Source organism: Chionomys nivalis, chromosome 8 (genome assembly GCF_950005125.1).
Source record: "Chionomys nivalis chromosome 8, mChiNiv1.1, whole genome shotgun sequence".
NCBI lineage: Eukaryota > Metazoa > Chordata > Mammalia > Rodentia > Cricetidae > Chionomys > Chionomys nivalis.
In genome coordinates this window covers 46,414,419-46,556,436 of record NC_080093.1, presented here as the reverse complement: position 1 = coordinate 46,556,436, position 142,018 = coordinate 46,414,419, and the positions used below count along the sequence as shown (strand labels likewise).

Sequence of the window (142,018 nt, the reverse complement as noted above, 5' to 3'; positions counted from 1 at the left end):
TAACGGCTGTTTAGGGGGTATTTTGATGGGCACATCATGTCTGTTTAGCAAAGTAACCAGAGCAGCATCCCCACAGGGCCTCTGGCCACCTCATCCATGTACTTTTTAACTGGGTTTACAGAAGCAGATGTGAATTTTTTGTAGTGGAGCAGGCATCAAATCAAATCAGAAAGTACTTGTTTCCCCCACAAGAGGCTCCCCACTAGTACATCGGGGGCTCATCTTGCCTGGCTGGTCAGTATTCTAGTCCAAGTCTAGCCTGGTTTCTCTAAGTCCTCCAAAATAATATGGTGTCTTCAAGCAATATCACCAACAGCCAACAGCGGCAGCTACTTCCTACAGTGTTGGGGGAAGGATCTCAGGAGTCTCTACGACCAACAATTTTAAGGGAGGTAGCCTACCCCAGCCCTAGAATGTCTGTGTAGTAACCTAACCTGTGCCTTCAGGGAGCTCTTTACGCAGCCCTCTGTGGCATAGATTTGTTTGTGTTGTGAGTGTGTGTGTGTTCGTGTGTGGGCATGTTCAAACACATCAGGGCATATGTCTGTGTTCAGAAGCGCATGTACTTGTGAGAGCCAGAGATTGACATAGCTGTCTCCCTCAACTGTCTCTACCATATGTACTGAGGCAGCATCTGTTACCTAGACACTGATCTCACTGATTCGGTCCTTCTAGCCTGCTTGCTCGGGGGATGCTATCTCTGCCTCTCCAGAGCTGGTATAACAAGTGGGCCATCCCATTTATATGGGTGCTGGGCAACCAAACTCTAGTCCTCCTGCCTGGACAGCAAGCACTTCGCTTTTACCCACATTTTAAAGATGGAGTGTCATGTTTCCCAGGTTGGCTTCAACTTGCTTCACAGTCAAGACAAGGGTGACTCCGAACTCCTAATCCTGCCTCCACCTCCCAAGTGCTGGGGTCACACCCATGTACCACCTGCCTCCATCTTATGTTTGCTGCTTATTTTTTTTTTACCTAAATGATATATTTCTTCTTCTGAGAAGACAATTTGCTACATCAGAGTGACTTTTTAAAAATAAAATGGACTAGATTATGGTATTTATGTTGAAAAAATGGGGGAAAAGGGAGCATTATAGCTATTGGAGGTAGTAGCTCTTTGGTATAGTGAAGCCTAGGTTCAGTCCCAAACAGAACACATGAGCAAGATCTTTACAATGATACCAAATAATGCCATTTTAAATGAAAACACTGCTATTTGTGTTAGTGGTACATGCATACGTTGCACCAGTATTATTACACACATCAAACAAAAAAGCTACTATTCTGAATTTCATTTTTACTTCCAAGGCAAAGGAGAAGTAGTTTTCATGTTTTGGAGGGATAACATTGAAGAGCTAATTTTCGTATTTTTAAGATCTAAAGATAATATTTAAGACATTTGAAAATTATAAATAAAACTGGGCATGATGGCAAATGCTTGTAATATCCACACTGAGAAGGGAAAGGCAAGAGACTAGAAGTTTAGGGTCATTCTCAGCTACAGGGTGAGTTGGAGACCAACTGGGTAACATAAACTCCTGTCCCCCCAAAAGAAAACTATATCAATTACAATATTGCTGGCCGTTATGTGTGTGCACAAATAGGCTGAATATCTCAAATATTGCTCATGTGCCGGAATCCCTGATGCCTCGGCTCTTTCTCTTTAATATGCTAGTCTTTTTTGTGCAGGTGAAGTAGTCCTTTCAGAAGACAATAGAACCAATATAGAACCCAAGCGGTGGTGGTGCATGCCTTTAATCCCAGAACTTGGAAGGCAGAGACAGACAGACGTCTGAGTTGGAGACCAGCCTGGTCTACAGCGTGAGTTCCAGGACAGTCATGGCTACACAGAGAAACCCTGTCTCAAATCCCCTCATCCTCCCCCCCCCCAAAAAAAAAGAAAAAGAAAAGAAGAAAGAAAGGAGGAAGGGAGGGAGGGGGGAGAGAAACCAATACAGAAAATCCTCAGTCCGTGACAGACAGTAAATACAGTTGTTTAAACGTCCATTTGGGGGCACCAGAGGACAATGCCTGCTGTCCGCTCCTGTTCTGGGACTGATTTTCTTGCTTCACTCTGGGTTTTTGTCTTGTTTGCAGTGATAGGGATTGAACTCAGTGTTTTTCCTCACGCTAGATTAGCGTACCCCTAGTTGATATTCAAACTATTGTTGGGATGGAGTTGGCTTTCTATCAGACACAAAATCTTACTTCAAAAGTCCTCCATAGCTAGGTTCTGAAGGGTCTGAGAATAAGAATATAAAAATGTAGATTCCAAAAATAAGAATGTAGAAATAAAAAAATATAAAGTTATAAGTCTAGGAGAATGAGAACAGACTCTCAGCAGCTTGAGGATTAACTATTAATAGTGGGTTATTTCGCTTTACAACCCATAGCTCTATTTACAAGGCCGGAGCATCTCTCTGCAAACATGACTCAGCTACGGATATGAGCTGAGTCAACTTTTAGGAAATGGATATATGACCTCTGGGCTATGCATTATCCCTGCTCTGTGAAACTGGCAACACCAAAGGGGAGAGCACAGGGCTCAGTCAACACCACCGGGAAGGACCAAGGAAGACAACAGATTAAGTACTCAGTTACTTCTGTTAATGGAGATTATAAAGTAAAGCAATCTGTATCTGAGTTTTACCTTGAGATTGTGAAAATTCCTTTGTTCAGGCCTAATGACTGGTGCCCCTTATATAATGAGCTCAGAAACCAGCCTCTGCCACAAGCCTAACAAAATCCATCTCTGGCTGTGGTCTCAGCTAGCTGATAAGCTTTTTGTGCCCCATGGAGATTTTTTATTTTATGTATTTATTTATTTATTTCTGGTTCTGCTTTCTGGAATAAAGTTTGCTTCTGGTTTATTAGACTTTGGTGGTCTGTCCCCATCTTTGTGCTACCCCCCCCCACCCCGCCGGACCCAACAGCTCCACTTGCTTGGCCTCAGGTGTACTTGAACGTATATAATAAAATGTTTTCTTACTGTTTCTGTGGAGCAATTGGTTAGCATGTTTGACTGTTAACCGAAAGGTTGGTGGTTCAAGCCTACCCAAGGAGTTAGCCTTTGGGCTTTTAAAAACCTTTCTAGTAAACAATCTCCTGTAGTAGGAATTCTCGTTCTCGTAGAATACCTGGTATACCCTAACACATTTCTATATCCTACTCACAGATCCCCAAAACCTGACCTTGCCTGGCACAGGTTCATGGCCTAGACTCAGACAAGGAAACAAACAAACAAACATTGTTGGGGGGGGGGCATTGTGGACAAATGGTTCAGATGTTAAGAGCACTGGATAATTTTCTAGAGGACTTCAGGGTTCAATTCCCAGCACCTGTTTGGCCACTTACTGCTCAATACTCCCACTCCAGAGGATCTGATGTCCTCTTCTGGCTTCAGCAGGCACCAGGCATGTATGCTGTGCCCAGGCATTCCTGCATACAAATACCCGTATACATAAATAAGTAAAAAAAAATTAAGTAAAATAAAATGTATCCTTGAGTTAACTTGTGTACCTGCTTAGGACGGCCACCCCTACCACCTTGAAGACATGGATCATATCTTTATGAAGATCCTTCAATAAGTCATGCCTCTTAGAGGCACGTTACAGAGGCGGGGAGACACACAAAATATGGTCCTTATTCCCGGGGAGCATACAGCAGAGAAAAGACTTGAAAGCATGTGTGCTCACAAACCCAAGCCCGAGAGAGATGAGGTTCCATAGCTCAGATATAGGTAGGTACCTCCTCCTGGAAGATCTCCATCCAGAAGCTGACATTACCCTGGAACAGAGCCTTCGCATAACAAGCCCCTACATGGAAAAGCATTTTTAAAAAAGCAGTGGATGTAAATTTTTTGCTTTGTATCTTATGTTTTGTTATTGTTTTTGTATGTATGCATGTATTTAATTACTTATGTACATACAATTTTGTTTGATTTTATTTTTAATCAAAGATATAGATGCATGCAATTTAAGAGTAAAATACTCTGTGAGTTTCAGGCCAACCTGGTCTACAGAGTGAGTTCCAGGACAGCCAGGGCTACACAGAGAAACCCTGTCTTGGAAAAAAAGAAAAGTAAAGGACTAAATTATTTGGCAGAGGAAATTTCAAGACAGCATAGCATTGTAGCATGGTTATTGCTGGCAGTTTTGAATTGACTTTACAGTGAGAACTGGGAGCAAACACAGAGCATACGGATTTCAAAATGTGCAGTTTGGCTAAGAAGGGATTGTGGACAAGATAGTTGTAACTGTTACTGGGATCAGCACCACATTTTGCACTGGACAACAAGATAGGAGCCATGAAGAGAGGACGTTGTTTGCCAAAGTTGCCAGAAACTGAAATATGCATTAGAAAGACTTTGCTCTATAGAGAGAGTCCTAGGTTCTCTACTCCAACAGGGCTACTTAAGGGAGTGTTTCCCTAGGTTCAGTAAAGCAAACTCAGGGGCCAATGCAGCTGTGGCTACTTCTGGCAGAAGACTCTGCTGCTAGCTCCATGGTTCTGGATTTGCGGATTGCCTGGACTCCAGCGTTGTGGAGTCGTGGAGACAGGCAACGTCAGTTTCCAGAGAAATGCCTAAGAGGCCCTGCAATGTGTAGCAAGAAGTCCCTGAGTGACCTGTGCATGACACTTTGAAGACAAAATCTAAGTTGCAGTGGCAACCTCTGGGTGCTAGAAAGGCTAGGAAGGTGAGCTAGCTGCCTCCAAAGACCAATAAGCATTCAAGGGGATTGACCCTAGAGAGAAGCCATATAAGCGGCAGGTAGTACGCCCCTAGAGGTAAGGCTGCCTACCCCACTGAAGCTTATATCTTGCAAACACTTGCTTTGAAAAACCAGGCATGAGCTGCAGGGGGCACTGTTTCCCCTGCTGGGTTCAGCCCTGCTTTGGCCCAGTTTTCCCTTGCTAGCCTCCCAGTCCTCCTTTTAGAGTCAGGATTCTTCTTATTCTATGTTGGAAGAGAACATTATAGACCACCATGGTAATAAAGCCAGTTAACAGGCCAGCTCTCGGCAGATGGTGGTGTTGCATGCCTTTAATCCCAGCACTCATCAGGCAGAGGTGAGTGGAGCTCTATGAGTTCGAGGCCAGCGTGGTCTACAAAGAGAATTCCAAGACAGCCAGGACTACACAGGGAAACCCTGTCTCAAAAAACAAAAGGACAAAAAAAGGAAGGCCAGCTTTCACATGTGCGCCCACACACGCAGGCACAGAGAAAAATAAATATTTTAAAAACTCAAGTGTTTTTGTTTTGTTTTGGTTCTGTTTAAGTGGTATTTCCAGCTGTTTATTCTAGAGCAGTTTGTGGTTGGAGTTCTTTTTACTTTACTGTTTTTCCTTCGCGTGTAAATGAAGACACCCATGTAGCAGAGAATAAAATTCCGTAGACATTCTCCGGGTAGGGGTTGCAGTAAAAACACACATGTTCCCAGCTTGGGGCAATATAAACCCTGTCCTCGAGATGGTGACCCTTTCCTGTGTTGAGTCAGCTCCAGGGCCACTGAAACCTGAAAACTGAGAGCAGAGGGAAGGTGGTCTGAGGTCATCACTTGTCTACAAAATGTATTGAGTTACCCTGTGAACACTGCAGGTGCCGTTTGCATTGCCACAAGAAAAAGAGAAATGAGGAACATGGAGGGATTGAGGGCCACGGGGAAAAAAGGCCAGGAAAGACTTCTGTGTACAGGTCAAGCCGAGCCATAAACAGCTCTTGGGATAAGAAAGCACAAATGAACAGAGCAATCCAACAGCATAAGAGGAGAAAGACCAAACAAAAGAAAGGTAAGGACTCTATCAGGAGTAGTCCTGTCTGACTTCTGGTGGAGAGGAACAGTCCCTGTAGTTTCCAACAGGACAGAACCAAAATGGAGAGCAGTGGGAAGATGGGAGGCCCCTCTACCTAAAGCTCATAAGTCCCGAACATTATTCAGACAGAAAAAAGAGGGAACAACGCCTGGAATAAGACGGTTACTAAAGCCTGCCTTTTCCAAATCCACCTAGACACGAAAGACCCATGAACCTGGAGGGCTTGCAAGTCAAGAAGATCCAGGTCACACCCTGGATTCAAAGCCACCTCTGCCTCTCCTAAAGCCACCTTTTGGCCTCATTTCTTCTATGTAAAATGTGGGGGTTTTATACTAAAGATACTGTCACTTTCGTTTGAGATGGAGTCTTGCTGTGTAGCCCAGGCTGGCCTTGAATTTGCAAGCTCTCCGTCTCTGCCTCCAGCATGCTGGGATTGCAAGCACACAAGACCTTTGCGCAAAGGTATTGCTGCTGGCGTGATAGTGAGCAAGTGGGGCCTCTTTCTTGGGCCAATTCTGCTCAATGCCTGTGGGTTTTCTTGGCAGATATTCCACATGTCTGGCATTTCCATGGCTCCCAGGGGGTTGCCATGGAAACTTAGGCTTTCAAAGCTTCAAAAATTGTCAGCTCAGGGACTTTCTGCTGCACATTGATTTGGTTTTGTTTGTTGGCTTGTTTGTTTGTTTGTTTGTTTGTTTACACAGTGTCTCCAGCCCAGGTTGTCCTCAAACTCCCCATGTAGCCAAGCATGATTTTGAACTTCTGCAAGATGCCCAGAGCAGAAAACGTGAAACACAGAGAGCAAACTGGGAGCTGGGGGAGGCAATGAACTCAAAGCCTGCCCTCAATGACCTACTTTCTCCAGCAAGGCCACACCTCCTAACTCTTCCTAGGGGGACATTTGTCATTTAAATCACCCCAGAGACAGGACCCTGAAGTCACTTCCTCCTCAGTGTTCACTGCTACTCCTTGACTCAGTGGTTCTCAACCTTCCCAATGCTGCACCCCTGTAATATAATAATAAATAGTTCCTCATGTTGTGGTGACCCCAACCATAAAATTATTTCATTGCCTCTTCATAATTGTAATTTTGCTACTGTTATGAATCACAATGCAAATATCTGATATGTGACCCCAGAGCGGTTGTGTGAGCCTCAGGTTGAGAACCACTGCCCAACTCTTAACTTAGGTAAACTTTCTCACTTTTGAGATTAATCATTATAGACTTTATAAAGTCAAAAATTTAGTATTTGAAACATTTTTCCTTTACATCACATTAAATAATACCTACTTGGATTGTTAATCCTGCAATTTGCTGGATAAAAATTAGTTCTACCATTTTGGGTCAAACTTGAAGCAAGCTTTATTAAAATCTTAAATACTGACCAAGATGGACTTTGATCAGAACCACTCCCTGGAACTATGCCAGCCGAGAGGCCCTAGACACATGCTGTTGGAGCTCTTACAGACAAAACTCAGAGCCACCATGCTTTCCCATGAGGCTTTGCTGTGATTTTCAAGCACTAGAACTCCTAGCATCCCAGAAGTTACCTGGTCCTTGGGCAGGTGGAGCTTACAGGTGCCACAGCCGGGTGGTGGTGGCACACGCCTTTAATGCCAGCACTTCGGAGGCAGAAATAGGTGGATCTCTGGGAGTCCAATGCCAACCTGGTCTACAAGAGTTAGTTCCAGATTATCTTAGAGTATGTCAGTAATATATTAAAGATGATACAGGGTATGTCAGCAGTATATAGAAGAATATACACATGGGATATGTCAGGAATAGATTAAAGAATGACAAAGACTTCCTGTGGGAGCTTGACAAGAGTGATGCTAGGTCTCAAACTTGGGACCAAAGGCTGAGGTACCTATTTAACATATCAAAATGGGCCTGCCCCTGGGCTGGAGAGTTCAGGGTAGGGTAGGAGGCCAAGCCAGCTACAGCCTGTAACAGGTAAGGACTAAGGGATGCTGGGAGAACTTGGTGGCCAGGTCCACTTTGATATGTTAAGTAGGCATCTCAGTTAGCCACATGTTTGACCCTGTTTGAGACCTAAAAGTCAGCAAAATTAGAATCTCCACTTCCTCCCTGTGTCCTCTGTCTGACTGTAACAAAAGGTTTAGCTCTGTAGCTTTTGAACTCCACAGAAAGCGAATCCTTAACCGAGATCTTTAACAGAAATTACAAAGGAGGAAGTTACTTAACTGACCCAGAACGGTTTGCACTAACTACAAACAGATGTTATCATCATGGGGCGTTTGTTTTGTTTAAGGTTTCTTTCAAACTGTTGCCTGCTATCAGCAAAAGATTACAGCGAACACACAGACTTTGGGTCAGGGGAATGAAAGAACACATATCTGAAGATTAAAGCCATACATTTAGCCCAGGCTGTAGACAGTGATGCAGGGGAAATCTAAAGAGTAGTAGGTTTGCTTACATTGTTCTCTTAAAGGCACATTAAAGCTTATCCCTGCTGGGTAAACAGGAAGATGGCAGGTTGCCTGCAGAGTCTGGCGAAAGTTCAGTCCCTTTGAAGGCAAGAGGGATTTTCAGAAAATACATCACCCCAGTATGGAACTACACAAGAAAAGATTTTAAAATCCTAAAAATGTAATGTGCTGCTAACATTTTTATGTGTTAAACACGATTATAATTTCAAAATGATGTTGAAAATTGGCTTTAAAAGCTGGGTGTGTCAGGGCATGAGGGCACATGCCTTTAGTCCCGGCACACAGGAGGCAGAAGCAGGTGGAGCTCTGTAAGTCTGAAGTCAGTCTGGTCTACATTGCAAGTTCCAGGACAGCCAGAGCTAGAGTGTGACCTTGTCTTAAATGAATGAATGAATAAATAAATGCAATTTTTAAATAAAAGAAAATATGGTCAATTTATTTAGCTCGATTTATTAATTTAAGCCAGTTGTTAGAAGCTAGGGTCTCTCGGAAAGCCATGCCCTGACTCCCCTTCTCCACACTCCACACTCCTCCCACTGTGTGCAGAGCTCAGCAGTTTGGGTCTTCACCCCTCTAGGGTTTCAGTCCAGGAAGTCAGGAGCTCCATTTGCTTTCAGTAGACCTTTCCATAATTGATGACATATCATGAACCACAGGGCTCAAAGTTTCAGCTACTGTCCAAAGGATTTTAACCTAAACACAGAAGCTTCCTGGGGCATGAGTAGCAAGGAGCCCGGAAGGACAGAGCATTGGGGCATCTGTCCTAAGAAGGTCGAGAGATTATTCATGAACAGCACAAAGTGGTTCCCCACCCTCTGTAGAGGCAGAAGCAGAAGAAAACTCTGCCCCCCCTCCACCACCACCCTTACCCCCCAACATCACCCCACCCCACCACCACAAACAGCTGGAAGAAATGGGACAGGCTTTGGCACTGACCTCCCTCCAGGCACACTGGACTGGAGAGACGATGGGTGTACAACATTGTAAGTGCACTGGAAAATGGTAAAAATGATTAATGCTAAGTTCTGTTACAGATACCAAGGTTCTAGCGGGGTGGGGAAGGCTCTCCTGCATCAGAGAGTCTGCAAAGCTGATTGATTGGAACTTCCTGATTGTGGAGAGTCAGAATGCTGCAGGTCCACAGCCAAATTATGCTAGACTATCTTTAACCCTGAATACCATGCATCGCCCACCTCTGTGTTTGACATAATATCCTGTGACTGTCATGTGAAATATTTTGGGATGCATTCGCTTATCAAATCACTTGATTTATTTTATTTTTTAAATTGTATTTATTTATTATATATACAGTGTTATGCCTAGATGTTTGCCTGCAGGCCAGAAGAGGACACCAGATCTCATTATAGATGGTGGCAAGTTACTATGTGGGTGCTGGGAATTGAACTCAGGACCTCTGGAAGAGCAGTCAGTGCTCTTAATAGCTGAGCCATCTCTCCAGCTCCAAACCACTTGATTTATATATGACTTTTCTTTTTATCTGTAACTATAAAGCCATCATGAAACTGTTTCCACCTTGGAACATGCTGTTTAGGATAATATATGTCTGTGTTCCCAGGCCATGGACACTCATGTTTCCCTCAAGAATAAACTGTCTTTTTATTCTCTTTGAAATGAGAAAAATATTTTGCATCAACAATGCATTTTGCAGCAGTTAAAACAAAGGTAGAATCTGGACATGGTGGCATGCCTGTAATCCAGTACTTGAGAAGCAGAGGCAAGAGGATTGGTATGAGTTCTAGTCCAGTATGGATTTCATAGTGAGTCCAGGACAGTTCAGGCTACAGAATGAGGTTTCAATATAAAACAGGGGATGAGGAAGTAGGGTGGAAACTCAGTTACTTATAAAGTCCAAGATCCATTCCCCACTACCTTTGTTCACTCCGCAAACAGTCTACCAGGGGATTGTCTCTGATTCCTCTGGAAAATATTCTAATCCATCCCCTCCATCATGCACTGGTCCCAGCCTTGCTTATGGCAGCAATATCCTCCTAATGCATTCCATCTCCAATCTTCTTTTCCACTGTTCCTCAATAACAAAGGAGGGTCTTTACTTATCTGTTTATTTGAAACACAGTCTCTGAAGCCTAAGCTGGCCTTGAATTCTTACATAGCTGAGAATGGTCATGAACTTCTAGTCCTCCTCCCTCAGCTTTTAGAGTGCTAAAATTAAAGGCATGTGCTACCATGCCCAGTTAATGCCATACGGGTGATCAAACCCAGGGCTCTGTGCATGGTGGGTAAATGCTCTACCAACTGAGCTATGTCTCTAGCCCCACGCTGAGCTTTTAAACACATGGCTGAGACCCTCCCTGGCTCTTGGAATAAACATGGCGCCTCCTCCCACCACTCCTGCAGGAGGCTTGTCAGGTGCTTCTTCCTTGCTCCCCATGTTCCAGCCATTGCAGCCACCTTCTGTCCTTTGAATGGATAAATTCACCCCCACATCAGGGGGCCCTCTAGCTGTCTCCTGGCCTGTACAGCTGCCTCCTTCCTTGCAGTCAGACTCGATCTAAATGCCACCTCTGCAGAAAGACCTCTTCTTTCTAAGTCCAAACTTGCCACTCAGCCTTGCCATCACAACTTTGCTATGCTTTCTTTCTATCTCTTGTCATTCCTTGATATGTTCTTGTCTGTTCTGTCTGTTTGCTCTCCTTATCACAGAAGCACTGAACACAGCACAGCGTGTTCTCTACTCCTAGAGTAGGCCATGGCACAAGTAGAGGCATTGCAAGTATTACTTGAGTGGGTGGGAAAGAACAAAGTTCACATCTTAGCCAACCATGGTGGCTCATGTCTGAAAAACCAGCACTCCAGAGACAGAGACAGATGGATATCTTTGAGTTAAGGCCAGTAGGCTACACAAAAATGAATCCCAGCATTTGAAAACTGAGTCAAGAGGATTGCCATGAATTTGAGGGCTTTGCAGAAAGTGATTGACACAGGTGTTAATGATAGATCGGGAACTTGGCTACCATGGTTGACTCAGGGCTGCTTTTATTTCGAATCAGTTCACAGTTAATTAGCAGTTTTTCAACCTCCACATTTAGGTCCTGTCACCTGAGTTCCCCCCTGAGCCCAGCCACTGTGGGGTAGGTTTTGAAGCCTTGCAATCTGACCTGTACTTACACAGTTACAAAAAAACCACTGCTGACAGAGGGCCACAACATGGCAGATTCACCAGGTTTGTTCCAGGTTCTTCCTCAGCTGCAGCCGCTGGTGAACATCCAAGTTTGGGATGCTCACTGGAGCCCTCCCAGGTGATAGAGGAGGGGATAGTGAAATAAATGTAAAAAGCAAAAATAAAGCTGCAGCTAAACAGGCAGGTGTGCAGGCCTGTAATTCTGGCCTTCCAGGGGTGAGGCATGAGGATCAGAAGTTCAGAATGGGGCTGGAGAGACCGCTCAGTGGTTAAGAGCACTTGTTCTTGCAGGGTCCTGAGTTTGATTCCTGGCACACACGTGGTGGCAACCAAAACTCCAGATTCAGGGAATGTGACTCATGCATGTGGTGCACTTACGTGTATGTGGGCAAAACATTCACACACATAAAATAAAAATAAATTAAGAAAAGAAGAAATTCAAGATCACAGGCTAGAGAAAGTGCTTTCGGAGCAATCTTGAGGACCTGAGTTTCTTTCTCCAGAAACCATGTTAAGCCAGGCAAAGTAGCAGGTATTCCTGACGCCTTATGGTCGGATGGGAGGTAGACACAGGGCAATCCCTGGAAGCTCACAGGTTGTACTCTGTCCTCTACATGTATGCCATGGCACACCTACACCCACACATATCACATGTACACACATCCACATGTACCTATACTCTATTACACACATTGTATAACACACCCACACATGTACACATCACATGTACACACACCCACATATACCCAACTTTACTTACACATATTATGCAACACACACATATGAAGGGGGGAAAAATGTTCCACAAGAAATCAGCAGAAAAAAAATAAAACGTCCAAGAACTTCGAAGCTCTTTGGTCAACAGAAAGTGGCTGAACAATAAAGCTTGGGTATCCTTAAGCAAAGAAGGAACCCCTCTGTGTCTACTTAGAAAATATCAGCCTTGTTAGGGACAGTGGGCACATGTTTTCCAAAGTCAGAGCTCTGGAGATTTGTTTGTTTGTTTTTGTTTTTCAAGACAGAAATTTTCTATGAAGCCAAGCTACACAGAGACCTCACTCTGTAGACTAGGCTGGCCTTAAATTCACAAACATCTGCCTGCCTCTGCCTTCCAAGCACTGGAATTAAAGGCATGCACCACCACCACACTGACTTTCTCTTTCCTATCCAGCCCTCTTGGCTGGTTCTCAAGAGCAGAGACTTTGGAAATGTTCTGCAGGCACATGGGATCCCAGAGACAACAGGACACATCCTACACCCACCTGTGCCTGGTTTTTTTGTTTTGTTTGAGACAGGGTTTCTCTGTGTAGCTTTGGAGCCTGTCCTGGAACACATGTTGCAGACCAGGCTGGTCTCAAACTCAGAGATCCGCCTGCCTCTGCCTCCTGAGTGCTGGGATTAAAGGCGTGCGCCACCACCACCACCCAGCCCACCTGTGCCTGTTTGAGAGATGAGTGGCAGGGACTTTTCTGAACTCCTCCTCATTGGTGATATTTTGTTTATTCTATAACAAATAAAGCTTGCCTGAAGATCAGAGTGTAGAGCTAAGCCACTAGTTAGCCTTAGAGGCCAGACAGTGGTGGCACACACCTTTAGTCCCAGTACTCTGGAGACAGACAGACAGATCTCTGTGAGTTCAAGGCTACCCTGGGCTACACAAGATTAAATCTGTATAAAAGAGATACAGAAAAGACAAGATCTCCTGAGTAAATTGGAAGCATGAGGAACTTGGGGGAGGGCTGAGGGGAGGAGCGGAGAGGCAGAGAGGGGAGCACTTAGGATCACATGCCTTTAAACCTAGCACTAGGAAAGTAGAGACAGGAGTGATATTACTGGGTGGAGAGAGGAATATAAGGCGGGAGGAGACAGGAGCTCAGATGCAGTCTGAGGATTCTTAGAGACAGGATCGCCACTTTGGTCTGAGCATTGGTAGAGATAAGAACTCTAGTGGCTGGTCAATCTGCTTCTCTGATCCTTCAGTTTTCATCCCCTGATAAGTGTTGTGCCCAGATTACAACCCCCAGACAGACCCCAGAAACCAGAGAAGTTCAGACTGCAAAAAAGCAAGGTTTGTTGTTAATGCAACAACCTGTCTCCAACACCCCGTCACAGCAAGGTGGAGAGGAGTTCAGAGTGCCTTTGTGGGGTTAGCTTTTTAAAGGCAAAAACCACAAGCAGCCCTTCAGGGTGGTCAGGGGGGGTTGGCATGGGTGCAAGGTCTTTGCTATCTCTCCCATCCTGTTTAGTCAGCTTGTCTTTGTCTTCAGAGCAAGGTCACCCTGTCCCTGAGTCAGGACACCTTTATCAGTCTCCACCAGGTGGCTGGGTGCCTCAACTCTGTGTTTGGAATTTCCCGAGTGTGGGGGGGTGGTGCACTATCTTTTCTGGGAACATGAAGCTAGTCTGGGGTTTTTGGTTTTAAAACACTCTGCTAGGAAATTCCTTCTCGTTCCTTTGAGAATGAGGGGCTTACAACAGCTGAATCCAAGTTTTTAGGATTAAGACCAAAAAGAATTCGTGCTACACTCCTCTTCTCCTCCCCCTTCTGCCTCCTCCCTCTTCTTTTTATTGTTTAATGAATTCTCCCCTTCTGTTGTCCAATTGCAGAAAATAATAAAAGTTAGTGTAAAGCAAGCACTAAAGACGAAGACTAGAAAATTTCAGATAGGGATAGGAAGTAACATTTGTGTGATAAAAATGTAAAATTTTAGGAGCTGGCAAGAATGTTCATTCAGTGGTTAAGGTTAAGCCGTGTACTGCAGGGCTGCGGAAATGGCTCAGTGGTCAGGAGCACATACTGTTCTTACAGAGGACCAGGGTTTGGTTCCTGTATCAGATGTTTATAATCATCAGCAACCTCAGCTCCAAGGGATCCACCTCCCTCTTCTGGCCTCTTCAGGCACCTGCAGGCATGTTCACATTCCCTGCTCTCCATGGCCACACAGACACATAATTTAAAAATAAAATAAATCTTTAAATAGGAAAGCAAGAGAAAGAGAGAGAGAAGAGAAAGAAAGAAGAAAGAATATGTACTACTACCCTTCCAGAGAACATAAGTTCGGTTTCCAGATGCCACATTGGGTATCTCACAACTTCACGTAACTCACGATGTCCTATACCCTCTTCTGGCCTCTGTGAGTACCTGCCCAGACACAGATACAAACAGAGACACATGGATACACATAATTAAAAATAAACATATTTCTAAATGTGTAGCTTTACTATTATCAGTTGTTTTCCGGTTTGTTTGCTTGTTTATTTTGTCTGTTTTTTAAGCCTAAACAGAAGCTGAGCATGGCGGCCCACACCTGCAGGTCTCTTGACCTGTGCAGCTCTGCGCAGGATGATGGAGAGAGAAACATGAGACCTACCTATGGAATACCAGTGCACTAGAAGCATCTGGCATCGTTACTTTCAGACCATATTCTTAGTTTCTTTCTCTTGCTTGCCTCAGAGGTTTGGTTTACCCCTTTTCACCAAATTCAGACCAGCTTCTCCTCCCACATGGGAGGTACAGAGAATAGCCCAGTCTTTCTGGGGTTGAGGTCCTGACACAGACCCCAGGATGTAAGGCAGGGGACCCAGGACCAGCTGGGCTATGGGGCAGTGAGATGACACATGGTCACGGGCTCCACTGCTGTGAGGGCCAAGTAAGTCCTTTGCTGTCCCATGGATGCCGAACATTTCCTCAACTAGAGGGACTCGCAGGGCAGAAGTAAAGGATTTCTGAAGCAAGTTCACAACTAGGAAATGCCACATACTTCCTGGTGATAGACCAGAACGTTCTTGAGGTCCTTGTCACCCCATGAGGGTGGTGCTAGGCACTGTGCCAGAGAGCTTACACAAAGCTGTTGATCCCTTATGGCTGAAACTGACAACACCCCTGCTGAGAAGGCTGGGCAGCCCCAGTGCTGTCTTCAGATGAGGAAGCTGAGGTCAGAGGTGAAGTCATTGACTGCCAGGCCTAAGGAAGCTGAGGTCAGAGGTGAAGTCACTGACTGCCTGGCCTAAGGCCCTACCTGGAACCTGGGTCCTCACTGTGGGGAAATGTTCTAGTGGGGCATGTTGATGCAGCTGCGGTGGCAACATCCTGAAAACCATGGCCTTGTGCAAAGGTGTGGAAGAAGAGTCCCTAGATTCTAGTTGTCAGAGACTTCTGAAATCTGAAATGTCACCATCTCTTGGTTACCACGGTGTTTGAAGGGAATGGGGCAGTTGCAGAATCCCTCACAGATCCCTTTTCTTTCCCCACCTCCTTTCCTTCCTTCCTTAAACTGGGAAAATCCTTAGCTACTGTTGCAGTTAGGAGATAGCTTGAATGAATCCTCCAAAGGCTTATATTTTACAAGCTTGGCTTCCAGTGTAATGGTATTGGAGCTGGGGACTGCTAGAAAGTCTGCCTACATGTTCACAGCCAGGGACTCAGATCCCAGCACAGCATAAAATCAGACATGGCGGTGCAGACCTATAATCCCAACATTAGGATCTAGAGGTAGAAGGATCAGAAATGCTAGGCCTTCTTTGGTTACAGAGTAAGTTTGAGGCCATTTGGGCTACATAAAACCCTATCTTAAAAATCAAAGGTCCAATAAGATGGGGTGTGTGGAGTGCTGGGCAGATGAAGCCCCGAGTGAATGAATGTGTGCTGTTGACACAGACATGACCATGTCAAGGGCCACAATTCCTCAGAACCATGAAAATGGCAGGTGAGGCTCGGCGACATGACAAAGCCTTCTGGTCTGAGTGTGAGTGTCCGAATCGACCAGTGTGTGCAAAGCAAACAATAGACCAGTGTGTACAAACACTAGCAAGCACAGCTTCTTTCTCCTAGCTGACAGCAGTCTGAGCCTAGTCCCCTGCACAGACTTCCTACTAACCCCTCCTTGTCCGTACATTATAAAAGCGGAGTTTCCAGGTAGCAGAGTGGGTACCCTCCATCAGAGCCAGCACAGACCACCCGATCCCAGCTTTTCCGTATTTATAGCTGTCATTTCTTCATTCCCAAGCTACCCCGATCAGGTTTCTTAGAGCCAAGCTGTTTGGGATGAAGTGACTGCCCTTGGAAGGGGTTGATTCCCGTCTCATGGAACTAGACTGATTCTTGTGAGGATAGGTTATTGCAAAGGATGATGCCTGGCCTTTCCCCAGCCTCTTCCTTTCTTGCTATGAGTGCTTTTCTGTATATGTTCCCACTGCTGTGATTCTATCCACGGTGAGGCCCTCATGCCAATGTAATGATCTTGCTCTAACCTCCAGAAATATACACTAATTAGCCACCCCTTTTAAAGTTAATAAGGTTCCCAGCCCCAGGTTTTTTGTTGTAACAACACAAAATGGACTGATTGGACTAAATTAAGAAAAACATTAGGCATAATGGGAACCCCTTGACAGGGATATGGGTACTGTCTCCAACACTAAATGGGAGACTCTCTGGTGTGGCCAAGACACATGTGGTTATGGAGTCCACAAGACTTTTAAAAGAGATATCATTAATATCCCAGGGTCATTGTAAGGATTCAATGACTAAAGCTAGCTTTTCATATTGTTCCTAATATATAATAACTATTCCATGCTGCAGTTGAAGTGTGTGTGTGTGTGTGTGTATATGTGTGTATGTGTGTGTAAGAAAGAGAGAGAGAGAACCCTAGGCTAGCCTTGAACTCACAATCTTCTGGCCTCAGTCTCTCAAATGCTAGAATTAGAGGGTCTAGCACTATACATGGCTTTCATTATCACTGTTTATAACATTTATGTTCGTTCTTACTCATTCTTATAACTATTACTTTTTAGATCAGATTGCTTCTGTAAACTTCAGGTTTGCAACACAAAGAATCATTTTTGTTTCAATTAAAAATACAAGCTGAGCATGGTAGCACATGACTTTAATCCCAGCATTCTGGAGGCTTTCCCCCCCGCACCCCCCCCCCACATACACTCAGGGTTTAGCATTTGAACAGAAAGAAATACAAGAATATTCTGGAGAGAAGTCTAAGTGATGTAACTACTGGGGAGGCTAGTTTCCATGTGAGTGCTGCTGCCTGGCCCCAACTATGGAGTCCTTTTTGCTGGGGACAGAATGGAGCATAATCTTGCAGTCATCCATATTCTCTTTATACTGTGTATTTCCAGAAACAAATTCTGGGCACATGTCCATAGGGAAAAGAGGTTCCTGCAACGTGTGGTAGTTTAAATAAAAATGATACCCACAGGCTCATATATTTGACTATTTGGCCCCTAGCTGCTGGAGCTGTTTGGAAAGGGTTAGGAGGTCTGGCCATGGTGGAGGAGGTGGTCACTGGGGGCAGGCTTTGAGATTCCAAAGGCCTCGACACTTGCCTGCTTGACAGCTGCCGTTTTCCCACCATGATGATCATGGACTCACTCTCTGACATGACAAGTCCCTATTAAATGCTTTCTTGGCCATGGTACTTTGTCATGACAGTAGAAAAATAACTAAGACACTCAATAAGCCAAGGACTTTGGAGGCAGGCCACATGGACCTAAGGAGGCACTGAGAATGGGATCCAGGCCTCCTGCATAATTTGCATAGGAAACTGCCTGTGTGGCTGAGTACAATGGGTGACATTAACTGGTCTCCTTCACTAAGGGTGTTCTGGCTTCTCTATTTGTAATAAAGAATGCCATACTCTTGCTTGCTGACCTTGGTCATTCCAAATCAATTACTGTTATTGCAGCAGCCCCAGCAATAATGAGCAACATTCAAGATGAACTTCAGTCTGTTTATGAGTCCTTGGCGCTTAAATAACATGTATCAATCATCACACTTTCATCACCCAAGAAGCCTTTGGCACTCTGGCTGGCCCTGCACTATTGCATACTTTCCTTTGTTCTCTAGCCAAAAACAAAACACACAGGTCGGTCCTTGTCTATCAACTTCCTGCCATCCTTCTACAGACATCTGCCAGTTTCCAGAGCAGTGTTCATCACACAGCACTCTCGTTTGTCAGTGAGAACGCAAAGTACAAGTTGCCATAGGTGCATTCTCCATGAGGCTTTAAGACTGCTCCTGGGCCCCTCAGAGACAGAGGAATGTCTTAGACAACGTTTTTGTTTGTCTGTATGATTTGTGATGCTGGGAATGGAAGCCGTGGCCTCTTAAATTCTAGGTAACTACCAAGTTACTAAGCCACGCCCAAACCCCTCCCCCACTGCTGCGCCACTTGTTTCAATCCAGAGATGGTCCATCTGACTTTTCCTGTGTAGGATATCTTCCGTCTAAAACACTGAAAAGGAAACCTTAAGCAGTGTGTTTTGTATTTTCTATTACACATTCTGAAATAGCCAATCAGTTGTCATCTTTGTGATGTCTCATTCTGTGCTGCCCAAGGAGGGATCCGTGTAGTGTTGTGCTTGATTCCCCACATAGCATAAAAGGGAACTTTCATAATGTCTGGAGCCCTTGATGCCATGCAGATGAAAGAGGAGGGGGAGGATGTCCTTAAATCCCTTGCAGCAGGAACCCACTTAGGTGGCACATACAGTTGAACAAGATATATATAAAGGAAAGGGGATGGTGTCTACATCGTGAGTCTAATGAGAACTTGGCTATTTTGCATCTGGGTAACAAAGAGATCCCCATAAAAGACTGAGTTGTCTGGCAAAAGTGTGGCCAAGTAAAATGAGAGTCAGGAAGTCAGCACAGTACAGGAGATGCGGACTGGGTCCAAGAAGCGCAGGAGGTGCAGGTTAAGGAAGGAGAGAAGAAGTCGGGTGCTGGGCTGGGGAGACAGTTTAGTCAGTAAAAGTGCTACTATACAGGCTGGCATGAGGATCAGTTTGAATACCAGAACCCATATTTTTTTAAAAAATATTTATTTATTATGTATACAATATTCTTCCTGTGTGTATGCCTGAAGGCCAGAAGAGGGCACCAGGCCTCATTACAGATGGTTGTGAGCCACCATGTGGTTGCTGGGAATTGAACTCAGGACCTTTGGAAGAGCAGGCAATGCTCTTAACCACTGAGCCATCTCTCCAGCCCCAGAACCCATATTAAAAAAAAAAAAAAAAAAAAAAAAAAAGGCGGGCATGCTGACATGTAAGAGAGCTAGGTGAATCCCTGGGACTTGCTAGTCTTAAATCAACAAATTCCAGGTCAGTGAGAGCGCCTGTCTCAAAAAACCAAAAAGTGCGTGACATGTGAGGAATGACATTGAAGGTTATCTCTAGCCTCCACTCAAATGTGCAGACAAGTACACACACACACACCAAAAAAGAAAGAAAGGAAGAAAGAAAGAGAGGGAGGGAGGGAGGGAGGGAGGGAGGGAGGGAGGGGGAAGGAAGCAAAAGGGTGACTCTCTCTTGAAAAGCTGACATCCATATTTCTTTTTCTCCCTAAACCCTTGTGCTTAAGCCTATATTGAAACATCTTTTAAAAACAATTTAAAAAGTTATGTTTATGCTGGGGTACAGATATGTGCACATGAATGCAGGTGCACTTGAAGGCCTGTGGCAACAGGATTCCTGGAGCTGAGCTTACAGGCTGCTGTGAGCTGCCTGTCATGTGTGCTGGGAACTGAATTCAGGTCCTTTACAAAAGCAGTGTGTGCTCTTGATTGCTGTGCCATATCTCCAGCCCTGAGACAGCTTTATTAAGACCCAACTCCACTTCAAAGAGAAAGGAAGGAAGGAAAGCAGGCAGGCAGAAGAGGGAAGGAGAAGAGGAGAGACAGAAGAAAAGAGAAAAAAGAAACTCCTCCGTTGTGGAAAAGGATAGAAAAGCAGCAGCGAAGCATGAACTCAGATTGGCAGTCTCATTACCTGAACACAGAAGACTCTGAGTTCCCACCCCACACAAAGGTGAACTCATGACTGATGGTCAGCGCCCTAGAGGAACTTACAACTTGTGGGGCCACAGTCACCACAGACTGGATGACTTCAAGTGAGGAGGTCATAGGCCTTTGCACTGATCACTGTGCTCAGAAACCACGAGCCTGAAGCGTGTTTGCTTCTTGCATATGCAATGCCTTCCTTGTACGATGGAAACGTGGTTTGTGTTGCATAAACCAGTGCCCATGATGGTTGCTTTCTGCCAGTCATGATGGCTGACTTTTCTACTGTTTCCTGCGTAACTGTCGGAGCGGTGTGGTTCAAACAAGCCCTGTCATGTCCTGTGGGTGTCTGCTGATAGCAGTGCGCCTGCTGACCTCAGTTCCCCTGATGTAAGACCGGAGGCTCACGTGGGTCTCTTCCAGTGGTGATGTCTGCAGTCCTGTTTGGAAATCCATGCGCCCGGAGATGCTGACTCACTTCCCTAGCCTCCAGAGTTCTGCCTCTCCTTCACCAGAGCCTGGATGCTGGCTCTGCGGGGTGCCCATCTGGCAGAAACAGTCCTACTAACAAGCCTGGGCCTTGAGCTCACTCTGTCTTCTCCTGCCAGGGAAGCCGCAGTGGAAGAGACAGGTTTCCTGCCTTTGTGCTCTTTACAAAAGACAGAAGAGCAAATGTGAGGACTCTGACTCTAGCTCAGACTTCGCAGAAGACAACCAAAGCCTATGAATCTTTTTTGAGACAGGAGCTCATCCATTGCTCAGGCCTAGAATTCCCTAGGTAGATCAGACTGGACTCGAACTTGCTTTCTGAGCGCTGGGGCTATAGGGTATGAGCCTCCATGCCTAACGTGTGTCTATTAATTTAAAGGCAGGGAGAAATTAGGAAATTTAATGTTTCTCCCAATCACGTACAACAGTTGGATGAGTTGTCTATTTTTCTGAATGAGTCTTACCAAGTGTGTTTTGTAATTCCACATCTAGTAACTGATACATGTATGCCCACCGAGCCATCTCTCCAGCCCGACTGGTACTTTCTAAGATCCTGAAAAGCTGTCCCCTCTCTACCGTCTGTGCTGAAGGAATCACTTATGTTTACCACATGGATGGCTCTGTAGTGCAGGATGGCCTCAACCCATAATCCTCCAGTCTCTGCCACCCTAGTACCAGGACCAGGTAGTGCCGTGACCATGCATAGCTGTGTTTGCTGTCTTCAGACAGTTATTTTTAGACCAATGAGTCGCCCTAAAGGGAGTATAGGACTCACTGCTTGCCATTTTCTGTACGAAACCTTTGGTTTCAATCCTTCTTAAATGTCCATTTCCTTTCAGGCCGTTCCCTTCCCCCACCAACAGCCACACTATTGTGTTTACTGCATCTTTAACTATACTCTTGGTGTTTCCGGTTATTATTTTCCATGCCTGTGCTCTAATTTACTTTTATTTTTTAGTCCCTTTATTTATTCAGGGACAGACACGTGTCATGACACATGGGTGGAGGCCCGAGGACAGCTCACCAGAGTCAGTTCTCACATTTCACTATACAGCTCCCGGGCACAGAACTCAGTCTTGGCAGCAACTAAGTCATCAGGTTTTCTGATCTACTTGTATATAAACAAGGGTTTCAACTGATTATTTTTCTTTCCCCACCCCTACATTGATGCCTGCTTTGCTGCCACGGGTTTGCTGAGCTCTCCTTCTCACAGCTGTGTGCTGTGCAATTACAGGTGCCACATTTCCCATCCCCTCTTCCATAGAAGGACCCCTACTCTCCCACCACGCGTGCACGCGCGCACACACACACACACACACACACACACACACCACTGATCACATGACTGGCTAGTCACCAGATGTTCAGACTCAGGAAGCTGGGGAGATGGCTCTTTTCGAAGAGTGCTTGGGCACAAGTGTGAGGACCTGAGTTTGATCCCCAGAACCAATAGACAGGCCAGGCGTAGCAGCATTGGGGAGACTGAGGCAGGAAAATCCCTGGGGCATGGGTAGCCAGACAGTCCAGACAAACTGAGGATATCCAGGTTCAGTGAGAGACCTTGTCTCAGAAAATAGAGAATGATTGAAGAAGACACACACACACACACACACACACACACACACACGTGTATACAGGCTTTTCCCACAGCAACCAATTCTCCAACACCAGCTGGGTGTCCTAGAATCCAGTTTTGACACTAATACCTGGAGTTAGAGTCAGATCCCGCAGCTTAGTCTGTGTTACCATATTTTGAGCACTTGATCCCCGGCTTTGTGGAACTGTTTGAAGGCTCTGGAGCTACTAGAAGGCTGGGCCTGACTGGCAGAAGGGAGTCTCTAAGCGCGACTTAGTGGGGCTTTTACCACTTTCTGCTTTCTGTGAGGAGCCCCGGGTCAAGCACTCGGGCTGCCGAGGACGGAGCCCTTCCCACCACCACGCCCCCCCACCTCCCACCCCCCCACCTCCCCACCCCCCCGCCATGATGGACTGATGACGTTCCTTGGGAAACCCTGAGCCAAAACGACCCTTTCTTCTCTGAAGATGCCCAACATTTTGTCACAAGAAACGTAACTAACTCAGTCCAAGACTGCCTACACTTCCCAAGTCCAGGTCTCCCATGCTTTCCGGCAACTGCTGTAAATCAAGGATCCCTATAATCTCCTATTCAGAACTTAAGAAATGTTGCCGCTATCCCCCCATCCCTTCCAACCCCTCACTTCACAGCTCGTGTGTGTAGCTGATGACAAAGCAGCTTTTCTGTACTTAACTAAGGCTCTTCTCTTATTTCCTGTCCTTACATTCTGCGTTCATGAATGTGAACAAGTCATAACTACCTGTGCTGGACACGGGTCTAAGCACAGAGCATCTCTCTACTAGTTTAATGTTCACCAAGTTATCAGCAGAAATTCTCCCTACACCCAATTTGCAGGCCATAAAACTGAGGCTTGAGATTCTCATCATCAGTAAGCAATAATATAAAAAGCCAGCCCGCATGCGCACAGAACCTGGCACTCTCCCCACTGTTTCTTTCCATCCCTTATTAGCATATATCTTTCTCTCTCTAAAATACCCACAGCTGAGCCAGACCCTGGTCGCTCCCACTGCAGCAAACCCTGTGTCTTGCTAATGCTTGTTTCCTGAGACAGGTCTTACTTGGTAGCCTATGTTAGCCTGAAACTCACTGTGTACCTCAAGATAGCCTCCAACTTAAAGCAATCCTGCCTCGGTTCCTAAGTGCTGGGATTACCACTGTGAGCCTTCATGCCTGACTGTGAACTTTTTCATTTGAGACTCCAACATCGCATTCTGTGTTTTGTGTGAAGTCTCTGGGTACAGACAGACACAGGGTGTTTGTCAATGTGCTTGGCACATGTTCTTAGCCCCATTGTGTCAGCAAGTCCCAGGGACTACAGAAGTGCTGCTTTCCAAGCCAGGATGGTTCTAAGGCCCATGTTCTTCATCTGTGGCCCACTGCTCCCTGGTCCTCTTTCTGTTTTGTGTTCTTGTTTGGACCTATCGTGGTTACTGACCATTGTTCTAGTCTGATCACTGTTGCTGTGATAACTTAGGAGAGGAAAGGGTTTATTTCAACTTACACTTCCAGATCACAATTCATCAAGGAAGGAAATTAGGGCAGGAGCTTGAAACAGAAACCATGAAGGAATTCTTCTTGCTGGTTCACAGGTTCATACTTAGATAACTTTCTTATACAGCTCAGGACTACCTGCCCAGGGAATGGTGCCACCCACAGTGGGCTGGACCCTCCTGTACAGATAACAAATGACAACCCCATACAATATGTCCACAGGACAATCTGTTCTGGGCCGTCCCTCAACTGAGACTCCCTTCTCAGGACCCTCTAGGCTGTATCAAGTTGGCAGTTTAAGCTCACTAGGGTGACCATTATTTCATGTTGTCCCGCTCTTGCTTGGTCTCCAGTTCTTCTCTCTCCTGGCTACCGTACACTTTCTTGTGTTTAAACCTGCCCTTTCTTCTGCCTCAATTTTAATCCTAAACCCATGAGAGAGCTGAGTCTGAGCAATGACAATTCTTCCTGCCAGTTTCCCTTCCCCCAGGAAGCCCCTACTCACTGCTCCTGAACTTCTTACCCTCTCAGCTCAGCTGCGTTGAGGACAACCATCCCTCAGTTTACCTTCCTCCTACTGACTGCTCAGGAAGGAATGTGGTCTCCTCTGGAGGTGACAGTGGCTCCCACTTATCCTTTAAGAGGACTTGAATGCAAGCAGCAAAATGGCTGCTGCTCGCTCCATTCTTTTTTTTTTCTTTTTTTTATTAATTAATTTATTTAATTATTAAAGATTTCTGCCTCTTCCCCGCCACCACCTCCCATTCCCTCCCCCTCCCCCAATCAAGTCTTCCTTCCTCCTCAGCCCAAAGAGCAAGCAGGTTTCTCTGCCCTGTGGGAGGTCCAAGGACCACCCACCTCCATCCAGGTCTATTAAGGTGAGCATCCAAACTACCTGGGCTCCCACAAAGCCATTACGTGCAATAGGATCAAGAACCCATTGCCATTGTTCTTCAGTTCTCAGTAGTCCTCATTGTCCATTATGTTCAGCGAGACCGGTTTTGTCCCATGCTTTTTCAGTCCCCGGCCAGCTGGCCTTGGTGAGTTGCCGATAGAACATCCCCATTGCCTCAGTGTGTGGGTGCACCCCTCGCAGTCCTGAGTTCCTTGCTCGTGCTCACTCTCCTTCTGTTCTTCCTTTGGATCGTGAGACTTCAGTCCAGTGCTCCAATGTTGGTCTCTGTCTCTGTCTTCTTTCATCGCCTGATGAAGGTTAATATTCAGGGGGATGCTTATATGTTTTTCTTTGGGTTCACCTTCTTATTTAGCTTCTCTAGAATCACGAATTATAGTCTCAATGTCCTTTATTTATGGCTAGAAACCAAATATGAGTGAGTACATCCCATGTTCCTCTTTTTGGGTCTGGCTTACCTCACTCAGGATAGTGTTTTCCTCTGCTGGAGAGGTTGTGGAGAAAGGGGCACTCTCATCCATTGCTGGTGGGAATGCAAACTTGTGCAACCACTTTGGAAAGCAGTGTGGCGGTTTCTCAGGAAAGTCGGGTTCAACCTACCTCTCGACCCAGCAATACCACTATTGGGAATATACCCAAGAGATGCCCAAACATACAACAAAAGTATATGCTCAACTATGTTCATAGCAGCATTGTTTGTAATAGCCAGAACCTGGAAACAACCTAGATGTCCTTCAATGGAAGAATGGATGAAGAAAGTATGGAATATATACATATTAGAGTACTACTCAGCAGTAAAAAACAATGACTTCTTGCTCGCTCCATTCTGATCGATTTCTCTTCTCCAGGGAAAGTGGCTGTGTGAATGCAGTGGGATCCCTTTCATTTTCTGAAAACAACAGCCTTGACTCAGCAAGTCCTGAGGAAGCCTGATCACTTCAGCTCATCCTGCGTGACCTCTGATCAATCACTCCCCCTTGCCACCATATCTTGGAGAACTTTTACTTACAAGGCCACCCAACACTGAGAAATGCTTTCACCTTTCTTTGTTCAGGGAGCCTGCCATTGAACATTCTGGAATAACCGAGATGTTCTTGAGGTCCCGCCTTCTACTGCTGATTCAGACTCAACAGTAAAGTCTGAAAGCATACTACAAGGACACAGACGTGACAGCAAAGGCACAGTAGGGTCTGACGTGAATTTAAGACATAGGTCATTGCCAACACAAACAACAGCCACTACCTCCAGTCATGCCCCGTCTCTGCTCAGGACTGGGGACCTTTTGTCTGCAGCAGCTTCCTCACTTTAGAGCAGAGAAAAATTTGGAGGTGGCAACAAGGCCAGAGGGGTGAAGGCACTTGCTTCCCAAGCCTGGCAGCCTGAGTTTGATACCCCACACCACAACAAGTCTGAGCAGCTGGACCCCAGACCAGGACTGACTATCTTGGATCTTTGCCCCAGGATTCCTGGAGGCACGGGTGTCTGAGTCATCCTATGGTGTCCATACTGTGCAGCTGCGTTTTCCTCTACAGCCTCTCCACCATCTCTACTCAGAGCTATAGAAAGCCGAGCACAGAGTCACAATGTGAGGCTGGGGGTGGGGTGAAGGGAACCGGCTCTGGAAAGCCAGTTCTGCCATCACAGCTTAGCACAGTGGCTATCAACCTATGGGTTGAGAGCCCTTTTGGGGGCATCAAACATAAGACCATTGGAAAACACAGATATTTATGTTACGATTTATAACAGCAGCAAAATTACCATTATGAAGTAGCAATGAAAATAATTTTATGGTGGGGGGGGTCAGTTGGTACAGTTGATACAGAACTTTATAATTTATACAGAACTGTATAAAGTCGCAGTATTAGGAAGGTTGAGAACCATTGTCTTAGTAGGATATTCTCCTTGGCCTCTTGTTAGTAAAGTATATTACTGTAAGCTTCCAAATTGCTGACCATACTGTTGGGCTCTAGCCTCAGTGAGTTCGCACATTCCAGGGTAGGGGCATGTGGATTAGAAATGTTAGGCAGACAGAACAGAGATACAAAGGAAATAGACAGAAACGGAATAGAGTCAGGAGGGTGATCCTGTGAATACTGAATTCGTCCACATTTACTTTCCAAATGCTATATATCCCAATCCAAAGGGGGGGGGGGGCAAAAGACTGCTTTGTGATGCAAAGAACAAACAGGGTGATTATCTCTTCAATAGCTGAAGCATCAAGCAATTATACCCTGAGTTAGGTATTCTGTTGTTTAGGCAGGACATGTAGCAACCACACCTTAGGTCAAGCATCCTGTAAGCAGCCCCTTCCTGGGTCAAACCTTCTGTTGTATCCTTGAAGGAACAGGTCTAAACTCTCTGACCTTTGGTAAAGGATCCACCCTATGGACCATCTTTTTAAAAAGATGTATATATTAATTATAATTATTTATTATTTATAAATAATAAATAAATCTGTCGGCCATCTTAATACCCCAAACACCAAGTAACCACACCCTAGATCAAGATATCTTGTTAGTAGCCACACCTTAAGTCAAACCTCTTGTCAATAACCTTGAAGGAGCAAGAATGGGCCTGAACTATTTGGTCAAGGTAGAACAGACCCACTTTTGTGGGCTCCCACACCATTTTCATATTCATTCCTGATTGCTGCTATAACATCTTACCACAGACATCTTTAAAAGAATTGCTGTTTTATTTTTATTTTATGTGCATGAGTGTTTTGTTTTGCATGTATGCATGTACGTATGTGCACCACATATGATGGTCGTGAGCCACCATATTGATTCTGGGAACTGAACCCTGGTCCTCTGAAACAGCAAGTGCTTTTAAGTATGGAATCATTTCTCCAGTCTCAGAAAGCGTTTTAACACAATAACAGGGAGGACTGGAAAGATGACTCTGGTTAAGAGCACTGACTGCTCTTCCAGAGGATCCAGGTTCAATCCCCAGAACCCACATGGTAGTCACAGCTGTCTGTAACTCCAAGAGATCCAATTTCCTTTTCTGGCCTCTGTGGGTGCCATGCATGTGATAGACAGATAGATACACATGCAAACAACCATGTCTTGGTCTGCTCTGTCCCTTTAAGAAACAAGCCGCACACACTCCCTTCCTGTCCACCACTGAGGCAAGCTGATCTTCAGTTTCCAGCCTGAGTACCTTCTCTCTTCCATCTCCCTCTCAATGAAGCTGCCTCTTCCTTCTCCCTACTTCTCTCCTTCCCCCTCTCTGTCTCTGTCTCTCTCTCTGCCTCTCTCTGCTCTTCCCCCTTCCCACATTCCCCTCCATAACCCACTAAATAAATATCCATCCTCACTCTGCATGGCATGCCTATCATGTCTCTGTCTCTCGCCCACCACGTGGCTCCCTGCCCAGGACCAGCTACCTTTGGAGACCTGCGGTATGGTCTTGTGGTGTGCCCATATGTCTGTCTCTCCTCGTAGGACTGGCTGCCCCATCGAGGTCTCTCATCCACCACATATGTCTCCCTGCCTGGGACTCATGGCCCATTGCAGCCACTCAGGAAAACTGTGCCATCCCTGCCTGGGACTGGCTGCTCTCAGGACCCACTGCCCGCTGCTTGCCGCCACTTGGGGACCTGGAGCATTTTACTTTTACCATTACAAACCATATACATAAAATAAAGTTTTTTTTTTTAAAAAAAAAAAACAGCACCAATGCATAATCTCTTGGTTCTAGAGGTCTAAAATAAACTCTCCAAGGGCTAGGAACAAGTTATCAGTAGGACCATATCCTCTGGGAGACACAAGCAAACTCTGCTCCTTGCCTTCATGCCTCCTAGAGGCAACCCATACTCACAGTGGGACACTTCCAACTTCTTCTTCCATCTGCACATCTTATCTTGTCACAGATGCTCTTGCCATTTTCTTTTAAAGACCTATGTGATTACCCTTGGACAATGCATAGGAACCTCTCCCTTTCAGAATCCTTAGTCATATTGGTAAGATCCCGTTTGTCATGTGAGGTAGTATTTCCACACACTTGGAATAAGGACCTTGCTGTCTTTGGGAGCCATTATTTGTACCCAACAGGAGAACACATGTGTCCATCTGCAACTTTTTTTTATAAAATATTAATCTTACAGAGAAGTAGATAACTATGCCATTTCTTAAAAACTGTATATTCATCACCAGTTGGATCTGATCTCAGTATTGTCCCTACTTCATTCAGTAATGGAACATTAAGGATTAGAACGTAGCTCACAGGTAGAGTACTTGCCTAGTATATGCAACGTTTGGTACCCAGCATGGCAAAATATATTAAAATTAAATATGGAAGGCTTAGCTGAAGCTCCCTACTTTGCAGATACTCCAGTTTCCCCTCTTCAAGAGAATTCAAGTAGCTGTCTGTCTCCCTTGACACCATGCCCTGCTATGTTATATTATGTGCATGTTATATTCATGCGTGTGTGCAGGTACTAGAGATCACAAGAGGACATTAGGTGTCTGTTCTATCACTGTCTGACTTATTCCCTTGAAATGGTGTCTTTCACTGAACTTGGAGCTAGAATGGTAACCAACAAGGCTCACCAAGTCTCCTGTCTCAAGCCCCTAGCCCTACAATGCTGAGCATACAGGTATGCGTGTGACCACACCCAGCTCTTTACATGGGTGGTGGGGATTCAAAATCAGATCCTCGTGCTGACACAGCACATAGTCTTACTCACTGAACCATCTCCCCAGTCCCCTCAAGTGTCTTTCAAAATTTATAATATCATCCCCAAGCATGGCTTTATATATTCAGTTTTGCTACCTACAAGACATTAAGCCCTAAAAAGTAATATTTCCATATGACGTGACCTGATGGTGGTCACCTCCAGGAAGCTTCCTAAGCTAGCCCTCCTACTAGGGCCATGATCTCATTCAAAAAGTGTCAGCCCCAGAATGAGGTTGAGATTGGAGGGCAAAGAACAGCCATTTCCTCTGGGATAGCACATTATCATGCTGAGAATAATGTAGGACATTTTTTGATTGCCAGCTACAGATAACAACACAGAGACTAATTAATAATGAAAGCTTGGCCTTTAGCTTAGGCTTATCCCCAACTAGCTCTTATAACTTAATCTACTTTTATTAAACTATGTCCTACCATGTGGTTTGTTGACCTCTTCTCCATTTCTGCACATCCAACTTGTTCCATGTCTCCTGGCATCTTTCCATTTCTCTTCTTCCCAGAATTCTCTCTCTCCCTGAAAATCCTGCCTATTCTTTCCCGTCTATCTATTGCCATTTAGCTCTTTATTGAATCAATCACAGTGACATATCTTCACACAGTGTAAAGAAATATTCTATAACATTTCCTCTTTTTGTCTAAAAGGAAAGATTTTAACTCTAACACAGTAAAACTTCCTTTAATAAGAACAATTATCAGGTAAGAATGACATTCACAATGTCCTGTCCATTTGTCATGGGCAAATTTGATTTTTTCTAAAATTTTTTTATTACTTTATAAATAATACCATTCAAAATTTCCACTTCCTCACCTCCTCCCACTTCCCTCCTGCTCCCTCCTCTCCGCATCCCCCCTCTCCCTCCAGCCCTAAGAGAGGGCAGGGTACCCTGCCCTGTGTCATGAGCTGGTTTTCTAATAACCTTGGGCAGCTCCTCTTCCCTTTCACAATGCAATGGTGCAGTAAGTTCTGCTCTAAATTCCTCTGTCTGTGCCTGGGTATTTTTCTTATTTTCATTAGAAAGTCTTTAAGTCTTGTATTTTACCAGAAGTAAGTCTTTCTAAAGCTTGTGTCTTATCACTAGTGAGTCCTTCTAAGATTTGTATCTTATCAGTCAAATTTTTATTATTTTCATTAGTAAGTGTTTTTTTTTGTTTTGTTTTGTTTTGTTTTTTGAGACAGGGTTTCTCTGTGGTTTTGGAGCCTGTCCTGGAACTAGCTTTTGTAGACCAGGCTGGTCTCGAACCCACAGAGATCCACCTGCCTCTGCTTCCCAAGTGCTGGGATTAAAGGCGTGCGCCACCACCGCCCGGCATTAGTAAGTTTTTCTAAGGCTTGTATCTTATCAGTCACACTTGGCACGGTTATTAAACCACTTTTTTAAGGATAAAATATGAATTACCAAAATGATAGTAATTACAGATGGCATTATATAAATCCCAGCCAAGTGCTTCATCCCTCATTTATTTCTCCATTTGTAAGCCATCCATAGTAGCACTATACAACATCCTAATTCTCTGCATTGTGATAGTTCCATTTCTTATCATGGGAAAGACTTTTTCTTTTAATATTATTTAACTATCTCCTAAGGACTTCCCAAGTGTCCCATCAAATCAGCTGACTTCTCGATTTGTCTGCAGCAGTGCCATCAGCATAGGGCTTTGAGGCCCTCCCGTGATTTCCAAACACAAGTCTGATATTCAGAGTCTAACACGCAGTAGGTGGTGGGAGCCTATTGATGTGAACTCTCTGTGTGGTCCTGCCCCACCTTGGATGCCAAATGTAGTCGGAGCCACAAGCTCCAAATAACAACATAGAAAATTCATATTAATTATGAAAGTTTGGCCTTTAGCTTAGCTTGTCCTAAACTGCTTCTATTACTTTATGTTCTACCATGTGACTTTCCCCCCTCTTCTCTATTTCTGTAAGTCTGACTTGTTCTGAATCTCCTGGTATCTCTCTGCCTCTCTTCTTCCCAAAGTTCTCTCTCCCTAGAAGTCCCATCTATTCTCTCCTGCCTAGATATTGGCCATTCAGCTCTTTATTAATTCAATCACTGACACATCCTCACATAGTGTAAATATTTCACAACAGAATAATTCTAATATATAGCATGGTTCCTATATTAGTTATTTTTCTCATTCATGTGACCAAATACCTAACAAGATGCTACTTAAGGACAGAAGGGATTCTTCTGGCTCATAGTTCACAAGCACAGACCAACATGGTAGAGGAGTGGTGGATGCGGGAGCATGAGGCTTCTGATCATATTGGATCCACAGTCAGAAAACAGAGAGTACTAATGTCGGTGTGCCTGCTTGTACACAGTCCTCTCAAACCCCAGCTTGCAAGCTGAAGAGATGGCTCAGAGGTTAAGAGCATGTGTTAGTCTTGTAGAGGACCTGTGTTTGGTTCCTAGTATACATACAATGACTCACAACTATCTGTAACTCCAGTCTCAGGGGATCAGACACTGTTTTCTGACTTCCATAGGCACCAGGCACACACACACACAAACACAAACACACACACAGTACCAGACATACATGTAAGCAAAACACTCACATACATAAAATAAGAATAAAATGAATCTTTAAAAAAATTAAAACCCCAGCTCCTGGGGTAATACCACCCACATTTAGGATGGGACTTTTTAGTTAATCCTTTCTGGAAATACCCTCATAAATCCCGGACATGCTTCCATGGAAATTCTAAATAATAAGCATCACAGTTCCTAAATGCCAGGCAACCCCTTTACCTGATGCTCAGCAGAACAGGGTGATGATCAGTTGCCAGGCTAGAGGGAATAATGCTGAATCAGCCCTGTAGAGCAGGAATGGTGGCCTCCCACATGAGATTTTTTTCACTCAAATTCCAACTCTGGAACTTAACTGGAGGTAGAACCATGGGAGGAAATGAAGTCTTGGGCCACTAATAGGATTTGGTTAGGGAAACGGGAAGACTGAGAGAGGGTGGCAAAGACTTTCCTGGCAGAAGGAAGAGCATAGGCAGAGGATGGTGTGATACACACGCACTGGCTGAAGCACTGGAAGGAGTTGAGAGTTGGTGGGGACCAGAGCGTTTAGTCCTTGTATGCTGTGTTGTGAATTTTTCCCTCTAGGTTATGGAGATAGACAATCTGAGGTCGGGAAGAGAGTCAACTAACCTGAGTGGGATTTCTGGCCATAGTACATGTTGGCTGGTGTGACCCCTAGCATGCTTCTTCTTCTTCCTCTTCCTCTTCTTCTTTTTTAATTCATTGGCAAGACTGAATGATAAAATGTGTGGAAAGACTTCCTGGCACATCCAAAGCATTCACTAAATGGCAACCAAACTCCTACTCAGTATGACTGTTAGTAAAGGCAGTCGGCCAGGGCACAGCGGGAGCACCCTTTCCTGCTGCTCTGTGGGTGAGAGAAGAGAGGATTTGTAGTTCCAGAACCCTACAGGCATCCTTTCTTGGCTAACTGTACAGAAGGTTCCAGGAAAGCTGGCCAGCATAGGGAATTTCCCAGCAGTTCAGCTGCCTGGGGAGACAGAGAGCAAACTTGAAGCGTGTCTTTGTAGAAGCCAGAATTCCCAGCTTTCTCGGACCTCCCCTGCAGCTCCAGCCATGTTTACAGCACACATGAGGCAGGTCAAGGGAGGGGTGGGTGCTGGCAGGATATCTGTGGTCTTAAGATCTCCAACACAAGTCAGGCACAGTGGTACATGCCTGCAGTACTAATACTCGGGAGGCAGAAGGAGAAGGATCAGGGGTTCAAAGCCAAGCTGAGCTACATGAAACTCTGCTTCAAAAACAGTAACAACAAAGAAATTGGAGCCATCCCTTACTCTGTGTCATGCAGAGAAGGGTCTTCTTTGACTTGGGCTGAGAAGGTCACTCGGTTGGTAGAATGCTTGTCTGGTATACACAAAACTGTTTAATTCCCAGTGCTGCGTAAAACCAAGCATGATGGCAGATGCTTGCAATCCCAGCATTCAAGAGGTGAAGGCAAGCAGATCAGGAGTTCATAGTCATCCTTGGCTATATAGTGAACTCAAGGCCAGTCTGGGAGACATAATGAAATCTCTGGCTCATCTTTGTCTTCTACCGGACACTTCTTGCTCAACCCTCCAGGAGCCATTGTGACTCTGGGTTCCCAGAGCTTTCTCCTGCTGACTGTTGGCTGTGAGGAAAGGCCATTTTTTTGGTCACTCTGACATCCCACCTGCCAGTAGTGTTTTGAGGTGTTTAGAGACTGGTCCTGGGGCAGTAGAATATACAACATCTTATTCACGGATGAGGGCATGACACCAAAACAGGAAAAATGTACCTTGCAGGTTAAGGGTTCTGCTTGCAGTTAAGACAGCTAAGAATAACTTCCTGTCCTGTTTGGCCCATCTGCACCAGATGTGCTTGATCATATGTGGGCCAAAGTGCACGAGCAGGAAATACGTCAGGATGTATGTTTGCCCCTGATTGGACAAGATGGAAAATGTGGTGAATTGTGGGTTTTGCCTTTTAAACCTCTGCAAAATGTGACTTCCAGCCATTTTCTGGAAACCCAGAGATGAACCTGGTCAGTGTTTAATTAAAATGAGCTTCTAATTTGGCTCAAAGATTGTAGCTGTGGTCTTATTCTCGACCACAGGATTAAGAAGGGCTTTCAGCAGTTGTCCTAGGAAGTAAGTTAAAGAAGAGAGACACAGCAGGTAACCAGTGATAGAGCCATCCCTTGACTTAACTCACCAGCTATATCTATTGTCATTTCTCAGCCTTGCAGCTATGAGTGTCAAGGGAGTAGCTGGTCCTCAAACCAAGAATTAGAACTTTGGCCCTTCACATGGCCAGGGCCCAAGGACTCTGGGAAATCCTCGGGCTTTGTTGAGTTGAGAGCAAGTTTAGGCCATACTCCAAGACAAGACTGCCAGAAATCCTACCCCCTGCCCAGATCAACCTCCAAGCAAAGGTGCCTTCCTCCTCCCTCCCCCAGCCTTCCCAGCTCTAGGAGACAAAGTCTGACTGGAATTAGAGGCATGCTAGCAAGCTCTCCAATCCCAGCACTCAAGAGGCTGAGATAGGAGGACTGTGCATTTGAGGACGGTCCAGGCTATGTAATGAGACCCTGTATAGTGTTATTTTTCCTGGGAAAGTATCAACAGTCTCTTCATCCCACAGAGAACATCAATGACAGGCCAACGTAATGATGCTATCCAAATTCAACTTGATAAATTAATGAATTTTGAGGACTTACTTAAAGGAGTATGAAAGAGGGGGTGTCAGTTACAAAAGCTGAGCCCTCAAACATAGCTGTACTGCCAAAAAGTCCCCTCCATCATAGGTGACAACCTTACAAAGCTTCAACTTGGAGTCTGACCTTCATTTAAACTCCACTTCTAAAGATGAGGTGCAGTTGGGAGCCAGAAGGAAGTGCTGGGTGAACTCCCAGTGGTTCAGTGACCCCCCCCCTTCCTTCCTGCTACCTCAGAGTGTTAGCAGCACCAAGGCCATTATATTAGCATAGCTAGCATGGTAATATTTTATTCATTGTAAGGCCAGAAATGTAATAGGGTTGACTAAAAGTTACAGAGAAATAGATAAAAATGAATTTATTAAAAAGTGAGTAACTGTACCTTGCTTTGCCTGGAAGAAATGATCTTTTGACATACCTTATCAATAAAGACTTTTTCCCCTCTAAAAACTCAGCAGCTGTCCTGTCCTCACATGGACCAAAGAAGGCTATAAATTCTGAAATCTTCCTGGAGAAAACTAAAAACTATCTGGCTACCCAAGCTTTCTAGAAGACAGACTTTGGGTTAGCCACTGAAAAGCACCTGCTTGCTACAGCTGCCCAGCTGAAGGACTGTGGTTTTGAGCAACAAGAATCAGGGACAATATTCATGAGACTCTGCTAGAGGAGCAGAGATTGATCTAAAGAGCTGATTTTTCTATCTGTATTTGGCTACAAAGGGAATTTAGTACTTGTACCTGTGTGTGAATCTCTGCAAGCATCACTAGGGAAAGGACTCGGGTGAGGTAAGACTGAAACTCAGTTCAACACGAATTAGTTACCTGATGCTGGGCCAAACTTCTGGAGTCTGACACCAGGCAGTTTATTATAGGCATATTTAAGCATAGCGCAAGGTTGGAAAAAAGTTTTCCTAGTGACAGTTAACTCAGTCCTGTGTGCACAACCAAGCTTAAAATGTTTACATTGAAACTCTTTACAAAGTACCTATGGCTTATTCCATAAATATGAGTTCTGTTGACCTAGAAATAATGCTCAAGACAAGGGTCTAGAGAGAATGACTGAGGTAAACATAATGTCTGTGGGAGTCAGGATCGGTCTGGCCCTAAGATAACCAGAAGTCACTTAGGCTATTGTAAAATACAAGTGACATCTCTCATAAGGACAGGTTTATGTACTAAGAAGCAACGCTCAAGATTTGTGTGGGGTGGGGCGGGGGGAGGGGAGAGTGTCTGGGATAAACAAACATAATATTCTGGGGGATTCAGGTGAAACTTGGTCCTACAAATAGCAAAATATCACCAGGTTGTAACCTCTATCCTTTCCCAGGATTCCTAGAGGAAGACAAGTAAATGTCTCCTTTCTTTGAAGAGACAAGCATGAGTGTATAACTTTCCTAGCTTCTCCAGTGCGTATCTGTGTGCAAAAGGACCTCTTACCTTCTACAAACCTTGTGAGTGGAAACTGCTTTGGAATTCTGTCCTCCAGGAAGGATATGGCCATTGCTCTCCTGAACTCTCAGCAACTGGGCCACACACAGAATGCCTAAGCAAGATTGGGCCCATTAACTTTATATCATGAATGAGGGAGAAGTTCATAAGGCCAAGCCCCTCAAAGATTTACAGACAATTAATGATATGACCTCACAATGCCCTGCCCCTCCCTAAGAATGTGTTAGCACTTCCTGGGGCAGCAAGACAGTTTCCTCAATGGTATAGCCACTTATAAGTTGCCCATGCCCTGTAAAGAAATCCCTCACCCAGGCCGGGCAGTGGTGGCGCACGCCTTTAATCCCAGCACTCGGGAGGCAGAGGTAGGCGGATCTCTGTGAGTTCGAGGCCAGCCTGGTCTACAAGAGCTAGTTCCAGGACAGGAACCAAAAAGCTACGGAGAAACCCTGTCTCGAAAATCCAAAAAGAAAAAAAAAAAAAAGAAATCCCTCACCCAAACTTCTGCAAGTCACCTAAATTAAACCAGTTGGTTTACAAAGCTAGACTTGAGTAGTGTCTTAGGCTCCTATGTAATAAAACTCCATGGCCAAAAACAACTTGAGGAGGGACTTTATCGACTTCCACTTTACAGTCCATCATGAAGGAACTCAAGGCTGGAACCTGGAGGCAGGAACTGAAACAAAGACAAAGAAGGAACAAATAACAACCACCCAGGACTGCCGTTTGGTGTCTGGATCACGGCACCGGGACGGGATCTCTTGGTGCACTATGACCCGCAGTGGGCAGGCAGCTGGCTGGGAGGAGCGCTGGCAGGCATTTCTCCCACTTCCCTACACCTACACCCATCATGGGACAGAAAGGGCTGGCTCCTGTAGGCAGGAAGAATTTGAGGCGGGGCGGGAAGAACCGGCAGAGAGGGAGGCCATTTTAGGGACCTGAATAGTATCTTTTATTGCACTGTTTTCTTCCTGGAGATTGGTTTGGAGGCAGAGCTAAGCGCCTGCCTTGGCCCTGATTCAGGGTTATTGCGCAATACTAATAAAAAACAGCAAGACCGCAAAGGCCACAAGTTGTGCTAGGAAAATATTTTTTGCCTGTTTCTTTTTGCCTCCCCCACCCCCTTCCATCTTTCCCATTCCTGGGTCATTGGGGATGACTCCTAGCTGTTTATGAGAGAGATGAGGGAGGGAGCAGGACCCTCTTCTGGGGCACCTAAGTGGCGATTCTGTGAACCCCTCAGTCTTCCTGAGGTTGGAGATCTTGAGCTAGTGAGCTTCGGGGCTAAGACGACTGCTGTGGGCCCCAGCCAGCTGATCTGTGTCCCTGCTGGCGAGGAAGTCAAAGTTTCACTTCCTCTGGAAATCTCACTCCTTTGACCTTAGTCCCCCGGGGGTCCGTCACCTGCATCAAACCAGAAACTCTTCTCAGAGAACTCCACTCCTGCAAGCTCAATATTCTTGGCTCATGGCAGAAAAAGAATTTCAGGACAAGCCAGCAGAAGCAGAGTGAGGGTTCAATAAAAGAGACACCCCCCCACCCCCCCACCCCCCACCCTCCCCCCCCAACAGGGTTTCCTGTGTCCAGCTCTGACTGTCCTGGAACTCGGAGATCTGAGTGCTGGGATTAAAGGCGTGTGCCACCATCGCCCAGCAAAAAGGGTTTTTTTGTTGTTGTTGTTGTTGTTTTTTAAATAAATGTTTTAAACCACAGTGTTAAGAGGAGGGAAGACCTAGAGAAGACACAACACAGATCATGGGTGTGGTTCTCTAAGAGACACAGCTTCACAGTCTTTTCAGCAGCCATGTATAGCTAGCATTTGGTGGGTTCTAAATCTCTTGAGTTTTAAGAAAACTAAATGAGACCACAAGGTACGGACAGGATTCCAACTAATAAGGTAACACTCTAGGTCCCTGGGATACAGGAAAACAGGGTCTCTTCACTGTAAACGAAGACTCTCAGAATATGTCTGGGGGAAAGGGTGAGCCTGGCTGAGGCCTGAAGCTAGTTCATGCTACCTTAACATAGGGAATCTGTGTGTGAATGAGATGTACCTTTGGACCCACAACTTTCACAGCTGATGCTGTTTTGAGACTCCTGCTTCTCAGCTGTTGCGGGGTGTCAATCAGACTCTGGGGTGGGTTCCTTTGCTTTCCTACAGTGTCATAATTTCCTGGCTTTCTATCTTCAAAATCAGGTGAGTTAGAATTAATGTGCTTAGCTGGAAGGTGCCCCATGCCTTTAATTCCAGCACTTGGGAGGCAGAGGCAGATGGATTCCTGAGTTCAAGGCTAACATTGTCTACACAGAGAGTTCCAGGTCAGCCAGGGCTACACAGAAAAAACTGTCTCAAAATAACAAAAGAAATAAATAAAAGAATGTATATGCCTAATTGTAATTATTTTGAGGGGCTATTTTGTTTGGTTTAGTTGTTTGTCGGTTGTTTTTTGTTGTTGTTGTTGTTGTTTTTTTTGGTTTTTTTTTTTTTTTTTTTTTTGGTTTTTCGAGACAGGGTTTCTCTGTGGTTTTGGAGCCTGTCCTGGAACTACCTCTTGTAGACCAGGCTGGTCTCGAACTCACAGAGATCCGCCTGCCTCTGCCTCCCAAGTGCTTGGATTAAAGGTGTGCGCCACCACCGCCCGGCTGTTGTTGTTTTTTTTTTTTAATATTTATTTATTTATATGTATACAATATTCTGTCTGTGTGTATGTCTGCAGGCCAGAAGAGGGCACCAGACCTCATTACAGATGGTTGTGGGCCACCATGTGGTTGCTGGGAATTGAACTCAGAATCTTTGGAAGAGTAGGCGATGCTCTTAACCACTGAGCCATCTCTCCAGCCCCCTGTTGTTTTGTTTTAAGACAGTGTCTCTCTATGTAGCTCTGGCTGCTCTGGAATTTACTATGTAGACCAGGTTTGGCCTGGAACTTACAGAGTTCTGCCTGCCTCTGGATTAGAGGTGTGCACCATCATACCCAGCACAACTGTAACTTGGAACAAGTGTAACTTGACAATACAGAGGTTTTCAGTGGCGTCCTAAATTCTAGTCTCGGCCCTGGCGTCTTCCACGGGCTTCGAGAAGTGGCTTCCGAAGCTTAGTGTCATCTGAGTTCATTGTATCCACTCTGAGTCATCTTATGGGTACCCAGCTTCCTATTAGGGACCCATAGGGAGAGGTTCTGGCTTCCCAGAACATACAGAGATGCAGTCCACCCAACTACGTAGGAGAGGAAGCTGGAAAAAGAGGATGTGGCCTAAGAATTAGAGTTGAGGTACAGGGGCAGCAGAGGCAAAGGCACCTCTGGGGAGGGGAACAGTCACCAAGGCAGGAGACAAGGTTGGAATCACTAACTTTGTCCCACTCATGTCCCTGTTACTAACCACTGTGTCCCCCACCCTATTTGCAATGGATTGGCCAATGGCTGGAAGCTGGAAGCTTTGGTGTTAGACCAAGGAGAATGGCAGGTGTGAATCTTGTCCCAGAAACCTCTGCTGAGGGCTCCAACTGCCTGACACAGTTTACAGGAAGCGTCAACTCCCCATTAGTGAAGGTACTAAGGAGTAGCGATGGAGGGCCTCAGATTCAGCGTTTCTGAAGTTCCGGGAAGAGCAAGGCTGACAGAAGGCAAGGCCATCTCCTCCCTTGCAGCTCTCCTTCCCCTGCCAAGACACATCTTCCTCACTCCAGGGCAGTGAGAGAATGGTCCAGGGGAATGCTGACAGGTCCAGCCTCATGCTAGACCCAGGTGAGACCCACAGACAGCCTGGGCGCATGCACAGTAAGAGACAAGGCATGCTCGGAGCTGAGATGATGTCACCAGGCTGAGAGCTGCTGGAGCCATGGATCCCCTGTGTGCTCATGCATCTAGCAAACAGAGGACAACCTGGGGTTGACAACACTCCTCGGGTGCCGTCCATCCTTGTTCTTGGTTATTTTTCCAGATTTATTTTATTATTGTATTTTACATGTGTATGTATTGGGTCCCCTGAAACTGAGGTTATGGGAGACCTCTGAGCCCCCATGTGGGTGCTGGGAAGCAAACCCCATTCCTCTGTAAGAGCAGCAACTGCTCTTGCCTGCGAACCATTTTTTCTCCAGTCTCCCTTCCCCAGGCACATTCGTCTTGTTTTTTCAGTCTCTGGCCGGCTTGGAGCTCACTACCAAGACTGGTCTAGTTTTTACCAGTCCATGGAGTTGGCTTATGTCTGTCTCCAGCGCTGGGATCACATGTGCCCACCACCATCTGTACCAGGCTTTTTCTTTTGGGCCACCAACCAGTTCCCAACTCATGACAGAGACTTATTATTAATTTTGAATGCTCGTGTCGGGGGGCATTGAACCCCAACAGCTCTGCCTAGCTTAGGCACATTTCTGGCTCTTTTAACTTAAATTAACTTGTTTCTCTTTATCTACCTTTTGCCTTGAGACTTATTTTTATATTTTTTTTTTTTAAAAATGCTGCAAGATCCCCCGTGGCAGTAGGCAGCAGAAATGCTGTAGGTCCCAAATGGTGGTAGCAGGCCATGTGGTGGCAGACAACGAGTCCAGCAAGCCAGTCCCAGGCAGAGATGGCTGCCGGTCCCTGAGCAGTGGCTGGTGCCAGGCAGGGAGACACATGCCAGGCGGGCAGGAGACAGAGACATGGATAGACACGACTTGCAGAATGAGGTTGAATATTTATTCAGGGGGTTGTGGAGGGGAAAGGGTGAAGGGGGGACAGAGAGAGAGAGAAGAGGAGAAAGAGACAAAGAAGGGGGGAAGCGGAGAAGTGGGGAGAGAGGCAGAAGCGAAGCTGCCTCTCTGAGAGGAAGATGGAAAAGAGAGTGAGCTCAGGCTGGAAGCTGAAGCTCAGCCTGCCTCAGCAGATGGGGGGAGGGAGTGGGCGTGGCTTGTCTCTTAAAGAGACAGAAAACCATAACACTTATTACCTTTCTTTTTTTGTTGTTTTTTGTTTTGTTTTTGTTCATTTGTTTTGTTTTGTTTTTTGAGACAGGGTTTTCTCTGTAGCTTTGGAGCCTGTTCTGGAACTAGCTCTTGTAGACCAGGCTGGCCTCAAATTCACAGAGATCCACCTGTCTCTGCCTCCCGAGTGCTGGGATTAAAGGCGTGCGCCACCACCACCACCTGGCTTTTAGATTTTTGTTTTGTTTTATTACCTTTCTTACTGGGTAATAAAACAAACATTTCTGGCTCTTTTAACTTAAATTAACTTGTTTCTCTTTATCTACCTTTTGCCTTGAGACTTATTTTTATATTTTTTTTTTAAAAAATGCTGCAAGATCCCCCGTGGCAGTAGGCAGCAGAAATGCTGTAGGTCCCAAATGGTGGTAGCAGGCCATGTGGTGGCAGAAACAAAAATGTTTCTTACTTTCACTGCTTTTCTATGTCTGGCTAGCTGGTGTCTGCCTGGCTTCTTGCCCTTGGTATGTCCCTCATTCTCTCCTCCTCTAGTTCCTCTTCCTTCTTCCTCTCAAGCATAGATTTCTCCTCCTATTTATCCTCTCTCCCTGCCAGCCTCATATGTCCTTTCTCCTGCCTTGCTATTGGCCATTCACTTTTTATTAGACCAATCAGGTGCCTTAGGCAATCAAGGTGAAACAAATGCCACACATCTTTTCATAATTAAACAAACGCAGCATAAATAAAAGTTACACACCTTTACACAGTTAGAGAAATATTCCACAGTACAAACAAATGTAATACATCTTTGCCTAGTTAAAATAATAGTCCACAACAACTATGTCCAGCTTTTTCACGTGGCTTCTGAGGCTCGAACTTGGGTCTTCATGCTTGCAAGGCAGGTGCTTTGCCCACAGCCATCTCCTCAGCACCCACCACAATTTCTAGGGCCACATTACCTCTTTTTTTCTCCCAGTACTAGGAACTGAACCTCATGAATGTGATACAAGAGCTCTTCCACGGAGCTCCAGCTCCAGCCCTGCCTTTTACTTTTTATTTGAACCAGGGTCTCACTGATTTGCCTAGGCTGGTTCCAACTCTCTTCCAGGCAGATCTTGAACTTGGATCTTCTTAGCCTCCTGAGGAGTGGGAGTACATCCCTGGATCACCAGTCTGTGCTGCACTTTAACTCTTAAGCTGTATTTGATTCTATGAAATGAAGAGCTAAGGAAGGCACCCATATTCGAGCTGCTGAGCTATGAATGCTCCTTTGGCGGTAAAGCAGTGGCTACAAAATCTAGGGCACTCAGCTAGCTCTCTGGTGGCTCACAACCGAGTGTAACTCCAGTTCCCAGAGATCCAGTGCCCTCTTCTGGTCTCTGCCAGCACTGCACACACATGGTGCATATACATACATTCAGGCAAAATATGCACATAAAATAAATATCCAAAGTGTAGTCCAATGTACAATAATAATACTTAGAGAACACTTAAGTCATATGGTATATGTCACATACCTCAGCCTCACAGTGACTTATGGAGGTGGAAAGAATAGGAATTATATCACACAAATGGAGAGAGGACTCAGAAAGTTCTCTGCTTCCTGGTCCTGCCCTGCTCTAGACCTTTAAGGTCTCCCATTACAGGAAAGAATTAAAACCTGCTATCCTCCCAAAGACTGCCTTCCATGTGCACAATCTTTGCTGCAGGCAGACTGGCTTATTAAAAATTGATTGGTCCAATGCCAATCCATCTGAAACCACTCCAACAAATCCACCTTAGTGTCCTAAGTTGTAATACTTCCAGAAAGTTTTTGACAACTTGCAGAAATCATTCCACCACATGGGGCCTGTGGACCCAGGGCCTCCAATTCAGATTATCAGGCCTACACAGCGAGTGAGTCTGCCCACTTAGCTACTTGTCAGCTCTGGTTTTTGAGACACAGTCTTTCAATGTAGCTTCTACTTGCTTCAAATTTGGCATCCTTATCCCTTGACCTCAGTGGTATTAGGATTATAGGTGTGTACCATCACACTCAGTATTATTGTTTATTTAAGAAATGACAGTTCAATATATATTTGAAGATTATCTCTGGCAATCAGCTCCTCAGGCCCCTCCTTGTCCTAGAACTTATATTCATTCCTGTTAGAACCCAGTGTCTGTACTACGTGCTATATGATACTATGCCTGTAGCTCCCGAGCCGCTACAGGTCAGGACATGAGCCGGGAACTGGGCTGACCCAAAAACACAGAGACAGACACACACAGAGAGACGGAGACATGGCTACTCTTGATACAACAGTGCCAAGTTTATTGTGCTCAAGGGAAGCTTATATAGGGCTCTGGCCACGCCCCAGCTCTCGGGATGCAGCTGCAGACCCACCAGCCTGCCATCTAGGCCTCGTGCTCAGAGCAGCTGCAGGCTGCTCAGAGCAGAGAAAAATAAGTTGTTTTGCTCAGTTCACTCCAGCAGGCAAAGGGTCTGAGGCAGGCAAAGAAAATCAAGGGGTCAGGGATCTATAGCTCCCAACACATTCCTAACCAGCATTGCTGAGGAGCGAGGCCTCTGAGTCACAGAGATGCACTGAGCCTGACTCAGAAGGCGAGGCTCGGGCCTCTGTTGATGATGCATCTGGGCAATGCTTCCAGTTCCCAGAGCACAGAGCTTGAGTGTTTGTTCCCCACCACACACGCCAGGTGAAGGGTTGGGCGGTGTCTTGGTTTTCCTCTCCACAAAGCTTGAGCTCTGTGCTTTCGATGGACTAGATCATGTGTTATTTATGAACGGGTGGGTAGGCAGCTGGACAGATGTCCATCCTGTGTTCTTAGGGAGAAATGGTCCTTCAAGGGTAACCCTTAGTCACTGTAAAACTTTTAATGTTTGTTCCTGGCCATCTCTTCCCAGGAATGGAACAGGGGTCTCCTCCACCCAGTCCTCCTCCGTGGCATCTTGTACTCTGCAAGTGAGTTTTCAGAAATTCTCTATGCTAAGTGTGGTATTAGTATGGATTCGGACAAGCAAGTTTTCCTCAGGTGGGAGGGCACTTTGAATCCCAGCATTTGAGGGATTAAGTCAAGAGGACTGACATGAATTCAAGGCCAGCCTTGGCTACATAGCAAGTACCAGGCCAGATCCGACCACAGAGACTCAGTCTCACTAGACAAGGTCCCCTTCTCAAGACCATCTGTCTCCAAAGCTTCATCTCCACGCCTGGAACAAAGAACTGTTGATAGGTAAAGTCTTCCCTTGCCCAAAAGCCAAACCCAGCCTCTTCCTGACTTACAGATGCTCTGCCTGGTGCTGTGTTGTCCTGGATAGGCTGTGCTTACGTTAGGGAGGGCCTAGGCAGAGGCGAAGGACAGGAGTTCACTCCTCTGGAGAACAGAGTATGAACTCAACAGAGCAGCCCTACTGCCGGCAGAGAAGAGGAAGAAGGCAGCGCCCCAGGGGAGAATGGGTGACACTGGGATAAAAGGAGGCCACGTGGACTCAGAAACACTTAGATACCTCCCTCTTCATGCTGCTGACCAAGAGGCCTCCCAAAGGGACTGGCGATTCGGATGTAAAAATGAAACTGGGAATCCAGGTGGTGGTGGCACTTGGGAGGCAGAGGCAGGCAGATCTCTGTGAGTTTGAGGCCAGCCTGGTCTACAAGAGCTAGTTCCAGGACAGGCTCCAAAGCCTCAGAGAAACCCTGTCTCGAAAAACCAAAAATAAATAAATAGATAGATAAATAAATAAATAAATGAAGATTTAAAAAAATGAAACTGGGGCCGGAGATGCGGCTCAGTGGCCAGAGTGCTTGCCTAGCATGCACGAAGTCCTGGGCAGGATCCCCAGAATCACAAAAACCAGGCATGTGGCACGCACTTGTGATTCTAGCACTCAGAGGGCAGAGATAGGGTCAGAACTTCAAGGTCATTCTCAGACACACAGTGAGTTGCAGGAGGGCAGCCTGGGAGTCATGAGAACCTGCCCCCAAAAGTAAAACTAACATTGTAAAAAATAATACAGATGAAGTCTCCTGTAATTTAAGAGTAGGACAAACTTTCCCAATTCTCATACAACATCCAGAAGCCATCATGAGAAAGACGCATAAGAAATTGAATTCTGTATGGCCAAAAACAAGTAATCAAGTAATAAAATAAAGTTTCTATCAATAGAGGCTAGACATGTGGCTGTGGTTAGGAGTGCTTCCAGAGGATCAAAGTCTGCTTCCCAGGACCCACATCTGGTGGCTCACAATCACTCATAATTCCAGCTCCAGAGAACCTCTTCTGGATGCCAAGTACACTTTACACACATGTGGCATACCATACACACAAATAAAAATAAAAAAGTCTTGAAAATTTATATAAATAAATGAGCAAAATTAAAACAACAAATAACTGCCTAAAAGCTTGATTTATATTGTAAATATATATTATACATTCAGTATAATATATATTGATATTGATATTATTAGTATACAAGGGGCTTCTAATATAGATTAAAAGTTTAGTGACCTGGTTGGAAAATACAGTAAAGATACCAATAGTTAAAAGAAAAAGGCAAATGCTTCAAAACTACAAAAAGACACTCAACCTTGCTTACAGTAAAGGAAATGCTAATTGCTCTGGGGAACAATTTCTCACTGATCAGACTGGCCAAAACACAAAGATTCAACAAAATGCTTTCTTGTTTCAGCTATGAGAAAGCCAACATGGCCACACATGGCTGGTGGGAATGAGGATGGTGCCATTTCTATGGAAAGGAACTTGGCAATGCTCAGCAAAAACAGCCTGTGCTTGCCCTTTGACCCACACCCCTCTTCCAGGAACCCATCCTAAAGATCCACTGCAAACAAAACAGAAAGTCCTGGGACAAGATTATTTACTGAAACTCTCTGTGACAGTCAAGAAGCCAAATGTACGGGGTGAGAGAGCGGACAGAACCGGCTCTGTGGGCATGGAGGGAACAAGGAAGAGCTCTACAAAGTGGTCCCGGGGCACCCTGTGAGAGGGAAAAACCTGACAGAGAAGAGCCATCAGAAACAGGGAAGAAAGAAGACAAAAGCAATTTTGAAAATGTAGATACGTTCATCCTCCTAAACAAGGGTGGCTTAAATAGAGTAGCGAGAGAGAGACTCTAGAATACTATAAATGGGCCTTCTTTTCTTTTTTTTTTTTTCCGAGACAGAGTTTCTCTGTGGGTTTGGAGCCTATCCTTCCTGGAACTAGCTCTTCCCCCCCCCACCCCCCACCCCACAGGGTTTCTCTGTAGTTTTTGGTGCCTGTCCTGGAACTAGCTCTTATAGACCAGGCTGGCCTCGAACTCACAGAGATACACGTGCCTCTGCCTCCCAAGTGCTGGGATTAAAGGTGTGTGCCACCACTGCCTGGCAATGGACCTTATTTTTATACGTGACATGATTCTATTTGTTTTACATAATTATAAAATTAGACAATTATAAAATTATATTAGCTGGGCAGTGGTGGCACACATCTTTAACCCCACCATTCAGAAGGCAGAGGCAGGCAAATCTCTGTGATTTTGAGGCCGGTCTGGTCTACAGAATGAGTTCCAGGGCAGGTTCCATAGCTACTGGGAAACCCTGTCTTGAAAAAAACAAAACCAACAACAACAAAAAAAAACTATATTAGGGGTTGGAGAAATAGCTCAGTAGTTAAAAGCACTGGTTGCTTTTGCAGAGGACCTGGGTTCAATTCCCAGCATCCACATGGTAGTTCACAACCACCCATAACTCCAGCGCCCAGGGATCCAGTGCCTAATTCTGTCGTCCTTGGGCACCAAGCACATACATGGTACACACACATACCTGCAGGCAAAGCACTCACACACATAAAATAAAATGAATAGATCTTTTTTAAAATTAGTAACATTAAATTAAAATGTTCATTTATTTATCTTGCATGTGTATATGTGTACGGGCACCTGGACCACAGTATGCGTGTGGCTGTCAGAAGATGACTTCAAGAGTGATTCTCTCCTACGTGTGAGTCGTGGGGATCAAATTCCGACCATCAGGCTTAGCAGCAAACACCTTTACCCACTGAGGCTTCTTGCTGGCCCTGTATTAAAATCTGAGAGCAAACTCAGGCCGGAGGAGCAACTCAGTGGTAGTGTGTGTCTTAGCATGGTCAAAGCCCTGAGCTCATCTCCAGCACCGAGAGAACGACGACGAAAAGACAAACTGAGGACTCCAAACACAACTGCCACCTCCAAAGGAGGAAGAGATGATCTACTCTCAGCCTGGAGTGTCCAACGGCTGAGAACTGGATTCAGCTTTCCCAAAATAGCATTCTCTAACAGGAAGTCATGTTATAATAGCATGTTATTTTAACAAAACAGGCGTTATAATAACAGATCAGCAAAAAGAGAATGACAAAGTCAAGGCAAAAGAGAACTGTGCAAGTCAACGCATCCTTTTTGTTTGTTTGTTTGTTTTGGTTTTTGGTTTTTTCCAAAGACAGGGTCTCACTATGAAGCTCTTACTGCCCTAGACTTTGTTTACACCAGGCTGGCCTTGAACTCACAGAGATCTGCCTGCCTCTGCCTCCCAAGTGCTGAGATTGAAAGTGTGCAACACCACATCCAGCTAATCAAGGTATTTTCTAAACACACTACTGGGCACATCAGGTTACAGTCAAGCAAGGAAAACTCTGTGAATGTTACAGACATCATTTACGACATCCTTAGGTTTGGGTTGACAGAAGCCAAGAGTTTGTTGAGATGTCCCCAAACATTTCGTATGACAGTCACAGGAATGTCAGGGCGAACACAGGGGGCAACTACGGACTCCATGGGTATCAGGTTCTGGATGGGCAACACTATAACTCTCCACAGTCTGAACGTTCTCACCCATCACTCATCCTTGCAGATTTTTTTAAACTCGGATCTGGCTTTTTTTCTAACAACTTCATTTCATAAAACCAATTCCTAAAATTTGAAAGCAGACTGTCCCTGTGTGCTGGCAGCACGCAAGCAGGGGAACTCTCCAGAGAGACTTTACCGCCATTGTTCCATATCCCTGGTGAGGTTTGCTCCGAGAACAGTGCAGTAAATTAAGCTGTCTTCAATAACATGAGCTAAAAAAAAATGCGGATAAGGACTTATGATGCTGTTCTCAAGAAAGGAGATTTAGGGCAGAGGGGAAGCCATTTAGACCCACTATCGAACTGCCTGTGTGTGGGCAGGGTATCTGCGACCTTCATGGTCAACAAAGTGACGAGCCAAGCCATGGGAGGCAAGAAGCCAGTTTGGCTCGCCGCCACTCAATAGTCGGTGTTGGTTTAAACTTCAGGAGTCTGACCCAGAGTTGTTTGTTTTAGGTATAGTTAAGCACAGCATAATTTGGTGAAAACTACTCTGGTGATAATAACTCAGTTCCGTGTGCACAACCAAACATACACAATAAATCTCCCTGGGGAACAAATTAAGCCAAATACAGATCAGATGTGACTTCGTGGAAGCCAAGATACATTCTATAGACTGATGAAAAAACAAATTTACGATAAGGGTCTGGGGAGGACCAGTGCCAGAAAAGTCTTTAGCCATGTGGATAGCACAAAGGTCATTCGGCTAGAAGGCACGTCTGCTCCAGCCTTCCGAGCAGATAACGTGTTCTGCGTTCCTTCCCATGAGGAACACCTTGTGCGTTTAACATTCCAGGTTCTTCTAGCACGTGTCTGTGAGCTAGACCCCTGTCTGCCCATGCCTTCGATTTAGGTAAAACTTACGTAAAACCCCAGACCTATACATTTTAGTAGGAAGCCAATCTGAACTTATTTCTTCTTAAAATTAAAAAAGAATATTGATCAGGCATGGTGACTTGTGCTATAAGCAGGCCAACTGCCCCAAGTCTAAGGCCAGCCTGGGCCACACAGTGAGAAGTAATCAAACCAGAACTCCATAGCAAGATGCTGACTCAAAACAACAAATAACGATAAATGAAAGAACTGTGTGTGTATGTGTGTGTGTGTGTGTGTGGTACCCATGAGTTACATATGCATGTTCGCATGTGTGTGGACACAAGTGTGCATGGGTGCATGTGGAGGCCAGAGGGTAACATTATGTATCTTTGTGTTATGTAATTACTGCTCTCCACCTTACAGACTGAGGCAGGGTTGATCTCTGAACCAGCTGCTTGCCAATTCTGCTAGTTAGCCAGTCTTGCTTCAGGAATTTCCTGCCTCTCTGCCTTGCTGATGCTGGGATTACAAACAGGTTGCCCCACCCACTCTGAATTACATGGGTCCTGGGAATTTGAACTCAGTCACCACACTTGTGTGGCCTCCATTTTACACAAGGAAGTGACATGCTATCACAGACTACTATAGACCTTACCGGCTTCCTCTTCCTGGCATGAGGTCACTTCCTTGTGTTCCCACCATAATGTACCACCATCACCAGGGTTCAAAAACAATAGCATCATGCAATTTTGAAATGTAATTTCCAGTCCCATCAGCAATAAAGCCTTCTTCTCTTTATAAGTTAATTGCCTCGGTTTCTTCATTATAGCAATGATAGCTGACTGTTACAGGGACACTAGTAAACCAACTTTTTTAGAAAACAAAGAGGAAGGAAGTCAAGCTCCTATTTTGCCTTCTCCTCTGAGTCTTCTGTGTCTCTGCGTTGGAGGGATGTCACTCAGCGAAGGCTGAAGGAAAGGATGTTAGCAGGAAAATGAGAGGAAGAACCCACTGCAGAGCTGGCAGCTGCCCACTTAAACCAAAGTCTGGAGAAAGGAAGAGTTTGGGGGGTCAGGGAAGATGGCTCGGTGGATGGGAGCGCTTGCTGTGGAAGCATAAGGACCTGACACTTGTGGAAAAGCTGAGCATGGCCTTACATGCCTGTAATGCCAGCATTTGACGGGCAGAGACAGGCGGACCCCAGCTTATTGGCTGGCCAGCCTAGCTGAAACTGTGAGCTTTGGGTTCAGTGGGAGACCCTGTCTCCGGGGCTCAGAGTCATGTCCTGCTGCCGCTGCCACCACACACACACATGCACACACACACACACACACACACACTTCACATTTTTTTTAAAAGTTAAAACAAGGTACAATTTTAAGATAGAAAGGCTTAAAGAGAAGCAACAGAGGTAGGGCCACACTGGACCTGTGGGGCACAGCAGAGACTGATATGGAGGACTTAAAGGACTCATGAGACCTGAAGAAGGGATGTCAGGGAATGAGACTTCATTGCCTGCCCTGCCAGTTGTCAGACGTCTGTGCCTGGACTCAGAGGCAGCTGCTAGGTAGCAACTGTCTGAGAGGTGAGCAAGGTCAGCTGTGGAGCTGGCAGCATGAGGAAACAGGGCAGTCGGGCAGAGCATGGCACCTCAGCAGGCTCCCTAAATGACCTGGTCCCAACCGTCCTGTTCCTCTCTGTTTGACTACTGGCTAGAGATGCCCTGCGAGTTTGGAATTTGCCCTAACCACTCCTAGATGGTGGTTTATCAGACTCCATTTGCGGCGGCTAATTGCTGCTTGCTGGCTCAGAGGTTACACCAGGGAGATAGATGCCTGGGTCCACGGCAACCCTGGCACCGAGCAGGTGTGGCAGGCAACGTGGTTATTAAAACATTTGCAAAGAATTTGTGTTAGGCAGGGCTGTGAGGTCCCGAGGGCAGCCAAAGGCTTGTTTGTCACTGGTTCCCTGATGGCTCCACAGATCACTACCAGACATTTATTGAAAGAATGGCTTGTTAGATCATTCATTTTCAGTCCTTCTCTTTCATGCTACCAAGAGACAGTAAACACGAAGGGGATGAGGCTGCTTCCCGAATAACCTGGCATATTGTTTGACAGTGAACTTGATTTTCCATTTTGTTTCTCAAATAAGAAGAACAGACTAAAAGAACACTAAGAAATATACCATAGTAAATAAGCTAAACCAGGCACAGAAACATTTCTTACCACGTATGACACACTGTGCATAATTGCATGTGTCCTGCTTTCAGCCAAATGCCAGTGCGGTCGCTCTGTTTACACGGGCATCGCCACACATGCGTAAGTAAGTAACCATCACCAGGTAATGGGAATGCAGAACCACTGTCATATGAGCGATCCTTCATTAACCCAAGTGTACCGCGGTGCATGACACTGTGTGTCCTGTGAACTACGCCTCCCTTTTCTCCTCTTCTTTCCTTCCCTCTGCACCCCTCTGCCCCCAGCTCAAGAAACCGAAGATTGGGACATTACCGCCATGCTTTTTCACGCCTTTAGAACTGTGTATAAACACCCTGGCAGGCTTTGAAGGAATACAGCTTAAAGCAGCTGGCTCAGGGGTCGGAAGGCACAATTATGGTTTCCGACTCCATCTAACCCTTTTCTTTTGTCCAGCGCTGGGGTTGAACTCGGCACTAACCAGTGTAGGCATGCCCTCCACCACACATCCCGCCTTTTGAAAATGTTTGGTTGCTAATTTGAAACAGGGTCTCCCTAAGCTTCCCAGGCTAGCCCTGAACTCACCTTGTATACCTAGATCTTGAACTTCTGATTCTCCTGCCTCAGCCTCACAAGTAGCTGAGGTTACAGGCCTGTATCATCAGGTCAGGCACAAAATGCGATTTTAAAGTGAGCTGCAGGCTGGAGAAATGGTTCTGTGGTTAAGAAGGCCTACTGCTCTTCCAGGACCCAAGCTCCCCCATTGGGTGGCTCACACCTACCTATAACTCCAGCTCCAGGTGATTCAACACCTCTTCTGTACTCCAAAGGCACCTGCACAGACACACAAACACAAATAGACAGACATACACAGACACACAAACACAAATAGACAGACATACACAGACACACAAACACAAATAGACAGACATACACAGACACACAAACACAAATAGACAGACATACACAGACACACATGCACAATTTTTTTTATCTTTAAACAACTTTTGGCTGAGAGGCAGGGAATGTAGCTTAGTCGGCCGAGTGCTTGCTCAGCACACACAAAGTGCTATTGGATTACAAGCACCACACAAACTGACCTTGGTATCATGTACTTGAGGTCATCCTATGTTACACAGCAGGCTCAAAGCTAGCATGGGGTACATGAGACCCTAGCTCCAAAAAAAAAAAAAATGAATAAAGAAAATGTTAGTTAAAAGACAGAGTAAGTCTTAAATTAGTCTCAAAGGCTCCTTCCAGGCTTGACCTATGAAGAAGTCAGCTGCCATGTAGGTGATTAAAATGGTAAAATGATTGAAGTTGGGTGAGGTGGGTCCCACATATAACCCCAGGTAGAGGCAGAAAGAGGAGGAGTGTAAAGTCAGCCTCAGCGAGTTCAAGGTCATCTTGGGGTATGTGAGGCACTAACTCAAAAGAAATACAACAACAACAAAAGTAATTTCGTTAGAAATTTGTCCCAAGTAACAGAAAGCATGACTACTGCTGAGTGTGGGGGTGGGGTGAACAGTTCTAATTCTAGTGTATAGCAGCGGTAGAAGGGAGGAATCCATTCACCAGAGGAAAATCTAGACGTGGAATCTGGAAAGAGGTAAATTCTGGGAAGTGGATGAGGATCTAGAGGAGTCAGCAATCCCAGAATAAAAAAACAAAACAAAACAAAACAGAATCTGCCCCTCACCTGCACAACCATATACCCACACACAACACCTGCACAACCACATACCCACACACAACACCTGCACAACCACATACCCCTACACCACACCTGCATAACCACATACCCACACACAACACCTGCACAACCACATATACATACACAATACCTGCACAACCATGTACCCACACACAACACCTGCATAACCACATATACATACACAATACCTGCACAACCACGTATCCACACACAACACCTGCACACCCATGTACCCCACACACAACACCTGCACAACCATGTACCCACACACAACACCTGCACAACCATGTACCCACACACAACACCTGCACAACCATGTACCCCACATATAACACCTGCACAACCATGTATCCCATACAACACTTGTACAACCATGTACCTACACACAACACCTGCACAACCACGTACCCACACATAATACCTATACAACCATGTACCCTCACACAACACCTACACAACCATGTAACCACACACAGCACCTGCACAACCATGTACCCACACACAACACCTGCACAACCATGTACCCCACACAACACCTGCACAAACATGTACCCCACACAACACCTGCACAAACATGTACCCCACACAACACCTGCACAACCACGTACCCCACACAACACCTGCACAAACATGTACCCCACACAACACCTGCACAAACATGTACCCCACACAACACCTGCACAACCACGTACCCCACACAACACCTGCACAAACATGTACCCACACAACACTGGAAAATCAGGTGGACAGGAGAACGAGTTGGGAGGGATTAGAGCTACTTAGTTCCAATTAATTAAAATTCCAGGGAATTGAAAAAAGGTGGGGATGTCAGAGGAGTTTAGAATGTCATTCATACCTCTAAAGCTAGAGAGATGGAACAGGAGAGACATAAAAGATGCTGGTCCCTAAAAGAGCTTCTCCTGGATGTCACTGAAGATACAAGCCTCAAACTGCAGAGGAAGCAGGGGATGGAGTCTGGGGCCCTGCCTAGAAGCTGGTACTGATGGATTTCACAACAGATCACCCCAAATTCTCCTATGTGTGATGTATTTCTGTTTCAGGGATACCAGACACTGACAAAGTTGTACAGTCCTCAGCTCCCACAGAGGCATGAGAAGCCATGAGCTCCTCAGAGAGACCTATTGCTCCCTGATATGGTATTGCTCGGCTATGACTGACAAGAGGCCCCAGCCTCTGGGGGAACAGTCAAGTCTGCAGAGTGCACTGTGTAGACAGAGGCTGTTTGTTCATTTCCCAGCCGCCCAATCTGAAATAATCACACTGAAACTATATTAATTATAACACTGTTTGGCCAATAGCTTAGGCTTCTTATGAATTAACTCTTACATCTTAAATTAACTCATTTCTATTATTCTGTGTATTACCACGAGGCTCATGGTTTACCAGGAATGTTCCAAGGCATCTGTCTCCTTGGGCAGCTACATGGCATCTCTCTAACTCCGCCTATTCTCCTCCTCTATCTGCTTGAAATTCCTATCTTACTCTATTCTGCCCTGCTGTAGGCCAAAGCAGCTTTATTCATTAACTAATAAAAGCAACACATATACCGAAGGATTTCCCACACAAGCCTGGGTCCCTAAAAACAGTCAGTATCTACCTTATGTCCCCTCAGGCCTCTGGTGAGCTGCTCAGGGACATCTTACAAGATGTCCTTTACACACATGTCTTGGCATGTGTGAGCCCAAACACATACACACACACACACACACACACACACACACACACATATACGCATAAGAAATATCCTGCCGTTGGGTGGTGGTAGTGCTAGCACTTGGGAGGCAGATGCAAGTTGAGCTCTGTGAGTTTGAAGCCAGTTTGGTCTACAAAGCAAGTTTCAGGACAGTTAGGGTTACACAGTGAAACCCTTTCTCAAAAATAACAGAAAAGCCGGGCAGTGGTGGCACACGCCTTTAATCCCAGCACTCGGGAGGCAGAGGCAGGTGGATCTCTGGGAGTTCGAGGCCAGCCTGGTCTACAAGAGCTAGTTCCGGGACAGGCACCAAAGCTACAGAGAGACCCTGTCTCGAAAAACCAAAAAAATAAAATAAATAACAGAAAAAAGAAAGGAAGGAAGGAAGGAAGGAAGGAAGGAAGGAAGGAAGGAAAGAAGGAAGACCCTGCAAAACAAGACCACCACACATACAACAAGGAACACACATACAAAATACATAAATATTGAAAAGGGCCATAAAAGTGACCTACAGTGCCGGGCGGTGGTGGCACACACCTTTAATCCCAGCACTCAGGAGGCAGAGGCAGGCCTCTGTGAGTTGGAAGCCATCCTGGTCCACAGAATGAGTTCCAGGGCAGGCTCTAAAAGCTAAACAGAGAAAGCCTGTCTCAAAAAAACAAAAGCAAAACAAAACAACAACAAAAAAAGTGGCCTACAGTTAGTCTGCAACACTCACTAAGGTAGGAGAACCAGGAGTTCGAGGCCAACCTAGACTATAAATTGAAGTCCTGGGTGCTGGGAGGGGGTGTGTGAATGGGTAGTGAATCACAAAACTCCACCAACAAGCAAACTTTAGTTAGGAATCAAATCACGAATTAGTTTGGAAAAGAACCTCTTATAGCAAACCCAACGGCTTTGCTGCTAGCAGAGTCACAGCGAGCTTGGAAGTGGCCGCTTCTGACTCCAAGTCCTGAAGCTGGTCCGGAGGGCCCTGCCTCACCACTGCCTGGGAATCAGGCTGCAGGAACTGTGGCGCACCTATGGTACCGACACAGAAGGTCCTCTGTGCTAGCCGCTACCTTCGAGAAAACCAAACTGGCCCCCTTGTCATCATTCCATAAACACAGTATTCAGTATTATAAGCAAACGAGGCAGGATTTAAAGTCTGTGAGAGAGGCCTGCGGTGGTGGCCCACATCTTTGTAATCCCAGAACTCAGAGACTGAGGCATAAGGATTACTCTAAATTTGAAACTAGCCTGAGAAACAAAATAAATTCCAGGTCAACCTGAGCTAAAGTGAGACACTGTTTTAAAAAGAGAGAGAGGGTACATAGAACAACTGATTCATAACACAACCTAAGGCTCAGGGAACAACAATGAAGAGGGGACAAAAAGACTACACTTGCCAGAGGCCCAGAAAGTCTGCTCCATTGTGTCTTCCAGCTATGACAGGGAGGCTACATCCATGAAATCTCAACAATATGGCTGCCTAAACAAAACCTTAACAATGATGCCAGTTGCTATGCCAAGACAGATGGGGGAACCTCAAGGGGTTCCACCCCCATATGAAGAGCTACAGGGGCAATTAAGAGAAAATGGAGAATACTGAGAGCAGAAGAATTCATGTTTCTTTAGGAATAAGGCCCTAACAGGTTATCCAATACCAAACTGGTCAATCCTAACATCATATATATGCAAGCAACACTAAAGGGACTCAGCAGGTTATGTTCACATATTTATTTGCATATATATACATATGTAACAATGATTATTATTGAATAATAATTGGAGAAAAAGAGCCATAAAGTGGAGAGGTGTTGGGGCCACAGTGGTCCTTGTACTTACAGAGAAGCACTGAGAGAACCAGGAATGTTAATCACGCAGGGGTGTCTCCTCAGTGGAGGAGATAAAATCAAAAGCCTGTCCTGTCCGTCCCGAAAGCTGAGAGTGGAGGCTGTTAACGACCTAGTGACTTTTGGCTATCTGTAGGGATAGACGTCACCCTAATTCCCAGAATGATTACCCCAGACTCTTCCCTCCCTAAACCATTCCCCATCCTGAGGGGAGATGTCACAAGTACTTTATGGCCTGCTGGCCTCTGCACTGTTGGTCAGAGATCACACTAGATCCTAGGTCTTTTAGCTATAAAAGCCACCCTCATGGTCACATGCACTTTGTAAAAGAGTCTCTACATAGTCACCCCTTAAGCTTTATTGTACATCTGGAATTGAACTGATTGTTGCCTGGAAACCTTTTCCCAAGTTGTACCGCATTTTAAATATGCTGACAGTGAACCGCCTGGTACTAGACTCCCCAAAGTCTGATCTAGGTTGATGAAGTCAATCTCCACAGGATTATTTTCATTCTCATCTCTTCAAATGGTTCACCTCCCTGTGTGACCCCTGTAGCAATCCCCTCAGAGAGGGATGGGGGAGAGGATAAAAGATGCCATTATAGTTTAGTCAAACGTTCTAAAAGGAGGTGGGATGAACAGATGACCCAATGGATAAACTGAATTGTCTGCCAAGCAAGTATGACATGAGCTGCACCCCCAGGACCCGTGTAAAACTCTAGGTGTAGAGCGCGCATCTATAGTCCCAGTGCTGCAAGGGCAGAGAGCAGATCCCTGACGCTCACTGAGCCGTCTAACCAAACTGGTGAACGCTAGGTTCAGTGAGATCTTGTCTTATTTTTTTTGGTTCGAGACAGGGTTTCTCTGTAGCTTTGGAGCCTGTCCTGGAACTAGCTCTTGTAGACCAGGTTGGCCTTGAACTCACAAAGATCCGCCTGTCTCTGCCTCCCAAGTCCTGGAATTAAAGGTGTGCACCACCACCGCCCGGCCAGACCCTGTCTTAAAATATAAGGTGGAGCATGAAAGAGAAAGACGCCTGGTGAAGGTCAACCTTCCACACACATGCATACAAATGCACTTATGCATCTACATACATGTGCACACATATATAGACACACACATACAGAGACTATATGGGAAGATGCAACTAGATCATGTCCAGACACTATGCCATTTAACGTGTTAGAACTGATGCTGGTGGTGGTGCTCAGTTGGTAGAGACCTTGCCTTACGTCCACAACATCTAGGGCTCTAACTCTAGCATTGCATAAAACCACTTGTGGCGGCACATGCAGTCAAAAGGTAGACGCAGGGACAGAAGTTCAGATCATCCTTGGCTACATAGAAGGCCAGCCTGGGACACTTGAGACCCTGTCAAGAAGGAAAAAAGAAGAATTGAGTATCCATCCATGGTTTGGGGATTATACTGGGTCCTACCTAGAAGTCACACCCTCAGCTCAAATTCTAATTCCTATGGATACCAAGAGACAGTGACATTTCAGAAGTCTCTGACAACTAGAATCTGGGGACTCTTCTTCCATACCTTTGCACAAGGCCATGGGTTTCAGGATGTTGCCACCGCAGCTGCATCAACATGCCCCACTAGAACATTTCCCCACAGTGAGGACCCAGGTTCCAGGCAGGGCCCCATCTCCTGCCACCTATGCCACCTTAGGCCAGGCAGTCAGTGACTTCACCTCTGACCTCAGCTTCCTCATCTGAGGACAACACTGGGGCTGCCCAGCCTTCTCAGCAGGGGTGTTGTCAGTTTCAGCCATAAGGGATCAACAGCTTTGTGTAAGCTCTCTGGCACAGTGCCCAGCACCACCCTCATGGGGTGACAAGGACCTCAAGAACGTTCTGGTCCATCACCAGGAAGCATGTGGCATTTCCTAGTTGTGAACTTGCTACAGAAATCCTTCACTTTTTCCCTGGCCTCTGTGACACCCACAAGTCCCTCTAGTTGAGGAAATGTTCGGCATCCATGGGACAGCAAAGGACTTACTTGGCCCTCACAGCAGTGGAGCCCGTGACCATGTGTCATCTCACTGCCCCCATAGCCCAGCTGGTCCTGGGCCCCCTGCCTTACATCCTGGGGTCTGTGCCAGGACATAGTCCTCAACCCTAGAAAGACTGGCCTATTCTCCGTACCTCCAGTGTGCAAGGATAAAGAGCTGGTCTGAATTTGGTGAAGAGGGGAAAACCAAACTTCTGAAGCAAAGGGTGTGGTGACTGAGCTCCTCAATATGGCAAAGTAAAGGGTGAGCTAAGGCCAAGGTCAAGCCAACTTGTATTTCTCCGTAACCCAAGACTGCTGTTTTGCTGGATACTGAGGTGAGGGGCAGGAAAGGCACTGCCATGATGAACAGGGCAGGCCTCCTTCCAATGACAAGGGCTGGCGAATGCAGGCTACTCCAGCAAGGCACAGTACTGGAGACACTAGAGCCCAGAAAGGCTAGAAACTCTCCCCTTAGCAAGGAGGGAGTCACCGGGATATCTGAGCTGGGGGCTGTTGAAAGCTAGGTTGGTTTTCTGAAATAAAAGCCAGAGGCAGGAAGTCTAGGCTGAGCAAATTAGGTGGGAGGGGATTTTTGAAGGGAGTAGGCTCAAGAGGTGAGCAGCAGCAAAGATGGGATCTGCTTGCCCCAGTCCATAGAGAGGACGGGGGTTCCAACATTATCTCTGGGGCAGGAGTGAGCCCTGCAGGGCTTTTAATCCCAGAAAGGGAATGTTCGCCTTTGCTTTTCCAAGACTGGGATAAGCGGAACAGAAGGATCCTGGGACCCTGGTAGTGTCCCCATGATGACTGAGACCCCTTAGGTACATCTGGTGATTCCTTCATGGGCCGCTCAGATTCCTGTCTACTGCCCAGCTGCTGGTCCACACAGACATGCTAGCTCCTTTAGAATGGCACTGAAGGGACCTTCATCAGAGAGGGAAATTGCCTAGCTTTTCACCTGTGAAGGCTTCTTTTGACTTCCGTTAGTCAGTCCTAGGTTTGTCCTTTGTATCCACCCATAGCCCAGGCCGCCAACTAGACTTCCATTGGGCTGTGTCCGTTCCTCTTGTCTTGCAGACCACGGCAAGTGAATCTAGAATTCTCACCCCTAGGCTCCGCAGCCGGACTATTTACTCAGGTCTCCTCCTATGTGAAGCTGTGTCATTGTGATTGGTTTAATAAAAAAAAAAAAAGTTAAACGGCCAACAACTAGGCAGGAGAGAATAGGCAGGACTTCCGGAGAGAGAGGAACTCTGGGAAGAGGAGAGGCAGAGAGACAACAGTGAGACATGGAGCAAGTAGGAGATATAGACTTGGAGAGAGTTAAAAAGCCTTGTGGCAGAATGTAGATTAATAAAACGAGTTAAGTTTTTATGTTATAAGAGCTGGTTGGGAATAAGCCTAAGCTAAAGGCCAAGCTTTCATAATTAATAATAAGTCTCTGCATCATTGTTTGGGGGCTGGCAGCTGACAATAGGTTTGCATAGCCTTCCCTGAACAGGTGAGCGCCTGGTGACAGACCAAGGTATCCAGAACCCCCATTTCCTCAGGAAGTCTCCCCCAGGCCCAGGAGACTGAGGCCTTTACCATGGCTTAGAAGTCATCTTTCTTCTCTTGTCACTACTGAAGCTGCTGGCTGTCACTTCTGCTGATCTGGGCCTCCCTGACTTGGCCAGCAGGGGCCCAGCTGAGCCTAGACTAGGTAAAGTAGGCACAACATACTGCTGGGTAATTGCTGATAGCCTGTACCATGAGCTGTGGTGTAGAGGGAACTGTGAGCAAAGGCATGCTTTTAAAGAAGCTGCATTTGTTAAGGTAGGTTGACTGCTTAGAACTCCAGTGATTCGGGAAGGATCGGAATGCCGCAAGTCCAGAGCCTCACTGCAAATTATCTTGAGCTATCGTTAGCTCTCTTAAATGGCCACTGATCTTACACCTTCGTAGGTGGCCTACCGACCTTGTTACTGTTAGATAAATCCTTGGAACATATAAACAGACCCTGGAGCTTCTTCATCTCAAAAATCGACGAATATCTTCAGGTAGCATCTGAGGCCTTTCTCGTTTTTCACTGTAACTCGCCTATCTGCTGTGCCCATGAATACACTGCAAACTTCTGATATGACTTTCATTTGTTCTGTTATTATGAAAACTTCACAAAATTGCTGCCACGCTAGAATGTTATATTTGGGGTAACCTAAGCCTGCATTACCAGTTACCACTCTCATTCGGCTTCATGAGGAAAGATGTGTGAAGAGACGTATGGGGGAAATGGGGCCTCAAATACTGTACCTCAATACAGAACAGAGCTCAGAGAGGCCAAAAGGGATGTGGCAGATATCCAAGGGGACACTGAGAAGGACAGAGTAGAGCCCTGGCCCCCAAGGGCCCTCAGGCCAAGGCAGGAACCAGACATTCCATAGGGTAGGATAACCAGAGGAAAGTTAGCAGGCTGCAGTCGGCAGGAAGAAGGGCCTCTAGCAGGGGACAAAGTCCAGAGGGAAGGTGAGCAAGCAAACAGTCAGGGGAGGCAGGGCTTCCATTCACAACTGTCCCCTAACATTCCAGGTTGTGAATCTCAACCTTTAGCATTACAGAAGAGAGGGATTCTGGGTGTCTGTCTAGACTACATGACCTTATGAATTTTTAAGAAATGATTTAAGGACATGCTCTCCGAGTGACAGTTGCTTCTAGAATGTACCAGACAGAATCTGGCTGAGTGGTGCTTTTGCAAATGTCAGAATTTCCTGCACAACTCTCAGGGAATCCCACACTTGTGCAACACTGGCTGTTTAGCCTCGAGAGCCTTTAGTCCATTTCCACCCAGTCTTAACCGGTTTGCAGTCCTGCGCTGTTTTCGGTAACTGGCTTCCAGGAACTATTTTGGACTCTGGTTTCTCACTTAACATTATTCCATATGCACACTCTGACAACACGTTCATCATACATCTAACGAGCACAGGATGTTTAATGATCGCCCAGGTGTTCCATCACATACTCTGCTCTGCACTTCATTTAACGGTCACATGATGTTTAATGATTGCTCAGGTGCTCCAAAGCATACTTTGCTCCACCTCCACATTTCATTTAACGGTCACATGATGTTTAATGATCGCCCTGGAGTTCCACCGCAACACAGTTTTAGTTGGTGATTATTTCCCTGAGCAAGCCTCACCTTCTTTGGGTCTCACTTTCTGCCCTACAAAGGAAAGCGATCTGTATGCTCTAGTGTCCCTTGGACCCTAATGTACCAAATGTCTAAGGCTTCTTGGATGTGGCATCCTCAGCAGCTGTAACTGCAGAGGGGCAATTACTAGAAGGAAAAGAGTTCCACTATCTGCTGAGAAGTCCCTACAAGAGACAGAGAGGCATTTCTGGCAAAAAAAAAAAAAAAAAAAAAAAAAATCATACAAGCCTGGCTGGGTGATCAAGACTTCTTTAGTCTCAGTCCAGCTTCTGTGTGCCACGGGGAAAGGGGAAGCTCTCACATGTTGCCTCCTGCTCCTCTCCCTCTCCCCCTGCCCTCTCTCCCAGAGCAAAACCACAGCCTCCCAGACTGCCCTGCCCCTCTGTGACAAAGCACTTTGGGAGTCCCACCCCTCTGGAGGAGCAGAGTGCTGAGTCACGGTGAACAAAAGCCTTCCACCACAAGGCTTCTCCACCCCCACCTTCTGTCAGCAACAAGCTAGTATTCTACAGAACAGAGGGGCCTTCCTCTCTCTCCAGGCCTGCATTTGTGTGGCTCCCAGCTCTGGGAGGCCACTGTTCAACTTGTTCTGGGCAGCTAGCCAAACTCCCTCCTCAAAGTCACGAGGAGTAGAGGCAACATGGGGGTTGGGAGGCAGAAGCTTGATCAACAAACCTCTTAAGACCCGGCCACTTCTTCAGAGTCTGGAGGCTTGGAGATGACAGTTCTGGCACCCAATCTCCCAAAAGGTGGGAACCAGACCCAAGCAAGATGCTCACACACTTCTCATTTCCTTTCGAGACCTCCTCCCTTAGTGACCCTCTACAGTACACAGTACCCCTGGTTTGCTCTGCTGTTTTCTGTAACTAGGGATGTATTTAACAAGCAAGGAGCTAATACTGATTCACAAAACTTAATGTAACAGCCCAAACTTCCTTTCTGTGAGGCTAACTTTAACTTTATGCTGTTCTGTTCACCTGGGAGTCTTAGAGACTCAGCACAGCCAGTCCAAAACCAAGCTGACCTTTCTCAACAGCCTTTCCCCAAACTTTTGCTTCTTCTGTGTTTCCCTGGCACCATGCAGGGCTGCAGCAATCCAGCTGCCCAGGCCTGAAAACTGGTACCCACACCCCACCTCCCAACCCACAAAATATCCACAACCATTCAACTCTACTTATCTTCTTATCTGTCCATCTTATCTTCTGCTTTCTGTCTCCTACGCTCATTAAAAACCATGGCAGCTGCCTCCCAACTGGTACCCAGCCCTCTGGCTTGACTGGAATCCAAACTCTACACAAAATGCATCCATTTGTTCAAGCTCCAAGTCACAAGCACCTTGCAAAGGACTGAGTGTGCTAGAAATGCCTTCAATCTACAGTAGTAGGGAAATCAACCAAACGGTTCGTATAAAAGGAGTGGTTACAGTTATCGCATAGACTGGTGCAGTGAGTGATACAATGGAGTCTGGATCGCTTGAGCCTAGACTTTCAAGATTAGCCTAGACAATACAGTGAGACCATCTTTTTTTTTTTTTTTTTTTGGTTTTTCGAGACAGGGTTTCTCTGTGACTTTGGAGCCTGTCCTGGAACTAGCTCTTGTAGACCAGGCTGGTCTCGAACTCACAGAGATTCACCTGCCTCTGCCTCCCAAGTGCTAGGATTAAAGGCGTGCGCCACCACCGCCCGGCTAGTGAGACCATCTTTAAATGAAAAAAAGAATTGGACTGCAGCAGGTGCACTTCAGTGGTAGAGGGCCTGGGTAGTCTGCCCCTGGTCTGGGTTCCATCCCCAAGACAGAAAACAGCATGGATTATACATACATATTCTGGCTCTTGATCTTCATCCTTTCTATGGACAACATATACCACCAGCCTAACACACCATTTCTATGTTAACTTTGTTTAAAATATCTTTATCTAAACCCTTTTCATTTTTAAGCAGTCAAACCTGCCAACTTTTTGACAGATTCAAAAGAACATTCCCTACTCCAAATTTGGATAATGTCCTTAACAGTTTTCTTAAAACTTTATAGATTTCATCTTTAAGGGTTGTATTTTTAATTCATCTGAAAGGTATTTTTAAATACAGAATGATTCATTTTTTTCCACATGATAATTGTGTCGACATTATTGGTTAAGCCCGTTCTTCCCTAATTTGAAAGGCATGGCTTTAACTTATATCAAGTTCCTATATGTATATGGGTAGAAATATTTTGATGTTGATCTAATCTTCCTGTGCCAGTACCATACTTTTTTATATAATATATACAAATGTGTGTATGTGTGTGAAATAGCGATCTCAAGCAGTCTTCCCTTATAGCTTTGTTTTCCTCCAATGTTTACCAGCTAGTCCAATGACTCCATTTGAACCTCAGAATCACACCCTACCAAGGAAACACTGCGATTTTACATTCCAGACTGTTGAATTACAGGGTTAGAGCTGACATCGTAATATGGAGGTTGACTCTTCAGGACTCCTTATCACGGTAACTGTTTGTTTTTGTTTTGCCTCATGTTACTGTTAATCTTATTACTTGGTACTTGGAAAATATGCTGCTGATATAAGTGAATATTTGATATCACCCCCCACTCATTTTTTTCCATCATATTTCCTGATGATGGCTAAAAGCAAATGGGTATGGTATCACCAAATTGCCTGCAGGGTAAAGTTTAATGACTTTTTATGGCACACCAATCTAACTGTATTCTTTCCAGCACTTCCCAAGATGTACTTTGTTTCCCAGGCCAACACTTTCCTTAAGATTTCTGGAATAGGAAGCATTTCCGCACCTGTGCATATACAAGTCCCTCTAAGAATTCCTTTTCCCACCTCACTCCTCCACTTTCCAATGGGAGTTTGTTCATCAAATTTATCTCAGTATCACTCTCTTAGGGTCGTCTTCCCAAAGTTTGATGCTAGGGTATTCATCCAGCAGCATACAGCAGCAAAGAATAAATACCAGCTGGGCGGGGGTGGGGGGGCATACCTTTAATCCCAGCACGAGGCAAAGGCTGGCAGATCTCTCTGAGTTCAAGGTCAGCCTGGTCTACGGAGCAAGTTCCAGGACAGGCTCCATAGTTAGAGAAACCCTGTCTTGAAAAAACTAATAAATTAAATATCGTTAGTAATGTAGGATTGTAATCCCAGCTCTCGGGAAACTGTGGCAGGAGAATCAGAAACCAGCCTGGGTTACAGAGTGAGTCCCAGACCAGTCTGGGTTGTACAGTAAACTTGTCAACATTGTCTCAAAACAATAACAACAAAATGTTTGAAAAGTCCAGCTCCCAGCTTTGACTATCTGGAGAAGCGTCAGCTAGGGCTTCCACCTGTGTCAAAAGACTAGCCTGAGAGCAGCAGACAGATGGCAGGGCCTAGCTAGTGGCTAACCTCTAGTTCTGCTACCTAAGAATTCACAACCGTTTTTGAAACTGGGCCACAGCTACCAGATGCAGTGGCTAACCTCTAGTTCTGCTACCTAAAAATTCACAACCGTTTTGAAGCTGGGCCACAGCTACCAGACACACAGTTGGCTTGTCCCTCCAAGGTTTCCTGCACCTGTCACCTGCCATTCAGCCCCACCAGCTTTTCTTCAAGGACAAAGTCACCCAAAGTTACTGAGATGAAGACCATTTTGAAACAGATACACGTAGGTGGCTTCTCCTTTCTTTTCTAATCCAGAGGCCTCTCTTAATTTTCAGCATCACCAGGGACTTTCTCAGAAACCTAGACGGTTCGGCCCCAGGATTCCCCCTACAGAAGGCGGTCCCTGCTCTCCAGAGTAAACGCCCCCTCAACCTTTGTTTTTTTTAACTGCCCGGAGCCATCTTTGCTATCAGCAAAAGGCCGGGACTGCCTGAGTCAGAATGACGGGGCAGACCCGAACCCCCTCCTCCCCAATAGGCCCTCTACTCCTTAACGCTTCTCTCCATAGGCTGAAAGAGAAAAAGCCGCTCTTTCCCAGTCCAAGTTATAACTCGTTTGCCACGTACAGCACCACGCTTCCATTTTCCTATTTGTAAGACGTAAGTCACGATTTAACAACACGCACTGAGCTTAGGGATGTCCTGTGGGACTTGAAAATCTCCCTCCTCGGCACCCTCTGTCCCCAAGGATCCCAAGGACCCAGATGCCACTGCCATAGGGCTGGAGCCAACTACCACCCGCCTCGGGGCACAAGAACAGGCCGCTCGTTGCCAGACACTGCTCTGGCAGAGGAACAGCGCCCATCGCACAGCCTCCCACACAAGATCCCCACCCGCGCCCTGCGATCCCCACAGGAAGGGGCGGGTCTCGGCGGCCCGCGGTGCTGATTGGCCAGAGCGCGGCCTGACGCGGACTCCCGCTATAAGAGCTGCCCGCTGGCCACCAGCGCCAGACGTTCTCGCCGGAGTCGCCGCGGTTTCCTGCTTCAACAGTGCTTGAACGGAACCCGGCGCTCGACCCCTCCGACCCCAGCCGGCTGCTCCTAGCCAGAACCCTCTGCAAACTCGTCGCTCCGCCGCTCCAGCGTCGCCAGCCGCCGCCGCCATGACCACCGCGTCTCCCTCGCAAGTGCGCCAGAACTACCACCAGGACTCGGAGGCTGCCATCAACCGCCAGATCAACCTGGAACTGTATGCCTCCTACGTCTACCTGTCTATGGTGAGCGCGGCCTGGCCTTTAGCGGGACGGGAGTCGGCCGCGGCCTCCCCGGGGCCGCTTTGGGGAGCGGGGGAGCAGGCGGGGCGCGGGCTGGGGCGTGGCCAGCTGCAGGCCTCTCGGCGCCCTTCTGGAAAATGGAGTTTGCTGGGGCTCTCCCTGGGCAGCTCTGGGGGCGGCGGGGGGGGGGGGTGCCTGAGCTATTAGCCCCAGCGACTCTTTCAGAGACCAGGCGCGTCGTTATACACACGCCCCCGTTCTTTGAGGTCTTAAGGCTGCTGGACTGTCAGCCCGTCCAATCAAGCCTGCAGTTAGATGCTTTTTTTTTCTTCGCCCTCCTCTCCGGTCACGTGGCCTGCAGGCTTCTCTACCTCGGTAGGCATCCAGCTCCAGTTCCTCTGAGTATGGCGGGTCTGCTTGGTCATGGTGTCGAATGGCAGCGTTGGGGCTTGGTGCAAAGAGGCTTATCTCTTGTGAGCGTACCTTGACCCCTTCTTAAGCAGCCGTCTCCGCCTCTCCGCTCTGCTTATCACAGAGCCTCACTTGTATTGAAACATTATCTCTAAGAATCGCCCCTTCTGCAGTCATCAGTGTCACCCGAGTTTGTCCCTTAAGACGTCCAGCGTACTGTATCGGGTTTGTCCTCTGAGAGTTGTGACTTATTAACAGAAGCGGTGGGTAGTTGTTGGATAAAGGCCACCATCAGTTGCTGGGCAAGGAAGTTTGCCATGCACTAATATGTTCCTGAAAAACAGGTTTGGGGCAGTGTAGTGAGAATCACCCTTTGATTGCCTTGTGATTGTGCGAATTATCCAAAAATAAGTGTTTTCCAAATAGATTTGAAACAGGCCTAGGCTTTTGTGGCTGTCATTCTTTGGAATGTCCAAACACACCGAGTGCCTGAAACTGAATCAAATCTCCTGATATGTTTGTGCTAAAGTGCAATCCCCTCAGATGTCATCAGGCATGGTATGTTAATGTTTACAAATCAGTCAGCTGGAAAGCTTGTAAGCCTGTGTTAGCTGTTTTTTACATGAGGTGAAGGAGAGGAAAAATGGCCTCCCAGTGCAGGCTGGGTATTCTAGCACCCTCCCCCTCGGACAAGTAGACATGGCCCTGGCTTAAAACTTTTTTCTCGAGCCAGGCGGTGGTGGCACACGCCTTTAATCCCAGCACTCGGGAGGCAGAGGCAGGCGGATCTCTGTAAGTTCGAGGCCAGCCTGGTCTACAAAGGGAGTTCCAGGAAAGGCTCCAAAGCTACAGAGAAACCCTGTCTCGAAAAACCAAAAAAAAAAAAAATTTTTTTCTCTGCACTAATACCGAGCCATAGGACACTTGCTGAAGCCAAGTTCCAAAGTCCTCCCCTCCTTACTGAGTGGAGCAGCAAATAACCTAACTCCTACAGCGATGCCAGCTGCCTTGCTGTGGGAACCTGTAACATGTACCCTTTGCTTTGTCAGTCTTGCTACTTCGACCGGGATGATGTGGCTCTGAGGAACTTTGCCAAATACTTTCTCCACCAATCTCATGAGGAGAGAGAACACGCTGAGAAACTGATGAAGCTGCAGAACGAACGAGGCGGCCGAATCTTCCTGCAGGATATCAAGGTGAGTAGATCTAGGGGTGTCTTACAGATGAGCAGAAAGTGGGCTTTCTGCCCTTGGAATTTTTTAGGCCTAAACCAACATCAAGGTTGGCAGACAGCAGTGAGTAAAGACGTCCGGGGAAACTGTTGTCAGGGGGAACGTAAGGCAAAGCATGGTGGTGAGGTGTTTACCGACAGGTTGATTGGTAGAGTCTGCGGATGAACTGACCTAATGCTCTTTGCAGAAACCAGACCGTGATGACTGGGAGAACGGGCTGAATGCAATGGAGTGTGCACTGCACCTGGAAAAGAGTGTGAATCAGTCACTACTGGAATTGCACAAACTGGCTACTGACAAAAATGACCCCCACGTGAGTATTGAAAACATGGGGGAGGAATGGAGGCAATCATTTGCCACAGGGCTTGGGAGAGCTGACCAATGACTTTCTCACATGTTCTCTTCCCTAGTTATGTGACTTCATTGAGACACATTACCTGAGTGAGCAGGTGAAATCCATCAAGGAACTGGGTGACCACGTGACCAACTTGCGCAAGATGGGAGCCCCTGAAGCTGGCATGGCAGAATATCTGTTTGACAAGCACACCCTGGGACATAGTAATCAGAGCTAAGCTGACTTCCCCAAAGCCACAAGTGACTTTACTGGTCACTGAGGCAGTGCGTGCATGTCGGTCTGCCTTTATCTTTTCTATGAGTCGCACCGAAACATCCGCTTAAGTTCTTTCATTTGTACCATTTCTTTAAATAAAGAATTTTGGTACCCAGCTGTTGTCTTGAAGGTGTGTCAGCGTGCAGTTGTGTCCCTGACACTGATGACGACACCGAACACCTAAAAGAATACTTGTATTTATTAAACTCCTTAGTGTGGGGAAGATAGTAAGACACAGGTGTGTGCAGACAGGACTGAGCCCCTGGTCCTGAATTCCTTTGCCAGACTGTCTCAGGAACATATTCTTTGGGTGTCGACAGCTGTGTGCCTCTGACTGGATCAGTGTCCTGCTGGCATCCATACAAGATGAGGACCAGGCCAAGAAGCATCACTCTTTAAGAAACATGTTAGGTGCCAGTTTCATCCCTGTGGAGGATTTGAGAAAGTTCCCGCATGAGTTGGGAAAGTGCTCAACTTAGGATTTTGAGGACTAAGGTTGAAGCTTATCTTAAACACACCCAGGAGATTTGTAAAGTCAATTGTCCAGTTCTAGAAGCAAGTTAGACCAAAAAGGTGGACATTCTGATCACAGATGAAACCAAGAATGGGAAAGTGGGAAATTGACTCCCCATGTGATCAGTGTGGGGGGTGGAATGTTCCTAACTTGGCAAATGTCCAAGAAATTTCAAAGAGAAATAACATGATGTAGGCTCGTGACAGCTTTTCAGCTGCTTTGGAAGCCCTGAGAAGGAATACCCAGGAGACCTGGCCAATGCCTGGGGAGGAGTTGTTCTTGGGGATGGCCCATAGACAAGTGTTTGTCATCTAGCTGATAGAGCAGTGAGGCTGGTCTTTGGCCTACTACTAGAGACTTAGTACTATCTCAAGGCTTTTTGTCACCATCCATCCCTATAAAAAGTAAACCGCCTGGCCAACTACCCCCTTCCCCAAGATAGCCCGCCCTCCAGCATTCCGTTAGTGCAGTTTCACTTTCCAGAAGTGTTCTGCTGAAGTGGACAAAAGGCCTCCCAACACATGGTTCTTGCCAAGGTGGCTATTAACTATGTGGGGACAGAGGTCCCTAGACCCATCAACAATAATGGGATCTTTAGAAACTGGGTCACAAGCATGTGGCAATATAGTTCCTCATCGGGGTGGACAGACCTGTTTTCCAAGGTGGGATGGGGCTCTACATGGTCCTTCAGTATGGTGTGTATGTTGTTTGGCCGCTGGTCCAAATGGGGTTCTCTAGAATATCCTGTGGGACTCTTTGGAATGTTCAAGTTAAACTCCACAGTTTTCTTCTTCATGTGATTGACTTCTTGGTGCTCCGGGGAAGCCTCATCACCTAGGAGCAATTCAACATTGGTCTTGAGAAATTGCCTGGATGTCAAAAGCACTTCCTTGCTCCAGAGGACCTGAGTTTGGTTCCCAGCACCCACACCTGGCAGCTCACAGCTGCCTATAACTCCAGCTCCAGGAGATCAAACACCCTCTTCTGGCCTCAGGGTTACCAGCACACATGTGGCATATACTCAAAAAGACATACACACATATATAAAATACATCTTTAAAACAAAAGATGGTCTCAGAAGTCGTGGGTGTTAGGCGTTTGTCTTTCGTGTCCATACCTGTGACTAAGTAAGGCTTGGAGGGTGCTGACTGCTCAGGAGGGAAGACCATGGGAGTGTGGCTGAGGGGTGTCTGTGGGGCGCTGTGATAGCCTGGCCTCTCAAACAGTGGAGCAGCCCTGAAGGAGTCCAGAGTCTTAAGTCTCCAGGCATTATCTTCCTGGTCACTAGAGTTCTTCCTGGAATTACGCTGGCTCTCCAAGTAGGAGTCCTTCTTGGACCACAATAGTTTGGTCTTTGAGTCTGTCCTGGGAGGTTGGTGGTCACTGGACTGCAGCCCTAAGAAGCGGCCGATGACACTGCCATGATTGTTCTCATCGTCGTCATCCTCATTTGGCTGAAATTCCATGTCTTCTTTCTGCAGGCTGGAAGGAAAAGGTGTGCACAGGACTAAGTGGGTGGACCCGAAAGATGGGCACAGGTCTCTGGCCAGGACCAAGGCTGCACAGCCTTCCCAGTGCCTCAGCTCTCCTCTCCTTCCCAGGGAGTCTCTCAAGGCCTAGTTCACCTTAGGCTCCCTCTTGCTCACTGGCAACATTCAGTTCCCCAGCCTAGTGTTACAGATTTGGGGAGTGTGTGTGTGGGGGGGTGGTACCTGTGTATGTATATGTGAAAGTCAGAGGGTAATCTCCATTTACATTCTCAGGAACATCATCTACCTTCTTTGGGTCAGGGTCTCCCATTAGCCTCAAACTCACCAGTCAGGCTAGTCTATCTGGCCAGCAATCTACAGGGGTCTTGCTGCATCTTCCTCTTCACTAGGATTACAAGTGCGTGCCACCATGCCTGTCACTGTCACATGTGTTCTGGAGATCAAACTTGGGCCTTCCTGCTTTTACCAAGAGTAATTCCCTGAATCCCACAGGCTCCTGTTTATCAGCCACCCTGTTCAAGCATCTCTCTTCAGGCAATGGGAATATCTGCTCCTGGTAAAGCCAGCTCAGATAATGCCCAGTAGTGTCCACACAAAACCAAGAATTTATGTTTCCCAGTGGGGAACAATATCTTCCAAAAGGGTGTTTGGCTTCCTGGCAGCAGACTTCCTGAGGCTTCAGGATCTTTAACCTGTAAGAAAAAGCTTCTTACCCAGAGTAGAGCCTTTGCCCACATCCAAAGTCTCCCTGGCTCTAAGACCTAAGACATGCAGGCCCAGAAAATCAAAAGCAACCTCTGTTCTGCATCCTGCTCAGTCTTTAGCCATAGGTTTGGAGCATGCTCAGCTCACTAGCTTGCACAGCCCCTGGAGGCAGGGACCCCACCCAGCTTCAATGCTGGTGTTCAGATGAAACAGGTTCAAAAACATCTTCCAAAATTATCCTAGTTAATTCTAATTTCAGTTCAATGGACTCTTTGGGTCATAAAAGAACAAAGAGAGAACAACACAGTACAGTGCGTCTTCTCAGCTCTGTCATCCAGAGAACTCTGTGGGATGCGGGAAGGCCCATTTGGCCCACTGTATCCAGGAGGAATTCAGATGAAATGGGATTGTACAGAGGAAAGTGTGGCCGCTGTGGGTGGAAGGAGGCCTTTTCTCTGTAGGACAGTCTATTCAGGAGACTGGGACTCCCTCACTGTCCCTCCTCTACCCCAGGCTTCCCACACTTCCGTGTCCACACAAAGGCTAGTTTTTCTGGTCAGAGTTAGAAAGCCGGTCTCGGCATCTCACTGCATTGTCAGGCACTGGCTGCCCTTGGAAAGGTCCTATTTCTTCCTAGGACTCTACACAAGGGAGGAGAGACTGGACCAGAGGGCCTCACACAGCACTGTGGAGTGTTAAGAGTGTGGAGGTAGCCGGGTGTGGTGGGGCACAGCAAGTCTTTAATTCCAGAATTTGGGAGGCAGAGGCAGGAGAATCTTTGTGAGTTCTAGGCCAGCCTGTCTAAACAGTGAGCTGTGTACAGAGATCTGTCTCAAGAAAATAGTAATAATAATAATAATAATAATAAAGGTAGAGCCACAGAGTGATGGTTCCCACCTATAGTCCTAGGCCTGGAGAGGCTGAGGCAGGAAAATTGTGAATTCAAGGCTAGCCTGGGCTGTCAAAGATTCAAAGCCAGCTTGGACTACATAGCAAAACACTTGTCTTCAACAAAACAAAACACCAAAAGCCAAGGTAATGGAACCTGTCTGTAACCCCCCAGCAATATAGTGAGTCTGAAGACCACCTCAGGGAAAACCAACCGAAGACAAAGAATGTGGAGCTGGAGCTGGAGAGCTAGCTCACACGTGTTCTTTCTCACTTACGCAACTTTATTGCCCCTTTTAAACTTAATTGTCTGAAAAGTAGAGATAACAAACAAAGGTTATTGGGAGGGAAAAAAATGAATGTCTGTAAAGAGCATAGTCCAAGTTGGGCAGTGGCGGCCCACGCCTTTAATCCCAGCACTTAGGAGGCAGAGGCAGGTGGAGTTCAGTGAGTTTGTGGCCAGCGTGGTCTACAGAGTGAGTTCCAGGACAGCCAGGGCTACACAGAGAAACCCTGTCTCGAGAGAGAGAGAGAGAGAGAGAGAGAGAGAGACAGAGACAGAGACAGAGACAGAGAGACAGAGAGACACACAGAGAGACACACAGAGAGAGACAGAGAGAGAGAGAGCGCCTAGTCCTTACTGGCACGCATCGTGTAGTAGCAACTGTTCCACGTTGCTAGGGAAGCCTTACTTGAGCATTTCCGTTTCCTCGCCCAGGTCTCTGGCATTGCCTACCTGATGTTGAAGGTAGAGCCCAAGAAGGATGGCCGACGAGACTGGGCAGAAGCAGCTGTGTAGGGAGGTTGAGGCTCTAACTCATTCCAGTACATGTCACGCTCCATGGGAGGCAAATCCTGGTGCATCTCATCCACAGACAGCAGGGATACCTGGTTGCCAAGGACAGAGGGGAATATCCAGTAGCATGGGCAGCCAGACAGGAGCATGAGCTTGTGTGATGCCTTAGGGGCCTCAGTTTCCCCTCCTGTGGTACGGAAGAGACTCATGCTTACTTGCAGCCTCCAGAGTTGAGGTGTGAGTCCCGGGAGTGAATGATTGACTGAGAAGAGGGCTAATGTTTGAGAAGGGGAGGATATTTGCTGGGGAGTCTCCTCGGAAAACTGCTGAGGCCCCTCTTGGGATCCAGTTTGAGAAAGATCCATGGCACAGTCTTCCCCCTCCCCCATACCTGAAGGTTTCTGTCAATGATAAAGTTGGTCTCAAAATCATCATCATCCTCTCCGAAAGGGTTGATGAGCTGCTCTGCCACCTTGGGGATGGGGGTGGGGGTGGAGTGAGGCTCTGGGAACCTTGACACTCTGGTTCCCATCCTAAGCCTCGGGTCCTGCCATTTCTATTCCCTCGTGATACCCTTCCTGCCTAACTGTCTTCAAGGCCACAGCATTGGGCCCTAGCACCCTCCCCATGGGGCTTCCATGTACTTGGTCTCTGCTCTTCTGCTCCTCTCACCCTCATGAGGCAACCTACCCATGAAGACCAGCTGTCCCTTCCTATGTCACTCCACCAAATCACCACCTTGATCCCACCCGAGTAACTAACTCACCTCGAGTTGCATTGATTCTTTTGTACACTTATTTATTTCCCAATATGCATGGATTTGTTGTTTCATGGTGTTAGAGATAAGTGCTGAGGCTGTGCTGAAGTACAGTGGGCAGGAGGGGAGTGTCCAGGACACTAACATCTAAAACACTAAAGCAAAGCTCCACAGGGGTGATGACCGTTTTGTGTGTCCAGGGGACATCCTGACAGCTAGCGAGGCACTTCAGATAATTTTAAGCATAAAAGTAGTAGAATCCAGATGAGCTTTTAGAAAAACAAAGGTAACTGGGAGAAAGTATATGGAGACTACAATTCTCTCTCTCTCTCTCTCTGTATGTGTGTGTTGGAGAGAATAGTTTGTGTGTGTGTGTATGCTCATGCATGTGTGATATGCATGACCTTTTTTAGCTGCTTTATCTCCCTCCCAGGTGGCTGCTGGCCATAGCCCCTCAGTCCATGCCTATAACATGGGGGAGGGTAGTATCCAGTGAGGCCTACCTTCAGCCAGCCCATGTAAAATAAGAATTGTAGGATTGTGAAGATAGGTACAACGAGGTCCATCTCATGGCCTGGGTAGTTCTTGACTGGGTTCAAAAACTGCCGCCCCACCAAGCATGCGAGGAAAAAGCTGTATACTGCCACTGTCACCACCTGGAAGGAGAAAAGGCTCAGGTGCCGGAAAAGGGCTAAGCAGAGACCCTGGAATTGGAAGCCCTCAGGCTTTGAGTCTAAAGCCTTCCTCTGACTTCATGTGACTGGGTTTCTGTTTGCCTTTTTTTTAATTTGTTTTTTGGTCTGGTGTGTGTATGTGTATGTTGTTGTTGTTGTTGTTTCTTTACTTTTATTTTTTGAAACAGGGTCTCATGTAGCCCAGGCTGGCACGAAACTCACTATGTAGTCAAGGATGACCTTGAACTCTGCTCCTCTGGCCACCAGATCCCTAGTGCCGGAAACATAGATGTGCGCCACCACGTCCAGTTTCGTGCAACGCCGAAGGTCAAACCCTGGGATTCATGCATATGCCAAGGACAGCCCAGTGAACTCTACCCAATTTGCTCCTCTTTAAGAACAGGATGGGGGCTGGAGAGATGGCTCAGAGGTTAAGAGTACTGGCTGTTCTTCCAGAGGTCCTGAGTTCAATTCCCAGCAACCACATGGTGACTCACAACCATCTATAATAAAATCTGGTACCCCTTCATCTGTAATAAAATCTGGTACCCTCTTCTGGTGTGCCAGCAGAACACTGTATACATAGTAAATAAATAAATCTTTTTTTTTTTTTTAAAAAAAAAGAAAAAAAGACTAGGATTCTCACACACACTCTGCTGGGCTGGACCAGGCAGGAGCACAGATGCCTTGACCTCAGTACTAGGAAGAATCTTCCAAGTCCAGGTCTAAGTCCCAGGATGGGAATCTGTACTCAGCCTCTAGGGAAAAGCCTCACCAGTCTCGTCCTTACCTGTGTGTACACCAGCGGAATGCTGATCCAATCATAGGCATACAGATGGCCACACTGAGTACGCAAGGTGCACATCTCCTGGAGGGTGGAGGAGAGGGAGGAGGTGCTGGCCACCACCTGCTTCCCCAAAACCTCCCGCAGCTCTCCCCCAGATCTAATGCAATGATGTTAATGCGATAGCTTTGGCTGTGTGGTCACAGGCAATTCACTAGACCTCCGTGTCTCAGTAGCTTCATCTAGCAAAAAAAGAGCCAGGACTTCACAGGCTCACTCAGAGAGGGGACAGAGGGAAGATTTGGAGAGGGGCCACTTTGGGCTGTGGATTCTTGTTCAAAAAATATCATATACCACCAGGACAGGCTGGGGGAAGAGCCTCCAGCCTTCTCTTTAAAGGAAGCCACAACCCTTCCCACTGCACCCCATCTGTGGGCTCACATTTATCAGGCTCTGGAGCAGGACAGAGTCCCGGATTCGACCTCCAACATAGGCTTTCATTGCCAGGTTGGCAAACCACACCCAGGGCACCCAGTATGTGTTGTGTGGTAGGCCCAACTTCTGCAACTGCTTATATTCCCCAGGGGTCATAAAGCCTGCAGGGCAGAGTGGACAAGGCAACAGGTAACCCTGCAAAAGAAGTAGTCTGCACCAGAAACCCAGCCAGCCTGTCTGAGCTCCTAGGGATTTCTGTGTTCTTTTGATATGTTTGTTTCAACACACAAAATAACTGAGCCCCAGTAGGTGCTATTCTGGATCACATGGGACAGGAGGTGGGAGGGTAGAGGGCTTTGCTATTAGCTAGAGTCAGGCCCGGGAAAAGTGAAGTGAAAGCCATGTTAAGCCATCCAGTCTGGAAACCGGAAATCAGGACAGGCAGACAGAAAGGACTTAGATTTAAGTTCCATCTGTCCCCAAGCCCCTTCATTTAGCCCTGAAGGGTTCTCGACCTTTCTCAAATCTTTTTAGTTTACTCTGGCCTGCCCCACTTCTAGTACTGATTCTGGCCTGCCCAATTCTGTCCCAATTCCTGCCCCACGTCAACCTCTTCAAGTCCAGAGGACTTTGGCTCCACCCAGCGTCAGCTCCTGCCACTCCAAGTCTCAGGTCACGCCTCGGGTCAGCTCCGGCCTGCGGACCCGCCCACTCCAGGTACTGCCTACCGGCTTGCACCAGGTGTTGAAGACTGGGGAAGCGCTTGTAGACGGCGGTGCTGATGCTGCGCAGGATGAGCACTTGGCCCAGGATGACGTACCGGATGAGTGTGCGCCGCAGCAGCCGACCTTGCTCGTCCTTGCCCTCCACGAAGGCTGACACCTGGCTCATAAGGCGGTCGGGCCAAGGCAAGCTCTCGTACTGGTTCCACCAGCGGGTCACCACCAACGTCACATAGAAACCTGGGCAGGAGGGATGAGGGACGAGGGGCGAGGGGACGGGCTGTGGCCAGAGACCAGCGCCGGGAAAAGCCTCGGTTCCTCTGTCTTCCTGATACATGTGGGCCCAGCCTCAACATTTTTAGAAGACCACTGGCCCATCTTACCCCACTCCCCGCCTCTGGTGGAAGTCCGCCCATTGTGTGCCTGGAACTAGGGGGGACGAACACTGGACCCCGAACAGCCGCAAGGGGGCGCTCACCCAGAACAAAGGATATAGGGATGAGCTGAATGTAGTTGTCGCAGTACAGAGCCAGCTTCTCAAACAACAGCTGCTGTTCATTCGTGAGAGCCATTCTGAGAGTGAAAGAGGCATTGAGAGAAGTGTCTAAGAATGTGTTCCTACTCCCCGCCGGGGTGGGTGGGGGGAAGAGCGGGGCTATCTGGACTACCTGGACGTTGTCCTTTCAACTGGTCTGGCCCAGGTCCCCTTGTGGTTAAGGTGGGTTCTTGGAAGAGGCTACTTCGGGCTTTGTGAATATGTGTATGTGGTGTGTGGTGTGTGTGTGTGTGTGTCTATGGAACCCAGCTCTTACTTATGTTAGGAAAATACTCCACTCCAGCACTGAGATATATTATATTCCCAGTCCTTTACTGACCCTTTTACACAAACCCAGGGACAGTTGTTTAAAAGTGGTTGACAGAACTGTTCAGTAGTTAAGAACATTTGTTGCTCTTGCAAAAGAACCAGATTCAGTTCCCAGCATCCATGTGGCAACTTAAAATTATCTGTAACTCCAGTTCCAGGGAGATCTGATGCCCTCTTCTGGCCTCCTTGAGCAATGCACACACATGGTGCACATACATACATACCAGTAAAGCACTCATACACATAAAATAAAAATAAATAAATCTTAAAAAATAAATAAAAGCAGGTGGAAACGAAAGGTCTGGTGTTTTTAGAAAGTATAAGGTAAAAGGCTTGGTAGATCAGTTGGCACAGTGCTTGTCTAGCACAAGTAAGTTCATAGGTTCAGTCTTGGCACCACATGTGGGACTGAACCCAAGCATGGTGTCACACACCAAAAAAAAAAAAAAAAAAAAAAAAAAAAGGAAGGTGGAAAGGGATGGCCAGGCTAAGCATCTGGTTTTAGGGCAATGAAGTGACTCTTGATGGTACTCTAATGGTACATACATGTTATGGAAGATACATTTGTCCAAACCCATAGGATGCAGGAAATGGTGCATGAGCCCTAATGAAAACTATGTACTTCTAGTGACACAAGGTAAGTTCCCTGACTGCAGCACCTGTGCTTTGCTGACGTAGAGGGTGGGATGGGCACAGATGAGAAAGCTTTGAATCACCATAACTAGAGGTATTTTATATTTTATATTTTTCTTTTCTTTTTTTCCCTTTTTTTTGGGGGGGGTGTTGGAGTCTGGAACTAGCTCTTGTAGACCAGGCTGGCCTTGAACTCGCAGTGATCCACCTGCCTCTGCCTCCCGAGTGCCACCACCACCCAGCATTTTGTGTTTTTCAGTACATGGTAGTTTTTTATTTATGTATTTATTTCTTGTATGTGTGAGAGAGAGACCAAGTATGTGTGTACATATACCATACACATGCATGGAGTTCAGAGGACAGTGTGTGGGAGTTGGTGCTCTCCCGTAATTTGTGGGTCCTGGGGATTGAGCTCAAATCCTCAGGCTCACTGTAGGTGCCTCCAATTACAGAGGCATCTCTCCAGCTCATGCTTTTTCACTTCAAATGTTATCAGGTATTCTATAACTATACCTGCCCGGCATTCTTTTGTTCATAAAAACATTTTCTTGAAATAGGCATGTTAAACTGTATTGTGGCAGCCTGTGTGCCTCAGTAGGCCTAGCTCAGGCCTATGTTCCAGGTCCCTCCCTGGCTTGGCGAGAAAGAGCTCCTGAGTCACTTCTGGTCTGGTGTGTGTGTGTGTGTGTGTGTGTGTGTGTGTGTGTGTACGTATGCACGTTTGTGTGCGTACGTATGTGTGTGTTGGGGATCAAACCCAAGATGACACACATGTCAGGAATCCCCTCTGCTCTGATTTGTGTTGTGTGCATGTGTGTATGCATACGTGTGCATGTGTGTTGGGGATTGAGCCCAAGATGACACACATATCTGGCAAATATTTCCTTTTTTTTCTTCCCAGCCTCTACCCCCAGTGGCCAGAGCCTGGCCGGAAGTTCAGCTCAGCCTTATAAACAAGCTGAAACATTGGACCCTCTCCTCCCCAACTCCTCCCGTTTTCTCTGCAGGCTTGGAGAGCCCTCCTGCAGATGCTCCACCCTCCCCCCACTCTCTTACCTATAGACTCCACGAATGGCATAGTAGAGAATCATGAAGATGAGGAATTCCCCGTACAGCAGCTTGTAGATGCTGCCGCGCCAGCACAGGAGCAGACAAGAGAAGGAACCGAGACGGGCATCGGCTACTTTGTTTGTGTAGGTGATAGTCATGGCTTGGCACTGGGCAGCAGTAGGTGGGCTTGGGTCCTGTTCAGCAGGCAGAGGGTGACACAGAGGGATAGGGTAGGAACACATGAAGACCTTGGGCAGGTCTGTGACTTGCTATGTGCCCATGACAAAGGCGGCTGCAAGGGCAGCAGCAGCAGCATTCACACAGGGCTCAGGGTCTCAGAGCCAGGCAGCAAGAGTGCTCAGCCCGGTTCCCAGCTTCCTCAACAACACTGGAGTGAGTAGCTCAGGAGTACAGGCTAGTCCTGCTCACAGTCATGTCCCCATTCCCAGCACACAGTCTGAAAGGAGGAAGTGCCCTGCTAATGGTTACTGGATGGTGACCCCAGGGCCTTTTCACCTGCTGCTGTAACCACCTCGGGGGGCACTTCCACTTTGGGTCATCTCCTAGGAGAAATGTCCCCCAGCCATCCTACTGGAAATAATGGCTCAGTTGTCACCAGCGGTGTCTTCCCACTTGGCTTGTCCTTCTACAAGTCATCTGAAGTCATGTGACACAGGCTACTCCTGCTCACTGTTTATTCTCTTCTCCCACTGGAAGCCCTTAACGTATTCTTGGAGCGGGTGCTCAATACAGACTGATCAAAGCCTTGACCGACTACTCCCTTTCCACCGTACAGAGTCCATCTCCCCGACACGTGCGCCAATATGTGCCCATCACACCCACAATCATCCACCCCTTAAGGTCCGTAAAGCCCCAGCACTGTCCACTTGGGCAACCCCTACTCACAGGCAGGGTTCCGGCAGTTCAGGCAACCCCATAAGTCCTGGCCACTGGGCTGATGGGACTCCCTGAGACCCTGAGGCAGGTACCCCTGGCCATACTGGGAGGCTGGCACTGCCCACCTACCTATGTGCTGAGTTGCCACCTGACTTTCTAAGCCAAAGCTTGAACAAAGGAGCCCTTGTCTTGGCCCCTCCTGTAAGCTGCTCAAGTGCAGCAGCCAGCCCTGCCTGGGCAGTGTTCCTCTAATTCCTTCCTGGGGGTGCTGAGCTAAGAACAGGCCTGGAATTGAGGATCACGCCCCCTCTTCCATGGCTCTAAACTTTAGAATCAAGAAATCTGTGTGACTACCACTGTGTCCTGATTTCTGAGGTCTTTTGGGGGCAGGATTAAGCCTCATCTAAGGTACCAGCAGTTTAGGGGAATAAATTTTGTCCAGGCCTCTGGAGGCCCCTCCAGAAATGACTATAGCCCACTGCCACAAGTCCCTGGCTTCTAGTGACCTGTGTGCTAGCCCTGACTGGGCCTCAGCATCAGCATCTCAAAAGGATGCGTTGCTTTGGAATTTCATCAGCACAGTAAGTAACAGCAATCTGCATGCACTGGTAAGAAGCTCTGATTGGCTGCTGGTGACATCATAGGTTGTGGTGGCTGTGACTGGTTGGCAGGGCCTACTAGTAGGTACCTTCGGAGGTAGGGAAAGAGAAGTGGGATTGGAAGGCCAGGTGTGGCAGCTGGCATTGGTGGGAGAAAACCAAATGCCAGGCGTCAAGCTACCTAATTCCAGACAGCCTGAGAGAAACAAAGGCTCTACCCATGTCCCCAGGGGCAGCGGGGCAGCATCTCAACAGCTGGGCAGACCTTAGCACACCTGTCCTTTCTAAAGGCTCTTCTGAGTATCAGGCTAAGACGGGGGCGGGGGAGGGGGTTTATCAACAAGCTTGTCTTCCATAAAGAGTGCCGACTCCAAGAGTACAGTTGCCAAGACATGTACCAAATGCGCAGCTCCTCTGGGTCTTTCTTGGGAGTCTGGTGCTGCATCCTTGAGACGTTGCATTTTTATCAAGTGCTGCAGGAGTCTGATTTGGGTGGTCTTGGGAACCACACTTCTGGAAGTCCCAGCTTACAGTTTGACCCTGAATCTTCAAATGAAGCCGCCCTCCTACTCCCTGCTGCTGCCCTCCTCCCACCGCTCCACTCCCTAAGGAGGCTGAGCTTGCAGGTGATTCTCTGTCCAGAAACGGGGAAATAGCTATTTCACCATGACCTTGACTACTTTTCTAATCACAGCGAACAATAAAGCTGGTGTTATCCTGAGAGTCTGCTGAGACCCAGGACAACCTTGGAGGGAAAGCAGCTACCCCTCCCTGCCACTCTGTTCCTGTCCTTAGTTGAACAGAGAAGGGACAGAACTGATGTGAGCCTCAGTCTTTTTGTTTAAACACAGGGTGAGATTAAGTGCTGCCCTGCTGCAGGGTGAGCAGGCGGGATGACAGACAAGCCAGGCCTGGGGAGGATCTGCAAAGCATGGTGCCTGTGGCCCACCTGGCAGGTGCACAGGAGCAGGCTCGCCTGGCCTAGGTGCCGGTTTGCAGTTGTAATATACAGCCTGGGCTGAGAATCTCTATGGATTCTTACCTTGCTTTTCCTTAACCCCCACTCATACTGGCACTCAGAAGAGAGCTTACAGCCTACTAGGCTTACATACACACACACACACACACACACAAGACGCTTGCCATGTGCCCATGAGGGCATGAGTTTGGATCCTCAGCACCCACCCATTTAAAAAGCAGAGTATGGCGTGTCTCTATAACCCTGGTGCAGAATGATACAGACAGTAGGGTACCTGTAATTCACTGGCCAGCCATTTCAGTCAACATTGGCTCCAGGTTCAGTGAAGAGACCCTGTCTCAAAAAAGAAGATGGTGGTCAGATGTGGTGGCATATGTCTCTAATTGCAGCACTTGGGACGCAGAGGCAGGCTGAACTATATGAGTTCAAGTACAGCCTGGTCTACATAGTGAGTGCCAGGCCAGCTAGAGATACACAGTGAGACCTTGTATCAAACAGACAATAAGGTGGAGATCCATGAGACAGACAACCAACAATGTTCATGGCCTCTGCATGCGTGTGTGTGCACGCACACACATGCACACCCCACCGTCTACATGTTTTATTTGAGGTATCTTCTCATGTAGCCCAGGATAACACTGATTTGCTACGTAGCCCAGGAGTACCTTGAACGTCTAATACTCCTGTTTCTACTTCCTGAGAGCTAAGATTACAGGAGTGAATCACCATACCTACTTTATGCAGTACTGAGGATCCCATGAAAGACTTCATGCATATTAGGCAAGCTCTCCTTCCACTGAGATACATTCACAGCCTAACAAATATATATTTAAACTAAAGTTGAACCAGTTCCTATCACATATTCTGTTTCAGATTTAAAAAACAAAACAAAACCCAGCAAACCCTGACTTTAATGGATGTAGGAGCATCCTTCATATTGGCCACTAGAGGGAACCATTGACTTGTTTTTTGCTGGGGAAGCCTGGTCCAGCTGTCCGGGAAGATCCGAGCTGGCTTTGGAAGGCTCTATTGTCTCCCTGATCATTCATTACCATGAAGCCCCCCTGCTCCTCATCATTAGCCCACCAATCCCTACGGGCCACACTTCCTAGGGCTGTTCCCCATCCCAGATGTGCCAACATGTCTGCAGAGACGCTCTGCAAACAAGCTGCTCCTGGACTCACTCCGCTCTAGGTACACTCCAGCACAAGGCATGGTCTCCCACAGATTTCAGACACGAAAATGTCTCCAGCCAAGCAAGCAGACCTCAGGGAAGCAGTAAAGCCAAAGACATACCTGAGGGTGCAGGACCCCGAGGATCCAACTCAACCCAGATCATTCTCTTTTACTTTCCATCCCACAAAGACGGTATCCAACAAAACATCTCTGAGACCAGCATGGAATCCATTCTAACTCCTGCCTCTAAGAAGTCACAGTGGAGTGACAACTAGAGAAATATTTTTTTGTTTTGTTTTGTTTTTTGTTTTTTTTCGAGACAGGGTTTCTCTGTGGCTTTGGAGCCTGTCCTGGAACTAGCTCTGTAGACCAGGCTGGTCTCGAACTCACAGAGATCCGCCTGCCTCTGCCTCCCGAGTGCTGGGATTAAAGGCGTGCGCCACCGTCGCCCGGCTAGAGAAATATTTTTAAACCTCCAGCAGAGAATGAGAGCAGCGACATCTGAGAGACAAGGAAGACTTACAGAAGAGGTAGCATTGGAGTTGAGGCTTGAAACAGGAATAGGACCTTAGGGAGCAGAGATGTAAGTGCATCAGAGCAACCCATGGCCAGCCATAGAGGCGTTGCTGAGGGGCATTGAGTACATACACTTAGGCGACACCGGAGCTCAAGGCTTGTGACTGAGGTCACATCATTATCTATGATCTAAAACTAGGACTTGGGACCATAAGTGTAGTGATAGTTCATTTGTATTTTAATAAATAAAGCTTGCCTGAAGATCAGAGAGTAAAACAGCTGTGGGCTCAGTCACACAGACCAGGCAGTGGTGGCACACACCTTTATCCCAGTAGCCACACTAGTTTGCCATGGCAGCTGGGTGGTAGTGGAGCACGCCTTTAATCCCAGCACTAGAGACGAATATAAAACAGGAGGAGACAGGTTTCAGACAGTCTCATTCTGAGGATTCCTGAAGGCAGGATTGCCATTTTGGACTGAGGTAAAGGCAACAGCCAATGGCTGGCTGCTTTGCTTTTCTGGTCTTCAGGTTGAACCCCAATATCTGTCTTTGGTTTTTTATTAATTGTGCTACATATAAATCTTCTGACTTTGGATCCTGGGTCCTTTCTACCCCCAACCATGACCTCTGCCCTGGACAGGGGCTATCCAGGACCTGAGACTCACCTCTTAGGGTCTCTGTTGGCGTTAAAGGGAATGAGGGCTGTGCAGAGCAGACTTTGAGGGTAGCAGAGCCCATGCTCTCGAGCCCCCTGGTAGAGAACCATGTCAGGGAGCAGGCAGAGCACAGCTGGGCTGACAGGTGAAGGTTCCAGACCCAGAACAGTATAGTCTTCCCATCTAGGATCACCATGGCAACAGGAGCATCACAGAGGACCTGACCTCTGCCAGGCAGGTAGGAGAGGGCCAGTAGGCAGGAGGCCTTCGGGTAGGTCTAGTGGGCCTGGCTGCTGTCTCCATGCTCTGGGGTGCCTTCCAGCCAGCTCTACTCCCCTGGGCCAATCACAGAACAAATAGGGCAGAAGGCAAGAGGAAGAAAGAAGTAGATGAACATAGCTGGGCAGGGAAGCAGAGGACAAATGGTGCCACTCCAGGGACAGGAAGAAAGACAGTCAACACTTCTTCCCTGATATCAGGCAGACCTGGTTCCTAAAGCTCCGGGGGACTTTGACACATAACCTCTGACCCCTTCAACCTGAGGCAGGGAAAGGCTAAGACATGTCAGACCAGCATCAGCAAGCCATATCCGGTCAATAGCAATGAGATAGTACAGAACAGATCAAAACCGACCCAAAAAGAGACACGTGGTGAGTTTTCAGCACAGCCCGGGTGAGAGCTGGGATCCCTGCGCTGTGCTCTGCTTCATGGACTCCACCCTGCGGAGACCAGCCAGGTGAGGCCTTGACCCACCCCATCTTTTCACCCCATCTCCACCTGTTTGGTGAATTTGTTTGTTTGTTTGATTGATTGTTTAAAAAAAAAAACAGGGCACCCACATTCTGAGAACATACTGTAATGCTGAGCCGAGTCATTTCTGGTTTTTATTTTTTTGTCTTTGTGTGTATGGGTGTTTTGCCTGCACATTTATCTGTGTAACAAATGCACGCCCGATATTCCTGGCAGCCAGAAGAGGGTATAGGATCTCTTGAGACTTGAGCTATAGACAGTTCTAGCCACCATGTGGGTACTAGGGATAAAAGCCTGGTCCTCTGAACTGGTGAGTCACCTCTGCAGTCCCACAGGTGAGTTCTTGATGTAGCTATGTACTACATCGTCTAAGCTCCCGAGAGAGGGGGACGGTTCTAGAGGCCATAGCTTTTTCTTCAAGGGCTCCTCAGTTTCAGTGAGCTGCTTTACCTGTCCATCTCCTCCTAGAACACGGACTCTCACACCGAGGCCTCTCAGCGTACATACCATACAGAAGTTTGCTAGAGAGCAAGACTCTCGGGCTCTATCCCAGACCCCCTGAGTCATAATCTGCATTTACTTTTTTTGAATCATGTTTGTTAGTGTGTGTGTGTGTGTGTGTGTGTGTGTGTGCACGCTTGAGTACCACAGCACACATGCAGAGGTCAGAGGACAACTTTCGGGAATTAGTTCTCTCCTTCCACCTGGTGGGTCCCGGGCATCCAACTCAGTCTTGGCTGCAAGCTGTCTTTCCAGCTGAGCCATCTTGCCAACCAGGAATCTGCATTTTAAACAAGTTCTCTTAGCTGAGTTCAGTGCAGTATACAGTCTAGGTTGTTGAGAGGTTGGCTTCAGGTGATGATGAAAGCTTATTATTGTATACATTTCAGAAAACTGGATTCTTTTTTTGTCTGTTTGTTTGTTTTTGTTTTTTGAGACAGGATTTCTTTGTGTAGCTTTGGAACCTGTCCCAGAGCTCATTCTGTAGACCAGTCTGGCTTTGAACTCACAGAGAGATCCACCAGCCTCTGGGATTAAAGGTGTGTGCTGGGATTAAAGGTATGCACCACCACCACCACCATCACCACCACCACCACCATCATCACCACCACCATCACCACCACCACCACCATCACCACCACCACCACCACCACTACCACCATCCCCACCACCACCATCCCCACCACCACCACCACCACCACTACCATCACCACCACCTGGCAAAGCACCGGATTCTTTGGTTTTTTTTTAGACCACCCTTGAACTTGATTAGTATCTGAAGATGACTTTGAACTCCTAATTTTCCTACCTCCATTTCCCAAGTGTTGAGGTTGCAGGCCCAATTTATGTGGTGCTGAGGATTGAAGCCAGGGTCTCTTGCATTGATAAACATTCCACCAAGTGAGCTACACCCCAGAACTCTTTATGCTTAATTGAGAATGTTCTTTGACACGTAAAACTTTTCAATTTTCATAAATTTTGATCTTGCCAAATCTAAGGTCATGAATATTTGCTTACTCCCTGTTTTCTTCTGAGAATTTCATAGTTTTAGCTCCTACATTTAGGATTTGACATATTGTCAGTTCATTTGTACAGATGGTGTGAGGCAAAGGCTCAAGGGCTTATGCTGCATATGGATACCCAGGTGGCTAAGCACTCTTTGTTGAAAAGCTTTGTTTCCCTCATTCAGTGGTTTTGGCACCGTTGTTAGAGATCAGTCCGTGACAGACGTATCTATTTCTGGAGTCCTACTCAATGCCATTGATCTCTGTGTCTGTCCTGAGGCCAATACTACGCTTGTTGTTTGTCTGGTTTTGGTTTGGTTTTCTTTATCCTTTGCATGTGCATGTATGTGTGATGTACATGTGTGCATGCGTATTGAGGCCCAAGCTTGATGTCAGTGCCTTCCTCAATGGCTCACTACTTCATTTACTCAGGCAGGATCTCTTGCTGAAGCCAGAACTCACCAATTCTGGCTAGTCTAGCTTGTCGACCTGTCACAGGGATAACCTGTCTCTGTCTCCCGAGTGCTAGAATGACAGGTGTGTGTTAAGTCTCAGACCCTGGGACAAATGGCTAAGATGCCTATTTAACACATTAAAATGAACCTGGCCACCAGGATCACCCTAGCTATCAGGGCTTGCATACCCCTTCTCTACCTGAACTCTCCAGTCCAGAGGGCTGGGCTGCTCTTCCCTATGTAATACAAGCGTATGGTATGGTATGGTATGGTATGGTATGGTATGGTATGGTATGGTATGGTATGGTATTGTATCGGTTACCCACTCACTCCTTTAGTACCTTTGGGTCTCCTGGCTGCTGCACCTGGTTCCCCCCTCCCCATCCCTTCATTAAACACCTTAAATGTTGCAATCAACTGATCTCTGAAACGTTTTGAAGACCATTATCTATTACATATATCTGATTTTAGGCTCAACCTTGAAAACACTTACAGGAGGCTAAAGAAAGCTTGTCATTAAATGAATTACATAACAGTTTACAAGTTAGTAATTTTTATAAGATTAGTATTTTATAGCTTTACCCCTGTTAAGTTTGAACTTTAAAAGTTTGAGTTGAAGATTTAATTGAAGATAAACTTTTACCATTACAGAATATCACGGTTTCTTTGATCCAAATAGAGAAAATTTAACAAAGGAAGCAAAGACAATGAAGCTAGATAAATATTTTTACAATGAGCAGACCTTAGGAAGTTATGAATATTATTTACTAAATACTTATCAAATATTTATCAAACATGTTGTTACCTAAATTTTCTAGAAACTTGATGTTGATCAGTTAGCAATGCTGTCTTATAGAACCCACGACCACCGTCCCAGGAATGACACCACCCACAATGCACTGGGTCCTCCCCTATCGATCCCTAGTTAAGTAAATGCCGTACAGCTGGATCTTATGGAAGCATTTTCTCAAATGTGGTTCCTTCCTTTCAAATAAGTCTATAGTTTGTATGTCAAGTTGACATAAGACTAGCCATTAGAACTTCTATAATCTTAAGTTTCTATCATCATATATAGGCATCTCAACCATTTGTCCCAGGGTTTGAGACTTAACAGAGTGCACCACCAAGCCTGGTTTGATGGTGACAGGCGGTGGGTAGGCATGCTGTTTTGAAGTCAAAATTGTAAGTTAGGTTCAGTAGGTAAGATGCCCGAAGTACAGTCCTCAGTCCTCAGAACCCACAAATGGAAGGAGAGAACTCACTCCCACAGTTATCCTCGATTTCCACACTTGCTCCCTAGAACATGTGCATCAACTTTCCCTGCTCCCCTAACCACACACACACACACACACACACACACACACACACACACACGGTGCTTCAAGTAAGCAAATGTTAAAAAAAAAAAGTGTGGGTTCTCCTACTTTGGTCACTTAGGATAGGTTCGGGTTCATTTCTGTTTGTGGTGACACCCCTGACAGAAGCCCTTTCAGGGAGGAGGGGCTTGTTTGGTTTATGATTCCAAGTCACAGCCCATCATTCTGGGGAAGTCAGCAGTCGGAACTTGAAGCAGCCAGTCATGTACACAGTCAGGAGCTGAGAAAGAAATGGTCGTCAGTTGTCCTTTGCTAACGCCTCAGCTCTCTTCCTCTGCCCTACGCAGTCCAAGACCCAAACCCAGGGAATGGCGTCCCCTACCTTCAGCCAGGGTCTTCCACATCAACCAATTATTGTAATCAAGAGAATCCCCAAGCTGGGCAGTGGTGGCACACGCCTTAGTCCCAGCATTCGGGGAGGCAAAGGCAAGTGGTTCTCTGTGAGTTCGAGGCTAGCCTGGTCCACATAGTGAGTTCCAGGACAGCCAGAGATACACAGAGAAACCCTGTCTCAAAAAACGAGAGAGAGAGAGAGAGAGAGAGAGAGAGAGAGAGAGAGAGAGAGAGAGAGAAAGAGAGAGAGAGAGAGAGAGAGAGAGGAGAGATCCCAGGCATGCCCACAGGCAGCCTGACCACGGCAATCCCTCTTAGAGACTCTTGAAGTTATACTAGATTGTGTCAAGTTGACAATTTCAATGAACTGCTGCAAGGTGCCTTGAAATTCCTGTGAATTTTAGGATCTCCTGCCATTTCTGAAGAACGACAGTTGGACTCGTGGAAGGATGACTTTGATTCTGTAACTCACTCTGTTGTGTATAGCATATTAGTCTTCCTGTCTGTGAACATGGCTATCTGTTCATTTACTTAGGTTTCTTGCATTCAACAATAGTTTGAAGTTTTCAGTGTATATGTTTTTTGGTTTTTTCTTTTCTTTTTTGAGACAGAGTGTTTCTATATAGCCCTGACTGTCCTGGAACTAGTTCAACCAAACTATCCTCAAACCCACAGAAATCTGCCTGCCTTTGTTTCCCAAGTGCTGGCCTTAACGGCCTGTACCACCAAGCCCAGTACAGTCTTTTTTTTTTAAAGCAGCATTTTTTAATTTTATATATTTATTTATTATTTATGCAATGTTCTGTCTGCATGTATGCCTGCCCACCAGAAGAGGGCACCAGATCTCATAGATGGTTGTGAGCCATCATGTGGTTGCTGGGAATTGAACTCAGGACCTCTGGAAGAGCAGCCAGTGCTTCTTAACATCTAAGTCATCTCTCCAGCCCCCCCCCCCCCAGTGTGTAAGTCTTATATATTCTCTTGGTTAAAAATATTCTCTTTCTATTTTTTTTTTTTTTTTTTTTTATTTTTAGAGAGAGGGTTTCTCTGTGGTTTTGGAGCCTGTCCTGGAACTAGCTCTTATAGACCAGGCTGGTCTCGAACTCACAGAGATCCGCCTGCCTCTGCCTCCCGAGTGCTGGGATTAAAGGCGTGCGCCACCACCGCCCAGCTTCTTTCTATTTTTTTTATAGTACTGCAGCCAGAATTGTTTTGTTGACTTCACTTGTGGAGTCTTGCTAGCAGACCGAAATGTAACTGCTCTGAAGCTGTCTTTGTTTGTCAGTGGCATGGTTGTGTTTTTGTTTGTGTGTGTGTGTGTGTGTTCTGGGTCTTGTGGATGCTAGACAAGCTGTCTACCACTGTTATATTCAAAAATCTTAGTATCATGAGACAAAGTATGTAAGTCAGGTGGAGCAAGTCTTTCTCTGTACCACCAGCTCCCAAATAATGACATGGAGACTTCTTATTAATTATGAAAGCTCGGCCTTAGCTTAGGTTTGTCCCACTAGTTCTTATAACTTCAATTAATCCATTTATTTTAATTTACTTTCTGTCACATGGCTCATTACCTCTTCTCTCTGTATTGCTCATTCTGATTTCTCCACATCTCTTTGGTCGCCTGCTTTACTTCTTCCCTGAGTCCTCTTGCCCCCAGAAGTCCCGCCTAACCTCTTCCTGTCTACCTACTGGCCATTCAGATTGTTATTAAACCAATCACAGTGATACATCTTCACATAGTGTAAAGGAATACCTGCAACAGTCAGGCTGGCTTTGAACTTGTGATCTTCTTACCTTATGCAACCCACCACTCCAAACAACTGATTTTTTTCTTTTGGTTTCTTTGTGTAGACTTAGCTGTCCTGGAATTAATTCAGGCTGGCCTTAAACTCAGCTCCATCTGCCTCTGCCTCCTGAGTGTTGGATTCAAAGGCGTGCAACAACTGATTTTTAACAACTGATTTTTATGTTTGCTCTATATCTTGCAACTTCATTGAATTTATCTACTAGTTATAACAGATTCGGCTTTTATTTATGTGTGTGTGTGATGTATGAGTGATCGTGTGTGTGTGTGTGCATACGCTTGCGTTGTTAATCCAGAGCTTTGCACATGCCAGGTAGGCATTCTGTCACTGAGCCCTGAGCTCCATCTCCAGCCCTTGTTGGAAGTAGAGATTGGTAGTTAGAATAGAATAGAATAGAATAGAATAGAATAGAATAGAATAGAATAGAATAGAATAGAATAGAATAGAATAGAATAGAATAGAATAGAATAGACCAGGCTGGCCTGGGACTTGATGGATAGCCCAGGTTTTGAACTTGCAAGCACTGGCCTGCCTTCCAAATGTTATGATTCTAGATCTGCAGCACCATGCCTGGCCCCTTCCCTGATAGATCCCAGTTTGCCATGTTTAGTCTCTCTCTCTCTCTCTCTCTCTCTCTCTCTCTCTCTCTCTCTCTCTCTCTCTCTCTCTCTCTCTCTCTCTCTCATCTCTGAGTTCTCTTAGTAGTTGTCCCGGAAATCACCTTTACTGTCTTTATCTGGCTTTACTTATTTTTGAAACGAGGTCTCTCCATGAGATCCACCTGCCTCAGCCTCCTGAGTGCTAGGATTAAAGACATGCACTACCACCTCTGGTTCAAATTTAATCTTTAGCTGTTTTTGAGTTCAAAGTCACCTTGAGTTACATGAGAACCTGTCTCAAAATAAATAGATAAAACTAAAACATTTCTGTTACTAAGATGGAGTCAGATCCAAACTACAGCACATGTGTAGATAACTCAAAACTTCACACAGCCTCCCAAAACAAAAACTTTTTTTTTGAGACAGGGTTTCACTGTAGTTTTAGAGTTTGTCCTGGAACTAGCTCTTGTAGACCAGGCTGGTCTCGAACTCACAGAGAAGAGATCCGCCTCTCTCTACCTTCTGAGTGCTGGGATTAAAGGCAGGTGGTCTGCCTGGCTAAAACAAAAACCTTAAAACAGCAGCCCTTGGCTCTGTAGTGAATTTGAGTTGGGCCACCTGAGACCTCATCTCAATACTAAAAAAACATTGACGAGATGCTCCTAAGTGTGATAGTCAAGCTGACCATGCACTGCTTTTCTGGTTGGCTGTTTTGGTTTTATTTTTAATGTTTTTGTTTTTGTTTCTCTTTTTTTGAGACAGGGCTTCTTTGTGTAGACCTGGCTGTCATGGAGCTAGCTCTGCAGACCAGGCTGGCCTTTAACGCAGAGATCTGCCTGCCTCTGTCTCCCAAGTGCTGGGATTAAAGGCGTGTGCCATATGGCCATCTTCCATACGCTGTTCTTAGTCAGATGATTATACTAGTCTTAGGCCTCTTTTTCAGGTTGGCCAGAGTCCCAAACCAGGGAGTCTGGAGGGTAAAAGTCTAACAGTCAAGTAAGAGAAGGTGTGTGTGTGTGTGTGTGTGCGCGTGTGTGTGTGTGTGTGTGTTTGGATCTCAGTGTTCAATATACCTGCAATTGCTAAAGCCCCTCAGGTCCATCAAGATACTTTGTTTTACTATCTCTAGAGAGTAGTTTCCAGTCTTATGCAGGAATCAGAAAGGGCAGCTTCCCAGCGACTTGCAGGGAACAGACTCAGTGATCCAATTGCTTCTCAGTTTTCTTGGAACCCAGTGCTCCATGCTCAGGCCATTACTGCAGATGCAGAAGTCTCTGCTGCTGCCAAGCCCTGGCATTCTGCTTCCTATCTCTGTCCATTAGTCTGTTGAGACTCATCCCCTGATGGCAGATTTATCTAATTGCTCCTTGTAGCTCTTAAGAGTGTTTGCTTTAAATATTGTATTAGGCATCTATTAATTTAGAACTTTCTGATGAATTTAACTTCCATTTTGAATTTTTTTTATTCCTTGACAGTTTCCTACATGCATATAATGTATTTCAGCCATTTCCACCTCCTTCTCTCTCATGCCTCTCCTTCTCTGTTATAGATGGAGCAGCGGGTCCGTGTCCCATGACGTCTAACTGGCTTACACCTGGGCTGGCAGGCTGCTTGTCATCCTGGCCACCCAGCTAGCTTATGCCTGAAATAATCACACAAAGATCTGTATTAATTAAATTGCTGCCTGGCCCATTATTTCTAGTCTCATATTGGCTAACTCTCACATCTTAATTAACCCATTTTTTTTAGTGTATATCGCCACTTGACTGTGGCTTACCGACATGAGTCTAACCAGCATCTATCTTGGAGAGGAGAGCCATGGCATCTGCCACACTGCCTTCTTCCTCCCAGAATTCTGCTCTGTCTACTTCACCCACCTAAGGGCTGGCCTATCAAAAGGCCAAGGTAGCTTCTTTATTTAACCAATGAAAGTAACACATAGACAGAAGACCCTCCTACACCACTTCTCCTTTCTAGAAAGTTGGCCTGCAACTTCCATGTCTTTGTGTGTGACCTACTATGTTTAGTTAGGGCTGCATGCATGAGCACCGGTGGATATTATTCACTGGACTATGGGCAACATGTCAGTGGCTACACTACTAAAGAAACTTATCCCCTTCTCCCCCAAAACCTCAACTGCCAGTAGCCCATTAGGGATGGGTGGGACATCATAAGGACTCTGTCTTCTGAGGTGAAATGTGCAAGGGCCCACTCTTGTGCAGGTAATCACAAGTTCGTGCGTGCATGGCTATGTTATGTCCAGAAGGCAAAGGTTCTCAGCAAGCCTCCCAGCCCTCACCTTTGTATATAGCCTCCAGAGACTCAAGTCTCTCTCTTGCTGTGTCTAATTTGTTATGTAACCCCTTATTTTGAAAACATAAAGTATTCATTTGGCCATTTAAATTCTTTTTCTGTTCTCCTTAATGATCTCATGTTGCTTATTAACCTGAAATTCATTTATCACTTTCTGCTCTGCATAAAGGAATCTAATATTGGAGCCCTAAGGCACCCACATCTGTCTGTGAGTTGCTTCTACTGGTCCTCACTTATCGTGGCTTGGCATCTTTATGTGCTGGTGATCTTGGGTTGACAGATTCTTGCTCATTGTTGATGAATAGGAATTCTGCACAAATACACTCAGATGCTTTCTTCCAAAGTTTCATATACAGTTCTGTCAAAGGATGTCACCAACATGGAATACTGTGGCCCTCCTCGAGGACTCTGGGTACAGTAGTTGCTCCACATCCAGCTCCCACCCTCCCTACTGGTCCTGCTCCCTGTCCCCATCCTTACTTCCCTTTGTAAGGCAGGAGGTGGCTTCTGGAGATCTTGGCAGACAAGGCCTCAGAGAATCCTGGCGTCTCTCTAGGATTTATTTGTTTGCTCAGAGTCACAAGAATTACACAAGCTGGTCTCCAACTTTCCAACTTTGGGCTTAAATCATCCTCCTGTCTCAAGTAGCTGGGATCCCAGATGAGCTCTACCACTCCTGGCTTAGGGTATTCTTTTTTTTTTTTTTTTTTGGTTTTTCGAGACAGGGTTTCTCTGTGGTTTTGGAGCCTGTCCTGGAACTAGCTCTTGTAGACCAGGCTGGTCTCGAACTCACAGAGACACTGTAGCTTTAGAGCCTGGAAGGGTATTTGTTTTCAGTAGCAGAAGGGCCCCTCATTGCTTCAAGGCCAGCACGTCATGAGGTGCAGAAATGCCCAGTGTTCTCACATGCATCTCTAGGAGCCTTCTTGTTTTGAGACAGGATCTCAGGAAGCCCAGACCGACCTTAGACTTATGTAGCCAAAGCTGACTTTGAAGACTATCTATCTGCCTCTACCTCCCAAGTGCATGGATTACAGGCTTACACCATCATTCTTGACCCTTTGAGCCATGTTTTAGACGTGGAAATCCAGTCACATCACACATCTTCCTAAATCTCCCAATGACTTTCCCTATGTGCAAAGTCTAAACTCAGGATACAACCCCCACCACTCCCATGATCTGGTCCCTAATTCTCACATTAGCCCATATCTTCCAATAATTCCCTTTCTTCTCCCAAACTTCTCCCTTGACGATTTTTTCCCCTGAACTCTAGGTCCAGGTTAGGAGTTGCTGGGTGACACTCCAGACTAGCGTATACGCCCCTTATCTGAGTATCTTCCACACCGTGCTCCATACTGGGTGACCCTCCAGACTAGCATATGCGCCCCTTATCTGAGTATCTTCCACCCCGTGCTCCATGCTGGGTGACCCTCCAGACTAGCATATGCGCCCCTTATCTGAGTATCTTCCACCCAGTGCTCCATGCTGGGTGACCCTCTAGACTAGCATATGCGCCCCTTATCTGAGTATCTTCCACCCCATGCTCCATGCTGGGTGACCCTCCAGACTAGCGTATACGCCCCTTATCTGAGTATCTTCCACCCCGTGCTCCAGTCAACTGTTTAAATCTCATCCCCCTACACACCACCGTCTCCCAAGTTGTACTTCATGAATGGAGAGATGCTCTCTTGATCGCTAACATACCATCCTCCGACTTAAGGTCAAATTAAATGACTTAATGAGCGAGCGTCTGCTGGGCTCCCAGTGTTTCTCCCACTGATTTTTGTGAGTTCTTGACATGTTACAGATGTGGCACCTTTGCCTGAGCGTGTTCTCCCTGCTCATCTGCCTATTACTGGTGGTTACTTTTGTCATGAGAGAGAGGTCTTGGAAAACTTTTCAGTGTTGATATGAACAGATCAACTGATTCTCTTTTGTCTATCCTGTCCAGTACTCCCAAGTTGACAAAGTCTTTCACGCGGGAAATTTGATGAGTAAATGGTCACTTCTATTTTCTGCTGCCAGCAGGGCCTGAATCATTCCACTCTCTTGCTAATTGAATGAATGAATGAATGAATGAATGAGTGAGTGAGTGAGTGAGTGAGTGAGTGAGTGAATGACTAAAACAAAATGTAAACAGTGCTCCTAAGAGCATTTAGAACAAATTACAAATTCTTTGGCCTGGCCTCTGAGGCTCCAAGCCTGACACTCCCTCCCCAGCCTTTTCGGGAGGCTTCCCACCCCTATTGAGCCCCAGCTTCTGGCAGGATGAAGGGTTTGCCTCTCTCTCTGGATGTGTGTCTTTTGCCACTCCCAAACTTGCTGGTCCCTAAGCACAGAATGCCCCATTTCTAAGTAGATCTTTAAATCCTGCATATTTCTCGGACTCTATTAGTTATAAAAAGCCTCACTTTGGCCCTCAGGAGCTCGAGACAGGAGTGTAGCCATGAGCTTGAGATTTCATAGTAAGACCCTATCCAGTGTATACCTTGCTCAGCCTAGACATAGTAGGGAGGGTCTTGGATTTTCCACAAGGCACTGCTCCTTACCCTCTCTGAGGATTAGATGGGGGTGGGGTGGGAGGGCGTGTAGAGGGAATGGGAGGAGGAGAGGGAGTGGGAACTTGGATTGGTATTTTTTAAAAAATCTAATAAATTAAAAAAAAAAAAGACCCTATCCAGAAAACAAGAAACTTGGGCTGATGAGATGGCTCAGTGGATTACACGGGTTTGCTGATCAGCCTGACAACCTGAGTTTGGTTCCTGGGACTCACAGGTGGAAGGAGCGCACAGACTGTCTAACGCAGCTCTCTGACGTGTGTGCTGTGGCATATGCATGTCCTGCCCAAACTAAATAAATGTGAGAACAAAGCAACAGAGACAGGCCCGGGGATGTAGGTCAGTTGGTAGAGGGCTTGCTCAGCATTAATGAAGCCCTAATTTAAATCCTCAGCACACGCAAACTGGGTTTAATGTCAAATATTGTAACCCCTGCATTACAGGAGTTCAAGGTCATCCTCAGGTACCTAGCTAGTTGGAGGCTAGCCTGGGCTACTTAAGACCTGTCTCAAAAACAAACAAACCCATCGTCTTTCTGGAGAGGTGAACAGTGGAGAGACGAGGAAGTGAGCTTTGAAGTCAGGCCCAAGTGTCTCTTCTTGTTTGCGATTGGCCATTGCCTTTAGCCTTCCCGGTGTTTTCATCCCAGCCCCCTCCCGCTGCTAAAGATGAAACTTGGGGGTCTTATGCATGCTAGGCAGGTGCTGTATGATGGAACTATGCCACCAGACCCCAGTTTTCCTACCTTTTAAATTGGGACCAAAAGCAATGAGGACCATATTAGATGGGCATAATGTCCTACTTTGGCAGGTTGGTGCCACACCCCACATACCTTTATCTGGAGCCTTCCACTCCAATCACACCTCTTTATAGTTGTGTCTTTCCCTAGAGGTCTGAATGGCTCTCAAACTCCTCCACCAAGTTATTGAGCCCCCCACCCCCAGCAGATTTCATCTCTGGGAACCAGCTCAGGCCCCTGGGGCACCTGGATGTGCTTTACACACCTATTTGGGTTAAGTAATCCCCTCCTTCCTTCCCTCTGTCTGAGCTCCAGTGGTTTCCCCGACTCCATCTTAAATCTCCAAAGAGATCCGCCAGCACCCAATACGCTCAACGACCAGCAACCTCAATACAAAGAAATTAAATGAAGGATAACCCTACCCCACTTTAAGGTGGGTAAAATGAATCTCAGACTGGAACTGGTATGGTTGGGTCTAGAGCTTGTGTGTTTTCAAAGTCAGAGAAAAGGATTTACTCATAAGGTCCTGGGGGAGGGGGGAGCAGTGCTAGGGAGGGGAACAAAGCCTGGACCACAGAGAGATGAGCGGAGGTGTCCTGGCTCTCGGAGTCCCTCCCTTGGTCCACAAAGCAGCTGATGGCACACTCTCAGAGGCCACCCTGGCATTCAGTTTCTATTATTTTGTGAACAAAGATTACCATATACTGGACGCTGTTTCTCCCGTGTCTTTGGAGAAAGAGTAGAGATAGATGATTGATGGGTGTCTCTAGGGCTGAGGGTGAGGATTCCCTGGACAATGAGAAGTACAAGTTCAGCATCAAGAAACCCCGTTCAGCTTTAGGTCTAACTAAATATGCTGTGTCCATGGAGGCGAACACACCTGCCCCTGGGACCCCAGATGTTCTATCTATAAAACGAAGAGGCTGTGGGAGGGAGAGATCTATGCTAGCGTGATTTTCACATTCTTAGAATTCTCCAAGAGCTGTTCCTCACCCAGCCCAGACTGTCACCAGGGTCTGACTTCATCATTGGCCCTACCAAGTCCTTGACACCATACAGCTGCCTCCACTGGCCATGCAGCCTTTCCCTAGGATCCTGGCCAGACTTTAGAGCCCCAGTGGAACAGGAACAGCAGGCAGTCACCTCTGTCAGGCCTGAGGGCACAGGGACTGGGGTGTGCAGGCCTGCGTTTGAACTCCCCAATCTCTCCCCTCTTCTTGGAGCCAGCATCCTCCTTTCCCTCCCTGGTGAAATCTGAGCTTGGGGACCTAGGGAGAATTCTGGCGGCAGAACATTCCATCCAGTTGTCCAAACACCACACAGCTGGCGGAGGGAGGGGCAGCCAGAGGAGGCGTCAGGAGCCCAGAAGTTGTGTTGTTTTCGTGGAAATGAGGGAGACCTTACTGAGGGAGTAGGGGGACCGGGTGCCGTGTGCCTTCAAACTCTTACTGCCTGGAAAGGCTCACAGGACAAGGAAGACAAAGCTGCCCCTCTGCTCCCACTTTCCTGGCCCCGAAAGCCCAAGGTCACCCTGTGGAACACCTGCAGGAGTAGATCCATCCACCTAAGAGCCTGCCCAGCCACGTCTGGGCAGCTACCTCTCGCCTTAGGAGTCTCCACCTCGTGACCAGACTCCAGGCTCAACCTCAAGCAATAGAGGGAGGGCAGGCAGGGATGCGTATGAAACAGCAAGCCCCAGAGAGACAGCTCTGCTGCCAACTGGCCCATTCCCAACTGTCTCCTGGTGCCCACTCGCCAGTGACCCTGGTTGACTCTCCAAGCCTCAGTTCCATGATTTGAAGGGGAGAGGGTAAGCTCCTTACTGGCTCCGGAAAAGGACTTCACAGACCCTCCCTTCTAAGCAAATGTCCAGAAAGTATCATGTTTCTTTGTGAAATCCTCAGCACCTCTGACTCAGTTTCCCCACTGAGGGTATCCCCCCCATGCCTTTGCCATCATCCAGGCCAGGGTGAGTCAGGGTGGTAGGAGATGCACCCCTCTCTGCACATCCTGTTTTCTGCTAATGGCTTCCAGGTGAGGCCTGGGTTGCCCTGCAGAGGAAGGTGGGGCACTGGAGAATTTAGTAGGGGGATGAGCGAGAAGCAAAAACAGGAAGGGGGTGGGAGCAGGCCATGGAAAATTCACAGCCAGGAAACCCTCCGCCAGCATCTGGCTTACATTAGGCTAAGCAGGCTTCGGAGTCCAAAGCTGAGCAGAGATACTGTTATCCGCAGGCCCGCTGGGCGGGGTGTAACGCTGGTGGGGAGGGACCCAGAAGGACCCGAAGGCTGACCAGAGACAATAGTCCAAGTAGAGGAGGAGGAAGTTAGGGGATGTGCCTGTGACATTAGGGCAGACCCTCCGTGAAGGCTACTGCCTCCCATAGGGAAAAATAGCTCCCATTTAATAGATGAGGGGCTGAATCCCAGAGAGGCCGAATGATTTTTCCAGGGTCACACAGTCCTGGAAGAAATCTTTTCCATTTTGAAAGGGACAAAATGGAATGGAAGTTGAAGTTAGTTGTAAGACTTAGGTGTGTGGCTCAGTATTTATCTTGCATGCACAAGGCTCGGGCTTCAGTCCCCAGCATTATTACGACCATCCTGCTCAGAAGAAAGAGAGAACATGGCAAACAACTTTGGGAAAGAAAAGGCAATGAGAGCTGGTTGGCTATGCCTTAGAGGCTGACAATTCACTTTATGGAAACTGAGGCACAGAGCAGCTGAAGCTACATTGAATTGCCCGTCAGCACTGGTAGTTAAGGGGCGTAAGGGGCTACTGAGTACCTGTGTTCAAAGGCAAATAGCAGCCAGTGCTAATAGAACCAGGTTGCCTAGTGTTTCCGTCAGGGAGGACATGGATAGGCAATCTCTAGGGATGTGAAGCCCGGGGCTTCAGCACTAGGGAGTAGCTTCCCTCCTGCTCCCAGGTAGATCTTGTCCAGCTCACAGCCCACAACCCTGGAAGGAGGCCCATGTCTTCCGCTGCCCGCTGAGTTTCAGGAGTTAATAATTAAGGGTTTAAGAAGATAGAAGCCTGTCTGGGAGGCCCCGCCCGGCCACTGGGCTCTGCTCCTGAGAGATAGCAAAGGTTAGTGGGAGGCTCTGCCGGGCTCCGCTCCGAGGCAGGCTCTACTGCTTGCCCTCCTGGGGGTATCCAAAGGGACCTCAGCCTGGCCCGCAGGCATGGAAGCCTCTGACAAGCCCAGGCAGTGCCCTGCTCGAGGATCATGCCCAGTGTTCTTGGCCATGAGCTCAGGCACTGTCCGCTATGCCCCATCGGGTTTGGGCCCTGTACCTGAGAGGAACTTTAGAGAGGAGGCCTGGGATGCAAACAGGTGAGCTCTGGTCTTGGGACACTGAGGGGAGGTGGGGGGATGGGGGTCAGAAGTGGCTTTGAACAATGGGCTGTTTTGAATCTGGAAGAATTTCAGGAGCTTTCTATAGGGTGGGCACTCAGAGAAGAGCCCTGATTGTCTGGTTTAACTTGAGGGTTAGACTAAAGGCAGAAACGGAAGCTCAGAGAGGACAAGAGACTCATCGTAGGTCACAGTGAGAAACAGACATAACTGCAGAATCTGGGGCTGATTCATCCGGGCTGTCTCCCAAGGCTCATGTGCCTCCAGCCTTAGCCTAGGGTCTGCGGCTAAGGGTAAGGAGCTGGGGATGGGAGAGAGGACAGGAGGAGGTAGCGTGAAAGGAGGGAAGATGAGACTTTCAGTGGTTGGTGACTATGGACACATCTTTAAGTTTTCCCTCCCCACTGGCTGGGCCAGACACCTAAGAGGAGTTCATTCAGCAACCCTCCTGGGGGTAGCCCGACCGACCGCGGCTTCCAGCAAGACCAGTGGCTCTGGATTGTCTCTTGGAGAAACTGCTGTAAAGAGCTTCTGCCTCACCACCCCCGGCTGTGTGACATCAGGCAGGTTCCTCAGCTTCTCTGAATCCATTCCTTTCCAGTGGCACAGTGCTGCCTGGAGGAAACTGTACAGCTTGGGAGTTCACAGAGTCTAGATGTATAGATGAGAAGATATTTTTGGTTGGTAATTACTTGCCAATGTTCTTAGGGTGGTGACCACTTGCTTGTCCTTTGAGGCCTCCCTCAAGGGCTCTCAGGATGAGGCCTCTGCCTCTGGCACCATAGACCTTTGCTGACATCTTCTCCCCTTTATCTGCCACTAATCCCAGGGCTATAGTTTATCTCTGCCCTGGCTTTTAAAGACTTGGAAGGCAAGGCCCCTGCCCTGAATTCTTTGTGTCTTTTCCTGCTTCCCCTGGATAATAACCAGCACAAGGGGCAGGAAAACAGCATTTGCTCAGGGCTCAGCTGGTGAAGGGTTCGAGTCAACAAAAACATGTTGACATGGCTTTGGGCCAGCCCCTAAGCTGGGCTGTGCTGGGTGGAAGAACACAGGCAGCTCCAAGAAGGGATTGGTCCTTATCCAGGAGAAGGCATAGCCTGATAAACACTCCAGAGAGTGAAGAACACAAGAGACCTGAGCTGAGAGAGTCTGTCAGGTAGAAAGGATGCGCTGGAGAACTGTCCAGGTTCCTCCCGCCATAAGATGCCAGCCAGCAGTGGGAAAAGACTTGGATTCCAGCCTGACTTTCACTCGCCAGGTCCTTGTTCCTATAAGCTGGGAAAGGAGTACTCTACGCTTTTTAAAAAATATATTTGTTTATATGTATATATGTGCATGTGTGGGTTTGTGCACATTCATGCAGAAGTCCCCAGAGGACAGAAGAGGGCTCAGGATCCCCTAGAGCTGGAGTCAGAGGAGGCTGTCAGCTGCCTAATGTGGGTGCTGGGAACCAAACTTGGTTCCTCTGCAAGAACAATGCAAGCTCTTACTGGCTGAGCCATCTCTCCAGCCTGACTTTTTTCTTTTGAAAGGAGACACCATTAGTTGGTGAAGATGTGTCCTAGGTAAGTTGAGGCTCTGGCAGTAGAAGCCCTTGAAAGCAGGTCTGGATTCCATAAGTCAAGCATGGTGGCACACACTGTGGTCACAGCCACTGAGGAAGTTGAGGGAGGATCATTTCAGCCCAGAAGCTGGAGATCAGTCTAGGTAAAACATGACTCAGAACCCCTGAGAAGAGGGGATTAAGGGAGAGGAAAGGAGGGAAGGAAGGAGGTGGGGTTCTAGCCTGGAGGGATGCCTGCTTTTGCAGGGTCCTTAGACAACTCAGAAGGGGCAGCAGAATGATGGAGGGATGACTGAGATGTGTTCTCAAAAGCCCAGAGGGATCTGCAGACCCTGCCTGTGGGAGTTGGTCCAGCAGCACTCCAGGAGGGATCAGCTATGGGCCCTACTCACTGGATCCTGATCTGAGGCTGAACTTCATTCCAGTCAGTGGTCTGGGCCAGGATAAAAGCAGGGCAGAGGAACTAAGGGACAGGTCACCAATGGCCAGGGATTCAAGCTTTTCACAGTTTTTTTTTTTTTTTTTTTTTTTTTTTTTTAATACCTAGGACTGACAGGTGCTTGTGAGGTTGGTGGAGTAGTCTCCAGAGCTTAGAATGGCTGGAAAGGCTGGGATGAGCAGTGTTCAGAGGTAATGGGGAGGGCCCTGAAAAGCAGAATTGGTAAACTGGGCCAAAGTAGTGCTCTCTTGGGTTAACTTCTCAAAGAATGGGGCTAGTCTGGGGTCTACTCCACCCTTTTCCAGAAGTCAGTGTCACACAGGGACTGATACAGAACTCTGCACTCCAGAAAGTGGTAACAGGGCTAGAAGTCTGAGTGAGTGTGTAGGTGGTGTCTGGCCACTTTGAGTGACAATCTGCACGAGAATCAGAGCTGAGACCCCCGGGAGGGGGCCATTGTAGGTTCTTGAGCAAGAGTGGTCCAAAAGCACGAGGCAGAGTGTGACTGGGAAAGGCGGAGGCCAGCTCTGGCTGAGAAATGACGGGACCAATCCTGCCCTCGCTCCGCGGGATCACCGTCCCCACGCAGCTGGAGGGACAGGGCTGGGCCGGCAGAGGGGCGGGGCTGGGCACGTGGCCTGGGGCCGCCTCTCGGGCACGTGACCCGCCCAGGGCAGGGGAAGGGCTGGGGTGGGGCGGAGCCGCGAACCTTGGCGGCCAGCGGGACAGACCTTCGGTGGAGCGATTGACAGGCTGCAGGGCAGAGTTGGCTGTGCGCGTGGACGCGGCTGCGGCAACGCGGAGAGCGGGGACGCCGGGATGTGGAGCGGGTAAGTGCCCGCATGCCCGTGGATCAGCGCTCGATCTGGGCCGCGCTGGCCGCCTGGGGTGGGAAAACAGGAGGGGTCACCGCTGTTGTTTGCACCCCATTTGAGAGATGATCTGTACTCCTTGCCCTGCCTGCAGCGGAGAGTAGCATTGTACCGTGAGGACACGCTGCTGCCTGAGAGCCTAAAAGACCTTGGCAGGACAGATCTGAGTTGCCCCAGGGTGGGAAGGTGACAGTGCCAACTCCTCCTAGCTCCAATGGAGCTGCTGAGAGAAGTGGGGGATGGGGGATGAGGGACGAGTGGTAGTATGTATACCCCAAAGTAAATCTGGGACACGCATTTAAAGGAGGGAACACCCATGAACTCTGGGGAAACAGTGCAATTGAGAAAGCTAGCTGTGTCTCTTCAAGGTCCCTGGCCAGCTGACTGGAACCTTCTGATTCGAGATGGAGATGGGTCTGTGCTGACCCGCAGTCTGGAGCAGAACAGCACAGACCCTGAGACTTGAGTGAGCCCTTCCCACATCCCTCACACCCACTCCCATCTGTTAGGACCATTATTCCTGTTCTTGGCCAATCGATTAGGAGATCCTGCCCCGTGTTCACAAAGGTTGGTGCCCTTTCTTGAATTTGGGCAAATACCTTCTCCCTGACCTGGCCTGGGGTGTTCCTACTAAGGACTGTCCCAGGATGGGAGGAAGGAGGAAAGTCCCTGGAGAGTGGAACAGGTGAGATCTAGCTCATCTCATGGGCCCCAGCTGAGCCTGACCCGAAATCCTAGGGGAGAAATGGGGCTTCCACCCCAGCCAGGGTACCAAACCTGAGTTCATGTGGTGTGTGGACAGGCTTGGATCTTTTAGAGGAAGCAGAAAGCAGCCTGTGTTTGCTGGAATTTCACTCCTGGGAAAGAGGCTAGCTAGGCTTGCAAGGTGTTTGGCGGGTTCCTGGTGCTTGTAGAGGTTGAGGCAGTCGTGCTTGGGGATACATGCCTTTGGTCCTGTCTGGAGCTGTACGTTTGAGGAGCAGCCTGGTCTGAAGGAAGTTGTGAGCCTTTATGCTGGGTGGACCCAGGCAGTTGCTGTGTGACCCTCAGGGTACAGGTCACCTTTTCTGGGCTGGGACCAGCTCGAGCTCCGTGTATGGGTGTGTCTGTCTGTCTGTCTGTCAGTACACGTGGGGGTCCGAGGAGATTCCAGGTGTCTGTCTCTCTCCCTTGTAAGTTCCCTTGAAACGGGGCCTCTCACTGATCCTGGAACTTGTTTTTCAGCTAAGTTGGTGGCTAATATACCCTAGTGATTCTCACTGTACCAATGTCCCCTCACAGTGCTGAGTTAGCAGGTACCTATGGCCAAGTGGGATCTGAACCCGGGACCTCATGCTTATGCAGCAAGTATTCTTACCCACAGAGCCCTCTCTCCAGCCCTTGGACATAGGGACCAGTGTCTGACCTTCTAGCATGCACTTAAAGCATTCCACTCCCTGCAGCGGTTTAGAGGGACCATGCTCAGGGTCATACATTGCGAGGTCATTCTATGTGACCCCCTCTAGAAGTCCATGTCATCTCCAAGAGGTATATCCTAGGAGCTGTGGACCCTAGCTCAGGAAGAGTTGGGATCTGGGCAGTCTAAGGTTCCTGGGGCTTAACTTCCTGCTATAAGATGAACTGAGCTATCACTCTTGGGTGTTTGTTCATGTAGGGTCCTAGACGGGGATGAACAGAAGTGACTGGATCCTGTAGGAGCCAGGAGTAGAGATCCTTCTTAGGATCCAGAGCATAAACCTTGAACTCTGGGGAAATGGCAACTCTAGTCAGATTTTTGGAGTAGGTGAAGTGGGTACAGGGTCTCATGTAGCATAGGTTGGCCTCAGACTCCCTGTATAGTCAAGGTTGACCCCCTTCCTCCATTTCCCAAGGACTGGGATCCTGGCATGAGCAACAATACCTGGTTTGTGTAGTGTTGGCTTGGAATCTAGAGCCTTGTGTGTGCTGGGCAAGTACGCTACCAACTGAGCAGTAACTCCAGCCTCAGTTCTCGTTTTGGTTTTCTTTGTTTCTGGACACACAGGTTCTTGCCATATAGACTAGGCTGACCCAGAACTCTTTTTTTAAAAGAAATTTTTAGTAGTGTGCAGGGTGTGTGTGTCAGATGGGGGAGTGAGCACCTGTGTGACCGCACACATGTTGAGATCACAGGACACTTTTTGAAGTTGGTACTCTCCTTCTATTTTTACATGGGTTCTAGGAATTGAACTGAGGCCCCCAAGCTTACACAGCAAGCCCCTTCCTACTTAGCCATCTCACTGAGCCTGGCCTACAATTCTTAATCCTCTTGCCTTAGCCTCCTTGGTGCCGCACTGCTGTGCCTAGCTATCTAGCCTCACCTTAAGGGGCTGAGCCCGGGCTGGGCTTCTCCTCTGTTTCCTATAGTTCCATAGGCGTGTGGTCTTGGCCATGATCTAGATGATAGAGTGAGGATGATACAGACATTAAAATTTATGTACCTAACACAGTCCTGGGCACTCTGAATTTGCTCATCAGAGTCCAGAGTGTGGGTTCTGGACTTTTCTGTCACACTGAGTGGCCATATAACATTGATGTGGCCCTCTGGTCTCAGATTTCCCATTCACTGGGTGGGACCAAACTCTAATGAACTGCTAAGAAAAATAGTTGAGATCACCCAGCTTCCTAGGTGTCAAGGGCCATGCCTTTGCCCCAGGCAGTGACTAGGGAGTTCCAGAGTTGCAATCTTGAGCAAGTCATTTCACTGTTCTGAGCCTTTCCTGCTCGGACGACTCCTGCCCTGAGACCTAGGTCACAGGGGACTGAGAGCCCGGGGTCAGGCAGAGAGGCCTTCCCTTTGGGAGGACTTGTGCAGCCCCCGTGATCTCTCCACCCACCCTGGCCTTTCAACAGAGGGAAGCATCATGCCTGCTGTTCCTTGCCCAGCACATTTGTGTCCAGGATCAGACCAGACCCTCAGTAGAGCCCTGCCAGTCCTCACACTGGAAATATACTCAGTAAACCTTAGGGAATAAGGCGGGGAAGGTACAAAGTGAAGAGGGTAGGAGAAAGGGATGCCATGGCAGCTCGTGGAAGCTTCCTTGCAGCTATGGATCAGGATATGGGAGCTGGCAGAGTAGGCACTAGACACATGTTATATGTCAGTGGTCTTAGGGGTATGTGTGTGTGTGCGCACACAAGTGTGTGCACGTGCGCACATGCATGTGCATTTGTGTGTGTGTGTGTGTGTGAAATCTTGAATTAAGTGTACAGAAAGCCCCCCCCACACACGGAAGCTTATACAAGCAGAACATGTGGCCCTCACTTATCTAGGCCTGGCCTGGCTCTTGGTAGAGAGACAGAGGCTTGAGTCCCCCTCTTGGGCTGGTCTGGCCTACCCTGGGGGCAGTAGCAGGAAGAATCTGGCCTGACCACCTATGTAGTCTCTTGATCTCTTCCTCCTACCTACTAGGATCTGCTGCTGTTCTTAAAACCCTCCCCTATCTGCCCTCCTTCCCTCCATTAGTGGCCTAACACCCCTCCCACCCTTTGCCCGGTTCCCCTTCAGCCCACCCTGTCCCTTGTACCTCTTTGCCTTGGCTCACTGGATTCTGACCCAACTCCAGATCCCTACCATCAGAGAAACAAGATGTGTCCACCCCCCTTTCTCAGATGCTTGCTGTTCCTGCTGGTATCTCCCAACAGCTGCCACTGTCCTGCCTTTTCCCTTTAGCCACCCACAGCACCCTGTAGTTCCCAAAAGCCCGAGCCACCCCCTTTCGCTTCCCTGAAGACCCCCTCCCACTTCCTCATTCCCATTCCACCATTTTCATTTAGCAGTCCCTTGCTTTTAAATTAGCTTAGTTAATCAATTACTTTGCCGCATGCTCTGCCTGCCCTCCTACCCAAGTCCTGCTCCACCCCTGCCCATGCCCACAGACCCCCTATAATGCTTTGTCTGTGGCGTGTCCCCTCCCAGCTCATTCCTGCCTGGCAGGCAAGGCAGCCCTAAGCATCATGCTTCACCACTCCACCCTTACTTGGGCTCTGTCTCCAACTTCCTCAAACCCCATCTGCATCCTGCCTCACTTCTGCGAAACCCCATTCATCCCCGCTTGTGAGGGGCAGGTCACATGCTGTTTGTGCTGTGCCTGCAGTCTGGGTCCAGTTCCCATCCTACCACCACCTCCTTGCTGTGTATTCCAAGCCAGTCCCCAACCTTGTCTCATGCTTGGTTACCTTGTCGTTAAAATTGGACTGCGGAGCCCTTCTCACTGCGACACTGTCATGACACCCATAGTGGCTGACTTGGTGGGGGGACCTGCACCTGAACCAGGGACCTGGAAACCCTACTGTGTACTTGTTGGTTTGGGCCTGAAGACTTAGATGTGCTGGTCTTGTAGGCTGATAATAGAGAGCCATAAAACCTTCCCTGGCACCATGTTGCCGCCTGAATGTCATATGTCTGTCATTCTGAATCTCCTGAATGAATCTGAATCCTGCCCCAGTACCATGGCACTGCCTCCCTGAGAGTCAGTTCCAGGCAAGATTTCTGTAGCTTCCGGGGGCATAGGATGTGTGCTGCTAGTCCTGGCCCCCTCCCGGTCCAGAGCTGCGCTCAGGGCCCCCTCTGCTGTTTATTTAGTGAACCATTGTGGCCTGGAAGAGAGAAGGGATTCTTAACTGTAGAAAGAGCTGCAGAGGGCCATGCCCACTTGCTGAAGAGCCCAGAGAAGGCTGGTTTGTTCAGGCTGGGTGTAGAAGTGTTTCAAGGGATCCTATTTAGCTCTGGACAGGATCTTCTGACCCAAAGACGGTTTTTGAGTGTCTGCGTGACTATCAAGCTACAGAGTTCAGGAGTTCTCCTTCAGTTATGCTTAGAGGATAGGGACAAAAATCCCTGCTGCCTGCTGGAGTGGGAGTTGTAGCCACTGCATTCTATTTCCTAGGGAAGTGACCCAGGAAAGCATTTCCTGTATGTGGGGGCCCTAGGCTCCTAAGTCAGCTTCAGGATGGGGGATGCGGGACATCCATCTGCCTCTGACCTTGGCTGGTTTTTGTTTTTTGTCCCCCCCACCCCCATCCCAGGAAGGGTTTTTCTGTGTAACAGTCTTGACTGTCCTGGAACTCATCTTGTAGATCAAGCTGACCTCAAACTCACAAAGATATGCCTGCCTCTGTCTCCCAAATGTGTGTCACCATGCCCGGCTCTAACTGTGACTCTTAATATCTGTCGTCCCTAGAAGAGCCATTCCCATCCCATAGTATGCCTCACAGAAGAACGTATTCCCAAACTGGGTGGTGGTGGCGAATGACTTTAATCCCAGCACTCGGGAGGTAGAGGCAGGCAGATCTCTGTGAGTTCGAGGCCAGCCTGGTCTACAAAAGCTAGTACCAGGACAGGCTCCAAAGCCACAGAGAAACCCTGTTTCGAAAAACCACAAAAACAAAAACAAACAAACAAAAAAGAATGCATTCCCAAGGACCCTGGACTGAGGTGGTACAGAGATGGTCGATTCTCAACCTACTGGAGATCTGAGGGTTGACATACTGGTTGACATGTGTGGGCAGTCAGAGAGTCTGGCTACAGGGACCTGTGGAACCCTTTCCTTCTTTCTCTGAACTTTATGGATCACCAGAACTGGCTTTGCAGCTGCAAAGTAAAAAGGGAGGAGGGTCTACAGACTGGAGTGTCCACCACACACACACACACACACACACACACCGGGGCTGGAGAGTTGGCTTAGTCGGTAACGTGCTATATAGCAAGCAAGAGGACCTGAGTTTGAGCCAGGCATGGTGACACACTCTTGTAATCATAGGGAAACAGAGTCAGGAGAATCCCTGAGCCCCCTGTCCAGCCTAAGCAATTAGCACACCCCAGATCCCAGTAAGAGATCTTGCAATAACCCTGGAGGGGCAACATCCAAGATTGACCTCTGGCCTCCATATCCATGTACACACATGCATATACCATTACAGACACACAGACACTGACACAGAGACAAAACTCTCAATCTCTGGCCAGAGTTCTCATCCCGTACAGCTACCACAGCACTGTTTGGGGGCTCAGGCCTCAAGGACCCTGTGTCATCAGGACCTGCCCCCCAACAATGGTATTGGGAAAATCTGTCTGTCACACACACTGGTGGCATGGTGAATCTCTCTCTTTATCTTACATCCACTGAGGCCCAGTCCCTGTCAATTAGGGCCCAATTCCAGGAGCCTCAGGCCACATGTTGGGCCCATTCCAGAATAGAAAGAAGGCTGGCCTGGGCAGTGGACTCACCGCTGTGGTTGCTAAGATCTCACTTTCTTTGTGTTACTCAGAGGGAAACTGAGGCTCAGAGGTTCTTTGAACTTCTCAGGGTCTCGAGGACAGGAGAGGGGGACAGTCCCCAGTTTCATTGGCCTTGTGCTCTTCCAGTGCAGGCTTGGCTGAGCCCCTCCTCCTCACTTCCCACTGTTATCAGTCAGCCAGTCCAGCTCCCCTTCCCCCAAACCCGCCAAGCCGCTGTTCTGAGGCTGCTGGCTCAGGAGCCCCTGATTTTGCTGAGCAAGCGAATCCAGAGGTGCTGTCTTGGCACAACGGCCACTGGCCAGACCTTCCTCTCTTCCCTCTCCAGGGTCTGCTTTCTAGGGGGTACTGTAGCTTGGAGGTGGGGGCTGGTTAAGCACCCAAGTACCTCTGGGGCTTCAGCAAGTGGGGGATCCTGAGGCTTCTTGAAGAGGGGATGTTTGTCTGAAATCACACAGAAGGCCAAGGAGAGCTGCATTTTGCTCCTCACAAAATCCAGGGGTGGCAGGAAGTGGGTCTGGTGTACTTGGGCTATCTGTAGAATCTTGCTGCCTGCTGAGGTCTGGTGCTTCCTCTCTGGTCCGCCTTTGTGAACATCTATCATATTGATAATGCCATTAACGATGCCATGTTATTGATACAGTTCGATTTGCTTTAACTATGTTGAGGAAGGATCCTACTTAACTGCCTCTTCTGTTTCCAGGTTTTTTGTCTAGCTCCTTCAATTCTTGGGAATGACAATCATTGGGACAGTCCCCACCTACAGTGTAAGAGTACAGACTCATTCTAAGCATTGATACATTTATATTCATGTGTCTGCTCAACAAATGTGAATTGTGTTTGGACTTAGTGCTGGCCACCTCTATATACCAAGCACTGCCCTGTGCCCTAGGTTGGGGATGGTGGATGACAAAGGTGAATGAGTTCTGCCTTAGCCCCTAAGAGAGTTCATGCTTAGTCACTCTGCCCTTGTGACATTCCGGTTACAGCTTGTAGTGACTCTGTTTTACAAATGGACACACTGAGGCTCAAGTGACAGGTATGTGGCCTAGGCTTGGTCCCTGGGCTCAGCTCTGCAGGTCTTGAGTCTCCAGCCTGTGTGTGCTGATGCGCCTGTTTGCCTTGCAGCCCACCCCAACCAGACGAGGGCCTCCCGACGGGCCTCTCAGCTGTCTCAGTCCCCTGGAAAAATCTTGGCCTCAGCAAAGGTCACAGGGAGTCCCCAGGAAGCCTGGTGGAAGCCTCTGCATCCCGGAAGGAGGCCCAGCGTGAAGAACACTCAGCAGCTGTTCCGCTGGATGTGTCACGCCTGCGCAGCTCCTCCATGGAGATCCGAGAGAAGGGCTCAGAGTTCCTGAAGGAGGAGCTGTACAAAGCCCAGAAGGTGGGTGCTCCAGGGTAGGGTTGGGGACTGAGGAAGAACAGCCAGACTGAGTGAACCCAGATAGCTGTGGAAGGGAAGAGGGGTCATCACATGCCAGGCCTGTGCTGGAGTCCTGGGGACTCAAAGGAAGATGCTGGTTTAAACCAGGGCTCCAAGCGTCCTAAGCATGCGCTCCACCACTGACGTCTCAGAAGTCTTCAACGTTTTCATATATCTTAACTCATCCGGAAATCTGCTTCTAGCTCTGCTAGGCTGCTGGGCTGGGGCTTTAACCTCATGCATGGGCTAAAGTACCACCGATTGTCAGACACCGGTGAAGTAAGCTGGTGGTCCCAAGCTTCATATCAGGCTGGGGAGATGGCACCTGCTTAGGGCAGGCTGACAGTCTCCTGCCTGCACCCAGGAGCTGAAACTGAAGGACGAGGAGTGTGAACGGCTTTGCAAGGTGCGTGCACAGCTGGAGCAGGAGCTGGAGGAACTGACAGCCAGCCTGTTCGAGGTACGTTGGGCAGCCTGGGAATGGGTGGCCCAGTGGTCCGGTGTCTTGTGACCTCATGCAGAGGTGCCCCCTCTTCTAGGAAGCTCACAAGATGGTTCGGGAAGCCAACATGAAGCAGGCTGCATCAGAAAAGCAGTTGAAGGAGGCTTGGGGCAAGGTAAGACCCATCCCTGTGTGCCTAGGCCAGCCCTTGATGGGGTGTACTGGCCTCAACCAGCAACGGCATGCAACAAGTTCCTCACAGATCTACTCAGCATGGGGAACAAGAGAACCAGGTCTGGGACAGGCAGAGTGGGTCTGAATTTAAGTAGCCCAGGGCCTCCAGACTTCATTGGTGCTCCTATTCCACCATGGAGATTTGTTTTGGTCTGCTGTAGTCCAGGAGGACCCAATGGTTATTTCAGGTTTACCTTCAGAAATGTGGGCCATGGCTGTAGAACACAGGCAAGCAGCTTCCTTTCTCAGAGCGCTTGCCAATCAGTAAATGTGAAGCTTGAGCTGTTCTTGGCTTCTGGAGATCTCTGAATACACAATAGAAAAGTTCCCAGAGAAGGCCTCCAGCAGAGCCTCCTGATGTGACCAGAGGCAGGCCATGTCTCCTCTCAGGCTTGGTTTCCCTCTCTGTAGAATGGATGATTTAGAGGTTGTTCTAAGGCTAGTTACTGCTGGGGCTGCTTGACTGACAGGCCGTGGTAGCCATGGTGATATGAATCCTGCATTGGGATTGATGGTCATCTTGTTTGGGCCAGATTGATATGTTGCAGGCAGAGGTGACAGCCTTGAAGACACTGGTCATCACATCCACGCCAGCCTCTCCCAACCGTGAGCTCCATCCACAGCTGCTGAGCCCCACCAAGGCTGGACCCCGAAAGGGCCATTCACGCCATAAGAGTACCAGCAGTTCCCTCTGCCCAGTTGTGTGCCCCACTGCAGGGCATATTCCTACCCCAGACAAAGAAGGCAAGGAGGTGAGGCACAGGCTATAGTGGGCTCACAACAGGGAGGGGTGATCCTGCTTAACCAGCCACGTGAGCATTCTGAAGAGCCAGCTTGACCCCTCCTGTGGGACCTACCACCTGTCTCTTCCCTCTCTGGGCTTCTGGGTCCCTTGAACTGTGAAGGGTGGGCAGGCTCCTCCGATTCCAAGCAGGAGGTGGTAATCTCTGACCTTGAGCAGTCTGAGAACCTGAGGGTCCTCTCTCAGGAAACCTCTTCAGAGATACACTTCCTATGTTAAGAGTGACAGACATGTGCCACTGGACATCTAGAAGGGACTACCTGGTGTTTTGTGGCTACAGTCTTGTCGTCTAAGTCCACCCTGTACTTACGTGCTCGAGGGTCCTCAGCACTGTGCTGAGGCAAGTATGACCTTAGAAAAGCATTTCTCTCCTGCCTCAGCAGGGAAAGGGGGGAGGGAGGCTTGGTCCAGGCATGACCACAGGTCCTTGGGTAGTTGTTAGCACTTCCAACACTTCACATGCCGCATTCCCACTGTCCCCCTCAGGGGGAGGAACTGTGGGGACATGAGAAGACCAGTTCAGGCTGTATCTGGTGAGCACTGGATAGACGTGGGGTGAGATCCAGCTTCCTGGGGCTCTTGCTTGAAGCCTATCCTAGCTCAGAACTCTCTCCTGAGCTCATAGGAAAGTGCAAGTAAAACCCTCTCAGTCCCCTTCAGAGCACTGACTTCTCATTGGACACTGACATCTCCTCCTTCCTCCTGTCTCTATGTCTGTCTGTCCATCTGTCTACCCATCCCCGGGCCCAGCCTGGGCTGCCCCCTCTACTCTCCCTGCTGCTGTGCGTGATACCCAGCAAGGCCATCCACCTCACCTACGAGCCAACCTGGCAGCTCCCATCTGGGGAGCCGCCCACGGCCCCCAACTCTGCTTCCTCTCTCTCCTTTTCCCGACAGGTAATGGCTCCTTTAGCGGCCACCTCTCCTCTCCCCTCTGGGATTCGCTGATTGTGCATGCAGCCCAGGGCAGGCCATCATTGCCTCCTCTAGTGGGCAGCAGGGAAACTTGTGAAATGTCCTCTCCTGTGTGCATGTACCTATATGTGCATTCCAGATGTCCAGAGACCCATGGGTTCCTGTGGGGGACCCACGGGTTCTTACAGGCTTGTTCTTGGTATTTTCTTCCAAACAGAGTCAATAGCAGCACTCAGGCCTAGGCCCTGGATCCAAGTCTGTCATTTTACAGTGCCAAGAAACTTAATGTACGCCCAGACACAAACTGTGTTGTTCTAAATTCTTTGGTGCAAAGGGCAGACAGGACCTCTTCTTCCCTTGGACTCTGCTCCCCTGCATGGCTGCTGAGGACAGGCCTGATGGCCCACTGAGCCCTCCTGCATCTCCCTCCTCGCCTCTCCACTTGCCTTCTCTGAGGTGCTCACTCTCATCCCTGACTGCCCCACTTGGCTCCCCTTCCCTGCAGGTAGATACGACCCTATTTTCAGAGTTCCAGGCTTGGAGGGCATCACCTACCCTGGATAAGGCCTGCCCCTTCCTGGAAAGGGTATACCGGGAGGATGTGGGTCCCTGCCTCGACTTCACAGTGCAGGAGGTGAGGTGGACTGAAGGGTCCAAAGGTGTGGCCAGGTGGGGACCCCGTCCATTAATTCCCAGTCACCCAGCATCTCACGGCTCTGCCCTGCTCTGCTGCAGCTCTCAGCTATGGTGCGGGCTGCTGTGGAGGACAACACACTCACCATCGAGCCTGTGGCTTCACAGACTCTGCCCGCTGCGAAGGTGCCCACCGTTGAATGGAACACCACCAAGTAAGCTTAGTGCCCTGGGCCCCTCCTGCTTGGGTGGGAAGGTCCAGAATGGAGCCTCAGGCAGCACCCTAGGGGACTAGGACAGGACCCTGAGTCTAGATAGGATATAGAGCCTCAGGGTGGGTGGGGACAATAACATTCAAAGTGACTGTCTCCTGTGGTTTATGACCTAGCCTAGGGACTCCCAAGAGATGAATAAGCCCTTGACTAGCATGTACAAAGTCATGAAAGCCATCCCTAGCACTTTGTAAAACCAAGCGTAGTGGCATACGTCTGTGATTTCAGCACTTGGGAGGTAGAGGCAGGAAGATCAAAAGTTGAAGGTCATTCTTGGCTATATATAGCAAGTTCAGGACAAGCCTGGGCTATACAAAACCTTGCTTTAAAAAAAAAGCGAAAGCAGTAAACAAGAGAGGAACAGTCATCACTGTCCCCATTTAGGACCAGGAAGTATCTCTGACAAAGATTCCTGCTGCCAACTGGGGTGTCTCTTCTGGCTGGCGTCGTCCGTGCTCCCTCTCCCTCCTCTTCTGTCCCACAGAGAATCTGGACTCTGATTTGGCGTATAAGTGACTGCTAGTGGCTGGCTCTATCTCTGGCCAATAAATTACACGGCCCTGGCAGTTTACCTGCTCAGCCAGCACTGAGCAGGGTAGCAAAGGAAGGGAGCAGTCAAGGAAGGACTGAGGGTTAGGCATGTTCCCCGCCCTTGGATTCCAGAGCTGGCCTGGGGGGACTGGTCCCACAAAGGAAGCCTGGCCACACAGAAGACACATCTGAGCCAGCTTTACAGGCAGCGGGAACAGAATGAATGCAGGCCAGGGAAGATGGAGTGTTAACACCTCAGCGTCAGGACCTAGCTATGGATGGGGAGCTGGGGTTGAGTCTCTAGGGGCTGTTTGAGGCCAGAGTATAAAGGACCCGTGCCCTTTAGGGTACCAGTTCACTAGGTGGGCGTTTTAGGGGTCATCGGCATGTGTTACCTTAAAAGAAAGTTTTCTGGTGACCTTTCACTGAAGGTTCAGCCTCGCAGTGAGGAAAAGGCAACAAACACAATCAACTCTCCTTTACTTGGGATTCTGTATTTCCTGGACAATAGGGAAGCTACGGGGAAAGATGAGTTAGACGTGGCCTTTGGAGACGCTCCTGGCTGTAACATAGAGAAGAAAGGTAAAGAAAGTAAGAGTGTGGTTGGAAGAAGCTGAGGGAATTCAAGCAGAAGGAATGGTGTAGGCTGGGGACATGGCAACCAGGTGCAGATGTGGGGGAAGGAGCCCAGTAGGTGATGCTCTAGACTTCATCATGAAGGCAGGGACCAGTGGAGGAGTGAATTTTGCGAGTGGGAGGCTGGACGATGGGCGCTCAGGACCACAGAAACCTAGTATGTGGGTAGCTGAAGGTGCTAAGTGAGTTTCCCAGACCTGGCTGAGGAGAGAGGTGGCATGGGAGGGGTTTCTTAGTGAGGCCTGGTGGGCAGGGGACGACACAGGGCTAGTTGTGGATATAGGAGGCAGTCAGAGCAGAATTCAGTTAGGGAAAGAGGTGATTGGGCATAAGGTCCCCAGGAATGAAGGTGTGAGTTTTAGAGGCTGCAGAGAGGGAGGCTTTGTTATACTTGGTATGATATGAGATTGACCAAGCTCCTCTGCCTGTGTGGGGAAAGGAACATGGGTGGGAGGTAGGGATGTGGGGGAGTAGGCATGGATCCAGCTGTGTTCAAGGTCTTTCCTGAGGACACTTGCCCCAGCCCACAAATTTGTTTGGCCCCAGGCTCCTTTGGAAGCTGGGAGGAGAGGGAAGGGGAGGCCAGGTCCTACTTCCCATCTGCTTCCTGGGCTAACTGTATGTGTATCCTCTAGCTAGTACATGTCCCCTGCCTCTGGGAGCCTCATTCGGCACCTTACACTTCCTCTGCTCTCCTCAGCACGTGTGCCCTGAGTGGACTGACCCGTACCTGCCACCACCGGATCCGCCTCGGGGACTCCGGGAGTCATTATTACATCTCACCGTCATCCCGGGCCAGGGTGAGTCAACCTTCACAAGTGTCACTCGGCTTGTTTGGGACCACAGGGGCTAAACTCTGGACCGCTGGCCTGGAAGCACAGCCTGAACTACTCTCCTCAGAGGTGCAGAGACTGACCCTGACCACAGCCAGGAGAAATGTCTTGTTTTCCTATTGCTGTGTGACAAATGACCCTAAATATAGGGGCTTAAGATAACAACCTCTCACAACCCAGTTGCTCTGCAACTAAACATGACCTTGAACTTTGATCCTCCTGCCTCCACTTCCCAAGTACTGTAATTATAGACATACTCTATACCATGCCTGGTTTTTACCATGTTAGAGATTGAACCCAGGGCTTTGGGCATGGTAGGTAAGCCCTCTACCAGTTGGCTATATCCCCATCCAAAAGGTAATATACTCTTTTTTGTTTTGTTTTGTTTTGAGACAGGGTCTTTCTATGCAGCCCTGGCTGTTGTAGGACTTGCTATATAGACCAGGCTGACCTTGAACTTAGAGAAATATGTCTGCCTCTCCTGAGTGCTAGGATTAAAGGTGTGAGCCACCGCGTCTGGCTGTTAAACACTCTTATTCTCTCACCTTTCTCCTGGGCCAGGAGACTAGACACTGATGCACCAGGCAACCCCAGCCCAGGTTGCAGCCTGCAGTCAGAGCTCAGCTCACGTAGGTTCCTTTCCAAGCTTCTGCCATTGTCGGTAGGATTCAGTTCTATGTGTCCTGGAAGGTCCTTGTCAGCCAGGGACACCCTCAGCTTCTACCACATGACCTTTAAAAATAGGGTGAGGAGTACTCCGGGGCCACACAGTCTAGACATGGAGTCATTGGACTGAACTGTAGGCAGCTCCTACTTTGTATCTGCAGGGTGCCCAGAGCCTGTTCTGTGACCTCAAGTCCCCTTTATCTCTTCCCAGCCCAACCCACAGGTCAACAGAACCCTGTGTCTTGCAATACTATATGCAGCATTTTCTTTTATTGTGATCTTGGTGTTCGGTGCTGCCTGGCAAAGCTGTGTAGTGGAAGAGACCTGAGCTGAGGAGGGTCTAATGGTTTGCTATGTGATTCTCGCTCAGACAGACTGAGGGATGAGGTGTTGACCAAGAGCACAGCCCTGGGAAGAAATTGTACCACTCTGCCACTCCGTGCTCAGGAGCCTCTTGTGGTTATCTCCTGCCAGCTACTCACCTGGCATCAGAGTTACACCATCTCCCCTCCCCCAGCCTTGTTTCCCCTTCCCAGCACCAGGCTCAGCCACACCTGGCTGCTCCTATGCTTTCTCACACCATCCTGCCTTTGGCAGCCTCCCCCATCTCCAGTTCCCTGCACCCTCTCTGGCCTCTTGGCAATTTCTATGGGTTTGGAGGCCTAGCAAGAGTGCCAACCTTACCTACAGTCTCTTTCACTTGCCAGCCTCTGGGTGCCTTACATGTAGAGCTTCCCGGTTCCAGAATCCTGGAGAAGGACTCTTGTGGGCCCAGCTGCCTGTTCCTTGGCTGGTTTTCTAGATGCTGAGACTGCACGGGCATTTCTGGAACTTTACAATAGGGTGAGGGAAGCAGGACAAGGCAGGGAAAGGAGGCCAACCAAGACAGAGCTTGGCTTTGGCTTCATCCAGAGGGAGTCCTGAGCTCGGAGCTCCTTCCATCCTAGCCAAAGAGCTGGCCTTGTGTTCCTGCCACAAAACGGGGCACAATGGGTTCAACGTCACCTAAACCCTCAGAAGCAGTGAGGTGGGGCCAGGCCTGGGGATGGCCTCTGGGCTAACAACAGAGCCCCTCTTCTCTATGAGAGTCTTTGGGGCTGCACCTGTGCCAATGAAGGATCACCAGAGCTTGGCAGTGAACAAGCCTCTAGCCATACTGGGCTCTCAGCTTAGGGACAAGGCAGCCTGGGAAAGCAACTCTAATTGGCTTTCATGGAATTACACACAGTACCCAGTTTATGTCTGGTGGGCCCAGATTTCCTTGCTCAAAAGGAGCAGGTCTACAGGGGACTAAGCTTGGATGCTGACCCAGGCTACCTGATTTCCTCTCTCAGTTTGACCACTTCCTAACTCCGCACTCTACCAGTCTTTATCACTGGCAAAATGTGCATGGTGAGTGTGTCTCGCTTGCTGCATTGCTTACAGACAGTTACAGCAGTTGTTCTTAGGAGCTGTGGGAGTCTTGCAACTGTTAATTAAACCTTGGAAGCCGAGCTCTAACAGAGTCAGAGAGCACCCCCTGGCTCTTCCAGGTACCTGGGACTTACTGTTCCAGGATAGGGTCTCCACTGGCTTTTGGAGGGGACCCTAGGGTATGGGGAGTCTGGTAGGACACACCCTCTCCATTCTGCCCACAGATCACTGCCGTGTGCAACTTCTTCACCTACATTCGCTACATCCAGCAAGGCTTGGTTCGGCAGGATGGTGAGTGCCCCCTAGTGTTCTTTTCTGGAATAGTTCCCACGGGAGGGCTATAGGGCCGAATGGGGCTGGTTAAGTGCCTTCCAGGACTAGCTGTCTGGCAGCAGCAGAGGCAGATCCCTACAGTTCCTTCAGTAGAAGGCCAGCAAAGGGAAGTGTTGTACATTAATAAAGTGTCCCCGATCCTCCTTGGTGATGGGTTCTGCTTCACTGGGGCAGCAAATCTGGCACCTTCCACATATCTGGGTCATGCTGCCTAGAGATCCTTACGGCCAGCAGAGACAGCATTCCTGTTACTGGCTTTGACATTCAAGGTTCTTTATGATGAGTCTCTCCTGTGACTCTTCCTTCTTTATGGCCACCAAAACATGGGTTCCCTGCCTCCTGGGTTCTTCCTTCTCCAGACACAGGGATGCCCTGGGCCCTGCTCATATCTCTGGGTCACGGTGGGGAAATATTTGCAAATATAGAAGTGTAGTTCTAAGCCCAACTGAGGACAACTGTGTGGCAGAGGGTGTATGTCTGACCAAGCAGAAAGGGTGCTCCGCCACTGCCCTGCCCTAAGTCAGAGGAAGCCTGGGCAGTTGCCTGAAGTGACCATGAACTCTCTCTCTGTCTGCAGCTGAGCCGATGTTCTGGGAGATCATGAGGCTTCGGAAGGGAATGTCACTAGCCAAGCTTGGCTTCTTCCCCCAGGAGGCCTAGGGCACGGCCCCAGGCCTGAATTAGGCTCTGAGCTAGCACAAATGGCTGCCTTGGCGCAGACAGACGAGAAATCCCGGAGCCCGCTTGAGCCAGAAGCTGAAAGGACAGATAAACAGCCAGGCTGTTGAGACAGAACTAAGCCAGTCCCACCCATTCCTCCTGGGACAGACGGAAGGACAGCCTGCCCTGGACTTCATGAGATGAACCTCTTGCCCACTGGGCTCTGTTGCCACCATGAGAATTTCAAGAAAGCACCAAAGACCAAGGAGCTTGGAGCCATGTCGGGGAGAGGCTCAGCCCTAGGGAGGGTACCTTTGAGCAGTCAGTAACCCCTCTACAATTTCCTGCTGCTTACCAATGCTCTGTTGCTGTCTTCAGAAAGGGATTGTTCTAGGGTGACTGGATTTCCAGGGTATGCTCCGTTACAGCCTCTAAGCCCTAGGTCACCAGCACCCCCTTGTGGCCATCTCTCACCCTGTTTCCAGGTGACCTCATTACACTGCCCCAGTGGTGGGGCAAGTGTCTCCAATCTAAACACGGTGGAGGGATAACTGTCCCCAGAGTGCTCTGAAAATGAGTCCAAGCCCCCCCCCGCCGCCCCTCCATTTCTCTGCTTAGATGCCTCTCTTTCTCCTCCCTCCCTACTTTAACCCCATCTCCAGGAGGTCCTAGTCCTAAAATTGCCAAAGGCCTGAGCCCTTTCTTCCCAAAGTGTGCCACCAGGGGAGCCTCAGGATGTAGTTGTGGGCAGGGGCCCTGAATGTGGGACTGGATGGATTGGGCAAGCTACATGGGATCCGGACCCTGTTTTACCCATCATAGCCCCCCTGGGAACTGGGCTTGGGGTATCCAACCTGGACGTGTCCCTCACCACGCCCCATTTCCTTCAAGTGGAATGTAACACGATCTCTATTTAATAAAGGAAGGCTTTGTTGGTAGGGGCTAGGCAGCAGTGGCCTTCACTCCTGCGCCCTGGGGCTCTGGCCAGGCCTTGGGCATCTGAAGGAATGAAATCCTTTCCTGACTGCCCTCGTGCTTGGGATTAAACCCAAATCCTGAAGCCACCCCCACTGCTACCACCATTTACTTGCTGTTGGAAGACTGTTGGAGTTGTCCTTGGTATTCCAGTTCTGATCTGTGAATCCCCTAGCTGTCAGAGATGACCCTCGGTCTATTAGCAGCCGGCAGTTGAAGCATCTAGGCTTCCCGGGGCTTGGCAGGACAGTGCAAAGATGATTGGTGCTACCTGCCATAGGGCAGATGGGGATTTCAGAAGTGCTGGATTGGCACTCTTAGATGGGTCGTTAGCAAGGCATGACAGACACAAGTGGGAAGAGGTGAGGGTAACCAGAATCCCCAGGGACCTCCAAGTAGGCCTGAGGAGATGTCCTTTGGTTCCTGCCTCTGCCCCACCTGTAGGGCCCTTTGTGCTTTCTTGTAAGGAGGATGCAACAGATTCTGGGCGGGGTCAGAGGTCGTCAGTAGCCTACGGGAACTTCTCTATTGACCTGCAGCTGAGATGGTAGATCAGCTGGGGGCTGGTCAGAGCTCTGTCAAGGTCCTCTGCCTTAACGGGTTCTCTGGCCAGTAGCCCGTTCCTAGGACTCTCCTGCCTCCGCTGCACCCCTTGTTCTCCTGTCCCCTCCCTGCTCCATTGTAACTCATCCTTTCCTATCTTCCCAGTTCCTGTAGACACCTGGTCACTAACCAGACCCCTGTCACATCTACTCATTCATTTAACAACACAGGGCTGATCTCTGTGCTGGACACTGGCAATAATAAACATAGCAGTAATGCATCCAAGTCACAGCGAGGAAGGACTTGGTGTACCAGATGGCATCCTCCATGTCAACACTTGTGCACCTAAGGACAAGGAAGGAGGAAAACCTGAGCTCTGGACTTAATCAGTCCCTCACCACTGTGTTCCGGGCTCAGCCATGTGCAGAATCCCACATCACAGGACCAAAGAGACACCAGGAGGCACTCCAGAGGCCCGTGGAGGCCCCTACTTCACTGACTACTTGCATTTCTCTTACAAAGCTTTGGCCACGATCAGGCCACAGGTGGGGCCATCAACACAGCCACACCTTAGTAACAGCAATGAATAGTTTAGCACTAGTCATAACTCCCAGCCCTCTCTGAGCCCATTGTTTCAGCCTCTTAGCAACCTTAAAACACGCTGTTCTCCCTCACAGAATGGACAGAGGCATTGGGTGAACACAAAGAGGTCTTAAGGTTGGGGTTTATTTAGCTCAGTGGTAGAGGCTTGCCTAGCAAGCATGAGGCCCTGGGTTTAGGCCCCTGTTACGGAAAAAAAATCAAAGAGGTCCTAACTCTCTGGGGCCCATAGTATTAGTGTTTTGTGTTTTATACTAAACACTCAAAATGTGCTTACATTCTTTGCCTCTGTAATTGACGCAGAAGGCTAGGGGTGTAGATCAGTGGTAGAGTGCTCAAGGCCCGGGGTTTGATCAGCACAACAATAGAAGTGAGATTGCACTTGGGCTTCACACCAAAACAGATTGAGACAGGGCTGGCATTTGAACCTAGGTTTGCTTTCTATGCTATACCCTGTTACGGTTGACTGTGCTATCGAACCTGTGAGGTGGTAGTTTGGGGCTCTTACTCTTGAAGCTGACGAGGGAGGTAAACTGCCATCAGCTACATACTTGTTCTTATATTTTCTAGATACCCCCCTTGGGCATCATAGGAATCATTTGAGGCCTCCTTGGCTAGCCCTGAGTCTGGCCCCTAGGCATGAAGGCATTGAACCTGACTAAGCACACTTTCCTGGTGACACACCCTGAGATATCTCACTTTACCATCTGCCAAATCTGCCCTGATTTGAACCCTGCCAGGGCTGTGACCTTGGAGCCAGTTGCTTTTCTCATTTATGAGTTGGGATTATGATTTCCCCCTCACACTCTTCCCTCATTCGATCATGCATGCATGCATTTATTTGCTGTTTATGAGTTGTATGTTTGTGTGTGTGAGTACACGCGTACCATGGTGCACATGTCATAAGACAACCTCTGGTGTCGTGTTGGTCCTTGTCCTGAGTCTTTTATTGTCCATTACTGCATAGTCCAGGCTAGCTTCTGGAAATTTTCCCATCTCTGCCTCCTACTTTCCCATGAGGAACACAGCTGGATCGAGCTTTGCAAAAGTTCTGTGGGTCTGGACTCAGGTCATGAGGCTCGCACAGCAAGTGCTTTGCCCACTGAACCATCTCTGCCATACTGTGTTTTTAAAAACATGCGATCTTGTCCATTTTTAAGTGTAGAATTATAGTTGTTTGGTATATTCATACTGCCATGAAACCAATCTATAAACCTTTTGCATCTTGCTACGCCCATTAGACAGCTCCCTATTTCCCCTGCCCATAGACTATGGGGACCAGCATTTCACCTTCTGCCTCTGTGAATCTGACTCCTCTAGAAACTTGCTGTAAATGGAATTATAGCATACTCATCTTCTTTTGACTGGCTTGTTTCATTTCATGTAATGTCCTCAATATCCATCCATGCTGTAGATGACAGGATTTCCTTTTGAAGGCTCTCCCATGTTCTGCTGTATGTGTGACACCCTGCTGTGTCTGTCCATTCACTGGAGAAGACACAGGCTGCTGGTACCTGTTGATGTGTATGCAAATATCTCTTGGAGACCCTGCTTAGAGTCCTTTTGAATAAATAACGAGAAGTAAGTTTGTTGGCTCACATGGTAGTCCTATTTTTTAGAAGGCCCTCCATGTTTTTCCATGGTGGCTGCACCATTTTAAAGTTCTAGCAACAATACCCCAGGGTTCCAACTTTTCTGCCTCCTGACCAAATTTATTTTATTGGTTTTGGTAGTAACCTTTGTATGAGATGTGAGTTGTTGCTCCTTGGGCTTTGATCTGCACCCCTAGTAGTAATGTGGGGGGGGGTCTTTTCACCTCTGCTGCACATTTCTGTGTCTCCTGTTCTTACCAAGGGGTGTCTTATGGAGGTATGTTCCACCATAGTGGCCGATAGGCTTATGGTTGCTGGCCTAAATGGTTCCAAACAGCTTTTACATAATTCCATAGTGCCCATGGTCTCCACTCCTCCTTTCTCAAAAGAGTTGGACCCTGAACTACTAAACCAGCTCATGATGTGATGAACCCTAGAGTTCTGACTTGTGTCCCTTTTGCCTGAGCTCTGGGACTGCTCTTTGTTGGTGACTCTGGAGCTTTTTCTTAAAGCCACTCTTGCCTGTCCAGCTTGCTGAGCCTCCCTGGCACTGCACAAACATCCCTTGGCTCCAGGACAGTAGCCAGTGGCTCTGTAGGGGGTGGCAATTTCAAGGCATCCAATATGAGGCCTGGGTGGAAGCTCCCCGTAGTAAAGGATTCAGCTTGGACAGAGGCAAGGGTCTGCATTCAAGGGGACTCTCCTCAAACCTCAAGTAAAATACTCCAGTTGGCTGGCTTCCCTCCCCCTCCTATACCCACACACCCTGGCAGTGGCCCAGTGGCAGCTCAGGAATGTCGAGTGATACCTCTCCCTTTCTGAGTGGTCTGAGAGGCCTCAGCTGCCCGGATTTGGGGATTTGGGGACAATGGAGCCTCAAGTTCCTCCAAACCCTGACTCCCCACAAGGTGCAAGTTCTCCAGCACCAGAGATCAGAGTGACAGAGTGACCTAGAGGTGACCCCAAGGCCTGCAGAGAACTAAAGTGGGAAGCTGTTTGTGTAGGAGGTAGGGAGAGGACACTAAGAGTTTAGGCTTTATGGGAACACACAGCTAAATAGAGGTGGAAAGAGGGCCCCAGACCACATATAGATTCCATGTGGCCAGAGAGGGTGGTTCAGGCCTTGTCCTTGGTTTATCTAACCAGTTTATCCAGCCTTCACTTTGCTGACTGTCCTGGTAAGGCTAGGACACAGAGATTTTACTTACCCAACCCCCTAACTGCCTTCCATACCTGAGTCCAGGCCAGGCCCCCAGGGAAGGAACCCTTTGATGGCTCTTGAGCCAACCATATCATAATACTGAAAGGAGCAGGGACTACACCCTATGGGCCACCAGGCTTGGATGCAAGAGGTATGTGTATTCCCTGGAAAGAGTAGGCTCTCTTCATCCCAGTGCTCAGTGTGACCATGTGGGGGCAGCAGTATCTGCTGTCCTTTTTGGCTTGGGCTGCTGTATCCTCGTGGTGTGCAGAAATGGGGTTCCAGGATTCTGAAGAGCCTGGTAGGAATTAAACTCCTGTCTGCGGCAACATCATGGGTCTCTGGTTGTCCTGGCTAACCAAATCAAGCGTTCCTTGAACTACAGAGAACCAAGAGGTCCCCTTCTTCAAGCTCTGGTCTCCTGCAGCACAAAAGTCATGGGTCTTCCATCTCTGTGAGTTCTGCAGCCTAAAACACATCAGCAGTAGATTGGACATGTTCATAAAATAATTCCAGAAATTTTCAAAATGCCAAGCTGGAATGTGCCACACTCTCCACACGAAGAAAGCAGTGTGCATGTAGGCTGGCCCTGCTGTCACCTCTCCTCATGTCACACACAGGTCCTGACTATCTCCCCAACATTCTCTAGAGAATTGTTCACCTCTGCCTCTCTTCCTGTCCTGTGTGTTTAGGCTTGGAATGGCTGCAGCTGGGCTGAATGCCTTCAGCCTTTTTATTCTTGTCATTGTTCCCTAAACAATGCAGTGAACAATTATTTATAGAGCATTTACATCACATTAGGTATTATAAGGAATTCCGAGATGGTTTAAAGTGCATGGTAGGGGTGTGTGATGGTTACATGCAAAAACTACCTTAGATAGGCAAGGAGCACAGGTTGATTTTGGTCCACAAGGTGCCTTACAGACCAGGTCTACAAACTCTTAAGCAGGCCAAAAGGAAATGTTAGCATACTGGAGAAATACACTTTAAGGTCTGCAAAAGATTTTCTCCAACCAGCAGGTCTGCCTCACCTTTCTGTCCTGAGTCACGCTAGGGTGGAGTGAGGGAGTCTGTTTTAACTAGCCCTCCGGGAAGTTCTGATAGAACTTCAAGTTTGCCAACTGTGGCTCCTATTGGCATGAATGCTTAAGTTTTAGGGACTTGGTGTAGACCTCAAAGTAATTGTACATTTGGGAATGTAACTACACTCTCAAGAGGATTTTAGTAAGTCAAAAATGCTACTGAAGTGGGGGCGGGGAAGCGAGAGATAGTAACAAACAAGCCACCCATTGCAGACTGGTCCATTCTAGCGCTGCAGGCACCAGTGCTGCCTGCCCCCTCCTCAGTGACCATCCTGGGCATCCCAATCCTGTATGTAGCCAAACGGGAGAAGAGATTATTCCCCTCAACAGAAGGCTGTAGAAGGCCTCCTTGTTTGGAAGTTGAGGGTTCGTAGGGGGCGAGGTTCATTGTTTGAGGGTTGTTGACAGTCACCCTGTGGTAGTGTCCTCACCTCTAGCCACCGGGATGCGTGGCTAAAGCCACGTGACGTACCTAACCGCACTTCCCAGCCCCTTGGGGCTCAGACCTGGGTTCCTCTTGGGCCCCTGAGGGTGCGCCCGGGAGCAGCGGCCTGCAGGACTCTCGTGCGTACCGGGTCCCCAGTCCCCTCACCCCGCTTCGGCGAGTCCGAGGAACTGGGGGCGGGACACTGTCCCGGGGGCTGGGCCGGGCGTGGTGGCCCCCGAGGCCCTCGCGGGTGGGGCAAGCCCCTTCGCGACACCGCCCTCCGCGGATAGCCAATGGAGGTGGAGGTGCCGCGCCAGGATTGGAGCGGGCGCGGGACTGGCCAGCGCGGGGGCCGGGACGAGGGGCGGGCGAGGCGAGCGCTGTCAGCGCGGATGTAAGGGAGGGAAAAGTTCCCTGCGTGGAGAGCCGGGCAGGCGCACGCTCGTACGGCGGCCGCAGCGGCAGGGCGGGGCCGGCAAGGCGGGCTGCAGAGGAAGACCCTCGATCGCGACCTCGCCTTCCACGGTGTCTCTAGACCTCGGCAACGTTCCGGAGTCCGGAGGACTTGTGCACAGCGGCCATGGGTGGCGTCGGAAAGCTCGGCGGGAGACCGGAGCCGCGGGAGGGGCCCACACCGCTGGGGGCGCCCCTGCCCATCTTCCGCTGGGAACAGATCCGCCAGCACGACCTACCAAACGACAAGTGGCTGGTCATCGAGCGCCGTGTCTACGACGTCAGCCGCTGGGCACAGCGGCACCCAGGGGGCAGCCGCCTCATCAGCCACCACGGCGCGGAGGACGCCACGGTAAGCTAGCCCACAGCCAGCGGGGTGGAGCCTGGTGCTAATGATGGGGTGAGAGACGTGGGTCATAGGTTCCTAGTCTCATTCCACCTGCGGACCTTAGCATCCTTTCTGCTCTTTCTGACCTTTGACTCCCACAGCCTGGCTCCAGAGTTGAGATGGAACCAGGGCTAAGGAGGTCCCTTTCTTGCATGGAGGACCCGCGGTTGGGTCAGTCTGTCTTATAGGTCTCGCGGGGAGGAATGGGCCCATTGAGGTGGGTGTGCTGTGAGAGGTAGATTCCACCCTAGGTAAGGACCCTCACTTTCGTACTGAGGGTCTCATTTCTGCTGTGAGTCTCTCAGACTAGTACCTGGTGCTTCCAAGTGAGAGGGGCAGGGCTGGGTCCTTACCGACAGGGATATGCCATCAGAGACTGGGGGCTGGGCAGCAGAGCTTGGGCAGGGCCTGGAGGTCTGTGGCTTATCCAACACTTGTGTAGACTGTTCTGAGGGCCAGTGACTCACCTCTGCTGGGCTGGCAGCTGCACGTGGGAAGATTTTGCCAGGCTGGGTGGGCCTCCACGGGAAGCACAGTCACCCCAGGCACGAACTGGCCCCTGGGGACGCTGGCTTCCCATTCTCAGTCCACGGCTAGACAAGGAGGGATGTGGCTGGCCAGAAGGACTATCTGGCTGGAGCCCAACGGTGAAGCAATTTCCCAGACCCTTCCTCCCTCAGTCACCCTATGTGGATTATTCACAATGGGTACCAGGAAGATCTTCAAGACTGGAGAGAATGAATTCCTAATGGAAGAACTTGGTGGCAGCAGAGGAGATTCTGCCCTGTCCCAGGACTGTCACTGTCCCTCTCCACCCCCATTCACTCCAAGCAACTGAGAGGCATAGGAGTGAGAAGGTTCTTGAAAATCATCGATCTTGGACCATAGCATGTATGTGCATGCATGTGTCTGTGTGTGCATGTGTGTGTCTGTGTGTGCCTATGCGCGTGTGCACATATGTGTGTTCCTGCCTTTCTACCAGGGCATGGTGGGCATGAGGTGCCACAGCCCCTCCCACAGAGCCCTGGCAACCCTGTGAGGATCGTGTTATAGCATCGGATAGGATGCTGGGTAAGAGAGGAGAAGGACAGTAGAGAGCACAGACATAGGTTTTTCCTGCTCGGGGCCAGGCCTGGACAGAGGGCCCTCCTACATGGGATTCCGAACTTTATATTTAGCTCAGTGCCCTGAGACCTCCATCTAATGGTTTTGCAATAGCCACCATTTTGATTCATAGCCAGAAAGATCTGTTAGGAAAACATCTCTCTGCATCTTGTAGCAGGGTTCTGGCTTTGCCATTGAAGGCTATGAGAGGTAATTCCTCTGAATCTCAGTTTCCTTATTGATCAAGTGGGGAGAGCTGGACCATATGGCAAGCCAGTTAAGGGCAAGACCATACCTTCTCAGCCATGCTGCTCTGTTGCGGCTGTATGTTCGGTAACTGCCCTTTAGTGTATGTATGCAAGCTGGAGAGTGAAGTGGAACCATCACAGCATCCCCAAGCCTCTGCTAGGTAACCTTGCCTGTCTCTGGCCCTGTCTGTAGTAAGAAGAGATTGCTATAGGTCCCAGACTTTGGGGTGGAGTTGCTAAAACGTCCTGGTATGCTTAAATCAAAGGGTTGGGAGGAACCTGGGTTCAGCAGACCCCAGTCTTTGTCTGTGATGGACCCACAGGGCAAACCATGGATTGGACTGGTCCAGTGCCCTGTGCGATCAAGTCTAGATGTCAGTTGTCCCATCCCAGACCCTGCAGCTCAGGTTGGGGGTGGGAGGCCACTGTCCACTTACACCAGCCCAGCCGCCCATCAGCTGTTCTCATGTTCAGGCAGCAGAAGCCTTCCTGCCAGGAAATTCCCAGAGTTCTTATGCCATGAAGTCAGCTTGTGACCATCCTGGGATACAGAGTCTGGTGCCCTGGGGAGAGCACTCTGGGCCCTGGGCCAGGTTTGCCTAAGAGTCATAGTCACCCTAAGACAAGAAGAGCCAGTCAGAAAGTACAGCCCCTGCTGTTCATAAATATGTGAGGATCACACGCCAAGCACCTACTATGTTCTAGACTCTAAATTCAATGTTTGTTATCGGTACTGTTTCTTAATCCTAAGGCAAGTATTACTGCCGTTATCCCACTTTGCAGATGAGAAGACAGATGCAGAGAAACAACGTGACTTGAAACAGGGCAGGTGTGGGATTTGAATGCACAGCCATGCTCTTCCTCATCTTGGTTTCTCCGTGATGGGGTCCCCTAACTGTTCATGAGTATCTCCTATGCACCCCCATCTCTGCAGCTGCAGCTTTGAACAAGACATTTGCAGGGACAGAGTGTCCAGCAGATGGATCAGCTAAAGCAAAGACTCAGACCACATCATCTGTACCCGAGGAATGCAGCATGGCTTCAATAGAGAACAGTCACGGGGAGGGGGAGTCAAAAGGTAGACGTGCCAGACTCACTGGATGCTTTTGTCCTTAGAAGGACTTCGGTTTATTCTAAAGCCCTCTTTAGAAGATCCAGGGAGGGCAGAGAATGGAAACCCAAGGGGTCTGCTGTATCTTTAAAAGGATCCTGAAAGGTTGGGATGAAGCTTAGTTGGCAGACTATTTGCCTAGTGTTTGGGATGCCTTAGGTTCCATCCTTAGCGCCACATAAACTTGGTTGTGGTGGCATCCACCTGTAACCCCATCACGAGGCAGAGACAGAAGACTTGGAGTTCAAGGTCACTCTTGGGTATGAGGCAAGTTTGAGCCCAATCTCAGATTCATGAGACCTTGTCTCCAAGTCAAAGGACCTTTGTGGTTAGAGAGATGCCGAGTGGTGAACAGTGCATGCCACTCTCTCAGGACCTGCGTTCCATTCCCAACACCCACATTGGGTGACTCACACCCCCTGGTAACTCCAGCTGCAGGAGAGCCAACATCTCTGGCCTTTGTGTGCACTGTCACTCATGTTTACATATTATCCCACGAACACACACACATGCACATAATTAACAATAAAACAAAATAGAATCATCTTCTAGAAGGGCAAAAGCTTTAAGATATCAAGGTAAGCAAGATGGGAACCTGCCCTCTCTTTGGGGAGGGAATTCAGTACAAGTGACCATGTAATTGGGCTCCAAAGTGTGAATGTGGATACTAGTAGGGACTGTTAGAATTAGCTCTGTAGGATGAGAATATGGCTCAGTGGTAGAGTGCCAGCTGAGCATGCTCAAGGACATGGGTTCAATCCCCAGCAGTGAAAGTTTGTTTTTTTTTTTTTTTTCAAATGAGGCAAAACAGAGTCCAGCATTGTGGTGCAGGCATTTAATCCCAGCACTTGGGAGGTGGAGGTGAGACCATGAGGGGTTGAGTATCCTTCTCAGTTACGCATTGAGTTTGAAGCCATCCTGGACTACATTAGATCTGATATCAAAACAGAACCAAAAAAGAAATATGCTCGAGTTATCTCTGTGTTATCTTTAGAGAAGGAGCTGACCTGTCTGCATACTGTGACTCTCTTTCCCATTCAATGTGGCAGGAATAAGATGGCTTTCATTTTGGATTGACTGTGGGGATGGTGCTGGGCACCTGGGTGACTGGTTAGCACGGGAAGTGGAACCCTGAACTCAGCTGGTGTAGTTATGGGGAAGGTGAGAGTTTCCCATCAGTCCTTGGTGCCCATTAAGCTGAAGCACTGTCAACCTGAGAAGAATTCAAAGTCCAGCAGACCTGGCATCCATCTCCTTGTGGCCCCTTGGGAATGATGAGCTAAAAGTAGGGCTGGCTGATGCCACTGTCAGAGGCTATGTCCTAGAACTTTATGCCAACAGTTATCGACTAGGCTCAGTTCTGAGAACTTTAGATGTGATCATTGACTTACTTCTAACAGCCTTCTGAGGTTGGGTCTTATCTGTTGTGTAGATAAAGAGACTGGAGCAGAAGATGAGCAATGTCATGGTACCCTAAAATGACAAAACCAGCATCCCTGGATTTGGGAGGGAGGGCCCATGTCTGAATGGGAGCTGAGAGGGACCAGGATGATAACCATGAAGCTCTGAGGTCTAGAGAGGGAAGGATGGCCTCAACCACCCAGAACCAATGCCCACACCCTGTTCCCACCAACCACACTGGCTGCTTGAAAGTCCTACTTCAGCGAGTCATCATTCTGTGGGGCTGAGTGGGCACTGGTTTGTTTTGTTTGAGACAGGCTTTCATTATGTATTCCTGGCTGGCCTAGAACTCATTATATACACGAAGCTGGCCTCAAGCCCACAGAGATCAATCACCATTTCCCTCCCAAATACTGAGATTATAGGTACAAGCTACCATACCTGACTCTGGGGGGCTTGACAGGTGTCTTCTCCTGCGGGCTGAAGTGCCCACCCTTCTCTGTGGGGAGACTGGCAGGAATGCAGTGTGCAGAGGTGGGAATAATGGTGACCTCAGAGTGTCAGGCAACCTTCCCCCTTTCTTCCTGAGAGGGAAGGCTTCCCTTGGCTGTCTTGGAGTTTCTGATAAAAGAGTCAGGCTTGCAGGGCAGTGGTGGCAGAGGCAAGTAAGTTTGAGGCCAGCCTAGTCTACAGAGCGAGTTCCAGGATAGGCTCCGAAGCTACACAGGGAAACCCTGTCAAAAAAAAAAAAAAAAAAGTTAAGCTCCAGTGGTAAAGCCAGAGTTCATTCGTAAAGAGGATCACGTGCCAGAAGGCTGGGTCATTTTCAGGTATTTGCTGAGAAAGCAACATCTCTGAGGCCAAGGGTCCTGGCTAGCAGAGAATCAAACGTGTGTTCCCACCCTTCACCAGGACCCCAGGGATGCCTTCCCTTGAGCTGGGCTTTGCTGCACAGGCTAGAGCAGCACACACATGCTGATTGCGGAGCTCTGTGTCCTTGCTTCCTTGTCCTTGCCTCAGTTTCTCCGTCTGTTGGGGAGGGTTACTGATAATGTTTTCTCACGCACTGGGGAGAGGGTGACAGGAACAGTTAAGTGCAGAACCTTAGTCCCTCTTGTCTGTTCTCCATTTGGAGGGCAAGAGTGGTGGGGTTGTCCGTGGAGACCCCAGGGCCCCCTCTAGCAAAGGTCAAAATAGGCAGCAAGTGCGGACCCAGACTACCAGAGCTGCAGCAGCTCTCCCTGCTTCCCCCACCTCCCCGGCTTCTGTGGAACATTCTCCATTCTTTGGCGGGAGACCAGAACTTCTTCCCTCTCTTTCATGCCCCGGGGTAGAAAGAGGTTGTCTCCCCCATCCCCCAGCCTTCCTGTCCCTTAGGCGGAGACTCAACTTGGTCTTGACCCAACACAGCACCTTTTCACTCCTCTACTCAAACGTGCAGCCGTGGCTGTCAGCAGCAGGTGCGCAGCAGGGCCCTGGGGTGCAGCAGAAAGCTGGATAAGGGGGCTCCTGTTATCCCCCAGGCCTGTTCTAAGTGCCTGTGAGGTGTGCGTTAGTGTTTCCCATCTTTCTGAGAAGAACATGCAGCGGGAAGAGGGGGCAAACCTGTCTGGGGCTCCTACTTGGAATCACAGGTTCCATCTGCAGGTCAGCTGGCTCCAAACTGTACTCCAGACCCCCAGCCCCCATTCAGCTGCTGTGCAGAGCTCATAGTGAGCTGGGGTCAGAGCAGGGGCTCTGCTTGTCTGGACTCCGAGGTTTATGCATTCTGAGGTTGTGTGGACACTATAGAGAACAGACTCAAGTTCAAATCTCAGCTCTGCCACTACAAATTCTTATACTGGGACAGGTGTCTCGAGGGGGAAAAAGTTCACAACCCTACCCTGGGAGGTGAGGAAGTCTGACTCTTGTCTACTTATCATCTACACTTGAAAACTTGCCCTAAACTAAGTCTATCTGTAAACAGAGCCTACAGGCTCACAGGAAACTTAAGTTTGCTATGCTTTTTTATTTTAATTTTTTTTCAGATTAAAAAAAAAAGTTATATGGGGCTGGAGAGATGGCTCAGTGGTTAAGAGCACTGACTGCTCTTCCAGAGGTCCTGAGTTCAATTCCCAGCAACCATGTGGTGGCTCACAACCATCTGTAACGAGACCTGGTACCCTCTTCTGGCCTGCAGGCACACATGAAAGACATGTTGTATACATAATAAATAAATAATCTTTTAAAAAGTTATGTGCACGAGTGTTTTGCCTGCATGTACATATGTGCATCACATGTGTACCTGGTGCTCACAGAGGTCAGAAGGTGTCAAATTCCCCAGAACTGGGATTTCTGATGTTTGTGACTGCCATGTAGGTGCTGGAAACTGAACCTGGATCCTCTGCAAAACCAGCCAGTGTTCCTAACCACTGAACCATCTCTCTGGTCCCCTGTGTGTGCCTTTTGATTCTGGCAGTTTCTACCCACTTTTCCCTGAGACTCAATGAAAGATTTCCAATTTCATTCATTTTTGACTCAGTGTGTGTGTGTGTGTGTGTGTGTGTGTGTGTGTGTGTGTGTGTGTTGTGTGAAATCACAAGGTTTGATACGTATATCCCTTAACCTTTTTGAGTCTTCCTTTCTCCCTGGCCCTTGGTCCTTGATCTCACAAAGGACTACTCCAAATGACCCAAGCTAGAGTCCTGGGAAGTTCCTTGCTGGTTCTCAGAGTCCAGGGATTCACCCTGTGAGTATTCTCCTTGGTGCTCACTCACTCCCAAGGCCCCAGCCTTCTGTCCAAGAGCCTAGGGCCACTTGCCTGTCCCCTTCCCACCATCTGGAGACTTGACCTACCCACCATAGAAATTTCTGACCTGGCCCCAAGGGGGCTCACACCTTCTCTATCACTTGTGGACTGAGCTGAATGCAAGACCCTTGAGTGAACCTGGCTCTGCTCACCTCCCTACAATACACACCTGCCTGATGTTCATGTTGGCTGTGACCCTAGGCACATTTCCAAGAGTTTGAATATCACTTGTTGCGGTAGTGGGTGGCTGTGTGTGTGAGAGAGGGGGCGGCAGAGAGAGGAGAGAGAGTGTGTGTCTCTTTGTCTGTCTTTCCGTGCCCCAGGCTCTGTGCTCAGGTAGAGAGGTTTCAAATCACCATCAGCTTTAGGGAGCTCTAGCACTTGATACAGCATGGATGAACCTTGAGGGTATTAAGCTATGTGAAATAGGCTAATCACAGAGGGACACATGCTATCCGACTCCATTAAAGTGAGCTTTCTGGAATAAGGCTAGAGGCGTAGGGACCAATGGTGGGGTTGGGGCTGTGGAAGGAGAATAAGGAGTTGAATGAGCCTTTCATCTGGGGAAGAGGAGATATTCTAGAGATGGGTGATCACACATCAGCACAAAGGCCCTCAATACCAATGGACATTACACCTAAGAATGATGAACTTAGATGTATTTTGTAGATATTAATAATAATAAATATAATAATAGAAGGCTGGGGATGTAGCTCAGTTGGTAGCACATTGCCTAGCACCCACAGAATCCTTGGGTTCAATACCTGGGAGTGCACAAACCGGAAGTGGTGGCCTGCACCTGTAATCCCATCACTCAAAGGCGGAGTCAGAAGAATCAGAAGCTTAAGGTCATCCTCAGCCACAAACGGAGTTCAAGGCCATCCTGGACTATGTATGATGACACTGTCTTAGAAACAAAGATGACAATAAAGTTTATGTAGCGCAGTCCAATATCAGAAGGGTCCTGAAGGTAGGAAGTAGAGGCCTTTGCCCGAGAATGTACAGGCTCAAAGTCACATGGAAGTGGGGTCAAAAGAACCCCAGTGAGCCTGGGTCTAGGCAGCTTCCTGTAGAACCCCATTCTCCTATGTCCTTGCCCCTCCTTCATCTCCAGGGGAAGTGAGGGCTATACTTTTATAACCTCTGCTGCTGGGTGGGGCCCAGGGACCCATCCAGCCTGGGTTATTTCAGAAACCACACCTTCCTAGCTTCCCAGTTTCTAGCTGTCTTGGGTCAGTGACCCCTTAGATATGATCTCTAAATAAAGTCTCCTTCCTCCAAGGACTCTTCAGAAATGTCCTGCCAGTAAGTGTAAGGACTATGGTCATTTTAAGCTTCATTTTATTTTAAAATTATTTTATTATTTATTTTCTCTGCATGTACCTGTGTGCTGTACACATGTGGGTGTGTGTAGGAGTGCCCACATGCATGTGGAGTCCAGAGGAGGACCTTGGGTGCCCTACACGATCACTCTCTACTCCATTCCTCTAGACAGACTCGCTGAATGGAGATGCTCTGGCAGCCTGCAGGCTCCTCCGTCTCTGCCCTCCCCCACTTCCCACCCAGTGCTGGGGTTACAGACTCACATAGCTATGCCCAGATGATTTCTACGTGGGCACTAGGGATTTGAACGCAGGTCATCATGCTTTTACTGCTAGTGCTCTTCCCACTGAATCAACTTCCCAGCCTTTTATTTTGATAGACACTTAATAAGGCCCCTGTTCCTGTGACCAGTGGGCTATTTCAACACCTGTATACAATGTACAATGATCAGGGTAATTAGCTTGGTGGTACAGCGGGGTGACTGTAGTTAACAACGTCATTTCTGTTTCAACCTACACAAGCTGGTAGACTCTTGGACAACAGGAGGCCCCTGTTATTTGTCAGACTTCTGCAAAGGTGTCTCTTTTCAGCATCTTGGAAGGGCCTCAGTCCCCTTTCCCAGGGCCATGGGGACAATGGCATCCAGTCAACCTCTCTGCATTTGAAATTGCAACTGTAAAAGTCAGTTGACTGCCTGCGGCTAATAAATGGGCACGATGTGATATCATAGGTAAACAATGAATGGTCTAAGCAAACAGCAAGAACAAGGTTAAGGAAGGAAGGATGAGGGAGCCCAGTCACCTTTGTCCTTATCTGTCTTATCTCTCCCTTTTGTTTTGTTTTTTTTTTTCCTGTACAGCGGCTCCTCACCCCTACCTCAGTTATGTTATAGAAAGACACGGGAGTGCCAGGCTTTTCTGTTCTTAACATTATACTATCTACTGAGAATGCAGCTCAGTTAGAGAGCTTGCCTATCATGCATGGAGACTCTGAGTTCAGTTCTCGGCACTCGCGTGAACTGCGTAGGCATGATGGTGCATGCCTGTAGTTCCAGCACTAGGGAGGTTGAGGCAAGAGTATCAGTTTGAGGTCATTCTCTCTTGGGCTCTTTAGCAACTATTTATCCAGGGCTACATGAAACCGTGTCTCCAAAAAGAAAAGAATAACCAAATAAGTTTAACTGCTCAATATCTTCCTTGCATGAACCCAGAAGCTCAATGTGTATGGCCTACCACTGACTCGTCTCAAGTGACCCAGGGGTCTTCAATGACATGTCTCCCCACACACATTTTACCTACTGTTGTGTTGACAAGAACTGGATAAATTTAACATCTGTGATCCAAATCTTATATTCTGTAGAAAATACTGTGGCATACGGAAAGCTTTTTGGAAGGGCTAAACCTTTTCATGGATGGATTCGGTCTTTCTGCGGTTCTTTCAGGCATATTGAGAGGAGAACCTGTGCTGAATGAAGCAGATGGGGCATGGCAAGTGAGGGTTGTTGAACAGGGTACCTGGGACCTGGGGCAGAATAGGGAGGGCTGATAGGTAAGGCTGATCCTCCTGGGATTTTTTCTGACTGCCCAACATCTAGCTGGCTATCAACAACTTTCTATCTGGCTGGCTGTCCATCAACAGTTTCTTTCTGTTAGTTTTAAGAATTAGGTTGGTTTTTTTTTTTTCTGGTTTTTTGAAACAGGGTTTCTCTGTGGCTTTGGAGCCTGTCCTGGAACTAGCTCTGTAGACCAGGCTGGTCTTGAACTCATAGAGATCCGCCTGCCTCTGCCTCCCGAGTGCTGGGATTAAAGGCGTGCGCCACCATCGCCCGGCAAGAATTAGGTTTATTCAATTTTTGTATGTGTGAGTGTTTACCCTGCATGGATTTACATGTAACAAATGCATGCTTGGCGTCATGGAGGTAAGAAGAGGACATTGGATCCCTGAAACTGGAGTTATGGATGGATGTCTGCAGAGCAGCAAGTGCTCTTAACCACTATGCCACCTCCCCAGCAGTGCAACCACCTTTCCACCCTGTTTCTGTGGTTCTTCCTGGGTGTTATATGAGTTGTGCATCTATTTACTTACCTGTCCGTTCTCCTTCAGGATGCCTTCCATGCCTTCCACCAGGATCTCCATTATGTGCGCAAGTTCCTGAAGCCCTTGCTGATTGGAGAGCTAGCCCCAGAGGAGCCCAGCCAGGATGGAGCTCAGAATGTGAGGGAACAGCTGGAGGCTTGGGGGCATTGCCTGTTGCCTGTAGCAGCTTGTTCTATATTACTTCTGGGGTACTCAGGATGGGGGCTGGGTCTGCAGTCCCTTTGGGGCCACAGTCAAAGGTGACAGTCATGGTGATGTCCTGTAGAAGTAAGGATTCCAGATCTGACTTAGCTAGGTACTTTCTGTGGGTCTCCAGGTGAGGCCTCTTTCTGCCCCAAATCCAGTGCTCCCCTGCCCCAAGTTCTACAGTAAGGATGTTTTTGAGTCCCAAAGGATTCCTCTATTGGCTATGGTTTTCTCTGCTTCTCACACACCCCACACCTTTGGGGTCAGGGAGAGACTTAGCTGCTAGCTAGTTCCCCAGCTTACACCCTGGCTGGTATTATTGTTCCTCTATCCATCACCTTTGCTGACACCTGGGCCCAGCAATGGGCAATGGGATGGCTTAAGAAGCAATGAGAAGTTTCTGTGGACTCTGGTGGTCCGTGCTTCCTCATCTTCTGGACCACTCTCCTGCCACAGGCCCAGATGATCGAGGACTTCCGAGCCTTGCGCCAGGCAGCTGAGGACATGAAGCTGTTTGAAGTTGACCACACTTTCTTTGCATTCCTGCTGGGCCACATCCTGGTTATGGAGTTGCTGGCCTGGCTTATCATCTACCTCTCGGGCCCCGGCTGGGTGTCCAGCATCCTTGCTGCCCTCATCCTGGCCTTATCTCAGGTAATTCCAAGACTATGCAGCAGATAAGGGGTCCAGCACATGTGGAAAACTCAGGACAGTTTTTTTTTTTTTTTTTTAATGAATGAAAGAAAGGATGGATGGATGGATGGATGGATGGATGGATGGATGGATGGATGAATGGATGGATGATGGATGGGTGGGTGGGTGGGTACATGGATGAGTAAGTGAAATGTTAGAGGCCTTTAAGATGTGCCAGGTCCAGAATGTCACAGCCCTGTGTGTGATAGGACTTGCGTAAGTGAAAAAAAGGTCTAACATGAAGGTCATGGCTAAAAATCCAGCAACAAAAGACAGATTAGCAAGAGAAAAACCTAGAAAATTTATCTGATCTTAGTCTTATGTGGCCAAGGAGCCTTCAGATTAAAGAGCAAAAGACCAGGGTGAGCTGACATATGAAGCAGGAATAGCCTGTAGGAATGGGCTCAGACCTGAAAATTCTGTGTGATGGAAAGAGAATGAGAGGGTCTGAGCCGGTGGAAACAGACTGGCTCAGAAACCTGGCAAGGCCTGGCTGCTCAGACTTTTCTTGGCCTCTTTCTGAGGCATTCTTCCCTCCCAGGTATGGGATGGAATGCTTTTCAAAACAGAGGTCTTATGTACTCGTCTCAGATGAGGTGGCCCTCTGTAAGGTCAGGACCAAGGCAAAAGGGAAATCAAGAGTAGTGATTTCAGGCTTTGGGGGAAGAGCAGCCCTGTGTCTGTGGCCTGCCTCAGGTAGGGGAGAGAATTCTAGGTTCTTTCATTTGCCTTGGGGGATGCAGGGAAGCAGGAGACAGGAATCTATGAGAAGAACAGAAAGTTGGTTTCTGCAGCCTGTATTCAGAGGAATGGTTTTTCTGAATCTTGACCTTTGCATACACACACACCATCAAACTCAGGTGCACTGGCCCAGCAAAAGAGGCAGCTGGTTTCAGTGGAACATCAGTAGTAGGTGAAGCATAAGCAGTGGGTGGCCCCCTAGCACCAGAAGGGGCCTAGGTAGCCTCCTCTACCCTTGACCTCCTCCTCCCCCCAGGCCCAGTGCTGGTGTCTACAACATGATATAGGCCATACCTCCATCTTCACAAAGTCCAGGTGGAACTATGTGGCCCAGCAGTTCGTGATGGGGCAGTTGAAAGTGAGTGTGAATCTGGGTGAGCGTCCAGGCATGGAATTGGGGCTCTGCTGGGTCTGCTCAAATGTGTGGGTACCAAGTAGGGGCACAGCCCGACTCCACCCCTGAGATCCCTTCTCCGCACAGGGCTTCTCTGCCCACTGGTGGAATTTCCGCCACTTCCAGCACCATGCCAAGCCTAACATCTTCCACAAGGATCCAGATGTGGGTGTGGCACCTGTCTTCCTCCTGGGAGAGTCAAGTGTGGAGGTAGGTGGCAGGGATCATGGACACTCAGGACAGGCCTGCAGCTAAGGGGCCTTAGCAGAGACTGAGACCCCATGCTTGCCCCCTAGCTTAGCCTTATTCCAGCTCTAGGTTCGGTCCTTCTCCCATCTCCTAGCCACCTGGGGATGAGTGGCCCAGTGGCTAGACTCTAGAGTTGCCTTTGACCTTGGCCTCAGCCAGCCCCCTGACCTTGGCCTGGAGAGCTGCTCTCCCCAGCTGACACCTGTCTCCACAGTACGGCAAGAAGAAAATCAGATACCTGCCTTACAACTGTCAGCATCTGTACTTCTTCCTGAGTGAGTACCTGCTGGCCCTCTGGGGTGGGGCAGGCCCTCGGCCTATGCTACCCACCTGATGGCTCTAGGCCTTCTGCTCTGGCTGTCCTCACTCTTTCCCGCCCTCCCCCAAGTCCCTCTACCATTGAGTCAGGGTGTCTGGAGTCCTAGAGTGTTCCGTAACTGCTTCTGCAAACAGGGACAGGGTAGACTCAAGGACAGAAATGTGTAAGGCTGGCTCCTGACCTATACAAGTGACAAGGGAGGTGGGAGACAGGGACAAGAGCCAGCCACCAAGAGACCGAGTATGAGTCAGACCCTGTGGAACTGTGAGGTCATCTCAGTGGATAGGTCCGCATTTATATTCTCTCCTCCACCCACCTCACCCGGGTACCCCATCCCTGTTACTGCATGCCCCTATGCTCCCTTCTTGCAGTTGGCCCACCGCTGCTCACCTTGGTGAACTTTGAACTTGAAAACCTGGCACACATGCTGTTGCGCATGCAGTGGATGGTGAGTGGTACTGCTCGGGACCACAAGTATCCAACTTTCTGGGAGAGGGCTTCAGGGGACAGTCCTGTCCATCCCTGAGTGTGAATGGGTGTATGTGTGTGTGTGTGCAAGGAGAGAGTATGCACTTTGGGGTACGCGGTGGACCTCTTCTGTGAAGGAGTTTCCCTTGTTGGGGAGAGTCACTGGACTGACTGCCAGGCACCTGTGTCCCAGGCATGGGCTGCCCTACTACACCCTCAAGGTCACCACCATGGTCAGCTCTAACTGGTGACATGGCAGGGACCCCATCCTTGTACTTAGTCATGAAAGCAGAAGCCTGATCAGGGGCAGTGACCTATTTGGAACCCTGAAGCAAATGCAAAAGAGAGTTGAATGACCCCAGCCCTTCCTCCTGTCTCCCCGTTCCCCCCATCCGTGGAAGCTACTCAGCACTGCCTCTGTCTTCCTTGTAGGACTTGCTGTGGGCTGCTAGTTTCTACTCCCGCTTCTTCTTGTCCTATGCTCCCTTCTATGGTGCAACTGGGACACTATTTTTCTTTGTTGCCGTCAGGTATGGGCAGGTTCAGGGTGGCAGGGAGTGGGGAGGTTTCACGCAGGTGGCAGGGGACCCTGACCACAGCCCTCCCTGCTTAGCCTGTTGTCCCAATGTAGGATGGGTGCAGTACCACCTCTTCAGGTGGCTGTTACAATAATCAAATTTTAGCAGGGTGGCCAGACCCTGGGGCTTGAGGAAAGCAGCTTGACTTGGTCCTGGGCCTGTGGGTGGCCCTCAGCCTCACTAGGGACACTGCTCTATGATGTTTCTTTAAATGTCAATGCAGAAGCAACTAGATAACCCCATTGTACAGATAGAGAAGTTGGGGTCCAGGTCTGGGTTCAGCTGTATGTATGCCAGCCTCCACTCTGAGCTGGATTTAGGGCAGTACCAAAGCCTCCCTCACAGGGTCCTGGAGAGCCACTGGTTTGTGTGGATCACGCAGATGAACCACATCCCTAAGGAGATCGGCTACGAGAAGCACCGGGACTGGGCCAGCTCTCAGGTAGGCCCTGGCGAGCCTGGTTGGAGGACATGCCAGCTGGGGAGTCATGCTCTGGGAGGGATCGGGCCCTGCTGAGGCTGCCAGATGGTGGGGTCAAGGTTCTGAGCCAGCTTCCCTCACTTGTACCTCTCCTGCCCCTGGCAGCTGATAACCACCTGCAATGTGAAGCATTCGCTCTTGGTTGACTGGTTCAGTGGGCACCTCAGTTACCAGATTGAGCACCAGTAAGTGTGGCCTGTAGGACTTTCTGGGTACAGGGTGAGGCCAAAACCAGGGTCCAGGACTCACTTCTCTGTGATCCCTGGACAATGTGGCCTAGAGGGTGAGGAGTAGGTGGGCTGCCTCTGGCAGCTCCCCACTCAGATCTGGCCTGCCCTCCCAGCCTCTTTCCCACGATGCCAAGGCACAGTTACCACAGGGTGGCCCCCCTGGTCAAGGCATTCTGCACCAAGCATGGCCTGCAGTATGAGGTGAAACCCTTCCTCACTGCCCTGGCGGACATCATCAGGTAAGGCTGCACTGGGCTCCTCAGGTTGCATAGACTAGTCTCTTCCAAGTCCATGCTCACTCTTGACCCAGTCAGCACCTTCTGAGCTCCTGGCCCTCAGAAAGGGGCCCTCCCTCAGTACTTGCTTTCTAGACCTTTCCTGATCAGCCAGTGCTCAACTTGCTCCCCAGCGTAGAGATCTCATGGAGCCCTAGAAATATGGCAGTGAGTCAGACAGGCTTAGAGGTTTCTGCCTCCTGGGAACTGAAACCAGTGTTCTAGCTGGGGAAACAAAGCAAGCATTTGTAGGGCTGGGGAGTTGGCTCAGTAGGTAAAGTGCTTTCTGTGTAAGGATGAAGACTGGAGGTCAGATCCCTGGCACCCATGTAAAAAACCAGGAGTGATGGCATGTGCCCGTAATCCCAGCACTGGGGAGGCAGAAACAGGGGATCCCTCTAGGGTTTATTGGCCAGAGAGCTCCAGGTTCAGTGAGAGACCTTGTCTCAGAAAATAAGATGGAAAAGCAATAAGAAGATGCTGGACATCAGCCTCACATGTAACATGCACACACCACACCACAAACACACGCACATGTGTGGTCAAACAATGAGTGCGTGATAAAATTTGAGAACCATTTTAAATAACATGTAATGAGAATGAAACCTAGGGTGGAGGCAGGAGAGGGGATGTGGAGGGTCAGGCGGGGGTGTGATATTGTTTATGGCATAGCAAGCAGGTGCAGAGTGTGGAGAATCTGCCATTTGAGTAGAGGCAAGAAGCTGGGAGACAGCTGGTCTCTGGGGAAAGGGCACCTGGCTGAAGACAGAGGCCCTGCGGAGGTCCTCAGGCAGGAATGTGCTGATTTGTGGGAGGAGAGGAGGGAGACCACCTGACTTTTAAATCTTACAAAGATGCTCTAAAGTGCGCATGCACTCTGAGCAAGAATAGAAGCAGAAAGGGGAAGGCCAAGCTGCTTGTTGCGAGGCAGGGCTGTCAGGGGAGGGCTCAGCCTCCAGGAACAGCCTTGGAGGTGGGAAAACCAGAGGGTGGATTCTGTGACATCTGTACATTGTTCTTTTCCTGTTCTTGTCTTTGGGATTATGATGGGGGCAGGGTCTGTGCCCCATGTCTTGGGTTGCAGAGCCCAAAAGGGAGAGGCAGATGAATGATGGCCAGGCCCACTGAGGCTCACAACTGGACTTGGCCGCCTGCCACTCACCTCCCTGCTGCAGTCCAGATTCCACTCTGGTTAATAAGTACCTGGCCCCACACAGCTGCCTGTCTCGGGGAGGGCGGGGGATGGGAACCCACAGGGATGTCTTTACTCAACATTCCTTATGGGACACAGGGGGATGCTAATACCTTCCAGTTGAGTCCCTGACTCCCATCCCCAACTCTCAGATCCTTGAAGAAGTCTGGCGACATCTGGCTAGATGCATATCTCCATCAATGAAGACAGCACCCTCTTGGGTGGCGAAGAGGGAAAGGATACAGACTCCAGCAATCACCGAGTCACTGGGCAAGATGGACAGCCCTCTTCACCCCCTGCTGGGGCAGCCTGCCTACCTGCCTGGTCCTGCTGCTTTCCTCAGTCCTCAACCTTTTCTGTTCAAGAGCCTATGGCCATGGCACTTGTTCAACAGGACCAGGGGTGGAGCATAGCATGTTTTCCTAGAGCAACAGTTGCAGGAAAACTTGTTATTTTTATATAAAAAGCAACTCAGACACATGGAGCCAAGTGTTGAATTTTCATGGATTTTCTGCTTCAGACTTCCTGGAGGGGGCATCAGAGTGTCGTCGAGATGGGACGGGATGAAAGGAGTTCCCTTCCACGCTGGGTACTCTGGGTCATGGCAGCAACAGCTGCTCCAGCTCAGCTCCACCTCAGGGCTTGGCTTGGCCCCCTCCCTGTTCCTACACTCAGCAGCACCCTGGGATGAGTTATATCTCAAGGACCTGGGGTTGAGGGTCACATCTGCAGGAGCCTCTGAGTTGTAGGATGGAAAGCCCATGTGTTGGTACTGGCCTCCTACAGTCCTCCACACAGGAAGGTCCAGTAGTGGAGAGCT

General features: G+C 48.3%; 4 protein-coding genes across 7 annotated transcripts; 3 read left to right on the top strand and 1 right to left on the bottom strand.

Moving 5' to 3' along the window:
- Positions 1–65,671: 65,671 nt before the first annotated feature.
- On the top strand, positions 65,672–68,319 carry Fth1 (ferritin heavy chain 1). The gene is made up of 4 exons (XM_057779780.1): positions 65,672–65,954; positions 67,412–67,558; positions 67,782–67,907; positions 68,005–68,319. The coding sequence occupies exons 1-4, from the start codon at positions 65,841–65,843 to the stop codon at positions 68,164–68,166; spliced, it is 549 nt and encodes a 182-aa protein (XP_057635763.1). The 5' UTR covers positions 65,672–65,840; the 3' UTR covers positions 68,167–68,319.
- A 292-nt stretch (positions 68,320–68,611) lies between these two features.
- On the bottom strand, positions 68,612–78,675 carry Best1 (bestrophin 1). Its single transcript, XM_057778693.1, has 11 exons — positions 78,524–78,675; positions 76,448–76,542; positions 75,976–76,209; positions 75,254–75,408; positions 74,819–74,896; positions 73,858–74,010; positions 72,989–73,069; positions 72,538–72,689; positions 69,836–70,200; positions 69,369–69,552; positions 68,612–68,630 (listed from the first exon to the last, which is right to left on the bottom strand). Exons 1-11 carry the CDS (start codon positions 78,673–78,675, stop codon positions 68,612–68,614), a joined length of 1,668 nt encoding a protein of 555 aa, XP_057634676.1.
- Positions 78,676–98,937: 20,262 nt separating this feature from the next.
- On the top strand, positions 98,938–121,757 carry Rab3il1 (RAB3A interacting protein like 1). Of its 4 annotated transcripts, none has more exons than XM_057779220.1 (11): positions 98,938–99,111; positions 109,395–109,650; positions 110,054–110,149; positions 110,229–110,306; positions 110,899–111,117; positions 111,918–112,064; positions 112,588–112,716; positions 112,818–112,930; positions 114,855–114,954; positions 117,291–117,357; positions 117,977–121,757. In XM_057779220.1, the coding sequence occupies exons 1-11, from the start codon at positions 98,960–98,962 to the stop codon at positions 118,057–118,059; spliced, it is 1,440 nt and encodes a 479-aa protein (XP_057635203.1). In that variant the 5' UTR covers positions 98,938–98,959; the 3' UTR covers positions 118,060–121,757. The 4 variants fall into 4 exon arrangements, with proteins under 4 accessions (XP_057635203.1, XP_057635205.1, XP_057635204.1 ...); XM_057779221.1 differs by lacking the exon at positions 98,938–99,111 and adding an exon at positions 101,849–101,968; XM_057779222.1 differs by lacking the exon at positions 111,918–112,064.
- A 3,105-nt stretch (positions 121,758–124,862) lies between these two features.
- Positions 124,863–141,682, top strand: Fads3 (fatty acid desaturase 3). The gene is made up of 12 exons (XM_057779566.1): positions 124,863–125,284; positions 135,399–135,509; positions 136,035–136,232; positions 137,269–137,370; positions 137,494–137,616; positions 137,870–137,930; positions 138,346–138,422; positions 138,875–138,972; positions 139,366–139,462; positions 139,607–139,686; positions 139,845–139,970; positions 141,351–141,682. The coding sequence occupies exons 1-12, from the start codon at positions 125,060–125,062 to the stop codon at positions 141,400–141,402; spliced, it is 1,350 nt and encodes a 449-aa protein (XP_057635549.1). The 5' UTR covers positions 124,863–125,059; the 3' UTR covers positions 141,403–141,682.
- Positions 141,683–142,018: the final 336 nt, after the last annotated feature.

Bases quoted from the DNA above. Each gene is read 5' to 3' on its own strand.
- Fth1 (XM_057779780.1), top strand. From the start codon at position 65,841: ATGACCACCGCGTCTCCCTCGCAAGTGCGCCAGAACTACCACCAGGAC. The intron at 65,955-67,411 runs GTGAGCGCGGCC...TTGCTTTGTCAG, and splicing joins CCTACGTCTACCTGTCTATG to TCTTGCTACTTCGACCGGGA. The intron at 67,908-68,004 runs GTGAGTATTGAA...TCTCTTCCCTAG, and splicing joins CTGACAAAAATGACCCCCAC to TTATGTGACTTCATTGAGAC.
- Best1 (XM_057778693.1), bottom strand. From the start codon at position 78,675: ATGACTATCACCTACACAAACAAAGTAGCCGATGCCCGTCTCGGTTCC. The intron at 76,210-76,447 runs GTGAGCGCCCCC...CCTCCTGCCCAG, and splicing joins CCCTATATCCTTTGTTCTGG to GTTTCTATGTGACGTTGGTG. The intron at 72,690-72,988 runs GTATGGGGGAGG...CTTGGCAACCAG, and splicing joins TCATTGACAGAAACCTTCAG to GTATCCCTGCTGTCTGTGGA.
- Rab3il1 (XM_057779220.1), top strand. From the start codon at position 98,960: ATGGAAGCCTCTGACAAGCCCAGGCAGTGCCCTGCTCGAGGATCATGC. The intron at 110,307-110,898 runs GTAAGACCCATC...TGTTTGGGCCAG, and splicing joins TGAAGGAGGCTTGGGGCAAG to ATTGATATGTTGCAGGCAGA. The intron at 117,358-117,976 runs GTGAGTGCCCCC...CTCTGTCTGCAG, and splicing joins AGGCTTGGTTCGGCAGGATG to CTGAGCCGATGTTCTGGGAG.
- Fads3 (XM_057779566.1), top strand. From the start codon at position 125,060: ATGGGTGGCGTCGGAAAGCTCGGCGGGAGACCGGAGCCGCGGGAGGGG. The intron at 137,371-137,493 runs GTGAGTGTGAAT...TTCTCCGCACAG, and splicing joins TCGTGATGGGGCAGTTGAAA to GGCTTCTCTGCCCACTGGTG. The intron at 137,931-138,345 runs GTGAGTACCTGC...CCCTTCTTGCAG, and splicing joins GCATCTGTACTTCTTCCTGA to TTGGCCCACCGCTGCTCACC.